This window comes from Anarhichas minor, unplaced genomic scaffold (assembly GCF_050575085.1).
Source record: "Anarhichas minor isolate MPS153535 unplaced genomic scaffold, ASM5057508v1 ptg000057l, whole genome shotgun sequence".
Taxonomy (NCBI): Eukaryota; Metazoa; Chordata; class Actinopteri; order Perciformes; family Anarhichadidae; genus Anarhichas; species Anarhichas minor.
Window position 1 is genome coordinate 25,001 of NW_027466503.1, and position 105,000 is coordinate 130,000.

A 105,000-nucleotide genomic window follows, 5' to 3' on the forward strand; every position below is an offset into this window, starting at 1 on the left:
CAAAATTTATCCCAGAAGAGCCAGGCTCCAGGACCTCTAAGGCCCCCAGCCCAAAGCAATGGGAGTCTATGACAGCTATACTAAAGGAACAAGCTAGAGCCACACAAACTTGACACACACGTGCTCTGGCTTAATACCAACACACACAGCAAGTTTCAGGAGGCTAGCACCAAGTAGCCAAGAGCTATATACGATCATCACCAAAATAATCCAATGGGGCTCTATGGCAGCCATACCAAAGGAGGCAGCTACAGATGCCACACTTAATACAAAGGTGCTCTGGTGTGCTAGGAATGCACACGCCACGTTTCAGGAGGCTAGCACCAAGTAGCCAACAGCTATATACGATCATCACGCCAAAAGTCTGGTATCCTTGCTATTACCTAACCCTAACCCTAACCCTAACCCTAACCCTAACCCCTAACCCCTAACCCTAACCCTAACCCTAACCCTAACCCCTAAACCCTAACCCTAACCCTAACCCTAACCCTAACCCTAACCCTAACCATACCAAAGGAGGCAGCTACAGATGCCACACTTAATACAAAGGTGCTCTGGTGTGCTAGGAATGCACACGCCACGTTTCAGGAGGCTAGCACCAAGTAGCCAACAGCTATATACGATCATCACGCCAAAAGTCTGGTATCCTTGCTATTACCTAGTCCTAACCTCGAACCGAACATGACCTAATCCTAACCTCAACCACTCCCAACCCATCAAGACAGTGCCAGACACTAAAGCCAAGCCCAAACACAGCTCTATCCTAACCTCAACCACTTCCACCAACCAAACACACCCACAAACAGCTCACCACATACACACACATGGAAAACATGGATCAGGCCGCGCATTCACACTTCCCAAGGGCCTACCAGCACCAAACTGCTTTCTACCCAACCGCAATCAATCACTTAGTGGGGGTAGAGCCCACTTGCAAGGCTCTAGGACCTACCCAAGTAGGTTTAACTAACCACAACCAGTCATACATGTGTCGTAAAGCTCAGGCTGTGTGAATAGCTTAGGGTTAGGTCCTAGGAAGCAGCTAGAGACGCCAAACTTACTACAAAGGTGCTAGGGCATGCTAGCAATACACACACCAAGTTTCAGGAGGCTAGCACCAAGCAGCCAAGAGCTGTACACCATCTAAGCCTCTTCACCATATATGGTGAAGGGGATGTATTACCCCTTCCCAAGGTCCTAGAACCTCAAACTTGGTACCCATCGAACCGCAATCAACCACTTAGTGGGGGTAGAGCCCACTTACAAGGCTCTAGGACCTTCCTATCAAAATTTATCCCAGAAGAGCCAGGCTCCAGGACCTCTAAGGCCCCCAGCCCAAAGCAATGGGAGTCTATGACAGCTATACTAAAGGAACAAGCTAGAGCCACACAAACTTGACACACACGTGCTCTGGCTTAATACCAACACACACAGCAAGTTTCAGGAGGCTAGCACCAAGTAGCCAAGAGCTATATACGATCATCACCAAAATAATCCAATGGGGCTCTATGGCAGCCATACCAAAGGAGGCAGCTACAGATGCCACACTTAATACAAAGGTGCTCTGGTGTGCTAGGAATGCACACGCCACGTTTCAGGAGGCTAGCACCAAGTAGCCAACAGCTATATACGATCATCACGCCAAAAGTCTGGTATCCTTGCTATTACCTAACCCTAACCCTAACCCTAACCCTAACCCTAACCCCCTAACCCTAACCCTAACCCTAACCCTAACCCCTAACCCTAACCCTAACCCTAACCCTAACCCTAACCCTAAACCCTAACCCTAACCCTAACCCTAACCCTAACCATACCAAAGGAGGCAGCTACAGATGCCACACTTAATACAAAGGTGCTCTGGTGTGCTAGGAATGCACACGCCACGTTTCAGGAGGCTAGCACCAAGTAGCCAACAGCTATATACGATCATCACGCCAAAAGTCTGGTATCCTTGCTATTACCTAGTCCTAACCTCGAACCGAACATGACCTAATCCTAACCTCAACCACTCCCAACCCATCAAGACAGTGCCAGACACTAAAGCCAAGCCCAAACACAGCTCTATCCTAACCTCAACCACTTCCACCAACCAAACACACCCACAAACAGCTCACCACATACACACACATGGAAAACATGGATCAGGCCGCGCATTCACACTTCCCAAGGGCCTACCAGCACCAAACTGCTTTCTACCCAACCGCAATCAATCACTTAGTGGGGGTAGAGCCCACTTGCAAGGCTCTAGGACCTACCCAAGTAGGTTTAACTAACCACAACCAGTCATACATGTGTCGTAAAGCTCAGGCTGTGTGAATAGCTTAGGGTTAGGTCCTAGGAAGCAGCTAGAGACGCCAAACTTACTACAAAGGTGCTAGGGCATGCTAGCAATACACACACCAAGTTTCAGGAGGCTAGCACCAAGCAGCCAAGAGCTGTACACCATCTAAGCCTCTTCACCATATATGGTGAAGGGGATGTATTACCCCTTCCCAAGGTCCTAGAACCTCAAACTTGGTACCCATCGAACCGCAATCAACCACTTAGTGGGGGTAGAGCCCACTTACAAGGCTCTAGGACCTTCCTATCAAAATTTATCCCAGAAGAGCCAGGCTCCAGGACCTCTAAGGCCCCCAGCCCAAAGCAATGGGAGTCTATGACAGCTATACTAAAGGAACAAGCTAGAGCCACACAAACTTGACACACACGTGCTCTGGCTTAATACCAACACACACAGCAAGTTTCAGGAGGCTAGCACCAAGTAGCCAAGAGCTATATACGATCATCACCAAAATAATCCAATGGGGCTCTATGGCAGCCATACCAAAGGAGGCAGCTACAGATGCCACACTTAATACAAAGGTGCTCTGGTGTGCTAGGAATGCACACGCCACGTTTCAGGAGGCTAGCACCAAGTAGCCAACAGCTATATACGATCATCACGCCAAAAGTCTGGTATCCTTGCTATTACCTAACCCTAACCCTAACCCTAACCCTAACCCCTAACCCCTAACCCTAACCCTAACCCTAACCCTAACCCCTAAACCCTAACCCTAACCCTAACCCTAACCCTAACCCTAACCATACCAAAGGAGGCAGCTACAGATGCCACACTTAATACAAAGGTGCTCTGGTGTGCTAGGAATGCACACGCCACGTTTCAGGAGGCTAGCACCAAGTAGCCAACAGCTATATACGATCATCACGCCAAAAGTCTGGTATCCTTGCTATTACCTAGTCCTAACCTCGAACCGAACATGACCTAATCCTAACCTCAACCACTCCCAACCCATCAAGACAGTGCCAGACACTAAAGCCAAGCCCAAACACAGCTCTATCCTAACCTCAACCACTTCCACCAACCAAACACACCCACAAACAGCTCACCACATACACACACATGGAAAACATGGATCAGGCCGCGCATTCACACTTCCCAAGGGCCTACCAGCACCAAACTGCTTTCTACCCAACCGCAATCAATCACTTAGTGGGGGTAGAGCCCACTTGCAAGGCTCTAGGACCTACCCAAGTAGGTTTAACTAACCACAACCAGTCATACATGTGTCGTAAAGCTCAGGCTGTGTGAATAGCTTAGGGTTAGGTCCTAGGAAGCAGCTAGAGACGCCAAACTTACTACAAAGGTGCTAGGGCATGCTAGCAATACACACACCAAGTTTCAGGAGGCTAGCACCAAGCAGCCAAGAGCTGTACACCATCTAAGCCTCTTCACCATATATGGTGAAGGGGATGTATTACCCCTTCCCAAGGTCCTAGAACCTCAAACTTGGTACCCATCGAACCGCAATCAACCACTTAGTGGGGGTAGAGCCCACTTACAAGGCTCTAGGACCTTCCTATCAAAATTTATCCCAGAAGAGCCAGGCTCCAGGACCTCTAAGGCCCCCAGCCCAAAGCAATGGGAGTCTATGACAGCTATACTAAAGGAACAAGCTAGAGCCACACAAACTTGACACACACGTGCTCTGGCTTAATACCAACACACACAGCAAGTTTCAGGAGGCTAGCACCAAGTAGCCAAGAGCTATATACGATCATCACCAAAATAATCCAATGGGGCTCTATGGCAGCCATACCAAAGGAGGCAGCTACAGATGCCACACTTAATACAAAGGTGCTCTGGTGTGCTAGGAATGCACACGCCACGTTTCAGGAGGCTAGCACCAAGTAGCCAACAGCTATATACGATCATCACGCCAAAAGTCTGGTATCCTTGCTATTACCTAACCCTAACCCTAACCCTAACCCTAACCCCTAACCCCTAACCCTAACCCTAACCCTAACCCTAACCCCTAAACCCTAACCCTAACCCTAACCCTAACCCTAACCCTAACCATACCAAAGGAGGCAGCTACAGATGCCACACTTAATACAAAGGTGCTCTGGTGTGCTAGGAATGCACACGCCACGTTTCAGGAGGCTAGCACCAAGTAGCCAACAGCTATATACGATCATCACGCCAAAAGTCTGGTATCCTTGCTATTACCTAGTCCTAACCTCGAACCGAACATGACCTAATCCTAACCTCAACCACTCCCAACCCATCAAGACAGTGCCAGACACTAAAGCCAAGCCCAAACACAGCTCTATCCTAACCTCAACCACTTCCACCAACCAAACACACCCACAAACAGCTCACCACATACACACACATGGAAAACATGGATCAGGCCGCGCATTCACACTTCCCAAGGGCCTACCAGCACCAAACTGCTTTCTACCCAACCGCAATCAATCACTTAGTGGGGGTAGAGCCCACTTGCAAGGCTCTAGGACCTACCCAAGTAGGTTTAACTAACCACAACCAGTCATACATGTGTCGTAAAGCTCAGGCTGTGTGAATAGCTTAGGGTTAGGTCCTAGGAAGCAGCTAGAGACGCCAAACTTACTACAAAGGTGCTAGGGCATGCTAGCAATACACACACCAAGTTTCAGGAGGCTAGCACCAAGCAGCCAAGAGCTGTACACCATCTAAGCCTCTTCACCATATATGGTGAAGGGGATGTATTACCCCTTCCCAAGGTCCTAGAACCTCAAACTTGGTACCCATCGAACCGCAATCAACCACTTAGTGGGGGTAGAGCCCACTTACAAGGCTCTAGGACCTTCCTATCAAAATTTATCCCAGAAGAGCCAGGCTCCAGGACCTCTAAGGCCCCCAGCCCAAAGCAATGGGAGTCTATGACAGCTATACTAAAGGAACAAGCTAGAGCCACACAAACTTGACACACACGTGCTCTGGCTTAATACCAACACACACAGCAAGTTTCAGGAGGCTAGCACTAAGTAGCCAAGAGCTATATACGATCATCACCAAAATAATCCAATGGGGCTCTATGGCAGCCATACCAAAGGAGGCAGCTACAGATGCCACACTTAATACAAAGGTGCTCTGGTGTGCTAGGAATGCACACGCCACGTTTCAGGAGGCTAGCACCAAGTAGCCAACAGCTATATACGATCATCACGCCAAAAGTCTGGTATCCTTGCTATTACCTAACCCTAACCCTAACCCTAACCCTAACCCCTAACCCTAACCCCTAACCCCTAACCCCTAACCCTAACCCTAACCCTAACCCTAACCCTAACCCCTAAACCCTAACCCTAACCCTAACCCTAACCCCTAACCCTAACCCTAACCCTAACCCTAACCCCTAACCCTAACCCTAACCCTAACCCTAACCCTAACCCTACCAAAGGAGGCAGCTACAGATGCCACACTTAATACAAAGGTGCTCTGGTGTGCTAGGAATGCACACGCCACGTTTCAGGAGGCTAGCACCAAGTAGCCAACAGCTATATACGATCATCACGCCAAAAGTCTGGTATCCTTGCTAACCCTAACCCTAACCCTAACCCTAACCCTAACCCTAACCCTAACCATACCAAAGGAGGCAGCTACAGATGCCACACTTAATACAAAGGTGCTCTGGTGTGCTAGGAATGCACACGCCACGTTTCAGGAGGCTAGCACCAAGTAGCCAACAGCTATATACGATCATCACGCCAAAAGTCTGGTATCCTTGCTATTACCTAGTCCTAACCTCGAACCGAACATGACCTAATCCTAACCTCAACCACTCCCAACCCATCAAGACAGTGCCAGACACTAAAGCCAAGCCCAAACACAGCTCTATCCTAACCTCAACCACTTCCACCAACCAAACACACCCACAAACAGCTCACCACATACACACACATGGAAAACATGGATCAGGCCGCGCATTCACACTTCCCAAGGGCCTACCAGCACCAAACTGCTTTCTACCCAACCGCAATCAATCACTTAGTGGGGGTAGAGCCCACTTGCAAGGCTCTAGGACCTACCCAAGTAGGTTTAACTAACCACAACCAGTCATACATGTGTCGTAAAGCTCAGGCTGTGTGAATAGCTTAGGGTTAGGTCCTAGGAAGCAGCTAGAGACGCCAAACTTACTACAAAGGTGCTAGGGCATGCTAGCAATACACACACCAAGTTTCAGGAGGCTAGCACCAAGCAGCCAAGAGCTGTACACCATCTAAGCCTCTTCACCATATATGGTGAAGGGGATGTATTACCCCTTCCCAAGGTCCTAGAACCTCAAACTTGGTACCCATCGAACCGCAATCAACCACTTAGTGGGGGTAGAGCCCACTTACAAGGCTCTAGGACCTTCCTATCAAAATTTATCCCAGAAGAGCCAGGCTCCAGGACCTCTAAGGCCCCCAGCCCAAAGCAATGGGAGTCTATGACAGCTATACTAAAGGAACAAGCTAGAGCCACACAAACTTGACACACACGTGCTCTGGCTTAATACCAACACACACAGCAAGTTTCAGGAGGCTAGCACCAAGTAGCCAAGAGCTATATACGATCATCACCAAAATAATCCAATGGGGCTCTATGGCAGCCATACCAAAGGAGGCAGCTACAGATGCCACACTTAATACAAAGGTGCTCTGGTGTGCTAGGAATGCACACGCCACGTTTCAGGAGGCTAGCACCAAGTAGCCAACAGCTATATACGATCATCACGCCAAAAGTCTGGTATCCTTGCTATTACCTAACCCTAACCCTAACCCTAACCCTAACCCTAACCCTAACCCTCTTAGGAGGGCCACGCTCCTTACCTAACCTAACCCTAACCCTAACCCTAAACCCTAACCCTAACCCTAACCCTAACCCTAACCCTAACCCTTGTGCCAGTGCCCCTCGTGGCCCTCTTAGGAGGGCCACGCTCCTTACCTAACCTAACCCTGCCCGTGCCTAGGGGGCTTCAGTGTTATTTTATACATTTTTAGGTGTTTTATTAAAGCCTTTTTAAAGGACAGCCCCCTTGTGCCAGTGCCCCTCGTGGCCCTCTTAGGAGGGCCACGCTCCTTACCTAACCTAACCCTGCCCGTGCCTAGGGGGCTTCAGTGTTATTTTATACATTTTTAGGTGTTTTATTAAAGCCTTTTTAAAGGACAGCCCCCTTGTGCCAGTGCCCCTCGTGGCCCTCTTAGGAGGGCCACGCTCCTTACCTAACCTAACCCTGCCCGTGCCTAGGGGGCTTCAGTGTTATTTTATACATTTTTAGGTGTTTTATTAAAGCCTTTTTAAAGGACAGCCCCCTTGTGCCAGTGCCCCTCGTGGCCCTCTTAGGAGGGCCACGCTCCTTACCTAACCTAACCCTAACCCTAACCCTAACCCTAACCCCCTAACCCTAACCCCCTAACCCTAACCCTAACCCCCTAACCCTAACCCTAACCCCCCTATTATATCTCCACCATGGGATTTCCTTATATACGTGTGTGTGTATTTATTTATTTATTTATTAATATATTTATATTTATCTCACGTGTGGTTTTAATATATTATGCATGGTTTTATTCACCCTTTTAAACTTTTTTAAATTGTATATTATTGTTAAATTATTTATTTATCTGTTTATTTATCTTATCTTTTAATTTATTTATCTATTTTAACTTTCCCCTGGTGGAGACACACCCTTTGTCCTCCCCTCTCCCCACAGGCAGACGAGGCCCACTCTTTTATCCAACGGCGGACGTGGGATGGGGGTATTAGGCATAATTGTACACATTATCTCACTTTTATGCACTTTTTAAGCACTTATGTATTTATTTATGTTTTTATAGTTTTAGAGGTGTGTGTGTGTGTGTGTGTGTGTGTATATACATTTATTATATGTTAATTTATCCTTTTTCTTTTTTTAAAAAGCACTTATTTATCTATTTATCCTTTTAAAGTTTTAGAGGTGGTGTTTGTGTATATACACTTTATATGTTAATTTATCTTTTTATATAAAATTAATTAATTTACACATTTTATTTATATATTCACTGGGGATTTGTTGTGTATGATTGTGGTTTTTATTCCTTTGTCCCCATGTTTGCCCGTTTTTTAATTCCCCTTCCCCTTTTAACATTTCCTCTCTGCCGGTTCCGCTGTTGGTTGCTCTACTGCCGGGCTGTTTTTAATAAAATTGTCTTGATTGTTTTTTATTTTTTAGGTGTTTTATTAAAGCCTTTTTAAAGGACAGCCCCCTTGTGCCAGTGCCCCTCGTGGCCCTCTTAGGAGGGCCACGCTCCTTACCTAACCTAACCTAACCCTAACCCTAACCCTAACCCTGATGCACTGGTGCAGGTGGACAGTTTCCCTGGGGCCCAAATACACCATATGAAGGGAATTCTTGATAAATTGGACCCTTGCCCCACTGTCCGGATGGTTTTGCTCTCGATTGGCTTGAACAACTGCCTGAGAGGGAATTTGTTTAAAACTATTAAAAAACAATTCCACCAATTGATGGCAGTGGCGGGCAGGGCTTTTCCCCAGGCGAAAATCTGTGTACCACTGATCCAGTTCTCATCACAGCTCCCGCCACAGGCAAAACACCTAATAGCGCAAACAAACATCTTCTTGGAAGAATCTTTTAGCGTGTTGGAGGGTGTGGAGGAACAATTCTTTAGGGTACGGTCGGATCACCCAGAGTACTGGACAAAGAGGACGGCCCTAGAGATTTTAGACTGTTGGATGGGACAAACAGAACACTTTTTCACATAAAAAAATAAATGTACTTACCTGCAAAATATATAAAAAAATACTCACCTTCGGGGAAACATAAAACAAACCTGATCTCAGGACCGGAGTTTGGGGTGGGGTGATCCACAGATAGACGCTGGAATTTAAAATTAAAATACTGTCCAGCGTTCTAAAAACAAAGTGGAACACACAAAAAAACAAGGGAGTCACCGATTGGGAGTTAGTAGAGGAAACAGGACAAACCTTGTGTGCCCGTGCTCTCTGCCTGCCTTCTTGGTAGGCAGAAACCTATTTTCCCTTTTACCTAACCCTAACCCTAAACCCTAACCCTAACCCTAACCCTAACCCTTTTAGATGTGGGGTGTGTGTGTGTGTATATTTATACTATATGTTTATTTATCCTTTTTTATATTTGTTATATATTCTAGTTATTTATATCTTTTTTATGCTTATTTACATATTTATTAAGGAAACACTGTGTGCGGCTTTGCTTTTATACCTTTATCCCCTTGTTTGGCCGTTTTATGAATTTTATAGGAACCCACACCGGGGGACGGACCTTGGAGACCCTGGAGTTTCTTTTAATGGTCGACTCCCATTGCCTGCCTTGCCTCTGCTCTGATGTCTTTTTAATCCTTTTACACATTTTTAACTGATTCTTTTAGAAGGTTGTTTGCTATGGGGGATTTTTAAGCATATTTATGCTGTTTTAAAAGAACACCTGACATCTTTTTAGATAAATATTCCCCTTGTGCCCGTGCCCCCCGTGACCTCCATCAGGTGGTCACGTTTTTACCTAAACCTAACCCTAACCCTAGTAGTTAAAAGAGATCTAATGTTAACGTTACTCACTTAAATGAATCTTTGCCGATATCCAACCAGCTCTGTCATCACAGTGTGTGCAGACGTTCGCTCTGTACCGCAGCGCCCGGAGCTCCCCCCCCCCCCAATCAGCCGGTGTTACGTTCCTGCAGCTGGACTGCACACACTACGTTACACACACTTCCATTAAAATATTGAGCCACTGTTTTTGTAATATAATCAACGCCAACAACTCACCGGTAGTGTTGGAATGTCCTCCTCTGAGACATCCATCTTCTTCTGCAGCCAGCAGCGAAAAGGGCAGTTTGACGGTTGCAACTTGAAACATTTGAAATAGCTCAACCGTGATTGGTCAACGCAGTCCACTGTACCCGCTTTACCGGGTCTCAGGACTATACACAATTTATATTTATGTTTATTTGGAAAGCAATAATTTGATTTCAAGTCCATTTTCAGATGACTTATTAATACATTAAATATTTGTCTCATAATTACAGTTAGCTAACATTAGTCTGATTGTAATTATAGTTAGCTAATGTAAATCTGATTGTGATTGTAGTTAGCTTACGTTAGTTTGAGTATGATCAGTCAAGTTTATGTCAACCAGCTCTTTATCTGAACCTCACTTCCTGTGAAGACTGAAATTTATTTTGAAAAAACAGCATGATGTCATGAGTGGAGACGTCCCTGACTCGTCCCATGCCAGAGGAAAACCTCTCAGTGTGAAGTGAAGGGCCGCTGAGACTTCAGGTCTGAACCTGAACCTGGACCCCGTTACAGAGCCCCGTGTGGACTGTTTTCAGTCTTCAAAAAGACACAGCAGAGTAGAGATTCATCATCAGGTTTTATCTTCAGCTACTTTCTGAAAACACAAGTGTACATTTAACTTGTACACTAACATGAAAAAGTACACAGAGGACTTCAATACTACAACATACAAAACATATTAAAGACAAAGTACACAACATCAGTTCAGTTCAACTCACTGCCATTGAAATAGGGTCACGACTCTTCCTTTGACTCCAGAGAGCAGCCGATAGTTCCACACTTGAACCAGTTGACGTACTCGTGTCCTCGTTAACTGATCTCTCTCACAGTTTAGTTGATGTTTATCGTAAGATAGTAGCTAACGTTAGTTTGAGTATGATTGTAGTTTGCTAACGTTAGTTTGAGTATGATTGCAGTTAGTTAACGTTAGTTTGATGTAGTTTGCTAACGTTAGTTTGAAATCTTGTATTATTATAAACGTTATTACATCAGTTATTACATCAGTTATTACACATTAAATAAGTATTAATGACACGTGATGAGATCTGTCCCTCCTGAACCATGTGACTGTCTCAATGACACATCTTCTACCTTCATCAATGAAGAGTCAAAGTCATCATCAGTTCAAAGTGAAGCTGGAACCAGAGTGTTTTCACAAAGTAAATGATTGACTGACTTATTGATCGACTGATCTGATGGTTTCAGGTTTTGTTTGTCTTTAGTTTTTTGGGACCATTTTATATCTAAACGTACTAAATTATAAACTTTAATTGATTCATGGAGCTCAATGGATTTTCTACAGTAACACTTTAATCATCAGTCTTTTGTCCTTTACAGGCTTCCGTCTCACTCCGGATCTCAGTACATGAGGTCGGCCGCCCCCCCGCTCAGGTCCGGGTCTTTGTTCTCCTGGAAGGGGAACTGGATTCCAGCAAGTCGGATCAGCAAGAAGTTAAGTCCGTGGAGGAGGAAGACGAGGAAGAAGAGCCAGAAGGACCGGTCGTAGCGTTCAGTGTATGTGTGGAAAACGAAGTTCTCCTCGTTGAAGTTGGAGATCCGATTGGACAGATGATGAAGTTTCACCTCCGACGCAAAAAGAATCATCACCAGACAGCTGCACAGCCCTGCAGCACAAACAGGAAGTAATTTAATTAAAGCTTCTTTATTGGATCGTACCGAATAATATAGGAGTATGAATGTTATTATTGTACTAGAATAAATGTCATTATTGTAGTAGAATAAATGTCATTGTACTAGAATAAATGTTATTATTGTACTAGAATAAATGTTATTATTGCAGTAGAATAGATGTCATTATTGTACTAGAATACATGTTATTATTGTAGTAGAATAGATGTCATTATTGTACTAGAATACATTTTATTATTGTACTAGAATAAATGTTATTGCGATTATGGATCATATTTGTGCTCTAAATTTCCTGCTCACTTCTGTCTGATTCGAGTCTAACATTGCTCACAGAGTCGTCATTGTAATGCTGTGTTCACACCAAACGCGGCGCGAATTATTCGCGCGAGTAGATTACATACAAAGTCTATGCACAGACGCGATGAGACTGGCGTGGCGCGAATTTGCGATTCGCGTCCATCGCCAAATCGCCCCAAATGCGTGAGTTGAAATTTTTCAACTTCGCCGAAATATTCGCGTTACGCCCCGGCGCGATAGCCTATCAGCGTTGAGTTGCTCCCCCTGTCATCACTGACTTCCTGCCGTTGTTGAATCAGGAAATAAATACTGTAGCCGTCTGTGTTCACCCAGAGCGCTACAATACCTCATATCAATAGAGACCGGACCAAACTATGTGTATAAATGTGTGTGTGTAAATCATATGGTACAAACAATGAATAGGCGCTGCCGTATTTACGTCTACATGACGTTAGTCTGAGTGTTGGTGGAGCTGCTACAATGTTAGCTTAGCCTAGCACCGATCCATCCGCTCCATTGAGAAGACAAGTAGCCTACAAATCGGCATCATTACGTAGTTATTTCGGAGTCCCTTTTTGTCGGTTTATTGCCGTTAAATCACAGCCAAATCAGTTTATTTTGTGTTCATACAGCTGTAGTAAACAGCAACCTGTGGCTTGCTAGACACAGTGAATACAGCTCGATAAAATCCACGAAGCTCCTCTGAACAATATTATGAACCCAGACATGACGGCGTTTAGTTTCCCGGGATATCTGTGACTTCCACAACAAGTACTAAGCAGAAATAGAGGTTATTTTTTCCATGGTTAATGGCGGACAGTTGAACGGCTTTCAGGGCGATTGTGTACATTTGCGCGAATGTACACAAATGGTCCCCGGCGAGACCTGCGGCGAGATTGACGCGAATATGCGGCGCGATGAATTCGCGGCATAAGAGAGTTCAAACTGCAAATGAAGGAAAAGAGATATCAAGGTCTAAAATCGAGACGATTGTCCACTCATTAGAGGAGGTCTTGAGGAGATATGTTGAAAGGTTCCTTATTCAGAGGATATTAGAGAGGTTTAAACATTAGTAAGTGAGGCTCAGGTTGTTCCTCAGATAAAATAATGGCTGTAAATATAGATGGGGGGGCCGCTGATTCAGATCTCTTGCCTCGGACCCTGTTTCTCTAATCGCAGCTCGTATCAGACAGCTCACACTGTCTTCTAATAGAACGTGATTTAAATCACTTCCTGAACCTCCCAGCACTGCGTCATAGCCTCCTACACCAGAGACGTTCCACCAGTTTAGTTTTTACTCATTGTTTGATGTGTACTTCTGTGTACATCAGGTCGTAAACTAAAGTACTGGACACATGAACACGAGTCTGTTGTTGAGGGCGACGGTAGCTAAGTGGAGAACAGGGCCGTCTTTCAATCAGAGGATCGGCAGTTCGATCCCCGGCTCTAGCTCCACTAGTCGCATGTTGATGTGTCCTTGAGCAAGACACTTAACCCCAAAAATTGCTCCCGTAGCTGTGCCTACAGTGTGATAGAATCTGAATTGTAAGTCGCTTTGGATAAAAGCATCTGCTAAATGACTGTAATGTAATGTAGTTGTAGTATTACTATCAGTGACCGATGATATGATGATGATGATGTTTCTCACAGCTGATGAAGGTCCACAGGTAAAGTCCCATGGGGCCTTGCAGCGTCTCGTACGGACGGCCGAAGGCGTTGAAGAAGAAGAAGCCAGTGACCATGGAGGAGAAGAGGATGACGACACCACAGAAGAAGATGACGGACACGTGGAGGACTACTGGGATGACGCTCAGCAGGTCTGGGAAGACTGGGAGAGAAAAACAGCTGATTGATATGAATCTCTGAATAAATAATGTGGACTTTTCTTCTTCTGCTGCTTTATTAACGTAGAAAGACATGCTGCCGTCTCTCTGCCCAGGTGCATGCTGGTCCTCCACCTGCTAACAGTGTAAAAGCCTGAGGGGTCTGTAGGGCTGGCCAGGAATATACCTGTATATATATACATACATATATGTATACAATATATATATATACATATCATATCTAAACTGAGTGTGCACGAATATAATATATCAATGTGTTGCAGCAATGTGTGCAATGTGTTCAATGTGTTTATTTATATTTACTACTTCTACTGCATTACATCACAGAGGGAAATATGGTCCATTTTCTGCACTACATTTACCCTCCCACACACACACACTGTCATGGTCTTGTGGTTTTGTTTAGTTGGTTTCCTGTCTCATCACCTGTGTATTTAAACCCATTATTAATTCCCCGTCAGACATCCTTCTGCACCCGTGTCTCTCTGTTTGGGTTCATCCCATCACTAGTTCTGATGCATCATGTGTTCATACAACAAGAACAGAGCAGCATTGTTTGTCAGTTCGGATCCAGTCAGGCAGAAACCTGGTTAGTGAAGGCTGGCTGCTCTCATTAACTGGGACCATTAAACACTCTGGGCTCTGCTCTGTGGTCTCTGATCTGTGCTCTGTGGTTTGTAGTCTCTGGTCTGTAGTCTGTGGTTTGTAGTTTGTAGTCTATGGTGTCTGATCTCTGGTCCAGAGCCCCGGCGTCGGCCATCAGACCTCTAGAGCTTGTCCAGAAAGCTGCAGCTCATCTGGTGTTCAATCGCCCCAAGTTCTCCCACACAACTTCCCTTCTCCATTCTCTACACTGGCTACCTGTAAGAGCTCGCATCCAGTTTAAGACTCTGGTGCTAGCCTACAGGGCAGTGAAAGGAACAGCTCCTTCCTATCTCCAGGCCATGGTCAAGCCCTACACCCCCGCCCGACCACTTCGCTCTGCTGCCTCGGGTGATTGGTTGCCCCGTCGCTCAGAGGTCCCTACGGCCGATCAACCTGTCCTGTCCTGACGTCAGGACAGCAGAGTCGCTGCCCATCTTTCGCTGCAGGCTGAAAACTCACCTCTTCAAGAAGTACTACCCTGAGCCTTCCACTCAGCACTTATTGTATTAGTTTGTGGCACTTATTGCATTTGTTTGTTTCTGTACTGTTCTTTGGCTGTGGTTTATGCTCTTAGATGCTTGTTTAAAAGGAGATGCACTTATGACTTCTGGTGACTAGCAGTTCTCTTGAATACCTATGTTGAATACACTTATTGTAAATCGCTTTGGATAAAAGCGTCTACTAAATGACTGTAATGTAATGTAATGTAGTCTGTAATCTGTAGTTTGTGGTCTGTGGTCTGTAGTATGTGGTTTGTATGTGCTCTCTGTAGTCTGTGGTTTGTGGTCTGTAGTTTGTAGTCTGTAGTCTGTGCTCTGCGGTCTCAGAAAACTGGTCCAGAGAAGCAAAACAGGAAGTATAAAGTCATAGAAAAGTACCTCAAACTCTGAATAATTCAGAGTAAACGTGTGAATTATTAATGAGCAGCAGAGATCAGCTGTTGATCATTTACAACCACTGACTCTATCTTGTGATGTCATCGATGACCTCGTGTTCATGATGTCAGAGCAAGTCGGACACAAATCTACCCAGCATGCATTGTGATCGCCAGTGATCGATTCTGCGCAGGACTAGCTCATCTCAAACGTGCATATTGTCCCTTGGTCCCTTGGTATATATATGTGTATATATTAATATACTCACAGGAGAAGCGGGACGTCCTCCCTCCTAACCCGCACTGCTTCACCCTCTCTCCGGTGAACAGACCGTAGTTCAGCTCTCCTAAGAACTTGTCCAGTTCGGGTCCCGTAGCGTTCACCAGCTCGGCCCCAGTCCGGCACAGCACGGCCCCGGTGATCCACAGAGGGAGCCCGGTGGCCACCGCGGCCGTGAGGATGCACGAAAAACCGAGGACACCGGAGACCGAGAACACGAGCTGCTTCTGTCGGCTCGGCATGACGGGGGGAGGAGTCGGGGGGGAGGAGTCGAGGAGGAGGTGATGAGGAGGAGGAGGAAGAGGAGGAGGAGGAAGAGGAAGCGGAGGAGGAGGAAGTAGAGGAGAGCCATCATAACAACATTCAGTCTGAACTACAGACTCCAAGAGCTCAGTGTTCAGGTGTGAGGAATTTAAGTTTTAAAGCGCTCCTAATTATGGATATTATGTGATACAGTATATTTACTTGTAGGAGTCTGGTCATTTCATGCATTAAGTGTCTGTGAGGGGGGGGTTGAGGAATGTGTTGGAAGCGGGGGGTTGGAAAGTGGCTGGGTGAGGTGTGAAGTTTAGGACAATGGGTCAAGGGCCAAGGAGGGGCTTGTTGGACTTCAGCCAATCAATGAGCTGATCGATGAGCTGAGAAATGTAACTTTGGAGGGACAAAGGGTCTTCGAATTGCAGGAGAGATTCAGACCTCCTCCGCAGCATGGGGGAGACTCAACTGTCTGTCGTGTGGCCCGGACGGGACCTCACTTTCATTTTATATATCAGTTTGTTTTGTTATTAATAGTGTGATTCGGTTTGTAACTGTTTGTATCTGTTTTATGCTTCTTGGATAATAAATCCATTTGATTTTGACTTAAACCTGCTGTTGTGTTTTGAAGGCGATTGAGAGCACGTGGCTGCAGGAGGGGGGGGGGGGGGGGGGGGGGGGGGGGTGATTTCTCTGTGTCCAAAAGATGTGGACCTAACAAAGGTCACCATGGCAACCAGTAGCAGATGGATTTCACAGAGGGGGGGGATGTGTGTGTGAGTGTGAGTGAGTGAGTGTGTGTGAGGGTGTGTGTGTGGGACGTGTATGTGTGTATTTGTGTGGGATGTTTGTGAGTGTATGTGTGTGTGTATGTGTGTATGTGTGTGGGATGTTTGTGTGTGTGCGTGTATGTGTGTGTGTAATACACTGACCTGGTTACACAGATTTCCGGTGACAGCTCTTTCAAAATAAAACGTTGGGATTCAACAGAACTTTATTGTTTTGTTATTTCTGACACTGAGTGCAAACTTTACTTCAAGTATTTTTACTACTAAGTACTACTAAGTACTACTCCACTGCCGCCCCTCCCCCTCGTAGACCAGACATGATGACGTAAGGCTCCTCTGACACGTCACACGTAGGAGTGGAGTGAGCGAGGCTCCGTGTGTCCAGACCAGAAGAGTCCAGACCAGTTCAGACAGAGACAGGAGAGTCCAGAAGAGTCCAGACCAGAAGAGTCCAGACCAGTTCAGACAGAGACACAAGAGTCCAGCTGAAGCATGAGGTCAGTCTATTGATTTATTACTAATCAGTCCACCAATATCAGATCTATAATGTGTTTCTATCATTCAGGTTTAGTTGAGCTGTTTCTCTGTACATTAAAGTTAATATAACGTATCATAACTCATTATAACTAATTATAATGTATTATAACGTATTGTACCGTATTATAACTCATAACGTATTATAAGTCATTATAACTAATAACTCATTATAATGTATTGTAACTCATTATAATTCATTATAATGTATTATAACGTATTATAACTCATTATAACTAATAACTCATTAGAATGTATTGTAACTCATTATAATTCATTATAACGTATTATAACGTATTATAACTCATAACTCATTATAACGTATTATAACTAGTGCTGGGCAACGATTAAAATATTTAATCGCGATTAATCGCATTGTTATGGCAAAGTTCAATAATGAATTCAAAAGTAGTGTATTGCGCACTTTTATTTTAAAAGTACTGCTATATGAACAAAAGGGCAATGACATTTGGTTCACGAGATGCAGGTAGCATGTTTTATACTTAATGTGAATATAATTCATACTTTGTTGGCATCTTATTCTGAAAACCGGATATTCGTCTGAAGAAACCGGATGTTGTCTCACGTTAATCTTTCCGCTAACTTTCAAAGTCCTTCTCTCGCTCCCGGTCTGTGCCGTTTAAATGCGTTTACCGTGAATTTCAGCATATAAGTGCACTAACATGTAAGTGTCTGCTGAGTGGACCACAGAGATCTGAGTGTCTGCTGACTTTACCGCAGCGATGTCCAGTAGTCTCCAGGGAGAGCAACAGCTGGTGCAGCTTCTCTCTTTATTTCTGCACCCCCCCTCGACCAGAAGCGGAAGTCGCCTTTTCTCTACGGCAACCCTGAAGGGACATCATATCTACAATACAAAACGATAAACATGAGACAGTCTGTTACAATAATAATAAATAAAAAATACTTACCTGTTTTTTTTTGTTGTTTTTTAATTATTATTATTATTATTATTCTTTTTCCCATCTCAAAAGGCTCAAGGACATACACACACACGTTCACACACACACACACACACACACACACACACACACACACACACACACACACACACACACATACATACACAACTGACTATAGGACGTTTGCTGGCTTTTATCCCACTGTTATTGTCATCCTCTTGTTATGTATATGTATTGTCTGTTGTCTTTCAATAAAAAAAAAAAAATTTTTTTTAATAAATTATAATAAATTTTAAAAATGCGTTAACGCGCGATAAAATAATTGTCAGCGTTAATTAATGAATGCGTTAACGCGAAATTAACGCGTTAACTTGCCCAGCACTAATTATAACGTATTATAACGTATTATAACTCATAACGTATTGTACCGTATTATAACTAATAACATATTGTAACTCATTATAATTCATTATAACGTATTATAAGTCATAACGTATTATAAGTCATTATAACGTATTATAAGTCATTATAACTCATAACTTATAACTCATTATTATTATTATTATTAATATTAATAATAATAATTATTATTATTATTATTATGAATAATAATAATTTTTATTTTTATTATAACTATTATTGTTAATAATAATACTTATTAATAATAATCATAATACAAATAATTAATAATAATTACAATTAATAATATTAATAATAGCTTATTGATCAGGGTGTTGGTGGTGCTCCTCCTCCCTCTGGTCCTCGATGCTCAGATGTTCGGTTCCCTGAAGTCTCCTCACTTCCCTGACTCGTACCCCAGAGAGACGGTTCTCCGGTGGAACCTCAGCGTTCCTGGCGGGTTCCAGATCAAACTGTCCTTCAGCCACTTTGACCTGGAGCCGTCCTACCTGTGTGAGTACGACTACATCAAGGTGAGACCGCACGGCATCATGGGTAGGATCTATACTGCACTCCTTCAATACACAAACCAAATGAGTGTGAGAATATATAACACTATAATACTATATATATCATATAATACATAATACTCTATATCATATATTAGATAATACTCTGTATCATATATTAGATAATACTCTGTATCATATATTAGATAATACTCTATATCATATATTAGATAATACTCTATATCATATATTAGATAATACTCTGTATCATATAATACTCTCTATCATATATTACAGAATACTCTGTATCATATATTATAGAATACTCTGTATCATATATTATAGAATACTCTGTATCATATATTATAGAACACTCTGTATCATATATTATAGAACACTCTGTATCATATATTATAGAATACTCTATATCATACAAACATGTGCTGCCACCTACAAACACACACACACACACACACACACATCTACACAAACACAAACACACACACACATTTTCATATTCACATGATGTCACTCTGCACCATGGCAACTTTTTCCTCGACAACAAGCAGCTGCAACACACAGAGAGCAGCCTTCCCACGATGCACTGCTGTGTGTGTTTGACCTGCTGTTCATTGACTTTCAATGTAAACATCAAATAAACATGTGAACCTCTTCAGTTACTGATGATCATAAGTTATCAATAATTATAACAATAATATTATTTGTATTGTTATTGGTAGTATTGTAAATTGGGATGATAATTATTATAAAGAATTCGTTTTTTAAAGATAATTAGAGGTGAAGTCTCTCCAGCAATGAATATCAGAAGAGACGTTTCTCCCAGAGAGACATTTCAATAAATTATTATATATAATCCACAAATGATTTTAACAAGAAAGTCTCAGTTTGTTGTAGTTTCATATATGTTACCTCTGTGGGTGGAGCAGACCTCTGTTAGCTAACCTAGCGCTGTTAGCTAACCCAGCTCTGCTAGCTAACCTAGCTCTGTTAGCTAACCCAGCTCTTCTAGCTAACCTAGCTCTGCTCCACATCTCACCTGATGCGTTTCAACTGTTGTGTCCAGGTGGAGGCGGAGGGGGAGGAGCTTGCGTTGTTCTGTGGGCGGGAGCAGACGGACACGGAGGCGGTTCCGGCTCAGCGGATCATCACTTCCCCCAGAAACTCCCTGAGCCTCCTCTTCTCCTCCGACTTCTCCAACGAGGAGCGCTACTCCGGCTTTGTGGCTCACTACAGCGCTGTGGGTGAGCAGCATAGAACCGGGGTTACAACGGAGTGTGAGCAGCATAGAACCGGGGTTACAAAGGAGTCTGAGCAGCATAGAACCGGGGTTACAACGGAGTGTGAGCAGCATAGAACAGGGATTACAGCGGAGTGTGAGCAGCATAGAACAGGGGTTACAACGGAGTGTGAGCAGCATAGAACCGGGGTTACAAAGGAGACTGAGCAGCATAGAACCGGGGTTACAACGGAGTGTGAGCAGCATAGAACCGGGGTTACAAAGGAGTGTGAGCAGCATAGAACCGGGGTTACAACGGAGTGTGAGCAGCATAGAACCGGGGTTACAAAGGAGACTGAGCAGCATAGAACCGGGGTTACAACGGAGTGTGAGCAGCATAGAACCGGGGTTACAAAGGAGTGTGAGCAGCATAGAACAGGGGTTACAGCGGAGTGTGAGCAGCATAGAACAGGGGTTACAACGGAGTGTGCGCAGCATAGAACCGGGGTTACAAAGGAGACTGAGCAGCATAGAACCGGGGTTACAATGGAGTGTGAGCAGCATAGAATCGGGGTTACAACGGAGTGTGAGCAGCATAGAACCGGGGTTACAACGGAGAGTGAGCAGCTGAGTCTCGTCTCTGGTCCCACAGTGTTTATGACTCACATTATCTACAGATAAGATGAGCCAATGAGACGAGACGTCAACATTAAACATGTCTTTTTGTCTCCGTCTCCTCAGATGTGGACGAGTGCAGCGAGCGGACTGACGAAGTCCTCCTCTGTGATCACCTCTGTCACAACTACATCGGGGGGTACTACTGCTCCTGTCGACACGGTTACCTGCTGCACTCTGACAACCGCACCTGTAGAGGTGAGGCTGCAGGTGATGAGGAGACAGAAGTCTGTCCTCGTCCCTCCAGGTCTCTGAACCATTCACTTCTTACCTGGTAGATTACAATTCCTAACTGATGCTGAACAGAGGTAAAGCTCCGCCTGCTGACCAATCAGAGCTCGGCTCACGGATCGTTAGATAACAATATATAAATATAAAGATTTAAAGTCATAATCCAGATTAATAGAAACGGGCAGCTTTTCAGACATAAAGAGCTTGAGGTGAATTCCAGCAGCTGAACCAGATCACTGAGCCTCTTTGTGAACTCTGGGGTTTATTCAGGTTCATTCAGGTTCAGGTCTGGAGAAATACCTTTCAATTAGAACTGATGTTCAACTATTCAAACTAAACATTTACCTGAAAAATACATTTATTTCCTGAATGTAATGATATAATGCTCATTGACCTTAATAAATAGTTTTTATTCCTTTAACTTGAACATAAAAAAGTAATATGATACTTTTCTAATTATACAACGGTATTATAACATTTACAAAGTAGACATGTGAACGGACTAAAAGTAAAAAGTCTTGTGTGTGTATGTGTGTGTGTGTGTGTGTGTGTGTGTAACTCTGACCTCTGTCTGACTGATAGCAGCTGCTGATTGGTGCTAAATATTTACATGTTTCTGTGTGGAGGAGTCTCTCTCTCTCTCACAACCCCAATTAACTGGTGAGAACTGTGTCCCTGAAGGAAGCCAGAGTCAGGAACACACTCACACACACACACACATACACACAAACACTCCCATTATCAATTTTCAATTCAGTTAATTGTATTTGTATACCCCAATATGATAAATCACACATATTCCTCAGACAGCTTTAAATCTGAATATGAGACTTGCTCAGTTCTTAGATCCTCACATCAGAAAATAGAGAGCAAATCAGATCAATAGATGTGAACAGCATTACAACATAGTAAATAATATGATATGAATGAGATATAATGAGACATATGAAATATATAATGACAGTAGTAACAGCAGTGGTAGCACTAATAATAACATAATAATAACAAAATAATTATGACTAATAATAATAACAGCACCAGTGGATATAATAGAATAATAATGATAATAAAGGCGTTAACAGGAACAGAAATGAGAATAATGATAACAATAATATTTACAATTATAATGTATCAAAGGGTTTGAGGTAAAACTACAATCCATGGAAACCTGTGAGGAGAGAAAACACAAAGACTCTTTAAAGAGCATTAATGAGACATGAATTCATAGAGAAGGAGAGAGAGAAGAGGAGAGAGGAGCTCAGTGGATCCTAGGAAGTCCTCTGTTCTATAAACCTGAGCCAGCCCTAACTATAAACCTGAACCAGCCCTAACTATAAACCTGAACCAGTCCTAACTATAAACCTGAACCAGCCCTAACTATAGACCTGAGCCAGCCCTAACTATAGACCTGAGCCAGCCCTAACTATAAATCTGAGCCAGCCCTAACTATAAACCTGAACCAGCCCTAACTATAAACCTGAGTCAGCCCTAACTATAAACCTGAGTCAGCCCTAACTATAAACCTGAGCCAGCCCTAACTATAAATCTACTTTCACATAACTTATGAAGCTGGTTGAAAACTCAAAGAGAAACTCTTGGTATCGGCACTGGAGAAGATTAAACAGGCTGCAATCTGCAACCTCACCACTAGATGACGCCAAATCCTACACACTGAAGCTTTAACTACTCTGTGTGTGTGTGTGTGTGTGTGTGTGTGTGTCAGTGGAGTGCAGTGACGGTGTATTCAGGGAACGCTCCGGTGTTCTGAGCAGCGTAGATTTCCCGTCTCCGTACCCAAAGAGCTCAGAGTGTTCGTACCGGATCGAAGTGGAGCCGGGCTTCAGGCTCCGCCTCCAGTTCGACCCCCGCTTCGACGTAGAAGACCACCCTGATGTCAGCTGCCCCTACGACCACGTCAAGGTGAGGACAGCACATACACTCCTGTACACACACACACATACCTGGTCTGTCAGCTGATCATCTGTCTCTCTGTGTGTCAGATCACAGCAGGAGGCAGTGACTTTGGTCCGTTCTGTGGAGGTCGACCTCCAGGTGAGATTCAGACTGACAGCAATGTCGTCACCGTCTTCTTCCACAGCGACAACTCAGGAGAGAACCTTGGCTGGAGGATCACATACACATCTACAGGTAGGTACACACTGTACACTACACACTATACACACCTACAGGTAGATACACACTGTACACTACACACACCTACACGTAGGTACACACTGTACACTACACACTATACACACCTACAGGTAGATATACACTGTACACTACACACTATACACACCTACAGGTAGATACACACTGTACACTACACACTATACACACCTACAGGTAGATACACACTGTACACTACACACTATACATACCTACAGGTAGATACACACTGTACACTACACACTATACACACCTACAGGTAGATACACAGTGTACACTACACACTATACACATCTACAGGTAGATACACACTATACATTAATACACACAGCAGTGAGTAGACGCTTAAAGTTCCTCAAAGGCTTTTATTTTGTCATGACAGGAAGTAAGTGTCGAGCACCTGAAACCCCGCCCAATGCCCTGCTGACTCCCGTCCAATCAGAATACTCCTTCAAAGACCACATCCTGATCACCTGTTCACCTGGATTCACACTGCTGAAGGTAGAACACACCTGCACTTATTGTGAAACACCACCAGGGTTATAATTATTGAATATATCTTTTTAATCTGCCGTTTTAGTTTTGAAGTCTATGTGAAAGTTACTACAAAAACTGATTTACTGTAAAAACTAAAGTACTGCTACTGTTACAGGCCAGTGGTGGATAATAAATAAGTACATTTACTCCAGTACTCTACTTTGGTTCAATCCAATTCATTTTATTCGCACAGCCTAAAATCACATGATAAACCTGAGCCAGCCCTAACGACAAACCTGAGCCAGCCCTAACGACAAACCTGAGCCAGCCCTAATTACAAACCTGAGCCAGCCCTAACTATAAACCTGAGCCAGCCCTAACTACAAACCTGAGCCAGCCCTAACTACAGTTGTGTGAAAAAGTATTTGCCCCCTTCCTGATTTCTTTGCATGTTTGTCACACTTAAATGTTTCAGATCATCAAACAAATTTAAATATTAGACAAAATGCAGTTTTTAAATGAAGGTTTTTATTATTAAGGGGGGGAAAAAATCCAAACCTACATGGCCCTGTGTGAAAAAGTGATTGCCCCCTAAACCTAATAACTGGTTGGGCCACCCTTAGCAGCAACAACTGCAATCAAGCGTTTGCGATAACTGGCAATGAGTCTTTTACAGCGCTGTAGAGGAATTTTGGCCCACTCATCTTTGCAGAATTGTTGTAATTCAGCCACATTGGAGGGTTTTCGAGCATGAACCGCCTTTTTAAGGTCATGCCACAGCATCTCCGTCGGATTCAGGTCGGGACTTTGACTAGGCCACTCCAAAGTCTTCATTTTGTTTTTCTTAAGCCATTCAGGCCAGCTCTAACTATAAACCTGAGCCAGCCCGAACCATAAACCTGAGCGAGCCCTGACTATAAACCTGAGCCAGCCCTAAATATAAACCTGAGCTAGCCCTACTTGACTAACTTGGGTGTTTGTGGAAGATTCATAGTTTACATACACAAACTGGGACTGATCTGATAAACAGGACTTAAACCAGTACATTGTTGTGTTGGTTCTGGGTACTTCTTCGACTACTACTGCTGCTGGCTTGTCCTGTTAACAGGAAGATGTTTCTTATCTTGTCCTGTGTCTTTGTCTCTTTGTGTCTCTGTGGTTCAGGATGGAGAGAATCTGGATCACTATCAGATGGACTGTCAGTCTGATGGATCGTGGAGTAGCAGTCCTCACTGTCAGAGTAAGAAATCATTCTGCAACATGTTAAACTTTAAGGGAAACATCTGTGTGATCAGATTCATTATTAAATCATTACTAACACTGACATGTTCTTTCACTCAGTGCTGAAGTCCTCTGACTTCTTTTATTTTAACAAGCTAAATTCTCTTTTTCCAACAACAAGAAGGCAGCATTAACACATATTCTATCACCGATACATTTCCTATATATTAGATCACCTATATGTGGATATCAGCTTCACACATGTAGCTGGATTCTGCACTCAATGTGATCAACTAACTAAAGCATCAGTAGTTATCAATGAAATATAGTGGTGGATCCCAAAGAGCTGACACGAGTCAACCAGTAACCAGTGACTGTACATGGTAACTGTACATGGTAACTGTACATGGTAACTGTATAAAGTTATTGGATATATAGTAACTGTATATATATAGTAACTGTACAGAGTACCTGTATAGTTATTATATACAGTGGGTACGGAAAGTATTCAGACCCCTTTAAATTTTTCACTCTTTGTTTCATTGCAGCCATTTGCTAAAATCAAAAAAGTTCATTTTATTTCTCATTAATGTACACTCAGCACCCCATCTTGACATTAAAAAACAGAAATGTAGAAATTTTTGCAAATTTATTAAAAAAGAAAAACTGAAATATCACATGGTCGTAAGTATTCAGACCCTTTGCTGTGACACTCATATTTAACTCACATGCTGTCCATTTCTTCTGATCCTCCTTGAGATGGTTCTACTCCTTCATTGGAGTCCAGCTGTGTTTAATTAAACTGATTGGACTTGATTAGGAAAGGCACACACCTGTCTATATAAGACCTTACAGCTCACAGTGCATGTCAGAGCAAATGAGAATCATGAGGTCGAAGGAACTGCCCAAGGAGCTCAGAGACAGAATTGTGGCAAGGCACAGATCTGGCCAAGGTTACAAAAGAATTTCTGCAGCACTCAAGGTTCCTAAGAGCACAGTGGCCTCCATAATCCTTAAATGGAAGAAGTTTGGGACGACCAGAACTCTTCCTAGACCTGGCCGTCCAGCCAAACTGAGCAATCGTGGAAGAAGAGCCTTGGTGAGAGAGGTAAAGAAGAACCCAAAGATCATTGTGGCTGAGCTCCTGAGATGCAGTAGGGAGATGGGAGAAAGTTCCACAAAGTCAACTATCACTGCAGCCCTCCACCAGTCGGGGCTTTATGGCAGAGTGGCCCGACGGAAGCCTCTCCTCAGTGCAAGACATATGAAAGCCCGCATAGAGTTTGCCAAAAAACACATGAAGGACTCCCAGACTATGAGAAATAAGATTCTCTGGTCTGATGAGACCAAGATTGAACTTTTTGGCGTTAATTCTAAGCGGTATGTGTGGAGAAAACCAGGCACTGCTCATCACCTGCCCAATACAATCCCAACAGTGAAACATGGTGGTGGCAGCATCATGCTATGGGGGTGTTTTTCAGCTGCAGGGACAGGACGACTGGTAGCAATTGAAGGAAAGATGAATGCGGCCAAGTACAGAGATATCCTGGAAGAAAACCTCTTCCAGAGTGCTCTGGACCTCAGACTGGGCCGAAGGTTCACCTTCCAACAAGACAATGACCCTAAGCACACAGCTAAAATAACAAAGGAGTGGCTTCGGAACAACTCTGTGACCATTCTTGACTGGCCCAGCCAGAGCCCTGACCTAAACCCAATTGAGCATCTCTGGAGAGACCTGAAAATGGCTGTCCACCAACGTTCACCATCCAACCTGACGGAACTGGAGAGGATCTGCAAGGAAGAATGGCAGAGGATCCCCAAATCCAGGTGTGAAAAACTTGTTGCATCATTCCCAAGAAGACTCATGGCTGTACTAGCTCAAAAGGGTGCTTCTACTCAATACTGAGCAAAGGGTCTGAATACTTATGACCATGTGATATTTCAGTTTTTCTTTTTTAATAAATTTGCAAAAATTTCTACATTTCTGTTTTTTAATGTCAAGATGGGGTGCTGAGTGTACATTAATGAGAAATAAAATGAACTTTTTTGATTTTAGCAAATGGCTGCAATGAAACAAAGAGTGAAAAATTTAAAGGGGTCTGAATACTTTCCGTACCCACTGTATATAGTAACTGTAGCACCAGACCTCAGATTAGGTTGAACTCAATGGTTTCCGTCTCTTTCTCTCTAGAAACACACTCTAGGAGGAGGTCTTTGTCCATCATCTTAACCAATCACAGTCGAGATTAGTCAGAGAGTGATTCTTATTGGCTGATAGCAAAACTGTAGGAACAGTTTATATGTTTGTCAGTAGTTTTAGATTATTTTCTAATAAAACAAATTAAAAAAAAGAATCTCCAGTCGTGTGTTTTTGTCAAACAATCTGTCGATCATAATAAAAATAATGATCATAATAATGATAACAATAATCAGATTTTAATACTGCCATGTTATCAGTGACATCACAGCAACACTCAGTCTTCTGATGATAAACTCTCAAGTTTGGATCAATGACATTTAGAGTTTGTGTTTCTACTTCTGTATGAATTCTGACAGGAAGTAGTCGTACCAGCAGAGCAGCTTTAAAACAGATCAACACGAAAGAGTCCTGTGATTTTAATATTATAGTTCATATCACATTAGAAATCATCTGCATAATGTATTAACATATGTAATGCTAAAATGAAAAATACTGTAAAAAAGGAGCAGAAAGGACTTCTAAAATATATAAATGTGAGATTCATATTGAAAAGAACTGTCTGAATTTGGATACATTATATTCAAAATATAGATATCATGTACATATAATATATGTGTCACCATGTTTCAGTTATTAAGGACAATAGTTCCATCAAGTCTGCTCATTCTACCATCTAAGAGCTGCTGGGTCTTGTTCATTTAGTATTCATCACGGTTCCTCTCTTTCACAGCGGTGGATTGTGGGAGTCCGAAGTTGGTCGCGATGGCCAACTTGGTGTTTGGAAGTAAAGACAACAGCACACAGTTTGGATCGAGTGTTCAGTACGTCTGCAGGGAGGACAGCTTCCAGCTCAACAACAGCAACAGTAAGACTATTATGACTGTATTACTCAAAGTACTGAGTATAACATAGAAATGTCATATAGTATGTCATAAAAAGTAATATTATAGTATGTCACAAAAAGTCATAGTACAATATGTCATAAAAAGTCATAGTGTTGTATGTCCAAACACGATATCTGTGTGTGTGCGGTAGGTCTCTACATCTGTGGGCCGAGTGGAGAATGGGTCAACTCGGAATCAGGAACAAGACTGCCGAGCTGTTTACCAGGTAACCTTCAATCTACCACATGACGTCATCTTCCTCATTGAAAGAGTGAATCCATTAGTTCATGATCGCTACTGAATATACATAGATATATAATATAAACATCGAACAGAAAGTTCGGAAATTAGTGTTTGGTAGATTATTTCTCTGTTGTAACAATGCTTCTTGGCAATAATTGTTATACCGTTGGAAAGCCTGTTTAGTTAGCTTTCAAACGGTGCCCCATTTGTAAGGAACATGCATTTGTGGGATGAGCAACAGAGCTGAGTATGTGGGTTGCGCCCATGAAAAATTTGCCAAATCTTCTCTGCCAAATAATCTACCAAACACTAATTTCCGAACTTTTGTCATGAGAAGTTTCTAGGGCAAGGTACTTAACAAAAACAGGCAAAAATCAAAGGTTCCCAGAAAAAGGTCACATTTTATTCTTCCATTTCTGGCAACTCAGGTAATTCTCGTTATCAAACTCAAGTCCAAAACAAACAAAAAGCGTCCAAGAGGAGGTAATGGTTCGTTCAACTGAACAGTATTAAAAAAAACTCAACTTAGTGTGTCCTCGGTTTCACCGGCCACCAGGTCATCTTCCTTTCAATCCTCCTCAGTCTGGCTCGGTACTTTTCTTTACGCCGTTCTCCAGTCCAGGTTAGTTCTTGGCTCTCCTTCCAGCCATGTGCTCTCCCTCCTCCTCTCCTCCTGCAGCTCTTAAGTCCTGCCTCAATCAGGTGGCTTCAACACTGTGGGTGACTGTGGCTAAGTGGATAGCAGGGCCGTCTTTCAATCAGAGTGGTAGGTTTGGCAGGGTGGTTCAATCCCAGGCTCCGGCTCTGCTAGTCGCATGTCGATGTGTCCTTGAGCAAGACACTTAACCCCAAAAATTGCTCCCGGTGTATAATGTGATAGACTCTGAATTGTAAGTCGCTTTAGATAAAAGCGTCTGCTAAATGACTGTAATGTAATGTAACACCCACACCTTGGTGAGGCCTTGGTGAGGCCTTCTGGGAGCTGTAGTTTGTGCTTGGGCAGCCATTTTGTGATGTGGCTGTTGATCATTAAAGGGAATGTAGCACCTGGCCCCTTCCCTTGTGATGCCACAATATATACATCTACTGAATACAGCTGACTGTTATTTTGATCCGTACTCACACTCTCACCTCATTACTCACGGCTGCTGCTAGATTTAGTCTTGACTCGCTCATAGTGTCACACTAACTGCAGCAACATCTGCAGATATTATTCCAAGTAAGTCCAAAACTACCTGTTTAGGTTTACGAGGTCCAAAACTACCTGTTTCGGTTTACCAAGTCCAAAACTACCTGTTTAGGTTTACCAGGTCCAAAACTACCTGTTTAGGTTTACCAGGTCCAAAACTACCTGTTTAGGTTTACTTGGTCCAAAACTACCTGTTTAGGTTCAGAAAAACATCATTGGTTGGGTTCAAAGAAGAATGTTAATCCTGGAAGTTATCTCAGGGGTTATAAAGCAGTTTGTGTCTGTCCAGCAGTATATTAAACAGTACATTAAACTACATTAAACAGTACACTAAACAGTACATTAAACTACATTAAACAGTACACTAAACAGTACATTAAACAGTACATTAAACTACATTAAACAGTACACTAAACAGTACATTAAACAGTACATTAATCTACACTAAACAGTACACTAAACAGTACATTAAACAGTCTGTGTCTCCGTGTGTCTTCCAGCCTGCGGCCAGCCATCCCGGTCCTTCCCCCCTCAGGTGAAGCGGATCGTGGGAGGTCTCCGGTCCGAGCCCGGCCTGTTCCCGTGGCAGGTTATGCTTAGTGTGGAGGATCTGTCCCGTGTCCCTGAGGACCGCTGGTTCGGTTCTGGGGCCCTGCTGTCCCAGTCCTGGGTCCTTACAGCGGCCCACGTCCTGAGGTCTCAGAGGAGGGACACCAGCGTCGTCCCTGTGGCCCCGGAACACGTCAAGGTCTTAACTTCTATATTTTAATTTAATATTAATTTTACATTTCCACTAATATTTTGATTACTTTTAATATTATTTAATATTGGAGGTTGAGATATTTACAACAACCTGGTCATTAAAGTTTGATATGATGTGTAAACATAAATATTAATGCTTCTTTCCAATTGGCTGGCTTTCCTACATAAGCCCGCCTTCTGTGACCATCTGACCAATCTGTATGCTGATTACATTATGTGGTCATGTGACCCAGTTTAACTATTGTAACCAGTTTAAATAGTAAAACCAGTATAACCAGTCCATGTGATTCAGGTGTTTCTGGGTCTCCATGACGCTGCAGACAAACGTCTGGCCACCAACCGTTCGGTGGAAAGAATCTTCCTCCACCCGAACTTCCAACCGGACAACTACAACAACGACATCGCTCTGCTGAGGCTGGAGGAGCAGGTGGAGTTCACCGAGTTCATCCGGCCTGTGTGTCTGCCTCCACCTAGAAACCAGGTACAAGTACTACTAGTACTACTACTACTGTATGATACCACGTCTGTGTGCCTCCACCTAGAAACCAGGTACAACTACTACTAGTACTACTAGTACTACTAGGGTAAGACTCTCCCCCTTCACCTCTCCCTCTCTCTCTGTTTCAGGACGACCCCCCCTCACCTCTCCCTAACTCTTTGGGTGTAGTTGCTGGGTGGGGGATCTCCAATCTCAACACCTCCTCCTCCAGTGACCCTGAGATGACGTCTGACCTCTTGCAGTACGTAAAGCTGCCGGTGGTCTCTCAGGACGAGTGTGAGGGGAGCTACGCCTCACGCTCCGTCAGCTACAACATCACCCACAACATGTTCTGCGCCGGTTTCTTGGAGGGCGGGAGAGACACCTGTCTGGGGGACAGCGGGGGGGCGTTTGTGATGGAGGACGGGGTCAGCAGGAGGTGGGTGGTGTTTGGGTTGGTGTCCTGGGGGGGGCCGGAGGACTGTGGGAGTCAGAGGGTCTACGGAGTCTACACCAGAGTGGCTAATTATGTGGAGTGGATCCAGAAGCACCTTCAGACTGCCCCTTGGTGGTGAGACGGGTGGAGAGACGAGTGGAGAGACAGGTGGTAAGACGGGTGGAGAGACGGGTAGAAAGACGGGTGGAGAGACGAGTGGTGAGACGGCTGGTGAAACGGGTGGAGACGGGTGGTAACTAACGTTAGTTTGTTACTGGTTTGTTATGGTTAGTTACTGGTTTATTATTGTTAGTTACTGGTTTATTATTGGTTAGTTACTGTTAGTTACTGGTTTGTTATTGTTAGTTACTGCTTAGCCACTGGTTTGTTATTAGTTTCATATTGTTTGTTATTAGTTTGTTTCTGGTTTGTTATTAGTTTGTTTCTGGTTTGTTATTGTTTGTTATTAGTTTGTTATTGGTTTGGTTTGTTATTGCTTGTTACTGGTTATATACTGGTTTGTTTGTTTTTACTAAAACATTATTATTTCTTTATTGTACGTTGCTCATACATTGTACTTCCTCACTCCTGTGTTGTATATTTGTACACTCTTTTGTATGAATCATATTAAAGCTGCACCATATTGGAAAAAACTGACTGCAATATTTTCTTTTCAGCTATTTGAAAAATACAGTGAGTCACTTTTGTGCTCTAATAAACATTTTAATCATAAAGGTAGTGTTTGTATTGATATGAATGAATGTATTGATATGAATGAATGTATTGATATGAATGCTCACTCACAGAGTATTAATAATAAACTCTTATAAACACAGTTTTCTTTTGCAAAGAACATCTCCGAGTTGTTTCGTCACAAGTTTGTGTATTTGACATCATTTTACAGAAGATATTCAGAAAATAGAAAACAAACAAGTAATTATCATTTTAATATACTTTGACTTGGTTCTGCTATTATGTGTTAAATATCAAACAAGGATAAAACATAAACAAACGTTTATGCTCAAATGAAAAAGAACCAATGAGAAGCAGAGAGGAACCAGCTGATGGATGTAGAACCTGATGTTTCATGTTCAACTATTAAAGTCTTCGTTTGGCTCCCTTTGCTTTCAATTTGAAAAATGAAAAAGAAAAAAGATAATTTCAGTCTGTTTGTCTCAACTCTCGGTACCGTTCAGGTCCAGTCTCTCCATGGTGTCTCTGATCCAGTTCAGGAAGTTCCCCAGTCGGGTATAAACTCCGTACTTCCCCTTTGCAGCACATTTCTCTCCCCAGCTCACCACTCCGGTCAGAAACCAGGTCCCTCTGTAGTTCACCACGAACGGTCCTCCACTGTCTCCGCTGCAGGCGTCCATCCCGACATCATGGTAACCGGCACAGAACATGTTGTCTGTGACAACCTGGGGGACGGACGGAGACAGTGACATCATCTACACACATGACATCATCATCTACATACATGACATCATTAAAGGCTTCACAAAATATTTATTTAGTACTACAGTGTGTACCGTGTTTACAGTACAGGGTAAAGTGTGTACAGTGTGTACAGTACAGGGTAAAGTGTGTACCCTCTGATCACCTGTTCAGTGGAGGCGGTACAGTCTCTGTAGCTGACCACTGGGAGCGTGACCTTCCTGAGGAAGCGGGAGGAGGACCTTCCCCGGTAGTGAGTGAGTCCCCAGCCTGTCACCACGCCCCGGTTCTCCTCCTAAACACACAAACACAGACTGTCCATCTCCATGCAGACTGGAAACCATCAGTGTTTTAAATAGAGTTACCTGCAGCAGGTATCTGGACAGGTGGGGGTCGGGGAGGCAGGCGGGGATGGCGGTGGGGCTCCTGACGACGGGCTTGTCGAGGTACAGCAGAGCGATGTCGCTGTCGAAGGTGAAGGAGTGGAAGTGAGGATGGACGAAGACCTTCTGAACCTTGATCACCTGCTCCCCTGGATCAGGACGTCGTTTATCATAATCACCTGAACACAAAGACGTTATTCATCGTTCAGAGGAAGTCGCACAAACCAGGAACACTAACGCACATGTGGTCACCTATGGTAACGTGGTCCGCAGTCTCCTCCAGGCAGTGAGCAGCAGAGACCACCCAACGGTCAGAGACCAGAGTCCCTCCACAGAAACCATACCCATCAGACCTGCAGACCAGAACCTAACCACACACAAACACACACACACACACAGTACACTATGTTAAGTAAACATTAAAGCTGATTTAAATATGTGTAAAATGAATGAATGTTGATCCAGAATGTCTGATCACCTGCCAGGGACTCCCTCCTGGTCTCTCCAGGACTCCACCCACGATACGACCAGTGACCTCCTCTCCTCCTCCCTCCTCCCCCTTCAGCTGGGTCTCATTGCCCCCCCTTTGTCCAGACGTTGAGTTCACCATCACCAGCTCCTCCTCCGTCTCAGTAACATTCAGTTCAACCAGCCAGCTGTCGGTGACGTTGTCGTTCATCATTGTGACATTGAGCAGAGAACGACTTCGGTACGAAGAAGACCAGACTCTGTGCTGACCACAAGGAAACGACACTGGACCAGAAACAAACCGTGATGTTACTACACACCCGTGAGGTTACTACACACAGTGAGGTACGCTACACACCGTGAGGTACACTAAACACCGTGAGGTATACTAAACACCGTGAGGTACACTAAACACCGTGAGGTACACTAAACACCGTGAGGTACACTAAACACCGTGAGGTTACTACACACCGTGAGGTACACTAAACACCGTGAGGTATACTAAACACCGTGAGGTACACTAAACACCGTGAGGTACACTAAACACCGTGAGGTTACTACACACAGTGAGGTACGCTACACACCGTGAGGTTGCTACACACCGTGAGGTATACTAAACACCATGAGGTTACTACACACCGTGAGGTACACTAAACACCGTGAGGTTACTACACACCGTGAGGTACACTAAACACCGTGAGGTACACTAAACACCGTGAGGTTGCTACACACCGAGAGGTATACTAAACACCGTGAGGTACACTAAACACCGTGAGGTTGCTACACACCGTGAGGTATACTAAACACCGTGAGGTTACTACACACAGTGAGGTACACTACACACCGTGAGGTACGCTAAACACCGTGAGGTACGCTACACACAGTGAGGTAAGCTACACACAGTGAGGTACGCTACACACCGTGAGGTACACTAAACACCATGAGGTAAACGAAACACCGTGAGGTACACTAAACACCGTGAGGTACTGTTGAGAAAAACGTATACAAATTGTAAACACATTATCATATTGTGCTCGCTTGCAAATATACATGCATTAATACTTAGCACACACACACAGATCAGAGACATAAAGACTGAACTAGGACAAAATGTATGCTGCTGGCTGCTTCCCGTTAGCATAAACAAAAAAGACCTTAGAAGGGCATAACGTACACACAGGGCCTCTTCCTGAAATCAGAAATAGAACGTCCCAACGACTGTCACAACCTAACTGTCATATCATGTGGGAGGGAGAATAGAACCCATAAATACTGAAGACTCTGGTCTCACTCTGATGCTTCTTCTCCGCTCTTTAACAGGGACACTTAACACTCAGTTTGCGCTCTCACAGAGACAACCCGGAGGAAACTTGTTTTTTCTCTCTTCTCAGAGAAAACTCAGTTTTCGCTCTTCAGAAGAGAACACTCAGTCTTCGCTCACTAGCAGCACACAGCCGGCGCTGTCTCACAGAGACAACTCAGCTGGCGCTCTTTTACAAGGGACCCCTATACAGGTCAACACTTAGATTTACGCTCCTCCAAACACCGCGAGGTACAGTAAACACCGCGAGGTACAGTAAACACCCCGAGGTACAGTAAACACCGCGAGGTACACTAAACACCGCGAGGTACAGTAAACACCGCGAGGTACACTAAACACCGCGAAGTACACTAAACACAGTGAGGTACAGTAAACACCGCAAGGTACAGTAAACACCACGAGGTACAGTAAACACAGCGAGGTACACTAAACACCGCGAGGTACAGTAAACACCGTGAGGTACAGTAAACACAGTGAGGTACAGTAAACACAGTGAGGTACACTAAACACCACGAGGTACAGTAAACACCGCGAGGTACACTAAACACCGCGAGGTACAGTAAAGTATACTAAACACAGTGAGGTATACTAAACACAGCGAGGTACACTAAACACCGCGAGGTACACTAAACACAGTGAGGTATACTAAACACCGTGGGGTATACTAAACACCGTGAGGTATACTAAACACCGTGAGGTATAGTAAACACCGTGGGGTATAGTAAACACCGTGGGGTATACTAAACACCGTGAGGTACAGTAAACACCGTGAGGTACAGTAAACATCGTGAGGTATAGTAAACACCTTGAGGTATACTAAACACTGTGAGGTACACTACACCCTGTGAGGCAGTAACTGTTATAACCTGGGTTCTATGAGTGTTACCTGTCTTGGAGCAGCTTTGTCCGTCCTCCTCCAGTCTGAATCCATCAGCGCAGCCACACTGGACTCCAGCGCCCCCCCGCTGATCTATGCAGTACTGCATGCAGCCGCCGTTTCTATAGCGACACTCCACCACCGCTACAGACAAGATCCCTTTGTTCACACTTTGTTGCCATAGTAACCACAGAAAACTCTGTTGTTTCTGTTGTTGATGTTGACTCCTTCCGTATATATATATATATATATATATATATATATATATATAGAATGCAGCTCTACTGTTCATCAACATAATGCTGTAACCCAGCGATGTCCAGTAGTCTCCAGTGAGAGCAACAGCTGCTGCACGTTGTAACGCCGTCGCTTTAGTCGTCCTCTCCTTTAATACAACTTGTGTGTTCTTCTGGTGACGGTGCGTCTTGAGGCTCATACGTGACATCATTCGTTGGGATCCTAAAGGTGCTTTCACACCAAACGCGACGTGAACGCACCTTGAGAACGTTCCTCAGACCGACATCTTCCACAACACTAACCTGCAGTTTGTCTCCACTTCTCTGTAGCATCTGTTAGCTTGTGTTGCTTTTGTTTATCTCTACTTCTCCCACACGCTGCATCAACGTAGTCTGAAGACTTCCGCCACTGTTTGTTTGGGTGATTTGCTGCATTAACGGTGTGTATTGCATTTAAGTGATATTTCAGACTCGAAGTACTCCGGTGATAAGAAAATTCGCCTTTGCAGTGGATACAAATAGCTTTGGTTCTATCAACCGTCTGGAAGAGATTTTAATGAAAATGTCCATGTAAGAGTTCCCGGTTCATGTGAGCGCTGCAGCAGTCTTAGGGCCGCCCCAAATGCTCTCATTGGTTGAGACGCGTGATGACGCCCATCCCAAGCCAATACTGACCAACATCCCGCCCCTCCTGTGACCCATGGTCTGTCTGTGTGTGTATTCAGAGCCAGTGAGCAACGGACTTTCAAAATAATAATAATAATAAAAAAACTGCGTTAACGCACGATAAAATAATTGTCGTCGTTAATTAATTAATGCGTTAACGCGATAATAACACGTTAACTTGCCCAGCACTAATATATAGATATATGTATATATATACATCATATATATATATGTATATAACCATGGTTACCTGAGTCGCACGTCTTTCCGTGGAACTGAGGAGGACAAAGACACAAGAAGTCTCCTTCGTCCAGAGAGCACAATCCTCCATTCAGACAGGGGCTGGTCCTACAAGGGTTCAGATCTACGACACAGAGCAGAGACACTCGAACACACCACGAATCAGATCTACAACACAGAGCAGAGACACTCGAACGCACCATGACTACCTGGTTCAGATCTACGACACAGAGCAGAGACACTCGAACGCACCATGACTACCTCTGAGCAGATTGAAGATCATGTGGAGTGATTGAAAGCTCCTGAACAGCTGCTAACAGCTACTGGACCCTGTGGTGAGACCGTTCTGTCAAATATTGTAAAAGTACCTTAAGATCAGATCAGGTTTAAATAAAGGATCAGCAGGACCACATGAATCCAGATCGGCAAGGTCACATGAGGATCTGGATCAGTTCAGTGAAGACCGATCCTCAGTCTGAATATTAGGAGCATTTTTTTACATCATTTTGATGATGAATATACTCACTTGTGTATTTGTACCAGAACTCCAGCTGTGGAACCAGAAACTCAGAGTTAGTACAGTACTGGGAGTACTTCTGTGTACAGTGTGTTGACCTCTGATGTTGTTTAGAACACAAACTGTCCTCCAGAAGTCATATCAACATGTAGTCTGTGTTTTCAGTGGCCCCTGTGGGGTCTCGGGCCTCAGATTGGACCACAGCGGTCCTCCTTACCGTCTTCTCTCTGGTCTGGAAGATCTCGGCGGCCTCCTCCTGAGAGCAGACCTCCTCCTGACACTCCCTCTCCAAGTCTCCAGGTAACACCTCCTCCAGGAAAGAGTTGGCTCGTCTCCTCCTGGAGGACGAGAACAGGACCTGAACCGCCGAGGACCGGTCCAGGATCACTGAGGGGGGGGGGACCGAAGTCCTGGTGAGTACTGATCAAACAATACTCTGTACTGTACTGCAGTACTAATACATCAGTCCGTCTCACCTGTACATTGGATCAGTTCAGAGCAGGTGAGCAGAGTGAGAGTCCAGACCAGCAGCATGTCTGTCTATCTGTCTCTTGTTGTCTCTAACGGTCTCTTGTGAGGACAGACGGTTGGTGTCAGAGGTAAAATGGACTCCAGCTGATCGTTGACCACAGTTCAAATATTGACAGACGTCACAGCAGCTCAAAGACCACAAGAGACCAGTTCAGCATGAAGAGGTCAAAGGTGATCCTGCTGGACAAACTAAAATAGGATAAAAACATAACCTGATTTTATTCATAATAATAACTTTAGATTTATATTTTAAAAATAATTCCCAACAAAAAGCATTTTAAATGATTTTCCCTTTTAAAATATAAAAACACACAGTACACTTGTAGTATAATATAGGTAGTGAACAGAGTACCTGAGCAGGTAGAGAACAGAGTACCTGAACAGGTAGTGTACAGAGTCTACCTGAACAGTTAGTACCTGAGTACACCTTCACTAATATCAATAACAGAGGTGGACCACCTCCATCACAAAGACCACCTATTAGATTATTAATGGGTTATTTGATTATTAGATTGATTTGGTCCATCAAATGTTAAAAAACAAAAACCACCAAGATCCCAAAATGGCGTCTTGAAACTGAAGACTCTAGATTCACGATGAAATGAAACAGACGCAGTACAAATGTGAGAATGAGTTTTATTTGATAAAAGTTGTGAGTTAAGGCTTCAGAGTGAACTCGTCTCATCTGATATTTAATACATTTTATATAAACATGTTAGAGACTTTGAATTACTTTGTTACCAAAACCACATCGATGTCTTCACTGTGTTTGGTCCCTAAAGACGATAGTCTACTGGTTTAAAGTAAACTGGTTTTTTCTTGACATGAACTCAAACTTGCAGACAGACAGATAGCGGGACAGACAGATAAAGGGACAGATAGGGAGACAGACAACACAGCTTGTCTTCATCGACTGATACATTTGTCGCAGCAGAGTCTTCGTCAGACCGACCGCCTGATTGGTTCAGGACGTCTGCTCGTCAGAATTGATCACTTCCTGTTTTTAAATCAAACATCAACTACAGTTTATAGAAAAAATAAATATGTTTAAGTACAAAAGTCTCCCAGAAGAAACTCAAAGTGTCCACAGTGTTCCTGTTTGGCAAATTGAAGGTTTAAAGGGTTCTGCTTCATCCTGGTCCAACATGTCCACGACAGACCGGAGGTTCTGATTGGCCGGCTGCTCAGGTGAGCTGGACTGACTGGTGGTCTACATCGGGCACGCATGGTTTCAGGGGTCATAATGGATTTGAGTCTTGACCCAGGTCTGGTATCAGGGAGTCTCTGGGTCACTGCCGTCATGAGTCTGGACCAACTTTCAACTCTTCTGTCCTTTGACTGAGTAAAGTCTGGATCTTGTATGTAGGAGAACCGTGGAGAACCCAGCCCTGCAGCTTGGTGTTCAGTCCACAGATGATGTTCAGTGACATCATTGTGGTTCATCTCTTTAAAAACAATCACTTTAAATGATAATAACGAGCTCAGTCAAAGTGATTGATAACGTGGATTCACTGTAATAAAATGTTGAAGGTAAAAGCTTCACAACGTTCATGTTGTCTCCATCGTCTCAGTTATCACATGCCCTGCCCCCTCTGCCTCCTGGATCCTGATTGGTTGGTGGGTAAGATGACAAGGCACTACTGGATGATCTGATTGGTTCTGTGTGTCAAAGAGCTGACCGCTGGTCTAATCACAGTGAGCTCAAGATGTGATGTCATAGACAATGGTTGTGTTCAGACCTGCTGGTCAGAGGTCAAGTGAGGTCGGGTGGTTGAAGTGGACGAAGGAGGAGCGGAGACAGCTGACTCTATGACAACAAGAAACAGACCGATTAAAGATCAGTTATCGTTTAAATAAGAGACTCACATGTTGATTCATCATGAAGCATAATTAATATATATGTATAATAATAATAAAAACATCAGTGGGAGTTTACTGGGATGGGGTTCAACTCCCTGCAGTGTCCTGCTGATTGTATTTGGACTTACATGAAAGTTAACACATTTGCTGTTACTTGAACACTTTAATTTAACACTGTTTTCATTTTAAGTTCTTCTGTAACTTTAGATTGTCGTGTGAAGCATTCATTATAACGTTTAACCTGATTGTCATGAAGAAGCTCTGGACAGATCATTTATACTAATGCCCACTGACATGGTTTGAAAATCCACTGTTATCTAACTTTTGCTCTCCAAGCATCTTATGCCCTGTCCACACTACTCCGTTTCTCCTTGGATGCAGATTTGTCAAATAGAAACGATCTCCGTCCACACGGGAGTTTCAGCATCATTCTCGAGTTGATCTGCGTCCACACGGCAGCCGTCGAAGGCGGACAGCACGTGACCATTAACTACACTGGGCATGCGCGTGACGGTGTAAACAGGAAGTGAATTGCTTGCTTAGTTAAAAAAAATAAAAAATACTCGCTCTGTCTCTCTCTCTCCAAATTTACTTTAACATCAACACTTACACATAAACGTTTACTAGATTATGGGTCCATCAATGTGGTCTCTCACTCGTTTCCTCCGTGTTGTTGATGTCTGTTCTCACTAGTAGCTCTGAACGTCATGTCCGCCTAGCTAGCTTCTAAGCTAATTTTAACATTACCGCCAATGGAGAAATGCTAACCGCGATTAGCATTACAGCGGTGCGGGTCTATCTCTCTCACATCAAATTTACTTTAAAATCAACACTTACACGTAAACGTTTACTAGAATATGGGTCCATACATGTGGTCAACACACGTCTCTCACTCTATTCTGCTCTTCCTTCGTGCAGGAAAGCTTAGCAGATCGCTAACAGTAGATCCGTGAAATAAAGACCATGGAATCCATAGAAGAGTTTCAAGACTTCAGTGTGAATCTTTATTTGTAAAACTGTGGAAGCACAATATGAAATATGGCTTTACGAACTGTCCCTATACACATTACACGAATACAAAACAACAATCCATGATATAGCCAGCATGTAACATGTCCGCCTAGCTAGCTTCTAAGCTAATTTTAACATTAACGCCAATGGAGAAATGCTAACCGCGATTAGCATTTAATACAACACAAATGTTATACTAAACACGCGAATAGAATATATCTACGTACATATTTTCATGCTCCATAAATACATACTTACAGACTAAGGTCTCTCAAGGCTACCAAACGGAAGAAGTAAAACGTTAGAGCAGCATGTCTTCTCATTAGAATCTAAAAACAACCAGCTGCTCCATAGGGCTGATGCCGGTCACGCCGCTCGCTAATCACTCCAATAACAGCTGCTTCCTCCACAGAAATGCAGACTTTTACTGCATAGCTGCTGCTAGCTGTTGTGCTAGCAGCAACGCTTGCAATTAGTTATCCATGTTGAAATGAATCGCTGGTAGCCCAGTTTGTTTTCTTCCGGGTACGGGTCATGTGATAGTGAGTGTGACGAATCAGGGACGGAGACGTCATGGTTGCCAAGAACCAATCCAGTAGCGAACACGGGTGTGGGCGTAATTTTTTCTAAGCACATCCGTATCCGACCGTCCACACGCAAACGCAACCCCGGAGTTCTCAAACACCTCCAACCTCGCAGGAATTTTCAGATCCCTCCGTTTAGGGTGCTCCAAAACTCCGGCGTAGTGTGGCTGCTCAGTGTAAACGTAGCAAATACGGAGTAAAAACGGAGTAGTGTGGACATGGCCTTAGTTTGCACATATTTAGATCAGAGAAGTCTTTTTCTCATGGTGTGCCCACAAACCCTTTCAATAAGTTCAGTGTTTGGGCCGCTGTAATTATAGAATCCTGCTTACGTCCGTGCTTATCAGTAGGTGGCGCTATGACTATGAGTTAATATTGCCATGCAGAAGTCCTAAAGCCATGACAGTCAACAAGAATGTCAAGTTTGTGACAGTTTTGACAAAGTACAGTTGAGTTACAACAGCTTGATGGATGATGGCGAACCATGTAAAATGGCCGCCACACCACGTCCATGTTGTTCAATGAAACCTAAAGCTTTTAGTAACTTTTAATCACTACGGTCTTTAGATTGTTCTGACCAAATTCTAAGCTGATCTGATTAATTCCCTAGGAGGAGTTCGTTAAAGTCGAGCACCTGGAAATGGGAAAAAAAACACGAGAAATTCATACAAAATTAAAAATGGCTGACTTCTGGTTGGGTTTAGAGCATGGTCCCATACTTTTTTTAAGTTTAGATGTGATACACCTGCTTACCAAATGTTAAACATCTAGGTGAAACGTACTGCGAGGGCTGCATCGTCGAAATATTGTAGGGGGCGCTATCGAGCCGACTTGCCACTCTGAAGCATTAAAATCACATTAGATAACTACATTCAGGATTTTAAATGTGTGACAAGTTTGCTTATGTTTTGAGCATTTGTAGCCTCTCAAAAGCACCTTCGTTTTTCACGACGAAGACTGCGTCGCAACGGCGTTCCACGAAACATCAAAAGCTTCATGAACTGGCATTATGAACTTCTTATATTTGTGTGGAACTAATTTGATGTTGATCTGATTTACCTACTAAGAGAAACAAGCCAAAGTATAAAGACTTTAACTTCCTGTTACCAGTAGGCGGCGCTATGACTATGATTCAAAGTTGGCCTGCAGATGTCTTCAGGACTGGAGTCTAATCAAACATGTGAAATCTGGTAAAGATCTGATGATGTGGAGTCGAGTTACATCAGTTTATTTCTTCATGGCGAAGGATTGAAATTCGCTGAGCCGCCACGTCGCCGCCCTTCAACAACTTCTTACAATCTTCACAATGAAGCATTATCAAGGTCTTAAGGCTTTTCTGACAACATTTGAGAGGGATCTGATTAATCTGTGAGGAGCAGGATGTCAAAGTACACAACCTATAACTTCCTGTCGCCACTAGGTGGCGCTATTACGATGATTCTAAATTGTCTTATAGATGTGTTCCGGGTCAGGATGTTATGACATATGAGAGATTTGGAGTAGATTAGATTCCACTCCACGACCCATGAACATTCCCGTCAGAATCACACTCGCGCTCACGCCCTAGTTATGGTCGGGTTCGAGGTGTTGCACGAGTGATCCGTTCTATTCCACATACCCCCAAAGCTTCCTGTGCTGATGACGACACAGTATCTTCCCCCATTAAAATGTGTCTGATTAATGCACGCTCTGTAGCGAACAAGGCTCACATTTTAAATGACTTGTTCACAAGTCATAATTTGGCTTTTTTATTTCTGACTGAGACCTGGCAACGGAATATGGAATGTGGACTGTTCTTATGTTGGGACACCGCGTTTGACAGGCCGCGGTGGAGGTCTCGCCGTGGTCTGGAAGAATCTGTTTTCCTACCAATTGGGGACCACAGAATCTTATACTACTTTTGAACGACAGCTGACTAAAGTGGGTCGGCTAAAGCCATTTTACTGTGTTTTAATTTATCGACCTCCAGGTCCTGCAGGTCAGTTCTTATCAGAGTTCACAGACTTTCTGACCTCTATTATCAAGCTAGACAAAATGCTTCTGGTTGGTGATTTTAATCTGCATATCAGTGATGCCACAGATTGTACAGCCACTGAGTTTCTTAATACTACTGAATCTTTTAATTTCACGCAACATGTCTCTGGCACCACTCACAGGGGTGGTCACACCTTGGACCTTGTGTTCTCCCTGGGTCTTGATATTGATCATACACGTTGTGAGGACCTACTGATCAGTGACTGTAAATGTATTTTCTTTGATCTTGCTGTAAATGCTGACCCCTTTGCGTCTGAAACGAACATTCCACTCCCGCATTATTACTCAGAGTACAGCTGATCAGTTCTCAATGCACTTCTGCTGTGATATTAACACAAATCACAATGATGTTGAACTCTTAATACAGTCTTTTAATGAACATTGCACCACTTTGCTGGATAAAGTGGCACCTCTAAAGGAAAGGACCAAGGCTGCCTACAACACTTCTCCGTGGATGACAGACGCTGTCTGCAGCCTGAGACGGAAGTGTTGCAGGACAGAGCGGCTATGGAAAGCCACTGGGCTAGAAGTGCATCGCTCATATCTCAAAGACCTCAGAGTTTCTTTTAATGCTGGAGTAAAGGAAGCTAGAACTGCTTATTTTGCCAACTTAATCTCTTCCTCAAAGAGAAATCCCAAGATTTTGTTTGACACAATTAATAGAATTGTTTCACCGTCTGTCTTTACATTACCATGCTGTTTTGTTGATTGTAACAAGTTCCTTACCTATTTTATTGATAAGGTACTAGCTATTAGGTCTGGTATTCAGCCTGGGATCTGTTCATCTACATGTAGCTCCTCGCAATCTCCTGCTGTTCTGGACTCTTTCCAGCCTATCAGCCTTCAACACCTGATGGACTTAATTAACAAAACAAAGCCATCATCTTGCCCTCTGGATGTTATACCATCCTCTCTATTTAAGAAAGTTCTGCTAATTATTGTTCCCTGCAGTAACATCTATTGTTAATTCCTCATTGTCTACAGGAATTGTCCCGTCCTATTTTAAACATGCCACTATTCAGCCTATATTAAAGAAACCCAACTTAGATCCGGCATTGCCTATGAACTACAGGCACAAATCAAAACTGCCTTTCCTGTCCAAAATCTTAGAGAAAGTGGTGGCCAACCAACTTACTGCTGCACTGGAGAGGCACAACATTTACGACAAGTTCCAGTCTGGGTTTCGCAGACAACACTCTACTGAAACCGCTCTCCTGAGGGTTTCAAATGACATTCTCATGTGTTCTGATGCAGGTGACTGCTCTGTGTTAGTACTTCTGGACCTCAGTTCTGCATTCGACACTGTAGCCCATAACATCCTGATTAAGAGGCTACGTGATTGGTTTGGCATATCTGGTATAGTGTTAGACTGGTTTACATCTTACTTCACTGACAGAACTTTTAATGTCTCTGTGGGTGATTTTGTGTCTGTTACCTCTCCACTGTCTTGTGGCGTACCGCAGGGCTCGGTTCTGGGGCCTCTGTTATTTTCCCTTTACTTGTTACCTTTGGGACCGATTATAAAAAGTTACAATGTTGCCTATCATTTATATGCAGATGATATCCAACTCCATCTGTCATTCAAACCCAGCGAGGCCTTCACATTAACTAGGCTCCTGGACTGTGTCAATGCCATCAGAGACTGGACGGCAGAAAACTGCTCACAACTTAACGACACTAAGACAGAGGTTCTAGTTATTGCACCGGATGAGTTTGTCCCTATGATCAAGCAGAGTATTGGTCCACTCTCCTCTGCTGCCCATTGCAACCTGCGCAATCTAGGGATTTTATTTGATTGATCCATGTCGTTTGACCCCCATGTTAAGCAGCTGTCCAGATCATGTTTCTTCCACCTAAGAAATATCAGTAAATTGAGATCTGTAGTATCAACACCTGAACTAGAGATGATCATACACGTCTTTATCTCTTCACGCATTGACTACTGTAACACACTTTTCTCATCACTCAGTGTATCTGCTCCTAACCATTTGCAGGTAATCCAAAACGCTGCTGCCAGATTACTCACCAGGACAAAACGACGGTCTCACATCACCCCCGTACTCAGATCTCTCCACTGGCTCCCTGTAGCATTTAGGATACACTTTAAAAATCTCACTCTCATTTAGTCGGGTTGTCACGATACCAAAATTATGACTTCGATACGATACCTGCCATAAGTATCACGATACCCGATACTTACGATACGATACCAGAATTCGATACAATACCACAAATACGATACGATACTGGTATATCTATCTATAATAGTAATAAATAAAATATCTGTACGGTTCCCTTTCTTACCAGCTTGTTCCTGCCCAGCTTTTTGAACACTTAACAAATGGCATTAATATTAATGTTTAACCTCTTCGCATCTTTTGAGCCTCTCTCATATTTCCGCTGGCTTTCAAACACAGCTGAAGGGAACTCTGTCTCTGTGTTGCTGCTGACTCTGCTGGCATCTGTCTGACTGTCTGTGGGAGTGGGTGGATAAACAATGCTTCATTTACTTGCATAATGAGTTTGATATTTTCACTTCATATTTTATCTTAATTCATGGAATAATTATTTTTCCTTAACTAAAAATAAAAATAATTAGCTCAAGATCCACCCTCAGGCTCCACCAGCATGTCGCCATTTTGCATCAATTGTGTTTCATTTAGTACACTTTTGTGTGCATTGTGAGTTTGTGACCTCATGATCATATAGGCTTGTCGTCAAACTAGGCTAAGGCTACTCCTGTTAGGCTGTATATGGGAGATTCGGGGTGTTCATGTTTATAATCACATTTGCTTACCTGTCGTTCTTTGAACTCTTTGAAAAGTTCGGGGTGTCTGTCTGAAAGGTGCTTTGCCATGTTAGACGTATTGCCTCCCTTTGTCTGTGTGGCTTTGAAACACTTTTTGCAAACGGGTCTTTGTAGGTTGCTGTGTGAGCGCTGGGCAGCCCCGCCCCCTTGCAGTCAATGCCTGCAGGCAGCATGACAGGGAGCGGAACAGCGAGTGCGCTCTGATCGCGCGCTATTTTAATAAAGTATCGATACTAAAAATATGCAAAATCGTATCGTTTTTAACGTACAGGTACCGCGGTACCTTTTAAGTATCTATACACCGTGCAACCCTATTACAGAGCACTACACGGTCAGGCTCCTACATATGTAGCTGATCTACTTCACCCCTATTCACCCGCCCGCGCTCTCAGGTCAAACGTTTTAGGTCTTCTGTCTGTCCCACGCACTCCCCTTAAGACACGTGGTGACCGAACTTTTGAGGCAGTAGCACCAAGGCTGTGGAATGCTCTAACTGCACCTCTACGCTTTGCAGATTCTGTGAACTCATTCAGAAATCAGCTCAAAACTCACCTCTTTAGACTGGCGTTTGGGTAAAACCTGTGTCCTAGACCTGCTTTTAAACCATGTTTTCATTTTGTATTTTCTGTGTGTATGTAAATTATTGGCCCTATGGTCACATTGTGTTTTTTATGTTTCTAATTCTGCTCTGTTAAGCACTTTGTGACTTATGTCTGTAAAAAGCACTTTATAAATACATTTTACTTACTTACTTACAATGTACGGCTGAGTTAAAACAACTTCCTGTTTCGTGGCGAATGGTGTTTCTTTGACGCCACGGATACATTGTACGATAACTTTTTGATCTGAAGTCCATCGGGTCAAATCTCTAGGAGGAGTTCGTTAAAGTACGGCGCCTTGAAATGGTCAAAAAACGTCATCAAATTCAAAATGGCCGACTTCCTGTTTGGTTTAGTGAATAACTCCTAGAGGATTTTTTGTACGTCCCATCACATTACACATACGTACCAAATTTCATACAGCTAGGTGAAACCCAATGTTGGGGCTACTCAATAGGGGGCGCTATCGTGCCAATATTTCACACCACAGCTGGACACCCCAATCAGACTGCAATTTTCGCAAAAAAATAATTTAAAAAAATTTCCAGTATCGCAAGCACCTCCTTTTTGCAACGAAACACGCGGAATAATAATAAACTAGAAGAGCAATAGGTCCTCCGCTCCGACTACGTCGGTGCTCGGGCCCTAATAATAAAAACATCAGTGGGGTTTGAACCTAATAATAAAAACATCAGTGGAGTTTGAACCCTAATAATAAAAACATCAGTGGGGTTTGAACCTAATAATAAAAACATCAGTGGAGTTTGAACCCTAATAATAAAATCATCAGTGGGGTTTGAACCCTAATAATAAAAACATCAGTGGGGTTTGAACCCTAATAATAAAATCATCAGTGGGGTTTGAACCCTAATAATAAAAACTACAGTGGGGATTGAACCTAATAAAATCATCAGTGGGGTTTGAACCCTAATAATAAAAACATCAGTGGGGTTTGAACCCTAATAATAAAATCATCAGTGGGGTTTGAACCCTAATAATAAAAACTACAGTGGGGATTGAACCTAATAAAATCATCAGTGGGGTTTGAACCCTAATAATAAAAACATCAGTGGGGTTTGAACCCTAATAATAAAATCATCAGTGGGGTTTGAACCCTAATAATAAAAACTACAGTGGGGATTGAACCTAATAATATAACATCTGTGGGGCTTGAACCCTAATAATAAAAACTACAGTGGGGATTGAACCTAATAAAATCATCAGTGGGGTTTGAACCCTAATAATAAAATCATCAGTGGGGTTTGAACCCTAATAATAAAATCATCAGTGGGGTTTGAACCCTAATAATAAAAACTACAGTGGGGATTGAACCTAATAATATAACATCAGTGGGGTTTGAACCCTAATAATAAAAACTACAGTGGGGATTGAACCTAATAAAATCATCAGTGGGGTTTGAACCCTAATAATAAAAACATCAGTGGGGTTTGAATCCTAATAATAAAATCATCAGTGGGGTTTGAACCCTAATAATAAAAACATCAGTGGGGATTGAACCTAATAATAAAAACATCAGTGGGGTTTGAAACCTAATAATATAACATCAGTGGGGTTTGAAACCTAATAATAAAAACATCAGTGGGGATTGAACCTAATAATATAACATCAGTGGGGTTTGAACCCTAATAATAAAAACTACAGTGGGGATTGAACCTAATAAAATCATCAGTGGGGTTTGAACCCTAATAATAAAAACATCAGTGGGGTTTGAATCCTAATAATAAAATCATCAGTGGGGTTTGAACCCTAATAATAAAAACATCAGTGGGGATTGAACCTAATAATAAAAACATCAGTGGGGTTTGAAACCTAATAATATAACATCAGTGGGGTTTGAAACCTAATAATAAAAACATCAGTGGGGATTGAACCTAACAATAAAAATATCAGTGGGGTTTGAACCCAAATAATAAAAACATCAGTGGAGTTTGAATCTAATAATAAAAAAAACATCAGTGGGGTTTGAACCCTAATAATAAAAACATCATTGGGATTTGTACCCCAATAATAATAATAAAGACATCATTGGGATTTGAACCCTTACCCACCTGGCAGTACTCAGGCCTCGCTGGCGCTGCTGTTCCTATTGAGCTCTCGGATTCCCTGAAGGATTCTCTTCATGTGACCCACCTTCGTCACCCCGAGGTCCTGAACACAGACACACCTGAATCAGTCTTACTCGTCAGGTTGGTTTTGCTCTTATTGTAAATACACAGAAATAGAAATACAGCTAAAAAGGACGGAGATAAACATTTATCTATCAGATAAAGTCTTCTGTAAATGAACTAATGTAACATGTTGCTTTACACACAGCGTTTATACAGCAGCTTAGATCAATAACGACATGAACATGTTAAACAATAAATATCATAAATAGTTTAACAACAGAAGGTAACAACACAGAAGACAATGTCCGTCCTCCATGACTCAGCACAGTTAGCGGTTAGCGGCTAGCAGCAGTACCTTCAGGTCCCTCCTCTCCAGGTGGATGAGTTCGGCCCCGCGGACGTCGTGTCCCATGAAGATGTCCTGATACTCAGTGAGACACAGAAAGTCCAGCCACGCCCCCACCTCCTCCGTCCCCCACTGGTGAACTGAGACACAGACAGGAAGTGGTTCAACCAGACAGGAAGTGGTTCACACAGACAGGAAGTGGTTCACACAGAGATGAAGTGGTTCACGCAGACAGGAAGTGGTTCACACAGACAGGAAGTGGTTCACACAGACAGGAAGTGGTTCACGGAGACAGGAAGTGGTTCACGGAGAGAGGAAGTGGTTCAGGCAGACAGGAAGTGGTTCACACAAACAGGAAACAACCCAAGAACAACCCAAGAAGTGTCAGAGAATAGCAAACCTGATTTCACTAGAATACAGATGTGTACCATCTAAAACCAACAGTCAGAGACAAAGACAGGTAGGGAGAGAGAGACAGGTAGAGAGAGCTTACCTGGTAGAGACAGAGGACTGCAGGTCTCCTTGTTCTTGTTGTTTTTGTCTTTTTTTAACTTGGGGACGAGACGAAACTTTGCACTCCGGCTGCGTTTGGAGAAATCTGTCAGAGGATCCTGAAGACACACAGACAGGTTTGTAGAAGCAGACAGACAGACAGACAGACAGACAGACCAGGACCAGGATAACCATCATGCAGGTCTAGTTGTGGTGGTTTACCTCGTGGTCTGACGGGTCGATCACCGGACTCAACCAGGAAACATCAGCCAGCCGACGGAGCTGCTGAGCCACCGAGCTCAGAGCTGCATTCAACTGGTCCTGCTGAGGAGGATCCAGCTGCTGCATACAAACAACAACCATGAGGACCAGGACAGACATGTCTTCAACATCTCAAAAGGTTTATCAGAGGGACACAGTTACCATGGACATGTTTCCAGCCAGCAGCAGTTCAGTCTCACTGAGTAAAGCTTTGACGTTAATGACCATCTGAAGGACCACGCTGCAGCACAGAGCCTGGAGACAGACAAGAGAGACAGACAGGTAAGAGAGAGACAGGTGAGAGAGAGACAGACAGGAAAGGACAGAAGAGACCACTAGTCCTGCTCAGTACCCCAGAGTTGTTGGAGTTGGCGTAGACCACGTCCATGGCCTTTGAGCTGGCGTTGACAGCGTGAGCAAGTTCCTGTTCCAGACTGTGGTGAGACTGAGCAACTTCACGAATACTGAAACACAAAATGATAGAATACTATAATAATAATAAACTAGAAAATTCCTAAAGAAGTTTTGACAGTGTGGCTTCTACTGCCCGAAGAAATCGCAATATATACACACGCCAATGTTACCGGTAGTTTCATTCAGGTTCAATTGAGATAGCGCTACTCTCTTTTCTGCATTTTAGATTCATACTCTTGGATTGAATCTAGTATTTGTGGGGCTTTTATTTTGAAAGAGTGGGACTGGGTGGGTGAGAGAGGGGGAGAGGAGACAGAATCATAATGTTTGACACTAAAATGAGAGGCTTCATCACAAGCATTCCAGTTAGAATTCATTCTGTGGGGCTTTTAATTAGAAATGGGGGGGTTGGGGGGGTGAGAGGGGAAAAGTCCTCTAAAAATATCTAAGACCTGAATGACTGTATGATAGAGAGAGACACAGAGAGGGAGAGAGAGACAGACAGAAAGATAGACAGAGAGGAGAGAGAGACAGAGTGAGTGAGTGAAACAGGCAGACAGGAGGTCTAATGATCTTTCCTTGAATATCATGTGTGTATGTGTGTAGAGAGATAGAGACAGACAGACAGACAGGAGGTCTAACAATGCCTTTGACTGAATATCTCCATGTCATGTGTGTGTGTAGAGACAGAGAGAGAGAGAGAGCCTGTGTGCGTGTGTGTAACTGGTTGCCATGGTGAGGACGCACCTGGTGTTAGAGGCAGACTGATTAAGAAACGTTACAGTAAACAGTGATTTTGAACAAAACCCCTAACTCCTTTTAACAAATTAGCAGGAGTCTGAGTGCCAAAATATGGATACCGTGAGAAAGATAAGACTCTGTCAAACGCGGTAATGTGGTTTTTATGTTTGTGGTGTTAAAAATGTGAGCTCCAGAGCAATAGACAAAACTGGTACCGTCTGCGTTCTTTGAGAAATGAGTGGTGAGATTTAACATGGAGTCTAATGGAGCAGTTGGTTGGAGTTCATGTCGCTCTGCGGCTCTTTGAGCCAAATGTGTAAGTCTGTTGGATTCCATAGGCACTTTACTGCGACCAGCACAACATTTCCAAGCTTTTGGGCCATAAATGGTGTATAAAGAGTAAAAATTGTGGGAGCTGGAGCAATTTGTTTGGAAAAATCACAGAATATTTTCCTGCTCCGCTCCACTCTGACAGTTATGCTCTCACTCTAGCTCTTAACGAGCCGTGCAATACACACCCATTATAAAATCTGAAACAGACCCAAAATGTTCCTGAAACTTAATTTGTGACTTCATGAAAACTGTGCTAGCTATCAAAATGTCCATTTGGCTCAATAAAGTGCAGCGTTTTGTCTACGTTTTAAACTTCGAATCATGTTTCTACGTTAAAGTATGGCCAGTCAATATGGGCCCAAAGTTAAGTGTTTTTTAGCTCTCTTCACGCCGAAACCCCATTCAAGTGAATGGAGAAATTTGGCTCTGTTTTTTGGGATTTTCGGGAAAACCGCTGGGCGAATCTCTCCGAAAAATAGATAGCACACTATTCCCGATCAGGCCACACGTTTTGATGTATTTGTCACGCCGCTGTTGGCAACGCTGTGTGAGGAGTAGCGCGCCAAACTTTTGGATAAAGATTATTATTATTATTAAGCCCGCAGGATTACAATCAGTGTGCTTTGGCAGAGGCAGTTTTACTGCCTTTGTGCCACAAAGCCACACTGAATAATATATTATATGGGTGATTAAAATATGAGCCTGTTGTTTCATTAACAACATGAATGATTAGTAACACAGATATAAAACAAGGTGATGAGAGAAACTGTGTCTAGAACCAAAAACAAGAGTCTACTAGAGTTCAGATTATTACAGCTCAATCATCAACATCATCTCATAACTGTGCATTTATATTATATTAAAGTGGCCTAAATTTATTATGTAAAAACAGTATTATGAATGTCTAATATACTTCTTTATTCAATATCTTTGATGTAGAATTCAGAAATAGATTCAGTACTATAGTCTCTGCTCACCTACTGTAATATTAATTCTCTGGTCTCCCTGGTCTCTTTAATCTATCTGGTCTCTCTAAACCAGAGGTAGCCAACACGGTGCCCGCGGGCACCTGGTCGCCCGCAGGGACCACGTGAGTCGCCCGCAAGGCATGTTCTAAAAATAGTATTTGTCACCATGGAGCTCTGTCTAAAAACCGCACCAGGTTTTCAGGTTCCGAATGGCGGGCGCTTCCCGTTGGCACCGGATGCGCGCCGCAAGCGCACCACGTCCGTCAGTCCTCGGAACAGTCCGCGGGGCAACAACTCTTGGGTGGCGGGGGTAAAGGCGAGGCAACGCAATCCGACCGAAAAGGCCCAGACTAGTGGTTTGAACGCGGGCGCCCGAAGATACTCGCGCGCCTGGGAGTGTTGGATCCCCCCCCTCGGCTATAGACGAGACTGTTTACTAGTTTCTCCGTGGAGAAAAAGGTACCATTAGAAATGGTGTCGGTGACAACAAACGGGGCTCCCGCCATGACGGGCCGGCATGCAGGCTTCATTGCGCAATGTAAAGGTGACCCAGACTTCCCAAAATGTCTACATTACCACTGCATCATTCACCAGCAGGCGCCATGTGCAAAAGTAACCGGCTTTGATCATGTGATGACTCCTGTCGTGAAGATCATAAATGGCATCCGCTCCAAAGCCAAACAACACAGGATATTCATAACTGATGATTTGTATAAACATGGGACAGAGTTGATTTGTTGATCATGATTTGTTCAAAAATGTTACAAAAGTGGTGGTTAGTACAAATTAGACATGATGTGAAGATATGACAGTAAATGATTTCATAAAAAATGTTAGAAGTGATCATTTTTACAAAAATATAACGGGTGTGGTTTTGAACCAAATGCTACAAATGTGACAATACAAATATTCATACAAAACTGTCAAGAAAGATATTTACTAAAATATCAGAGATGTGATACCTATGACTTTCAAATGTTGAAACAGAATAACAGAAATAAATGTTTAAATATATCTGTGTTTCCTACCATCATTGTTGTGGAAATCATTGTTAATAATTATTGTGAGGAATAATTAACATTGTCATGTGATCAGACAGTCTCTTCACTCATTATTATTAAAAGGTGATCTGTGCAACTTTGTTATTCAGGAAGTTTGTATCAAACAAGTAGCCCTTCGTACTACTCGGTACCCTTGAAGTAGCTCTCAGTTTCAAAAAGGTTGGTGACCCCTGCTCTAATCTCCCTGGTCTCTCTGATCTCTCTAATCTCTCTGGTCTCCCTGATCTCTATAATCTCTCTGGTCTCCGTGGTCTCCCTGGTCGCTCTAATCTCTCTGGTCTCTCTGATCTCTCTAATCTCTCTGGTCCCCTTGGTCTCTATAATCTCCCTGGTCTCTCCAATCGCTCTGGTCTCCGTGGTCTCTTTAATCTCTCTGTCTCTCTAAACTCTCTTTTCTCTCTGGTCTCCCTGGTCTCTCTGAGGTCTCTGGTCTCTCTGATCTCTCTAATCTCTCTGGTCTCCCTAGTATTTCTAATCTATCTAGTCTCTTTGGTCTCTCTGGTTTCTCTAATCTCTCTGGTCTCTCTAATCTCTCTGGTCTCCCTGGTCCTGTTGGTTAATCCACCAGCTGCTGCCCATGAGAGGCGATTGTAAACATGACCAGGTAAAATGATGTAATGAGTAAAACCCTCACCTGTGTATCAGAGCTCCTGCTGCCTGACCGAACTCACTGATGAGCGACGCCTCATCTTCAGAGACAATTTCTGGCTGGGAGGAGAGGGGGGGCTGAGGGTGCTGAGGAGGGGGGGTCCGGAGAAACTCACACTTCTGTTTGTCCTCCCAGGACTTAAGGGTGCTCTCAAACGCCTGAAACACACACACACACACTAATGGTGAGGGTCTGAGCTAGTGCCCTGTCTCTGGTGAGGGTCTGGGGTAGTGCCCTGTCTCTGGTGAGGGTCTGGGGTAGTGCCCTTTCTCTGGTGAGGGTCTGGGGTAGTGTCCTGTCTCTGGTGATGGTCTGGGGTAGTACCCTGTCTCTGGTGAGGGTCTGGGGTAGTACCCTGTTTCTGAGGGTCTGGGGTAGTGCCCTGTCTCTGGTGAGGGTCTGGGGTAGTACCCTGTCTCTGGTGAGGGTCTGGGGTAGTACCCTGTTTCTGAGGGTCTGGGGTAGTGCCCTGTCTCTGGTGAGGGTCTGGGGTATTACTCTGTCTCTGGTGAGGGTCTGGGGTAGTACTGTCTCTGGTATTGTTCTGGTCTAGTATTCACCCTGTCTCTGGCAAGGGTCTGATCTAGTACTCACCCTGTCTCTGGTGAGGATCTGGTCTAGTACTCACCCTGTCTCTGGTATTGTTCTGGTCTAGTACTCACCCTGTCTCTGGTATTGTTCTGGTCTAGTATTCACCCTGTCTCTGGCAAGGGTCTAGTCTAGTACTCTCCCTGTCTCTGGTGAGGGTCTGGTCTAGTACTCACCCTGTCTCTGGTGAGGGTCTGGTCTAGTACTCACCCTGCCTCTGGTATTGTTCTGGTCTAGTACTCACCCTGTCTCTGGTATTGTTCTGGTCTAGTACTTACCTTGTCTCTGGTGAGGGTCTGGTCTAGTACTCACCCTGTCTCTGGTGAGGGTCTGGTCTAGTACCCTCCCTGTCTCTGGTGAGGGTCTGGTCTAGTACTCACCCTGTCTCTGGTATTGTTCTGGTCTAGTACTCACCCTGTCTCTGGTATTGTTCTGGTCTAGTACTCACCCTGTCTCTGGTGAGGGTCTGGGTTCGGTTCTTGTGGATGATCTTGATGTACCCTGGAGGCTGAACCCAGGCCTCCCCGTCCACCTGCACCGGGACGCCTTCATCACCGAGGATCGTGATCTTCACCGTACGACACTGAGAGAGAGAGACAGACGGGGTCAGAGAGACAGACGGACAGACAGATGAACAGATAGATGAACAGACAGACAGACAGACAGACAGGTGTACCTGTGCGATGCGGTGATGTTGCAGGTTGATGACTCGAGACACGGCCATCTGCATGCTGCCGAACACGGCCACCACCTCCAGGATCTTATCATCAAAGGAGGGAGCTGTGAACGTCTGAGAGACAGACAGGTGACACGATCAATAAACAGACAGACGGATAAACAGTGGAAGACATCAGATGACAGAGAGACAGACAGGTTCAGGTCTCACATCGTCCTCTTTGGTTCCTCCCCAGAAGTTGGTTCCCCCTGCGTAACTGGGGATGTTCAACACAGCGATGCCTTGAAGACTGGGGAGAGGGATCGGACGCCCATCACACTGTCCACACAAACACACACGTTAGACCTGTGATGATGAGGATGATGAGGATGATGATGATGATGATGATGATGATGATGTTTGGAGCAGCACCGGTTGGTTGTGGGTCTCACCTCCAATAGAACCTTCTGCTCCAGGTTCTTGTAGGTTCTGTGCAGCAGCTCTTTAGTTCCAAGAACTCCGTACCACATCATGTTCTTAGTCCGGCTCCTGAACACAAACCTCACTCGTAAAAACTACAAACCTCACTCGTAAAAACTACAAATCTCACTCATACAAACGACAAACCTCACTCATACAAACGACAAACTTTACTCATACAAACTACAAACCTCACTCATAAGAACTTCACTCATAAAAACGACAAACCTCACTCATAAAAACGACAAACCTCACTCATACAAACCTCACTCATAAAAACTTCACTCATAAAAACGACAAACCTCACTCATAAAAACGACAAACTTTACTCACACAAACTACAAACCTCACTCATACAAACCTCACTCATACAAACTACAAACCTCACTCATAAAAACTACAAAGCTCACTCATAAAAACTACAAACTTTACTCATACAAACTACAAACCTCACTCATGAAAACTACAAACTGCACTCACACAAACTACAAACTTCACTCACACAAACTACAAACCTCACTCATAAACTACAAACCTCACTCATACAAACCTCACGCATACAAACTACAAACCCCACTCATAAAAACTACAAACCTCACTCATAAAAACTACAAACTTCACTCATACAAACTACAAACCTCACTCAGAAAAACTACAAACTTCACTCATAAAAACTACAAACCTCACTCATAAAAACGACATAATTAATAATAATTAAATAATGTGAAGGTGGACCTGCACTTCTCTGGATGTTCGTCTCTCTTGTTGTTGAAGTCCAGAGAGATTTTAGCGTCCAGTCCGATTCCAAAGTAGTTATTCATGACACACTTCTCAGTGTAGCAGTCCCTGTACACACAGACAGGCAATCAGATAGAGACAAAGAGAGACAGACAGGCTGTCAGAGAGAGAAACAGACAAAGAGAGAGAGAGAGACAGACAGAGAGAGAGACAGACAGATAGAAAGAGAGTCTCACATGTTGTCGGGGTCACAGCTGAACGGGTCGGCATTGACCAAAAGTCGACTGATCACAGAACTGCTGGAGAGAGAAGCTGAGATTCCTCTAAGACCTGCACACACACACACACAAACACATCAGACTGATGACATCATGATAACATTCAGGACTTCCTGGCGGACCTCAGAGTACCTGGATAGAGGATCTTTGTGTTGAGTGTGGGCGTGGTCTCCCTACTTCCTGTCTGGACAGGAAGTGATGCAGAGCTGCCCAGTGACTGGCTGCCTTTACTGATCAGCTTCTCACAGGGCGTCTTACTGACTGAGGAGACAGACAGGCAGAGAGAGAGACAGGTCAATAAGCTCAATGGTGACAGCATGTACTTCCTGTCCTCTGCCTACAGACCCAAGTGGACCAGATCCTCATGGTTCTGGATATTTGAAGGACCAGTTCATGTCGTCTTCAAGGTCTGTTGTTTGTTTACTCACCATATTTATGTATGCCTCCTGATAAATATAGAATATACAGTGGGTACGGAAAGTATTCAGACCCCTTTAAATTTTTCACTCTTTGTTTCATTGCAGCCATTTGCTAAAATCAAAAAAGTTCATTTTATTTCTCATTAATGTACACTCAGCACCCCATCTTGACAGAAAAAAACAGAAATGTAGAAATTTTTGCAAATTTATTAAAAAAGAAAAACTGAAATATCACATGGTCATAAGTATTCAGACCCTTTGCTGTGACACTCATATTTAACTCACATGCTGTCCATTTCTTCTGATCCTCCTTGAGATGGTTCTACTCCTTCATTGGAGTCCAGCTGTGTTTAATTAAACTGATTGGACTTGATTTGGAAAGGCACACACCTGTCTATATAAGACCTTACAGCTCACAGTGCATGTCAGAGCAAATGAGAATCATGAGGTCGAAGGAACTGCCCAAGGAGCTCAGAGACAGAATTGTGGCAAGGCACAGATCTGGCCAAGGTTACAAAAGAATTTCTGCAGCACTCAAGGTTCCTAAGAGCACAGTGGCCTCCATAATCCTTAAATGGAAGAAGTTTGGGACGACCAGAACTCTTACTAGACCTGGCCGTCCAGCCAAACTGAGCAATCGTGGAAGAAGAGCCTTGGTGAGAGAGGTAAAGAAGAACCCAAAGATCACTGTGGCTGAGCTCCAGAGATGCAGTAGGGAGATGGGAGAAAGTTCCACAAAGTCAACTATCACTGCAGCCCTCCACCAGTCGGGGCTTTATGGCAGAGTGGCCCGACGGAAGCCTCTCCTCAGTGCAAGACATATGAAAGCCCGCTTAGAGTTTGCCAAAAAACACATGAAAGACTCCCAGACTATGATAAATAAGATTCTCTGGTCTGATGAGACCAAGATTGAACTTTTTGGCGTTAATTCTAAGCGGTATGTGTGGAGAAAACCAGGCACTGCTCATCACCTGCCCAATACAATCCCAGTACAAACAGTGAAACATGGTGGTGGCAGCATCATGCTATGGGGGTGTTTTTCAGCTGCAGGGACAGGACGACTGGTTGCAATTGAAGGAAAGATGAATGCGGCCAAGTACAGAGATATCCTGGAAGAAAACCTCTTCCAGAGTGCTCTGGACCTCAGACTGGGCCGAAGGTTCACCTTCCAATAAGACAATGACCCTAAGCACACAGCTAAAATAACAAAGGAGTGGCTTCGGAACAACTCTGTGACCATTCTTGACTGGCCCAGCCAGAGCCCTGACCTAAACCCAATTGAGCATCTCTGGAGAGACCTGAAAATGGCTGTCCACCAACGTTCACCACCCAACCTGACGGAACTGGAGAGGATCTGCAAGGAAGAATGGCAGAGGATCCCCAAATCCAGGTGTGAAAAACTTGTTGCATCATTCCCAAGAAGACTCATGGCTGTACTAGCTCAAAAGGGTGCTTCTACTCAATACTGAGCAAAGGGTCTGAATACTTATGACCATGTGATATTTCAGTTTTTCTTTTTTAATAAATTTGCAAAAATTTCTACATTTCTGTTTTTTTCTGTCAAGATGGGGTGCTGAGTGTACATTAATGAGAAATAAAATGAACTTTTTTGATTTTAGCAAATGGCTGCAATGAAACAAAGAGTGAAAAATTTAAAGGGGTCTGAATACTTTCCGTACCCACTGTATATACATATATATTAGGGCTGGGCAAGTTAACGCGTTATTATCGCGTTAACGCACTAATTAATTAACGCCGACAATTATTTTATCGCGCGTTAACGCACATTTCACACAGGGCCATGTAGGTTTGGATTTTTTTTCCCCCTTAATAATAAAAACCTTCATTTAAAAACTGCATTTTGTGTTTACTTGTGTTATCTTTGTCTAATATTTAAATTTGTTTGATGATCTGAAACATTTAAGTGTGACAAACATGCAAAAAAATAAGAAATCAGGAAGGGGGCAAACACTTTTTCACACAACTGTATCTATATCTATATCTATATAGATATAGATATATATAGATCTATATCTATATAGATATAGATATATATAGATATATATCTATATCTATATAGATATATATCTATATCTATATAGATATAGATATATATATAAGAGTCTTATTTGTCATTTCCTCGATTCCGGTTGAACCGGTTTCAACTGGAAGCGATCCTCGCTTGAACCGGAAGTTGGAAATGACAAATAAGACCCGTTTGAGAGGAGAACTTTGAGGAGAGCCTTCAGGCCAAAGAGCTGATATCAGATCAGCCTGACCTCACAATCAGACAGCAGACTAGCAGGAAAGAGAAGCAGTACATGCTCCGAGAATTTTATTTTAAATATGAGCTTTAAAATGTAGCATTCTGGAGTACTCTGAGAAGAAAATTAAGTGATAAGACATTTACTTTAAGCAAAATACAAATGTATTATTCAGTTATTAATCAGTATTTCAGCTCTATTATTAATATTAACCTTTATTTAGACAAAATCCATTGAGACCGAGGTCTCATTTTCAAAAGTTTTGGTCAACTAAAAACAAAGATAGCAAGAGTAGCGAGAACCATCGCCTGTACAAAGCAAGTGATTCGTTTTCATTGAACCCTGTTACTGTATGGCTTCATATTAACTTCCACTGTTACTGTACATTTGTTAGAATTGTGGCCTATCTTCTATTTGCAATTAATATGCATTCAATCCAGTTCAATTATTTAAATGAAAATGATAATCTACTCTGGCTAAAGTAGCTTAACAAGAGTAAAATAATAGCTGTGATCTATACACACCTCTGCATTAGCAACCTGCTGAAATGAAGGTACAGGCTCCTTAAGCCTCTCATTACTTCAGGGTTATTGGGAGCAACTGCACGTGGGACTGTTGGTACACTGGCTGTGGTCATCACAGTGAACAGTGTGATGAGAGGACATGTGAGCCCTTGTTGCTGTAGTTCATCTCCTTGGAGCAGAGGCTGCATTTAGCATAGCCTGCCTTATCAATGTATTTAAAATACTGTGACAGCAGGAAGCTGTACTCACGTCTGTTTAGACCTCCACCTTTATCCAGGCCCACCTCCACCTTTATCCAGGCCCAGCTCCACCTTTATCCAGGCCCAGCTCCACCTTTATCCAGGCCCAGCTCCACTCACATCTCAGCCCTGCTTCAAGCTGCGCTACAGTCAGCCTCCTCTTCCTGAAGCTCTTTGACCTCATCATCTCATCAGTATCTGGGCCTCATGTTTCGTGGTCATGAAAGTTATTCTGACCACGAAATCATCCTCATTCTACTTTGAGTTAAAACAAACAACCTGCAACCAGATGCGCCGGTTGACCCCCCCCCCCCCCCCGACGAAAAAAAACTCTACGGATCTACACGATTCACGTGGATGATATATTTTTGATTCAAAACGGTGAATTTCACCGAAAAGTGAAAAGTTTGCAGGTATGATTATATGATATATATATTATTATATTATAATGAGACTAAAATAAGATGTCCTGACGTGTTTATCAAAGTGTTATTTTCTGCTTTTTTTCATGTTGGAATAAATGTTAAATATTTAACTGTAAAGTATTAATACGTGTTTGATACCTTAATGTTTTTGCATTAAATCATTCTGGGATGTTTGCTGACATTGATTCGATGTGGCACAGCCCTACCTAGAACATGTTCCACCAGCTCCACTGTGCGCAATACACTACTTTTGAATTCATTATTGAATTTTGCGCATTACAATGCGATTAATCGCAAAAAAATGATGCGATCAATCGCAATTCAAAATTGTAATCGTTGCCCAGCACATAATATATATATATATCTCAAATAGACATCTCAGAATAACATGACTCAAAATCATATTTTAAATAAAAGGTGATTAAGGTGGGTACTCTCCCTCTATAAGGTGGGTACTCTCCCTCTGTAAGGTGGGTACTCTCCCTCTGTAAGGTGGGTACTCTCCCTCTATAAGGTGGGTACTCTCACTCTGTAAGGTGGGTACTCTCCCTCTATAAGGTGGGTACTCTCCCTCTGTAAGGTGGGTACTCTCCCTCTATAAGGTGTACTCTCCCTCTATAAGGTGGGTACTCTCACTCTGTAAGGTGGGTACTCTCACTCTGTAAGGTGGGTACTCTCCCTCTATAAGGTGGGTACTAATATAAATTACAAGTAAAAGCCATGACCTAAAAAGTAACTTGCATTTAGTGGGAACGGGTGTTGTTGGTCACCCTTTTTAACCAGTGCGTCAGCGTTTGGTGTCAGTTTGGTTGTGGCAATTCTCAGAACGGATCTGAGGTGTTCATCAGTTAGCTGGGATCTTACACGGTATTTTTTGATCGCATTAATGCATATTTTATCGTGCACTTAATTATTAAGCAGTCATTTTTGACATAGTGTTTTCAGTATAAAAGTTAATAACTGTGTTCTTTTTATCAGTTTGATTCTTTGACCGGATCATACAAATATTTGACTGTCACATTTAACATTATCAGAGTTCTGCTCTGTCATGTCTTTCCTTGTCTCTCCCCCCTGTGTCACGGTGTGGGTACATCTCACTGGCGTCAGGAAACGTATCAGAATACCCTTATTTTATTGGCTAAACTGCATCACGTGACGTGATTTACAACGCATTGGTCGGTATTTTTCCTGCACCGCTAAACAAGTGCCGTACATGCTGGAAAGGAGCGCGAATAACTCCGCTGCATAAAGCAAAGGCCCCACTGAAAACGGGTCTGCGATGAACCACCAGTTGAGAATCACTGGTCTGCAGGATCGCGACGAGCAGTGAACAGCTGTTTGTGTGGCGAGTCTTCCGTCTCTTCCTGTTTCCTTCACTTACATTCCCCTGGGTCCTAAGCCCCTCCAAGTACAGCTTCTTATCACCCTCTTTGCACCAATGTACATTTATAACAAATACCACACATATTACACGGTAATCAGCGTTGCATATGTGTCAAACTCTATCGGTGCATCTCCGGTCTGTCTTTGTTCATCCTGCATCGCTCTGTTCTGTTCTTTAATGTAACGTAACTGGAGCGACGGAGCCTCTCCCAGCTGTTAGCAGACTGTTGTGCTAGCAGGCTCGCTCGCGAGCTGTACCCAGCATGCAGTTCGGCGGTGAAATTTTATAAATGTACAATTATTAGTGTTACAAATTGTTTATGTGTCACAGACTGTTGTGTGCTGTTGTGTTTTTCTCTGTTAAAGAGCGTTAGTTGTGGGTTGTTAATTGTTGTGTTATAAAGTTATGACCATGACTAGGGTTCCCTCTCAATACATATAAGACAACTAGCGCTGACCGCTGTACAATAGCAGTAAAGAATACATTTAGCTGCCTGTTGAAAGCAGACAGCAGTTGTATGCACCGGTATAATGGTGTGTGAAGAATTCATATCATACGGGAAATTGAAACCGGTATACTGCCCAGCCCTAGTCTTTATTATAGTTTGGACAATTGTGGACCAATATTTGACGGGCCGGGTTAAAAAGCCCAACGGGCCGTATCCGGCCTGCAGGCCGTAGTTTGCCCATGCCTGCTCTACAGGGTGGGTAGATATTATGAGTGATCCAGTCAGTAGTGTTTTTTCTATTGAAATAAACTGGCACCAGTAGCACCAGTAGTACCAGAAGCAGCAGCACCACTGACCTCTGCGTGTGTTGCGGTGCTTGGTGCTGTAGGACGACTGCAGAGACAACTTGTCCTCTTCTTCTTCCTCCTCTTCCAACCCCTCGTCTTCCCCAGGTGGACTGAGAGAGTTCTGCTCTTCCACCGCTGAAAGACACGAGAGAGAAGAGTAAGACTACAAACATGCAGAGAGAAAGTTAAAGACTACAAACATGTCCGATGGTGTTCTTAAACTAGCGTGTGATGATTCCGACCTTTCTCCGTGTGCTCGATGATCTGTCTGATGGCTTTCTTCAGACTGTTGGCTCTCAGCATCAGCTGCTCTCGAGGTTTAAATATGGCCGCCGCTGAAGAGGAAGCAATAATCCATGGGGAGAGGGGCGGGGCATGAGGAGGATGATGATTGTGACGCTGATGATGAAGAGAAGGAGGCAGCACAACTCCTTCAGCATCCTCCTGCTCCTCAGCGATGGTGGGGGGAGGGGACGGGGGGGGCACGGTGGAGGCCTGAGACTCTTCATTCAGAGTCTTTAGGAGGGAGTCCAGCTTCTCCTTTAACACACCACACTACACACAGACATGACTCAGCATATTACAGACACGACTCGGCAAATTACAGACACGACTCGGCATATTACAGACAGACACGACTCGGCACATTACAGACAGACACGACTCGGCACATTACAGACAGACACGACTCGGCACATTACAGACAGACACGACTCGGCACATTACAGACAGACACGACTCGGCACATTACAGACACGACTCGGCACATTACAGACAGACACGACTCGGCACACTACAGACAGACACGACTCGGCACACTACAGACAGACATGACTCGGCACACTACAGACAGACATGACTCAGCACACTACAGACATGACTCAGCACATTACAGACATGACTCAGCACATTACAGACAGACACGACTCGGCACATTACAGACATGACTCAGCACATTACAGACAGACACGACTCAGCACATTACAGACATGACTCAGCACACTACAGACATGACTCAGCACATTACAGACATGACTCAGCACATTACAGACATGACTCGGCACATTACAGACAGACACGACTCAGCACATTACAGACAGACACGACTCGGCACATTACAGACATGCCTCAGCACATTACAGACAGACACGACTCGGCACATTACAGACATGCCTCAGCACATTACAGACAGACACGACTCGGCACATTACAGACATGGCGCAGCACAATGCTACGATAATTCAAACACTTTTAATACTAATATCAAGATCACAAGTTAATTATTTTGTTATCAACAGAAAAAAGGTTGTTTCCTCTTATTACTGAAAATATTTGGGTCAAATCACCTTATTTTGAAAATGTCGTCACATGTGACCTCCTGCAAACTTCACCAGGTTCATCTCTGTCAGCTCACCTGGTCGTTTCCATATATTTACCATCACACGATTTGACCGAAACATTTAAGTAAGAAGAGGAAACAACCTTTTTTATCTCGAGATACTGATATTAAAGTTTGAATAGTGTCCTTTAAAGGCTTCCATACAATAGAAACACAATGTCAACAGTTTCTTATACATATATATATATGTACATATATATATGTATATATATGTACATATATATATGTATTTATAAATAAAACAGTATAAACACACCTTCTTGGCCATGACATCTGACTCCTCTGAACTCTCGGTGTTCTTCTCATACGCTTTTCCAACACGAGCCACAAAGTCCTTTACCGTCTCACACAGAACCCTGAAAGTACATACAGAGAGACATACAGTCAGAGAGAGAGAGAGACAGAGAGACAGACAGACAGAGAGAAAGACAGGCAGACAGACAGTCCGAGAGACAGACAGAGAGACAGACAGTCAGAGAGACAGACAGACAGAGAGAAAGACAGGCAGACAGACAGACAGAGAGAGACAGACAGTCAGACAGACAGACAGTCAGAGATAGAGATAGACAGAGAGAGAGACAGTCAGAGAGACAGACAGAGAGAGAGACAGACAGTCAGAGAGACAGGCGGTCGTACTTCGCGGAGGAGATGACGACAGAGTGCTGGTCTGAGGTGAGGATCTTGGACAGGTGAGCAGCCACTGAGTCCTCATAGGTCAGAATCTGCTGAACCTGGATCAGACGACAAACACTGAGTCAGTACAGGTGAGCAGGTGTTTACTACGTTATTATTTCATTATGAGAAGGAATGTCTGATTCAAATCAACTTTATCGATATTATTAATGAAGCTAAAATACATATTATTTAATAATTACATGAAGAAAACTGAATGTGATAACAACAGCAGGAAGTGATGTAATTTCCTGTTACCTCAGAGTCGTCGCTACAGCATTCAGTGACGGTGGAGGCAGAATTTTGCCGTGGAAACTTAGTCTCATAGACCATAATACTCCACCTACAACAGGAGAGACGGTTACTTGTCTGACAGCCGTTACCTGTCTCACACCAGTTACCTGTCTCACAGCCGTTACCTGTCTCACACCAGTTACCTGTCTCACATCAGTTACCTGTCTGACACCAGTTACCTGTCTCACAGCCGTTACCCGTCTGACACCAGTTACCCGTCTCACAGCCGTTACCCGTCTCACACCAGTTACCCGTCTCACACCAGTTACCTGTCTCACAGCCGTTACCTGTCTCACACCAGTTACCTGTCTCACAGCCGTTACCTGTCTCACAGCTGTTACCTGTCTCACAGCCGTTACCTGTCTCACACCAGTTACCTGTCTCACATCAGTTACCTGTCTCACATCAGTTACCTGTCTCACACCAGTTACGTCTCACAGCCGTTACCTGTCTCACAGCCGTTACCTGTCTCACAGCCGTTACCTGTCTCACAGCCGTTACCTGTCTGACACCAGTTACCTGTCTCACAGCCGTTACCTGTCTCACAGCCGTTACCTGTCTCACAGCCGTTACCTGTCTCACAGCCGTTACCTGTCTCACACCAGTTACCTGTCTCACACCAGTTACCTGTCTCACATCAGCTAACTGTCTCACAGCCGTTACCTGTCTCACACCAGTTACCTGTCTCACATCAGCTAACTGTCTCACAGCCGTTACCTGTCTCACACCAGTTACCTGTCTCACACCAGTTACCTGTCTAACATCTTGGTGCTGGCTCTCTCCAGTTTCTCCAGTATCTGAGGTAGCTGTGTGTCGTCGTCACAGGCTGAACCCCACCCCAGAACCCGGGCCAGATCATTCCCAGTCCCCAGAGGAAGAACTCCCAGCTGACACTGGAAACAACAACACAATGAACAACATGTTGATAGATAACATAGACACTCAGATCTATTATTAATAATAATAATAATAATACATTTTATTTATAAAGCGCTTTTCATAATACTCAAAGACACTTTACATTAAAATCATCATATATATAAAAGCAATACACTAAAAACATAAAATACACAATAATGGTCACACATTAAAAGCAGTTTTGAACAGGTGGGTTTTGATTTGTGATTTGAATATGGAAATGTCAGTGCAGTCTCGGATGTGTTTATGGGAGACAGTTCCAGAGGGAGGGGGCAGATATGGAGAAGGCTCTGTCACCCCATGTCCGGTGCTTGGTCCTGAGTGGAAGGGACAGGAGGTTGGCATCAGAGGAGCGGAGCCGACGGGATGGAGTGTGGTGGTGAAGCAGGTCGGTGAGGTAGGAGGGGGCCTGATTGTGGAGGGCTTTATGAGTGAGGAGAAGGATTTTGTATTGGATCCGTTGTGGGACGGGGAGCCAGTGGAGGTTCTGGAGAACAGGGGTGATGTGGTCACGGGAGCGGGTGTGGGTGAGCAGGCGAGCAGCAGAGTTTTGGATGTACTGGAGTTTATTTAGGATTTTGGATGATGTGCCGTGAAGAATGCTGTTGCAGTAGTCAATTCTTGAGGTGATGAAGGCGTGGATCAGAGTTTCAGCAGCAGATAAGGAGAGTGATGGGCGGAGACGGGCTGTTTTTTAAGTGGAAAAAGGCAGTTCTGGTGATTTGTTTGACGTGGTGTTCAAAGGAGAGGTTGCTGTCGAACATGACTCCAAGGTTGCGGATGTGTGGGGAGGGAGACAGAGTGGAGTTGTCGATGGTGAGGCAGAAGTTGTGACCGGTTTTAGTGAGGGATGTGGGACCGATGATGATCATGTTGATTTATCACAGTTCAGTTTTAGGAAGTTGGTTTGCATCCATGATTTAATGTCAGTGAGGCAGTTGGTGAGAGTGGAGTGAGTAGCAGTGGTAATGGCCTTTGTGGAGATGTAGAGCTGGACATCATCGGCGTAGCAGTGAAAGTGAAGACCATGTTGACGGATGATGTTACCAAGAGGGAGCAAGTAGAGGATGAACAGAAGAGGACCAAGCACCGAACCCTGGGGGACGCCTTGAGACAGAGGAGCAGTGGAGGAGGTGCAGTTGTTGATGCTGATGAACTGTTGTCTGTTTGTGAGATATGATTTAATCCAGGAGAGAGCAGTTCCGGTGATGTTGAGGGAGGATTTCGAGGCGGGAGAGAAGGATGTTGTGGTTGATGGTGTCAAAAGCTGCAGTGAGGTCGAGGAGGATGAGAATGTTGAGGTGACCAGCGTCTGAGGAGAGGAGGAGGTCGTTGGTGACTTTGAGGAGGGCTGTTTTAGTGCTGTGCTGTGAGCGGAAACCGGATTGAAATGGCTCGAACAGATCGTTGGAGATGAGGTGGGCTTTGAGTTGTGTGGCGACAATGCGTTCCAGTATTTTTGACAGAAAGGGAAGATTGGAAATGGGACGGAAATTGCTCCTGGTGTCAGGGTCAAGTCCAGGTTTTTTGAGGATGGGGGTGACAGCAGCCAGTTTAAGTGTGTCGGGGACTGATCCGGAGCTGAGGGAGGAGTTAATGATTACTGTGATGAGTGGTGAGATGGCTGGGAGACAGTCCTTGACCAGATTAGATGGGATCAATAACTAAAACACACCTGTTTGTGCAGCGTGAGAGCATCGATCTCAGACAGAACCCAGCCGACGCTGCCGTCTCCTCCACACACCAGGATCCTGAACGTATCAAACTTCTGGAACAAACGCAGACTGACAGACAGACAGAACGTTTTCACACCGACCTCTTAAGATAAAACACATCTTTCATGTAACACAGGTGTCTGTCTCTCCGTCTGTCTCACCCCAGGTGAGGTCCCCCATTCATCAGGTCAAACACCTGTGCTGGGTTCAGCAGCTGTTTGAAGCGTCTCAGGAACTTGATGCCCTGGTTGTCTCCACTCTTAGAGTTGACAAACACCAGCAGAGGACTGGTGCAGGACGGAGGACACGAGGCCTTCCAGAAACCTGAACACACAGACCAACATTCAGTGTGTTTGTTAACGCTGTCTGATGGTCGATCAGATGTATTGATTAGGCTCACCGTCAGAGTCGATGCTGTTGAGTGCAGTTGGGGGGATAACTGACACTTTACATTGACCCAGAGGACACTTAGAGGACAGCTGCTCCTTACAGCCTGAGTGCACCTGGAGGACAGAAGGAAACACCTCAACATGTCTTTCCTTAGTATGTCACTTTAGAGTTACACAGCAATTATGTACACCTGATCTAAACCTGAACTATCACATGATCTACACCTGAACTATCATCTGATCTATCACCTGAACTATCACCTAAACTATCCCCTGAACTATCACCTGAACTATCACCTGAACAATCACCTGAAATATCACCTGAATTATCACCTGAACAATCACCTGAACTATCACCTGAATTATCACCTGAACTATCACCTGAAAATGAAAGCCTATTCTATGAATAGGACTGCAGACTGCGTTCTTTGGACTCTGGAGGACTCCGTCTCATTCATTCATAGAACCAGTGCTTCCAGTCTCACCATAGCTTTACACCAGAGACACCTCCAGTCCTGCAGACGGAGGACGCTCCCACAGGTTTTATCACAGACGTTACATTTAGCTGAGACCGGCAGGTTTCCCTCCAACCACTGATGAGGCATCGACACCTAAGGACAGAGGTCAGAGGTCAGCTGGAGACGAGGCGTTCGCTGACACCGTTACAAGTCTGTGAATATGAGCGTCTCACCCCGTCCTCGTCCTCGATGATGTCTTTCCCAATAGAAGCCAAAGTCGTCCATTTACAGTTGTTGGTGGCTCTGACTGCACATCTCTTATGAGCCTTAAACTTACACACTGACATGCAGGCAGGCAGGCAGGCGCACACACACACACACACACACACACACACAATTAAACTGTGTGTATTAAGTTGTACTATGCGTGTACTGTGTGTACTGCGTGTGTACTACGTGTGTAATAAGCGTGTACTGTGTGTACTACACGTGTACTATGTGTGTACTACGTGTGTACTGCGTGTGTACTGCGTGTGTACTATGTGTGTACTGCGTGTGTACTGCGTGTGTACTATGTGTGTGTACTATGCATGTACTACGTGTGTACTATGCGTGTACTATGTGTACTGTATGTGTACTGTGTGTGTGTACTATGTGTACTGTGTGTACTATGTGTGTGTGCTATGTGTGTGTACTATGCGTGTACTATGTGTGTGTACTATGCATGTACTATGTGTGTACTATGCATGTACTGTGTGTACTATGTGTGTGTACTATGTGTGTGTACAATATGTACTATGTGTGTACTGTGTGTACTATGTATACTATGTGTCAGTGGTGGGCCGTCAGGGCCTGCAAGGCCTTCTCTGCTGGCCTAAACAGAATCACAAAGTTATATCTATTTTATAATTTAATAATTGTTCTTAAATACACTACATGTATTATAATTTATATAATTATTGTCCCCATTATCTTATTTTCTCATTGCACAGCTACTGTCTTCCTCAGTTGCTCTGCTTCCAGTGCAGCTTGTTTTAAGTAGAGCTTTTATCCAATCAGATCTCACCTCTGTGTCTCTAGGTAAGAACAGAGGCAGAGGCCTGCAGACTCACAAGTGCATCCATGTGCAGTTTAAGTGAATGGGGACGATATTGTTGATTGTCATATTCTTCAACCAATCAGATCTTTAGTTTGACATGTTGGGCGTATTCTTTGACGTGCCAGAGCCTGCTAGCTGGCTTAGCCATACGTGATTGGTCAGTGGGCTAGCGTGACATGTTGGGCGGTGACAATCCCAATATCTGCTGCCTCTGTCGAGCGGACATTTTCAGCCTCAAACGCATTAAAACCTATTCAAGAAATACAACTGGGGAGGCTCGACTGTCTTCACTGGCGTCCATGAATCGAGGACTTCTTACTGGAACTAAAACGCACGGATGTACTGAACAACCGTGAGATTAAACTCTTTGTTAACAAAGAAAGGAGGAAGAACAGCTAAATAGTGAACAGCAGCTCTGGTAAGTGAACTGCAGTAGCTTTAACTGCCATAAATATGATCTATGTCATCATTTAATGTGCTTGTTTATATTATATATTATTATTTATACAACTTATATGGATTTTTGTTTGGTTTTATATGGTGATAGGAACTATTGTTAAGTCCTATGTTGCGCGGGGGACACATTTATAGTCAGTGCACATCAACAAGACGACGCGCGAAGCGGCAGCGGTCTATATACTCCGTGCAAAGTGTTGAAGTTTAAGTGTTAAAGTTAAGTTTAAGTTTTTAAGTGATCTACTTTGAAGAGTCATGCGTTTTCAAGTGGACTCATTTTCCCTCTCGGTGTTGACAGACGAATAAATCCGTCAGTAACAAGAACTATGGAGCCGTGTATTTCCTGGAGGGAGTGATAGGAGAGTTACTACTCTGTTAATTTGTCTATCGTGTCGTTTTCATGATATGGGTAATATTGTTCCCTCTGATATGAATAATATTTGAATGGCCCGTGCTCTTGAATGTGTGGCGGAATGCACGTTTTAGCTGAATTGATTTTGACTCATTGTTGGTTAATGCCGCCGCATCCCGTCATGCGGGTATTCATGTATCTGCACTCGTAGTGCATTTGTAGGTGGTGGGCTTCATTTTCACGAGTGCAGGCCCAGGTATAAAATGCACGGCCCGCCACTGCTATGTGTGTGTACTATGTGTTTGTACCATGCATGTACTATGTGTGTACTATGCGTGTACCTTCACAGGACAGCCCGTGGGACGTCACCCCTGATAACGCCTCTCTGCACACGTTGCAGTACGTCGGTCTGGCGTGAGAACAGGCGTACCAGTTGTGCATCCCGCTGAAGTGGTCCATGCTGTACTGGGTGGACTGGGAGAGAGGGACACACGGTCAGCAGCTGGTACTGGTACCACCTGCTGGTCTAACTGGTAACAACACAGAGACAGACCTCGTAGTTCTGTCTGTTCTGGACGCTGCGCAGAGCTGCCATCCACTCCTCCATCTCCTTCCTGTTGTCTGCACACAGGATGAGACGTCTGCAGGGGGTGATGACCTAAACACACACATATACAGAGACACACACACACACACATATATAGAGAGATACAGACACAGACACAGACACACACAGACACAGGTTAGCCCTCAGTATTTACTGGTTGTATTGTTGTTGATGCAGCTGGATCAGCAACAGTGTGTGTGTGTGTAATTTCCAGAGAAACAAACGTTGACTTCCACTTCCTGTTCAGCTGCTCCACAATAAAGCGCCCGTTCCCACAGTGACAGAAATAGACACACACACACACACACACACACCGGTATGTGTGACCCAACATGGTTCTGCTTTTGTTCTTGGGTTCTCCGCCCCTTTTGGGTTCTGCTCTGATACTAAATCTGAGTCCAGGTTCTCTCAGTGCTGCTAATGGTGATTGGTCGACCAGATGACAGACAAACCAGAGAGCCAATTAGAGCAGAGCGGTTCCAGGTCTCCTCGTCTTCATCACATGACCAGCTGGTGGACAGTGAGACGCTGTTCTCTGTTGGTCACATGACCTCATGGACCAACAGACGGAGCTACGTTTCTTCATCACATTTGAGAAACACATATATTTATTATCATGACTGTGTTTCCCAGTGCATTATGGGACGCTGCTAGGAAGTTGAACCTGGTTCCCTTTGAGGGTCTGGATCTCTGAAGGACTCAAAGACCCTCTAAAGCAGGGGTCTTCAACGTTTTTCAGGCCAAGGACCCCAAAACTGATAGAGATGGAGCAGGGACCCCCGACTATATATATTGTATAACATTGTGTTTTATATTAAATGGGCCTAGTGCCATGTATAAACATACCTCTTTATTGTGCATTCAATACTAAGCTATTCTAATAATACACAGGTTCATATATTCATGTTTTTATTTTAAACATGTGCAAGGTACAGTGAGTAGGGGGGCCGTGCCACTGCCATTTATAAACACACCTTGTCAGCTGATACCAATGCCAATATCAACATTGTCTGTTAATTGCATGATAATCATCATACAAGCTATTCACACTGATGTTTTCATTTTAAACATAAATGTGGAAATGAAATGAGTGATGGCCTATTAGTGCCACTGCCATGCATAAAGATACCTGTTATCTTTCATACAATACTGAACTATTAACATAATCGACAGATTCATGTGTAGAGAAAAGAAAATATTACTTTAAATTGTCTAATCAACCAAAGATTTCGCAGACCCCCTGCAGTACCTCCGCGGACCCCCTAGGGGCCACGGACCCCCTGTTGAAGACCTCTGCTCTAAAGACCAAACCCTGGAGGGGACTTGTAGCATAATTAGGACTTGTAGTATAATCAGTACTTGTAGTATAATCAGTACTTGTAGTATAATTACATGGTTGTAATAATTATAATTTATTCATAATAGAAGTCAGTCAGTAAAACACGACCTTTGACCTCCTGACTGTCAGCTGACCTATGACATCACAGTCTGACTGGTGACTTCATCAGCTTCTTACCGTTTCTTCTTCTGCTGTTCAACCGCCACAACTTATTATTATAGAAGGGTTAAATCATAGTCCTGAGTCCAGCAGGGTCCAGTTCAGAGTCCTGATCCAGGAGGGTCCTGTTCAGAGTCCTGAGTCCAGGAGGGTCCAGTTCAGAGTCCTGATCCAGGAGGGTCCAGTTCAGAGTCCTGACCCAGGAGGGTTCTGTTTTCACAATGTGTGAATGTTACTGTCACTCTGCACTAGCCCCTCCCACTTCCTCTCGTCCGACTCAAATCCACTTCCTGTCTGTTGTCACGCCGACCCCCCCCCAACGCACACACTCGCACACACACACATACATACATACACACACACACACACACACACAGTGTGTGGCTCATTGTGTCGGGGACTACTTTCAGGGGCGGATGAATCCACTATGGTGCTCTAGTGAGTCAGAATGACTAGAATGTGATGATGAAGATGATGATAATGATGATGATGATGGTGATGATGAAGATGATGTAACAGGCTCATTGAGACAAAAAGACACAGTGATGAGGATGAAGAGGATGAAGCGGATGAAGACTCACAGTGAAGCTGTTGTTGACGTTCTTGGTGCTGGACTCGGCCACGCTGGCGTCTGTCAGGTCCACCTCATCAAAGATGATCGACTGGAGACACAAACACAGAACGTGGAACAGGTCTATATGTAGGACAGAGTCCAGACCACCTTCTACCATACAGGTCTATATGTAGAACAAAGTCCAGTCCTCTACCTTCTACCATACAGGTCTATATGTGGGACAGAGTCCAGACCACCTTCTACCATACAGGTCTATATGTGGGACAGAGTCCAGACCACCTTCTACTATACAGGTCTATATGTAGAACAAAGTCTGGTCCTCCACCTTCTACCATACAGGTCTATATGTGGGACAGAGTCCAGACCACCTTCTACCATACAGGTCTATATGTGGGACAGAGTCCAGACCACCTTCTACCATACAGGTCTATATGTAGGACAGAGTCCAGACTACCTTCTACCATACAGGTCTATATGTGGGACAGAGTCCAGACCACCTTCTACCATACAGGTCTATATGTAGAACAAAGTCTAGTCCTCCACCTTCTACCATACAGGTCTATATGTGGGACAGAGTCCAGACCACCTTCTACCATACAGGTCTATATGTAGGACAGAGTCCAGACCACCTTCTACCATACAGGTCTATATGTAGAACAAAGTCTAGTCCTCCACCTTCTACCATACAGGTCTATATGTAGGACAGAGTCTAGTCCTCCACCTTCTACCATACAGGTCTATATGTAGGACAGAGTCTAGTCCTCCAACTTCTACCATACAGGTCTGAATGTAGGACAGAGTCCAGTCCTCCACCTGAGCGTAGTAGACCGGCTCACCTTAGAGGTCTGAGCGTAGTAGACCGGCTCACCTTAGAGGTCTGAGCGTAGTACAGCGTCCTCCCTCTCAGTTTGAAGTATCTTCTCTTCCAGCGCTGGAACGAGTTGGTCTGCTTCATCAGATTTCCTTCCTTCAGCACTGTCTGAAACACATTCATCACAGTTATTGGACAAATGGATCTGTGTAATATTTAATATCTACACTATACTTCATAGATGTTCATACGTATTTCATCCTCATTGTGTATATTTTCTAGTATATATTGTAGCGGCGTTCCGGCTGTGTTGTTCATTATTAAGCCGCAAATGAGCTGCAGACACAGTGACTTCATTTTCTTACGCGAATGACGGGAGATCTTTCAACTCTTTTCCTTTTATCTTTATTTTACGCAGCAGAGCGTTAAATAAATACACAAATAATATACTCTGTCACACGGTAGAAAAACTATATGCTCTCATGCCTAATGCAGCTCTTCGGTTTTGCACCGGCTGCCGTCATGACAGCTATTATTCTCTATTGTGTTTTATGTAAAGTACTGGTGGTGCACGATGTCGAGATATGTTCAGTTTGTGACAAATAAAACTTCAGGTGTCATTACAGAAGTCACACAGTGTTTATAGACGTCATCTCTAAGTATAGTAAACAGGAAACAAATGGTAAACAAACAGTACACAGTAAACAAACAGTAAACAGTAAACTTCTCTGTCACTGTTTATTTTCATCTCATCACCAAGCAAAACCACTTTAAGTGAGTCGCAGGTATTTCCGAGCTTTTGACGTGCACCTGAAGGCAGCATTCAATCCGGTGAAGTTTAAGAAGAAAAATAAACCCGATAAACATGTCGTAAATAAACACGTCATATATAACTAAATAAACCGTTGTCTTTCCCATGAATCTGCTCTCTAACCACCGACATCCGTGCTTCAGTTACTGTATAAATGACCGTTATTATCCGACATAAGGAGGACCGTTATGTCTCTCAACACTAACACACAGAATCAACCGACTATTAAAAGCTTTTTTTAGCGGTTTCCCCCGTCTGTAGTCTACCGTCACCCCGGGGCATCCTACCTCTCAAGAACCTCAAGACCCGCAGGAAACATCGGGGCTATCCACCGGGCCTATCCGGAGTTAGCCTCGTTAGCTCTGCCTTCAACTAACTAACCGGTGTATGTCCGTTAACCGGTGAACATAGACACGTTCCCCGGACAGTGTGTTGTGTTTAAATGCATTAACTATATCCGGATATATTTAGCCCCGGGGCAAAGGTCTGACTCAGGTTTGATACTCTCGAGTCTTTATCGAGAAACCGTTAGCTCGGAGCTACACATCACGGCTAAAGAAATGCTCATTAAAACGTTAAAAGAGGCCCATTCTTTGTGTTTTAACCAGAACTACTAAAACCCGTTGTTTGTTCATCATACCCGTTGTTTGTTCATCATAACTCACGTCGTGTTATTTAGTTTCAGTGTTTGTAGCCCTTTATGTTTTAATCTAACGTTTACTGAAACCAAACTACACTTAAAATCCGTCAGATTCTAAAGTGACAAAGCTCATTAGAACATAAGTGATGAGATAACAAACTCGGATCAAACTGTTTCAGGTTCAGTCACATCCGGTCTTTAAATCGGCATCATTTAAATCCGTGAAGCAGCACCGGGTTGAATGACATGTCCGTTTATTTAAATGATTCACCGCTGAACACGCTGTGTAGTGGAGGAAGGAGGTGGAGGGGAAAGTGTCAAACTGGGAATAAAAGACAAACTATTGTAAATATAAGTGATGCCGAATTACATATCGACCTCTGTGCATTCGGGAAAAAGTCTTAACTGATCTCACACTTTGTATGTAACTCGTCCCCTGAGGCTGTGAATGTTAAACCGGTACATTTTGTTATGGAGTTCGGTGTGTGGTCCTCTGCAGGAGGAGAACCATGCACCCTGAACATGTATTATGTAATGAACACGGACACAACGGAGATGAGTCCTGTGCTTTAGCCCCTCTGTACCTTGCTGCGGATCTGGCCGGACGTGGACACTTTTCGGATGAGTTTCTGGGGGGTTCCGGGCTCCTGCTCCGGCTCGCTGTCCGACGACTCGTCCGGTGCCCCTACCTCCGCCATGCTGCCATCAGACCCCCGAGGAGGACCGGGAGAGACAGCGCCACCTAGCGGCGGAGACCGGGAACATACAAGAGGACATGAGGGGGCGCTTTGTGACCTCTCGTGGTCAAACTAAGAAAACTCATTATATATTACCACTTTTTACATTGTGGTGTTTTTTACACAACACTGTAACCCCACTATTACACTATAGCCCCACTATAACACTGTAGTACCACTATAACACTGTAACCCCACTATTACACTGTAGCCCCACTATTACACTATAGCCCCACTATAACACTGTAGTACCACTATAACACTGTAACCCCACTATTACACTGTAGCCCCACTATTACACTATAGCGCCACTATAACACTGTAGCCCCACTATAACACTGTAACCCCACTATAACACTGTAGCCCCACTATTACACTGTAGCCCCACTATTACACTGTAACCCCACTATTACACTATAGCCCCACTATTACACTATAGCCCCACTATAACACTATAGCCCCACTATAACACTGTAACCCCACTATTACACTATAGCCCCACTATAACACTGTAACCCCACTATAACACTATAACCCCACTATTACACTGTAACCCCACTATAACACTGTAACCCCACTATTACACTGTAACCCCACTATAACACTATAGCCCCACTATAACACTATAGCCCCACTATTACACTATAGCCCCACTATAACACTATAGCCCCACTATTACACTATAGCCCCACTATAACACTGTAGCCCCACTATTACACTGTAACCCCACTATAACACTGTAGCCCCACTATTACACTGTAGCCCCACTATTACACTGTAACCCCATTATTACACTATAGCCCCACTAACCCCACTATAACACTGTAACCCCACTATTACACTGTAGCCCCACTATTACACTGTAACCCCACTATTACACTATAGCCCCACTATAACACTATAGCCCCACTATTACACTGTAACCCCACTATAACACTATAACCCCACTATTACACTATAGCCCCACTATAACACTATAGTCCCACTATAACACTGTAACCCCACTATAACAATGTAACCCCACTATTACACCGTAGCCCCACTATTACACCGTAACCCCACTATTACACTGTAACACCACTATTACACTGTAGCCCCACTATTACACTATAGCCCCACTATAACACTATAGCCCCACTATAACACTATAGCCCCACTATTACACTATAGACCCACTATTACACTGTAACCCCACTATAACACTATAGCCCCACTATTACACTAGCCCCACTATAACACTATAGCCCCACTATTACACTATAGCCCCACTATAATTCCACAGCTCCACAATATGTTTCTTATATTTTTGACATGTGAAATAATATAAAGAACTACATTTGTTTTATCACAACATTTCTTATGAGATCTAAATCAGATTTCATATTTATCATATTCCACATATTAACATATGAATTTCACATGTATCCAGTTCGTGGTGAACAGATGAAAAATGAGCAGGAAGGAAGTTTCCAGGATATGGGGAACTGTTTGTGTGTGTAACTAAAGCAGTGAGTCTCTGGAGTACCAGCATGGCTCAGACGCCCTACATGACCTGAGCTGTGAACTAACAGAAAGTTTCTCTGTAAAGGATCCGATGACGGCCTTCAATCAGCCCAGCTGGGTGGTGTTTACAGAGCAGGATTACAGTTACACCTCTGCATTATCAGCTCAGCCTCTGAAGCCCTAATCAGGTCACCTTAACGTAAAAGAGAGGCTCTGCAGTGGGAACTAAACCCAGATGAACTCGTTTACTGTCACGTGAAGAATATTCAACAGCTTCATGGTTTGTGGTAAAGCTCTTTATTATTGAATATTAACTCATCTGTTACGTCTCCATCAGACAAACACTGTTGCTACTAAGAAATAAAGCTTTCATACAACTAATAATGAGTTAATAAAGAAATATATAGAGATATCTATATATTTATACATATATATAGATATCTATATATATGTATATAGATACATACACATATAGATGGAATGTTGATGATGATTGGTGTGTGCGTGTGTGTAACCTTTGTTAACATTTCTGATTAGAAAACACACAATTCATAAAACAGGATACATGAAACGTGTGTGTGTGTGTGTACATTGTGATGTGACACCTGAGTATTATTGTAATGAGGTCATAATATGCGTTACAGAGAAAACACAGACCTACTTTACTGAACAAAGACTCTCTGAAGCAGACAGACACACACACACACACACACACCTGTGTCCAGCAGTGAGTGGGCAGGGGCAGCAGGAATCCAGGTGTTTTATTAGCAGCTGCGAGGTGAGATCATCTACAGGGAGCTCGGAGACCTCAGACGGTTCAGACGGTTCGGTGAGTGACATTTATGAGATTATGTTTATGTTTTATTTACATCCATACTTCATGACCATCAGAACCATCAGAACTATTTTCATGTGTTTCTTTTTCTGATTAAAATGCTGAAAGAAAAAGTTTTCCTCCCTTATATTGGTAAAGTTTGAAATAGTTGTACTAACCTTTAGAAAGGGAACACTGCTCCTTTAAAAACAGCTCCAGATGCAGTCAAACTAAATATATATATTTATATATCTATATAGATATATAAATATAATAACGTCTCTCTGCAGAACATGCCAACTCTTCACTTCCTGTTGCTGGCGGTTTCCCTCCCCATCGTCACTGCGATGCCGGAGCCCGTCTCCCCGACCAGCCTGGTGCCCCCCCTCCCCCTCCCCAGGACGGACCCGGACGTTTCTTTGTCTTAGACAACATGACACGGTCCGGGGCCTTGGAGTCCTTCTGCCGGATGCTGCTGGAGGCCCCCGTCCCCATCCCCCCAGACCACATCCCCTGGTTCTGTGTCTGCACTCACTGCCCGAGCACCCGGGGGCCCAAAGGGGACCAAGGAGACTGGGGACTGCCAGGTAAACCAGGACACTAAGGCTTGAACGACACATCAATCACATCAGAAAAACCGCCTTCTTCCATCTCAAAAACATCGCCCGTCTCCGCCCCTCCCTCTCCTCCGCAGCCGCTGAAACACTCATCCACGCCTTCATCACCTCTCAACTGGATTACTGCAACAGCATCCTGTACGGCTCACCCACCAAAATCATCAATAAACTACAATACATCCAGAACTCAGCTGCCCGTCTGCTCTCCCACTTCCGCACCAGAGACCACATCACCCCAGTCCTTCAAAACCTCCACTGGCTCCCCATACAGCAAAGAATCCAGTTCAAGATTCTCCTCATCACCTACAAAGCCCTCCACAACCTCGCCCCTTCATACCTTTCAGACCTCCTGCACCGTCACACTCCCAACCGCAACCTCAGATCCGCCGACGCCAACCTCCTTACCCCCCCTACTCTGTCCAAGCATCGGACCTGGGGGGACCGGGCCTTCTCCGTTGCTGCCCCCTCCCTCTGGAACTCCCTGCCCCAACACCTCAGACATTCTCCGTCACTCGCCACTTTCAAAACTGCACTTAAAACTCACCTATTCAAATCTGCTTTTAACCTCTAAAGTCAGTCATGTATGTTTTCTTTCTTACTGTTATGTCGTAGATTTTGTTTTTATTATAAATGCTTTTATTGTTTCTGTTTTTACCATGTAAAGTGTCTTTGAGTGCCTTTTAAAGCGCTATATAAATAAAATGTATTATTATTATTATTATTATTATTATGTATTGATAATCAATAATAATCATAAGATTATGTTATAAACAGATCACTAATGTCAATATTCACAGGAAGTCCACAATATTCCAGAACAGATTGATAAACTATAAATGTGCTGTTTTCTAAAATATATAATAATAATAATACTATTATTTATAACCTGACCCAAATACAGCTGAATACATTTCAGTAATATTAGACCTAGGAGGTGGTTTGGATCCAGGACTGTGAAATCCAGTCCGAAGGTCCAGGATCAGTATTTAATTGATCTTATCTAAATTATTATTATTATTATTATTATTATCAATATATTATATTATCATTAATTATTATTGTTATTATCAACATTATTAGCATTATTATCATTCATTATTATTATCAATACATTATACTATCAGTAATTATTATTGTTATTATTATTATTGTTGTAATAAGAAATGAATCTTGTGAACTTACATAAAGGTCGTTCAGGCCGTCCTGGAAGAAGAGGGACGACGGGGTTCAGAGGTCGTCCAGGTTTTGTGGGCCGACCAGGGGTCAAAGGTAAACCGCTTCCCATCATGCATTGCTCCTCATTATCTGTACTGATGATACTGACGCTGTATTTGACCCTCAGGACAGAAAGGGGACGACGGGGACAAGGGAGACCGAGGACTTCCAGGTCTAGCGAGACCTAAAGGAGACCAAGGCTTCAAAGGTGATTCACATAGAAACAGGTTTACTTTCAGGTTTCAGTTCCAGCTTCTGACCCGGTTTTTGTTGTCCAAAAGGAGAAAAAGGTGAGCGAGGTTTCGAGGGCCGCTTGGGGGATCAGGGCCCTAAAGGAGACGATGGAGTCTGTCCAGACGTCTGTGAGTCCATCCAGGGCCTCCCAGGACCACCTGGTCTACCTGGCCCTGCAGGGCCCAGATGTCTGACTGGTACCCAAGGACCCATGGGTCACAGTGGCCTTAAGGGGGACATGGGTGGTATGGGTCTCCCTGGTGCTCCTGGATCTGTGGGCGGGAAAGGAGAACCAGGACCCCAGGGGGACTGTGACTGTACAGATGGAGTAAATGGGAGTCCAGGGCAGAAGGGGGACCAGGGGGACAACGGGGACCAGGGCCAGATGGGGCTTGTGGGGCCGATAGGGCCACAGGGTGATAAAGGAGACATGGGGTACATGGGAATGATGGGTCCTCCTGGTCCCTGCATGCCCAGCATCCAGTCGGTCTTCTCTGCAGGCCTGACATCCAGTTACCCCCCCCCCCCCCAACGCCCCCGTGGTCTTCTCACAGGTCCTCTACAACCAGGGGGGCTATGACCCGGACTCCGGTCTGTACACGGCCCCCGTCCACGGCACCTACGTCTTCAGCTTCGACCTCTCCGTCCACGATCGGGTCCTCAAAGTCGGCCTCTTTCACAACTTCTCTCCGGTCGTCATAAACACAGCTGTCAAAGTCTTAGGGACCACCTCGCACACCGTAGTCCTGAACCTGGCCCGCGGAGACTGGGTCTGGATTCAGGTGAAGGATCAGATCACTAACGGCATGTTTGCCAGGCAGGAGTCCAGCAGCACCTTCTCTGGGTTCCTGCTCCACCCGGACACCTGTCAGGTGGCATCTCTCAGATCCCCCGTGGCCACGATGACACCACAGGAGGGCGAGTACACCTGGGGGACCCCCCAACCCCCCACCGGAGGATCCAGTTCATCGTAATGATAAACACTTTGCTTCTCTTCATCTGTAGAAGGTTTCAGCACCAAATGATTTTAGTTCTTAGAATCCTGAATCAGATCCTGAGGATTTACTTTAACTCACAGGATCTTTGACACAAACCAGAACCAGAACCTTTTTCACCAAGAACATAAAATGAAGAAGCCAGGTTTACTAATATTAGAAATGTTATTCTATCACTAGATTCATGTTTTACAACAAGGTGTAAAGTTCATCTGTAGATTAGTTTCAGTATTGATTCATATTTACAGTAATAATCTGTAATCTGTGATGTCATCTCTTTGTGTCCACTGACGTAAACGATAGAGCGTCTCTTGTCTCCTCATTGTCTCCGCATTGTAATTAAGTAAGTAAGTAAAATGTATTTATAAAGAGCTTGTCACAGACATTAGTCACAAAGTGCAAAACATGAGCAGAATTCCAAACATAATTAAAGCTGCAAGCAGCATTGTACGGGCCCTTGCACCTTCCCGCGTCTCGGGGGTACTGGCGGGACGCTGGCAGAGGCGGCCATAAATATCTGCGACCATCAGACAGCGCGCCCACAAGTAAGACAAATTTTTAATGCTTGGACTGTGTGATGCTGGAAATTATGTGGTGCAAATATTCCACCAGTTCCTGTATCCACTATGTGGCGCTAGAGAACACGTGCAAACATGCATTATGTTGCTCTACATCAAGTATAGACCACATCATGTAAATATCATGTAAATCGGATTCAGTTTGTCACATAACGCTGTCTTCCTGTTGCCAGTAGGTGGCGCTATGACTTTGAGTGAAAATTGGCTTGTAGACATCCTCAGGCCATGACTGTTATCAAGTATGGCAAGTTTGGGACAGATTTGACCAAGTTCAGTAGAGTTACATCAGCTTGTTGTTTAATGGTGAATCACCTACAATGGCCGCCACGTCACGGCTACACCATTCCATCAAACGTAAAGCTTTGAGTAACTTTTAATTGCAGCAGGTCTTCAGATTGTACTGACCAAATTTGAAGTGGATCTGACAAAGTCCCTAGGAGGAGTTCGTTAAAGTATAGCGACTAGAAATCAAGGGGAAATGCACACAAATATCTAAATGGCCAACTTCCGGTTGGTTTTAGAGCATGGACCCAAGAGACTTTTTTTTAAGACTCCATGTGATACATGTGCCTACCAAATATCATACATGTAGGTCAAACGTAGCGCTGGGGCTGCATTTTTGAATATTTGTAGGGGGCGCTATCGAGGCAATTTTCAACGGTCAAGCCAAAATGCAATGGCACGGCAATGGGCGCCACATAAAATGAAGGACGTTCAATTTCAGGAGACCATTTTAGTAACTTTTCATCATTAATGTCTTTAGATCATCCTGACCAAATTTGAAGTCGATCGCATGAATTCTGTGGGAGGAGTTTGTTAAAGTACAACGTCTGAAAACGAAAATTGACAAAAAAAGCCCAAAATGGCTTAACTACTGTATCGCTCCCTACTGGTTGAATGGAATGAAAATTGTAGGGTACGTAACAATATACGATGTACACATATGAGACAAATGTCGCGATTATAGGTTAAAAGGTTTTGAAGTTATAAGTATTGAAAAACTAAGCCACACCTTATGAAGTTCATTGGTCCATATCTTCTAAACGTAATGAGATATCAAACATATTTTGATAACGTTTTATTATATAGATCCAATACTGATCCACAGCCAATTTAGTAGCAATCGGACTCAGCGTGTAGGAGGAGGTTGCAAAAATGGGTTTTTCACAAAATTCAAAATGGCGTTAAGTTTTGGTAGGCGGAGCTTAGGGGTCCATTTGGTTGCATGCCTGTGTAAAATTTCAAGTTAATTGGACATACGGGATGAGGGGGCTAAATTCTAGGGGGCGCTAGCGAGCAATTTTTTCATGTTCGAGCGTGGGACCCATAAAATATAAAATTTATCAGCAGTCCTGATATGCATGCCGACTTTGGTGAGTTTTCGGATATGATAAAGCCCCAAAAAAGGCGATTCATTCGAGAGAATATTAATAATAATTCCTACAGTTTCAATAGGGACCTCGCGGCCTGACGTTGTCGGTGCTCGGGCCCTAATAATAATAAAAATAAACATTAGAATAACAATAGGTCCTCCACTCCGACTACGTCGGTGCTCGGGCCCTAATAATAATAATAATTCCTACAGTTTCAATAGGGACCTCGCGGCCCGACGTCGGTGCTCGGGCCCTAATAATAATAATTCCTACAGTTTCAATAGGGACCTCGCGGCCCGACGCTGTCGGTGCTCGGGCCCTAATTAGAGCTGCGAGCAGCATTGATCGGGCCCTCGCATTTTCACGCATGTAGCCATTCAGTTCTGTGACCATCAGACACTGCATGCACGAGTTAGACAGTATTTCCTGTGGTAGCAGCAGCATAGCCAGTTCATTTTGCCAGGTCTTAAGACTCGATTGTTTTGAGTGTATCTCCGAATATAATCATAAATGCAAGCCTGTAAAGTTTGACAAAAAGACGATTGTTTGTGAATGCGCTTTAGTGTAACATAACAGACTGTCAAAGTAAATGCAGGTCTCAAAAACAACCGTTTGTTTGTGCAGGTAGCTCTGTCAATCATTGCTGAGGGACTCAAAGCGGGAACAGTCAAGGAGAAATGGCACAACATTCTAGAAACATCTCACTTTGCACATATTTAGATCAGAAAAGTCTTATTTTCTGGTGGTGTGCCCACAAATCTTTAATAAGTTCAGTGTTTGGACCGCTGTAATTATAGCATCCTGCTTACTGTCATGGTTGCTAGTAGGTGGTGCTGTGAGCTAATATTGGCATGCAGAAGTTCTAAAGCCATGACAGTCATCAACCATGTCAAGTTTGGAACAGTTCTGAAAAAGTTACAACAGCTTGATGTAAAATGGTCGCCACACCACGTCCGTGTCGTTCGATGAAACCTCAAGCTTTTCGTAACTTTTAATCACTAAGGTCTTAAGATTGTTCTGACCAAATTCTAAATTGATAGGATTAATTCCCTAGGAGGAGTTTGTTAAAGTAGAGCACCTGGAAATTGCAAAAAAAACACGAGAAATTCATACCAAATTCAAAATGTCTGACTTCCGGTTGAGTTTAGAACCCTTAGACTTTTTTTAAGTTTAGATGTGATACACCTGCTTACCAAATTTGATACATCAAGGTGAAACGTACTGCGAGGGCTGCATCGTCGAAATATTGTAGGGGGCGCTATCGAGCCGACTTGCCACTCTGAAGCATTAAAATCACATCAGATAACTACATTCAGGATTTTAAATGTGTATGACAAGTTTGATTATGTTTTGAGCATTTTTAGCTCCTCAAAAACACCTTCGTTTTTCATGGTGAACAAAGCGTCGCCACGGCAACAGCTTTTCACGAAACAAGCCTTGAGTAACTTTTAATCACCAAGGTCTTTAGATTGTTCTGACCAAATTTGAAGTCAATTCGATTCATTTCCTAGGAGTTCGTTAAAGTACAGCGCCTGGAAATCATAAAAACGACACTAGAAATTCATAAAAAATTCAAAATGGCTGACTTTCGGCTGGTTTTAGAGCATGGTCCCAAGAGACTTTATTTTAAGTCCAAATGTGATAAATGAGCCTACCAAATTTTGCAAATCTATGTGAAATCTGCGAGGGGTGCTTCGTGGAAATATTGTAGGGGGCGCTATTGAGCCGATTTGCCACTCTGAACGAATAAAATCATATTATATAACTACATTTTGGGCTTGTAATCTGTGTGCCAAGTTTGCTTATGTTTCGAGCATTTGTAGCCTCTCAAAAGCACCTTCGTTTTTCACGGCGAAGACTGCATCGCCACGGCAACGGCGTTCGACAAAACATCAAAAGCTTCATGAACTGGCATTATGAACTTCTTATATTTGTGTGGAACTAATTTGATGTTGATCTGATTTACCTACTAAGAGAAACAAGCCAAAGTATAAAGACTTTAACTTCCTGTTACCAGTAGGTGGCACTATGACTATGATTCAAAGTTGGCCTGCAGATGTCTTCAGGGCTGGAGTCTAATCAAACATGTGAAATCTGGTAAAGATCTGATGATGTGGAGTCGAGTTACATCATGAGTTACATCATGAGTTGTTCATGGCGAAGGATTGAAATTCGCCGAGCCGCCACGTCGCCGCCCTTCAACAACTTCTTAGAATCTTCACAATGAAGCATTATCAAGGTCTTAAGGCTTTTCTGACAAAACTTTAGAGGGATCTGATTAATCTGTGAGGGGCAGGATGTCAAAGTACACAATTTACAACTTCCTGTTGCCACTAGGTGGCGCTATTACTATGATTCTAAATTGTCTTATAGATGTGTTCTGGGTCAGGATGTTATGACATATGAGAGATTTGGAGCAGATTAGACAATGTACGGCCGAGTTACAACTTCCTGTTTCGTGGCGAATGGTGTTTTTTTTGCCGCCACGCCACGGATACATAGTTCGATAAGTTTTTGATCTTTTAGTAAATTTTTACTGCCAAGGTCTCAAGAGCATACTGACCAAATCTGAAGTCCATCGGTATAAATCTCTAGGAGTACGACGTTAAAATATGATGCCTTGAAACGGTCAAAAAACGTCATCAAATTCAAAATGGCCGACTTCCTGTTTGGTTTAGTGAAAAATTCCAAGAGTATTTTTGTACGTCCCATCACGATCCACATACCTACCAAATTTCATACAGCTAGGTGAAACCCGATGTTGGGGCTACTCAATAGGGGGCGCTATCGAGCCAATATTTCATACACCTGGACACCCCAATCAGACTGCAATTTTCGCAAATTCTGGCTTGCGTGCTGTGACAAAGTGGGTGAGAACACACCATTTGTCCCCATATTACATTCATCTATAAGTCTGACCATGCTTTTCAATTGTTTGTTTCCCATACCCACCATGTGTTCCAGAGGTTAAAGGGGGAGGCACCCAACCATTTCCTCTATTTACATCAAATTAGGATGATGTCATCAGTGATGTCATTGGGTCAAACCAAGTATGGGGGAGAGTATGTACAGGTAGATTTGTAGTTTAGTTATGATCTGTTTTACATTGTTGTGAGTGTATAGCAAATTGTAAACCATATAAAATTGTTGGTTACCTAAAGGGGTGCTGTAAGGTATAGGTCGTGTCTGTTAACTAGTGAGTCAGTAATTGGTGTCACCTGCACTCATGGTAGGAACTGAATCCTGCTGATAGGAGGCTCTATATAAAGGTGATGACTGACTGAACAGAAAAGAAAGGAAGATCAGTGTGTAGCTGTGTGCATGTGATTATGTTACTTTAAGATGAGTTGAGTCTTATTCAGTTAAGCTAAGTCAAACGTTTGTTTTGATAGTATATATTACACGTTACACGTGTAGCAGGGCACTTTTATAAATAAAACACCTTTTGATATTGTAACAAAGTCTCTCGTGTCTGCCTCCTACCACTTCAGAAGCCACTCAGGTCAGGCTTCACCACACGTGCAAAATTTCAAAAGTTTTCCAGTATCCCAAGCACCTCCTTTTTGCGACGAAACACGTACGATAATAATAAACAATAGGTCATTCGCTCAGACTACATCGGTGCTCGGGCCCTAAATATGATCTTATATCAATAAACCTTTGAAAGTCACAACCTCTCTATGATTGAGGGGTTAGGGTTAGGGTCAACATGGCGACGGCTGAGCCGGCAGCTAGAAGCTAAGGTGTTTACCTAAAGGGGACCATGAGGGGGATGGGCTACGTTTACATGACGACGCTGTCTGTCTGTACGGCAGAGCGGTGAGCTCACCAGTGGGGCACGCTCCCATGAATGATCACATGCACGCTCCCATGCATTAACATGCACGCTCCCATGCATTAACATGCACGCTCCCATGCATTAACATGCACTCACATGTACGCTCACATGCACTAAAAGACACGCGGCTGACCGGCTCAGTGAACAAAGAGAAGCTCTGATAAAAACAGAGACTTAACTCCTCTATATCTTTATATAGATGATAGTTATTGATCAGATATTAATGATCTGGATGTTTAATAGAATTCAAAGACACCTACAGTCACAATATTATTGTTATTTTCATTACCATTATAATAATTATATCAAATTCAGTATATCAGATTAACAAGCATTATTCACAATAAAATAATTATAAAGTCACATTTTTAAACAAATCTACATTGATGTTTTCGTCCTGCTGAGACGGACGGACAGATGGACAGTCTTTCTGTCCGTCTCTCATCATTCAGTCTTCAGGTCCTCGGCGGACATCTTTGTAGTTCAGGCCTCAGTGGGAGACTCGTCGTCGTCTCCGTAGACGACGCCCTTCAGGTAGACTCGTTTGAACTCCTCAAACACCATGTCCTCTGGTTCACTGCAGAGACACACAGGGGAGGACAAAGACATCATCAACATCAACAATTATTATTGATGATCAATGATCATCAACAATTATTATTGATGATCAATGATCATCATCAACGAGCTCACCTCTCTTTGGCTGAAGTCACAAGGTTCAGACCGGACAAAAAAGAAAAGAGAAAAGTGTTTATATGTAAAAACATAATCAAACATATTTAGAGAGAAATACAAGTTTGAAGACATTTAGAGGAAGAAATTAAACTACAAACGCGTTTCGGTCTTTATTTAAAGAAGCTGATTCATAAGAGCTGATGAGCAGCAAACCGGAAATGAATCTTCATCAGCTGCTGATGTCAGCGATACACAACAAGCTGCTTAACGCACGCAGGCAGGCAGGGAGCAGTTTCTTTTCTTCTTTTTTTTAAAAGGGCTCAAACCCGCACTGGGCTAGCTCCCACCTCAAACCGTCTGGGGGCGACCCAAAGCTGGACCGATAAGTCTTTAAAAAAAATTATAAAAAATAACTAAATACATTAAATATTTAAATATTATTTAACCTGGTTGACTGATCCTACTGTCCTGTTCTGGAGCTCCTGGTTGTGGTTTGCTGCCAGTGGACGGGGCGATACTGCCCCTGACTTTGTTTACGTTAAAAGCATTTTCTCGGACGTTATTATTTTGTAATTTATGTAATTTTCCCTCATTAACACACAAATGCTTCTTCTTTAAAAAAATCCTCCAACAGGAAATATTAAAGCGTTTTATAGAGTTATAAACATAAAGTCAAACAACAGGAAGGAGGAGGAGTTTACCTGGTTCAGGTTTAGGATTCATCAATCTGAATGGGAGCTCCAGAGACACCTCACTTTGAAACACACACATTGGTCAGAGAGACACAGACAGAGAGAGAGAGACAGACAGACAGAGACAGACAGACAGAGAGACAGACAGAGAGAGAGACAGACAGAGAGACAGGCAGAGAGAGAGAGAGACAGACAGAGAGAGAGACAGAAAGACAGAGAGACAGGCAGAGAGAGAGACAGGCAGAGAGAGAGACAGACAGGTAGTTCTCACCTAGATCCAACCGTCCTATGAACAGAAGCAGAGAGAACGGTGTGAGATGATGCGTTCAGGAGCAATAGTTTATATTTCAGACTTCTGTGAGGTCACTGGTTCTGGTTAGCTGGTTCTGGTTCAGGTTCACTGGTTCTGGTTCAGGTTCACTGTCTCCTCTCTGATCTCTTCACTGGTTCTGGTTCACTGGTTCTGGTTCAGGTTTACTGTCTCCTCTCTGATCTCTTCACTGGTTCTGGTTCACTGTCTCCTCTCTGATCTCTTCACTGGTTCTGGTTTACTGGTTCTGGTTCACTGTCTCCTCACAGATCTCTTCACTGGTTCTGGTTTACTGGTTCTGGTTCACTGGTTCTGGTTCACTGTCTCCTCTCTGATCTCTTCACTGGTTCTGGTTCACTAGTTCTGGTTCACTGTCTCCTCTCTGATCTCTTCACTGGTTCTGGTTTACTGGTTCTGGTTCACAGATCTCTTCACTGGTTCTGGTTTACTGGTTCTGGTTCACTGATATCTTCACTGGTTCTGGTTCACTGTCTCCTCACTGATCTCTTCACTGGTTCTGGTTCACCATCTCCTCTCTGATCTCTTCACTGGTTCTGGTTCACTGTCTCCTCACTGGTTCTGGTTTACTGGTTCTGGTTCACTGATCTCTTCACTGGTTCTGGTTCACTGGTTATCTGTCTCCTCACAGATCTCTTCACTGGTTCACCGTCTCCTCTCTGATCTCTTCACTGGTTCTGGTTTACTGGTTCACTGTCTCCTCTCTGATCTCTTCACTGGTTCTGGTTTACTGGTTCACTGTCTCCTCTCTGATCTCTTCACTGGTTCTGGTTCACTGTCTCCTTACTGATCTCTTCACTGGGTTACTGTCTCCTCTCTGATCTCTTCACTGGTTCTGGTTCATGTTCAGGTTCACTGTCTCCTCACTGATCTCTTCACTGGTTCTGGTTCACTGGTTCTGGTTCACTGTCTCCTTTCTGATCTCTTCACTGGTTCTGGTTTAGTGGTTCTGGTTCACTGTCTCCTCTCTGATCTCTTCACTGGTTCTGGTTCACTGTCTCCTCACTGATCTCTTCACTGGTTCTGGTTCACTGTCTCCTCTCTGATCTCTTCACTGGTTCTGGTTTACTGGTTCTGGTTCACTGTCTCCTCACAGATCTCTTCACTGGTTCTGGTTCACTGGTTCTGGTTCACTGTCTCCTCTCTGATCTCTTCACTGGTTCTGGTTCACTATTTCTGGTTCACTGTCTCCTCTCTGATCTCTTCACTGGTTCTGGTTTACTGGTTCTGGTTCACTGATATCTTCACTGGTTCTGGTTCACTGTCTCCTCACTGATCTCTTCACTGGTTCTGGTTCACCGTCTCCTCTCTGATCTCTTCACTGGTTCTGGTTTACTGGTTCTGGTTCACTGTCTCCTCACTGGTTCTGGTTTACTGGTTCTGGTTCACTGTCTCCTCACTGATCTCTTCACTGGTTCTGGTTCACCGTCTCCTCTCTGATCTCTTCACTGGTTCTGGTTTACTGGTTCTGGTTCATTGTCTCCTCACTGGTTCTGGTTTACTGGTTCTGGTTCACTGATATCTTCACTGGTTCTGGTTTACTGGTTCTGGTTCACTGATCTCTTCACTGGTACTGGTTTACTGGTTCTGGTTCACTGATCTCTTCACTGGTACTGGTTCTGGTTCACCGTCTCCTCTCTGATCTCTTCACTGGTTCTGGTTCTGGTTCACTGGTTATCTGTCTCCTCACTGATCTCTTCACTGGTTCTGGTTCACTGTCTCCTCACAGATGTCTTCACTGGTTCTGGTTCACTGTCTCCTCACTGATCTCTTCACTGGTTCAGGTTTACTGGTTCTGGTTCACTGTCTCCTCACAGATCTCTTCACTGGTTCTGGTTCACTCTCTCCTCACTGATCTCTTCACTGGTTCTGGTTCACTGTCTCCTGACTGATCTCTTCACTGGTTCTGGTTTACTGGTTCTGGTTCACTGTCGCCTCACAGAGTGGTAATCGGTCAGTAACAAAGGATCTTCAACATCAGTCTATCAGCTGACCTCCCAGCATGCTGAGCGGTTCAGACTCACCCAGAAGCAATCATCCTCACCACGACCTTATAGAAGACCAGCATCCCCTGAACCTCCTTCAGCACCTCCTGCTTCACTCTGAGACAAAGGGACAAAGAGACAAAGAGTTAGAGAGACAAAGCGACAGAGAAAAAAGAGACAGAGACAAAGAGTCAGATAGACAAAAATACACAAAGATAGAGACAACAAGACAGAGAGACAAAGATAGAGAGACAGAGAGTCAGAGATACAAAGATAGAGGGACAGAGAGTCACAGATACAAAGATAGAGAGACAGGGACAGAGAGTCAGAGAGACAAAGAGACAAATACAGAGACAAAGATAGAGAGACAGAGAGACTGAGATGGATTGCTTTGTAACTTTATAAGACCTGCTAACATCCAGTTAGTTTTGAAAACGGTTGTCATCAACCCACCCCTAAAATTTTATAGTTGTGGAAAAATATATGCAAACAATGCCGATCTGTCAAGCCAACTGTCAAATCAAGACATGGTGAAATTTGGATATGGGAAACGCAATGAAAAGGAAAAGAAATGCACGAAACCAGCGGCTCTGCTTCAGCTAAGCCACACTCCGATTATCACAATTTTCCTGCTGTTATCTGGAGATATTCATCCGTGCCCCGGCCCGCTGCACACTACACCAGGGAAGGAAGCCAACTCCAAAGCGGTTGATCCATGGATTACACCTGAAGCTGTTTGGAGAGCGCTGCCTTCTCGGAATGGAGGGGCTGGTGCAGCGGCCGATGGGCCATTGCTAGTTTTCCAGACAGGATTCTACCGATGCCCGCAGGCCGGTCAGCAGCATGCCTTGGGGGGACTACCGGCGCTGGAGCCGAGCCTGGAAGCTAACGTGATGGCCGGCAGCACCGCGGGTTTGTCGGAGGCTCCGTGCGGTTCGACATCATCGAGAAATGAGGCGGACACTGCACTGACTGAGTCACAGAGTGTTCTGACCATTGATGCATCTGTTCAGGTAGTCCACGTGTAATTGGAAAGATTACCCAAAATGTAAACAAGAAACTGCTAAATCCCGCGATCTCAAAGAACAGGAAGTGGGCCGTATTCCGGACTGTCAATCATTCAAGAACAGTGTGGGATCCTAAAGTTATGCCAAAAGGTCTCTTAGGTGGGCATCTGAACATAAGAAGTATTAAATCTAAAAGTGATCAAGTCCATCATCTCTTGCTTGATTCCAATTTAGACTTTCTTTGTTTATCTGAGACCTGGCTCCACAAAAATTCTAAAAATAGATTTAATATTTAGTAATAGGCCTGAGAGAGTTCTAAAATCTCTCAATATGGTAACTGGTCTCTCCAACCACAATCTGACTCTGGTAGCCAGGAAACTAACCAGCAAGCGTTTTAGGCCTTCCGTCAGGGATGATGAATCTTTTAGAATCCCCAAAAACAATCAAGAAAACTTTAAAAACACTGTTCAACTAATTGACTGGGATGAACTACTGTTGGGAATAGACATTGAGGAAGACAGTCAAAAATTCTCAAAACAATTAGAGAACACCATCAAGGATTTTAATCGCAAATTTAGGCACAAAAATATCAAACGCACTGTTCCTTGGATAAATGATGATATCTTAAAATGAATGAAAGAACGGGATTGTGTCTTAAAAACTGCAATTAAAAATAAATCGAGCCATGACAGACAACATTTTGCTATGCTGATCCCATCAGCAAAATCATCAACCTCTCAAAGCATGTTTCCCAGTGTTTGGAAATCGGCTGCTGTTGTGCCAGTATTCAAAGATGGAGATCCCCTTTCTACCTGTAACTACAGACCCATCAGTATCCTGCCAACAATATCAAAAGTTGCAGAGAAGTTGGTAGCTGAGCAAATGATCTGCCATTTGAATACCAGTTATTTTTCCCTTCACCCAATGCAATTCGGCTTCAGAGCAAATTACTCTACTGAGACAGCACCTGTTTCTTCACAGAAAAAAATCAAATTTCTATTGGACAAAGGGGGAGTTGTTGGAGTTGTGTTTCTTGATCTCAAGAAGGCATTTGACACTGTTAACCATAGCATTATTTTGTCTAAATTGCACGGCTATAATTTATCCTCAGGTACACTTAGATGGATTGAATCGTATTGGCTAAATAGATCACAGTATGTCCAAATACAGAACTATCAATCTACCGCCCTCCACTTGTCCACAGGCGTCCCACAAGGATCTGTCCTGGGCCCACTGCTGTTCTCTTTATATATCAATGATCTGCCATCAGCATGCCCTGACACCAACATCTAAATGTATGCAGATGACACTGTGATTTACTTGCATGGTAGCAAAATGGGACAAGTGGCAAATGAACTCACTAACTCCATGGTTCATGTAACTGCATGGTTAAAGCAATGCTGTTTACAACTAAACGTATCCAAAACAGTATGTATGTTTTTTACCAAAACAAACTGGTAGTGTAGAGCCGGATGTTTTTGTATCTGGGGAGAGGCTACGGGTTGTACCTGACTACAAGTATCTCCGAGTACTTTTTGATTCCAAATTGTCATTCAAATCTCAGGTGAAAAAGGTCTGTAACTGGGTCAAATTTAATCTATCAAATTTCAGGTTCACACGAAACTACAAGTCAACAGAGGCAGCTAAGACATACATGCTTTCTATGGTCGTTTCCCATATCACTTACTGTTTCACAACCTGGTCACAGGCTAGCACCACTACTCTGAAACCACTACAGTCATTGTATAAACGTACACTCAAAATCCTTGATAAAAAATCTGTTCGTTCTCATCATTGCCCTATACTAACAAAATATAACTTGTTTAGTTGGGAGAACATGATTAAATATGTGAATGTCTGTCTCATGTACAAGATTATACATGGCTTGACCTCTCCTCCGCTTAAACAATTTGTTATCCCAAGAACAACTGGTTATCGGCTCACAAGAGGAGCAGCAAGAGGGGATTGCATTATCCCACTCAGGAAAAGTGCTTTCAGTCAGTCTGCATTTTCAGTACAAGCTGCACTACAATGGAACTCCATCCCAGTGACCATTAGAGAACTACACACATACAGGTCATTTAAAGCTCACTTACAGAAATGGTTAGTTAGTACCCAGCTCTGTCAGCACTAGATTGTAACTGTTTCTCTGTCTGTGTTGAACTTCCCTCGATCTGTCTGTTGTCACCTGTCTGTCTTTCTTTAAATTGCCGGTCAACCGTCAACTACCTGCATGCTTGTCTTTTATTGTTGTTTAGCTGGGTCTGAGTGATTTATGTATTTCACATACTCCGTATGCTTTTATATTTTGTGCCTCTGACGTGGATGTTTTTTAGTGTCTAAACAACTACAGCATAATACTGTTTTTAGTCCATGTTTCTATTTTAACATAGTCATCCTTTTTATTTGCTTTGTGTGTGTTGACTTTGAGAGCCTCTGTGTTGCATGTCTTGTCTGTACTTGACAATGTATAACAGTTTTATTCTCACTTTTTTCATTGTTTGTGCACGCATTGTTAAGTGTCAATATTGTATAACCTTTTAACTTTAATCTTACATTCTGTTTTTAGGTTTATTTTGTAAACATCTGCCTTTGGGACTACAGATGAAAAATAGCCTTTTGGCTTTAACTCTGGCGCATTTGCAGAAATGTTTTTATTAATGTGCACTGTCCCGTTCAAATAAACCAATAAATACAAAATAGACAAAGAGACAAAGACAGAGAGACAGAGAGTCAAAGATAGAGAGACAGAGGGACAGAGAGTCAGAGAGACAAAGAGACAGAGAGACAAAGACAGAGCTTCAGAGAGACAAAGACAAAGAGACATAGACCAACCATAAACCATCTCCTGAAGCCACAACCATCCTCTTCAACTGAGGCTACAGAGGAGCAATGCAACTTTTTCAGATCCAAAGTCAACAACATTCGCTCTCTGATGTCCAGCTCTCCATCTATGCTTCCCTCTGACACCAACACCTTATCTGCAAGTGTGCTGTCTCCTCTACATCTTGCTGAGGTTCGGGAGAGCCATGTTGAGGAAATCCTCAGAAAAATGAAACCCTGTACCTGTACCCTGGACCCCATTCCTACTGCTCTGCTCAAATCACATATCCCCACTCTCAGTCCTTTCATCACCAAAGTTGTTAACCTTTCCCTTCAGTCTGGCTGTGTCCCACCTGCACTCAAGGTTGCTGTCATCCGTCCCCTTCTCAAGAAGCCCACCCTGGACCCGGAGGTTCTAGCCAACTACAGGCCTATCTTCAACCTCGCCTTCCTGTCCAAAGTGTTAGAGAAGGTAGTTGCTTCTCAACTTCAGGACCACCTCAAACACAAACAACTTGTTTGAAACATTTCAGTCAGGATTTCGTTCAGCCCACAGCACTGAAACAGCTTTGCTCAGGGTGACGAATGACCTGCTGATGACAGCCGATGCAGGATCACCCTCACTCCTCATCCTCCTGGACCTGACTGCTGCATTTGACAGTGCTACCTTTAGGGTTAGGGTTAGGGCTTTCAGGCAGAACTGAATATGTCTCACTGGGAAGATGCAAGTCCAGACTGCTCCCCGTCTCCTGTGGTGTTCCGCAAGGGTCGGTCCTCGGCCCCATCCTCTTCATTATTTACATGCTCCCCCTCGGTCGTGTCATCAGCAGACATAGGATGTCTTTCCACTGTTATGCCGACGATACACAGCTCTACATCAAAGCTGCCCCAAGCCCCTCTGCAGCCATGTCATGTCTCACCGCCTGTCTTGGAGAGATAAAGGCGTGGATGAGCAACAACTTTCTCCAGTTAAACAGTAGCAAAACAGAAGCCCTCCTTGTTGGCACTCCACACCAGGTTCAGTCATCCTCCATAACTCATCTCACCTTCGACGGTCAGGTCATCCCCCCTCTCCTCCACAGTCACTAATCTGGGAGTTAGGTTTGACCCACACCTGACCTTTAATGACCATATAAAACACCTTTGCAAAACCTCATTTTATCATCTCAAAAATATCTCCAAACTCCGCCCCACTTTAACCCTGTCAGATGCAGAGAAGCTCGTCCACGCCTTTATCTCCTCAAGACTGGACTACTGTAACTCACTATTCACTGGGATCACTGCCAAGAGCATCCAGAAGCTGCAATACATTCAAAACAGCGCTGCCAGGATCCTGATGAGTCCGGAAGTATGAGCACATAACACCCATTCTGCACTCACTACACTGGCTCCCTGTCTCATTCCGGATTGACTACAAAGTCCTACTACTCACACATAAATGCATAAATGGACACGCACCTCCCTACCTCCAAGAACTCATCACTCCCCAAATCTCCACCCGCACCCTCAGATCTTCAAACAGCTCGCTCCTCCGGGTCCCCAACACCAAGCTCCGCACCATGGGCGACCGGGCCTTTGGCTCGGCAGCTCCACGCCTGTGGAACAGTCTCCCTGACCACCTAAGGGCAACACAGACACTGGTCTCTTTAAGACTGGCCTAAAAACCTTTCTATTCAGGAAGGCGTTTCTGACCTAAATCACTGTCAGTTATTTCTTTTGTGTTTGTTTATTCACTGTTTTTGTATTATGTTTACTAGTTCTTTTATTATAGTTTGTTTTAACTATGTTTTAACTATGTTTTAACTATGTTTTAACTATGTTTTAACTATGTTTTTACTGTTTTTACTATGTAGGGTTAGGGTTAGGGTTGAGATGTTTTGAATGAAAAGTGCGTTACAAATAAAATGCATTATTATTATTATTATTAAAGAGACAGAGACAAAAAGACAAAAACAGAGAGACAAAGAGACAAAAAGACAGAGGGACAGATAGTCACAAAGACAGAGTCAGAGAGACAAATAGACAGGACAACAAGACAAAGATAGAGAGACAACAAGACAAAGACAGAGAGTCAGAGAGACAAAGAGACAGAGAGAGACAAAGACAAAAAAAAAGAGAGACACAGGGACAAAGAGACAGAGACAGATCAAACAACCTATCTTTAGTTTTTGTCAGATACACATGTTATCATGTCACCGTCTCTCACTATCTCTCAGAATGTCTTTCAATGTCTCTCAGTGTCTCTCAATGTCTCTCAGTGTCCTACATGCTGGATGAAGCCAGGTTGGTGTCTTCATGTTTGGGTCGTCCGTCCAGAGCGAGTCCTCTGCAGTTCTTGTTGTGAGCCAGCAGAGGATAGAGAGTGTAGTCTTTCTTCAGACTGGTTCCAGAGGGGACCGAGTCTCTGTAACACACAACACACAGTAACACACACACACAACCCTAACCCTTCAAAATAAAATTCCCTCAGATAAAAGGACCCGGACTCACTTGGTCTCTTCTTTGGCGACTGACTTGACGTATTTGTCATTGGAGTAGAGAACGATGTTGGTCACTTGTTCCACTAAACACATCAAATGTTTGAATCAGAGGTTAAGAACAGAAGAATAAAGGTGTTTGTTCATGAAATGTAAAGACATTAATGTGGAGTTCACACCAAACACTAGACCGACGTTTCACATACAAAGTCAACGCAAAGAAGACAATTGACCCAAATTTGCACCCGAAGGTGATTGAAATACTAATTATTTCAATTTATTAACTTGATATATAATATCGTTAAAGCCGGTCAGCTCAAGTCTGATCAATCAGAACTCAGCGTTGAGATTCTGCTGATCGTTGGTGTTTATATCAGACTGATCTTCATCCTCGTCTTCTTCTGGTTTGGTGAAAACAACACCAGAGTTCAGTCACCTGACACACTGATGTCTTTGATGTTCCTGCTGGACGAGTTGGTGATTTCTACATTTACTCTGACAGGCTCACCATGGTAGAAAGTCTGCAGACAGAGAGAGAGACAGACAGGTCAGAGAGAGAGACAGACAGGTCAGAGAGACAGACAGAGAGAGACAGGACAGACAGAGAGAGACAGACAAACAGGTCAGAGAGAGAGAGAGACAGACAGACAGGTCAGAGAGAGAGAGAGACAGACAGACAGGTACAGACAGACAGACCTCTTTGCTCATGCTCAGTCTGACGTGTAGCGGTTTCTCAGACATCAGGAACTCAAAGGTGGTTTCAGTCTCTGGGACCAGTTCACCGAGTTCTGGACTGAACTGGATCTTACGGATGCTGAGGTGGACTGAATTCCTTCAGAAACAATAATAATAATGATAATAATAACAATAATAATAATGATGATAATAATAATAATAATAATAATAATAATAATAAAACGAATGACTCGCTGTTTGTTCTTGTCGTCCTGGTTTTCTCCACAGAAAGCTTTCACTTCAAACTCCACCGCACATTTCTGTCACATAGACAACTTTTTATAATTAAAGTTAGTATTATCAATATGAAGTACTGAAGTACTGGTTGTATTTAAATGTACTGGTGGTATTTATTTAAATGTACTGGTGGAGTTACCTTCCCCACATCAGACGGTCCCGGCTGCAGAGCAACAGAACACGGCAGGTTGTCTGGAAACTGAAACAAACACCGATTATTTATTACATCATCATTTATGGTTGAAGGGTCTGTTACAGGTGTCTGTGACATCACTGTTCTTGGGTCTGCTCAGGGTTCTGTTAAAGGGTCTATTCAGGGTTCTGTTCAGAGATCCGTTTAGGGTTCTGTTCAGACTTCTGTTTAGGGTTCTGTTCAGACTTCTGTTTAGGGTTCTGTTCGGGGTTAGAAACTGCATGCCGTTTGCCCTCCTTCCCACAGGAGGCACCAAGTGGTGATTCACTACACCACTGATGGATCTCCCACATTAGAAATGGAGGCCTAGCTGACGCCTTCTTCCTTTGTCCTGGAATGAGTGTTTGTTCCGTTTCCATGAATCTTTTGGACTGCTTTCAATGAAAGTACTTTATTTCTATGATCCATATTATGATGTAGTTTAGATGATTAGTGGATTATATATGAATTAATTTGTTTGTTATGATTTAAAGACCGACTATTATTAAAACATTCTAAATGTTGTAATCTCTTTTCTTTCTTTTATGTAGAACCGTGGGAATCAGATACAATCACCTCACAATAATGTCCTGGCAAAATAAGTGATTGAAACCTGGTGGTTTGTGCTCCAGTTTCAACGTTAAATCCATAACAGGTATATTCAGGGTTCTGTTCAGGAGATCTGTTCAGGGTTCTGTTAAAGGGTCTGTTTCAGGTTCTGTTCATAAGTCTGTTGAGGAATCGGTTTAGGTGTCTGTTTCTGGTCAAAAGTCTGTTTCTGGTTCTGTTCATGGGTCTGTTAAGGGGTCTGTTCAGAGTTCTGATCAGGGTTCCGCTCAGATGCTGCTGGTTTTTATGTCCGAGTGTTTGAGACTAATTCAAATTGTCCAGTCATAGTTCATGGTACACTGTGTTGAAGTTTTTGTTATCGTTGACTTACTAATATATATATTCATGTATGCGTGTTGGGTCCAGCACAACCTTTGGTGCTGCTCAGATTGTTTTAGAACCAAATCTAACTGGAAAGCATTTGATACAAACTCTGACTGAACACAGAAGTGCAAACATATGTCATGGGGTTGTTTGAATATAAGGGGATTCTTCAGGACTGGTCGATGGGTGGACTGGTAGGCGGGTGGATAGGGGGACTGGTGTACTGGGGGATAGGGGGACTGGTGTATAGGTGATCAGGATCCTCTTCACACACAGAACCACCTGTGTGTGAAGAGCTGTATCTGAGGTGATGTCTGAGCTGGAGGACGTGGGATGCTACATGTCTCAGTGTCTCACCTCAAAGAAGAAGGGAAAGGCGTTGTCTCCCAGCTTCAGGAGCAGCTTCTGCTGCATCTTGTTGTGAGTGAGCTTCTCTTTGTCCTGCAGCTCGGGGTAAACCTGCCGGGTCACCAGGAACAGGTCTCTCCTGAAGGCCACGCCCATCACATCCACGTCCTGGTGGCCGTACCGGAACGTACACGACAGCATCACGTAGACTAGAAACACATCATCACGTCACATTAACAGTCCACAGACCGGCAAAATCAGTTTCTGAATACTTTCAGATTAATGTTTATTCTATACAGTGAAAAAACAAGTTATGTTCAAGTAGCCACACCACAACGTAAAAATACTCACACAAACACAAAAAACAGGAATAAGCAGTACCACTAATGACCACTAGATGCTGAATCCACGAAAGTTCAGACTCTTCTTAGTCTTTTTCCCCAACAACCAATCAAAAGAGTTACTCAATAAAAGTTCCTCTTCAGGATCTTTTTGTCTTTAAGAAACAGTTAAAGGGTAAAAAATACACGACGGCAGCACAGTAACAGTCTGGACAATCTGACCCGTTATTCAGACACAAATGCTTTTACCTCTAAAAACTCCACCATAAACCAGCAGACTGTATGAGACCAGGATCCGGCTGACACTAAACTTTTTGTGACTTAAAAAAATAATAGAGAGAGGAACTGAGGAACAATACGATCTGTGAAAAGCTGCTGACGAGTCGGACTCAAACCTACGAGTCTCCCTTTACACAGTTTACCTTTACTTGTTTTGCTGTATAAATGTGTTAGTTTGCCTGTTTACGAGGGTGTTGTACACTTTCCCAGAACAGAAATTGAAACGTCTGCCGACTTCCTGTTGAGGCACATATTTTATGAATTGCTCCCGTTGCCCTTCCATGAGCTCTACTTCCTCTTTTCCTTCTGGACTTCTCTCTGGATAGGTTATGTGGACGAGAGTCTCTGGAAGTGTAGAACTTGGAGTTTGACCATAGACTGTATTCAAAGTGGATGAGTCACCATGACGTGTCCCTTTGGTTTATGGACTACCGTTCTGAAGCCTCAAGTTCAGCTTTTTGGTCGTTGCCATCTTGTTTTTTGGAACAAGAAGTGTCACTAGAGGGCGGAGTTAAGTACAACCGAAAACCAAATACATTTTTAAGACCAAAATGTTATATTTAACATTGATTAAGCGAAAACACGCTGTGAAAGGGTTACATTTGTAAGAGGAAAAGCAACCAGACCTGTCAATCACAGTGTAGCCCTGCCCTAAAGCATCCCCTGCTTTATGGTCTGTTTGACTCTAAATGGACCATAATGTACTAAATGAACATCATGCTGTATTGAAGAAGACTTGAAACTAGAGATTGAGACCATAAACTCATGTTTACAATGTTTACTGAGGTAATAAATCAAGAGAGAAGTAGAGTCATTTTCTCATAGACTTCTATACAACCAGAGGAGTCGCCCCCTGGTGGACACTAGAGAGAATGCAGCTTTAACACATGAAGAACCGGAGGTTGTCTCCTGGGTTAGACCCACTATAGTTACAGTAAACTTCGTCAATAGTCTGCAAGTCCATGTTGTGTTTTCAGCGAACTGTTTTAAGAATTGGAGATAGTTTTTCATGAATGAACAAAGTAATAAAATGTTGCGTACAAGATCTCAGCATGTCTACACATTGACTCATTAAGATTCTGTGTTACTGAGCAGGTTTATCATGGACCACGGATTAGACTTTTAGACATTTTGGACCATTTAATGTTCGAGTATTAACTTGAATGAGTGGACATAAAAATGAAAAAAAAAATTCAAAGAATGAGTCGCATGTTCTTTAGTGAACAAATGGATTAAAGGGTCACTTACTAAAACAATCATCTAAATGTATAATAAATATATAAGTCCTTTATGTTGTTTTCCACTCATAACATATTGTTGTTTGAGTTCATCACATTACATATCAAAGATTATAATACTTTTATCTATTGATGTGAAATCATTCTGATTATGTCACAACAGTAAAACATACCTTTCTTTCCTTTAAGCTGCAGCGGGTCGATCACAATAACTCCGTCTCAATGAGACAGAAAGAAACAGCGACTGTTAACTGGAGAGAAGTTTCTGTCTGCAGAAGAAGAACTGATCCAACGTTTAACATTTGATCTGTTTTAGTTTCTGAACATGAAGGTAAGATAGAGATCAGTGCTATCTTTGCGTAAATAATTTAAATCTGCTGCAGGACTCACTGCTCGCCAACACATTTTAAATAAAGTTAATCAAATGATCAGAAACAAGAGGTCTTTAAGACCCTGGTCCACCATGTATTTAGCCTAGCTTAGCACAAAGACTGGAAGCAGAGGCAAACTGTTAGCCTAGTTACATCACAACAGTTAAAACAAGTGTGACCGACATGTTGTAAGTTGTTCGCTCCGTCAGACATAAACCTGATGGGACAACAGATGTGAATTAGCTGGAAGCTAACTCTGGTGTCTATAGTTCACTTTGAACTCACCGACAGGATCCACGAAGTCACAGTGATCCACAAAGTCTCTCTTGGTCATGTAGACCGCCACCTGGAGCACACAGGAGGTTCAGAGGTGATGCCAGTTTAGTTTTATTGGACCTTTGAACCCTCGAGTCACTCAATCTTCCTAAAGACTCCCCAACATTGAGGACTCTGGTTCTTCTACTTTTACTCGACGAGGATTTCTGCACAACTTACCGACTTGTCGCGGGACGCTTTCTTAAAGACGACATGTTTGGGACTCATGTTGTCACGACCTGCAGTACGGAGAAACCCTACATGACGACTCATCAGTTAACATTCTAACTAACAGACACTGTTGCCCTAGCCCTACTGTTGCACGTTAAAACAATAGAACACCTCAGGCTCTAATTACTTTAACGGTTCTGTATTAAAGTCTATTCTAATTCAAATCAAACTGATTTCTTTCACCAACTGGATAATCAAACAAAAAGCCAGATTCATAAGTTCACATGTTCAACCCTCACAGATTGGAGTTCACTATGAACCTTGTGAGTTCTTTAATGTCTCAAACTCAGACTCCAGAGTAGCTCTGATCTTATCTTCAGCTAAACTTCTGAATAGATGTTTGTGTCGTTCACATTAAATTAAATGAACTCTGTCTGTGGTCAGTATGAATAATAAGACGCTCAGTAAACACTTAAAGAATCAAGGAGTCCTATCATCTTAACTTGCGACACAGAAACAGAAGAGACACTGACCTGAGAGCAGCAATGTGTGTTGAGCAGCAGCAGATTTCTAACAAGTGATCCGACCGATCAGAGCCGCATTTATAATGACCGCTCACATATCCACCTGGTCAGCATGCTGCTCATTACCCACTGAACGCACACTCAGCTAATCCTGCACCAACAAACGGGGAGATCTGCAGGTACAGGAGGCGTTCGCTGTCAACAGGAAATCACAGCACTTCTCTGAAAAAACACCGACAAAGATGGTTATTCTGACAAGACCAACAATTACCGTTTGTGGCTTTAAACTCCTCACGTTTAAACCCACGTACCTGCACGTCTCCTCACGTTTAAACCTACGTACCTTCACATCTCCTCACGTTTAACCCACGTACCTGCACGTCTCCTCACGTTTAAACCCACGTACCTGCACGTCTCCTCACATTTAAACCCACGTACCTGCACGTCTCCTCACGTTTAACCCCACGTACCTGCACGTCTCATCACATTAGGCTCGTTCGACTTAAGCCAGGCGTGCGCAGAATCGATCACCGGCGATCGGCGCAAAATGCATGCTGGGTAGATTTGCGTCCGACTTGCTCTGACGTCATGAAAACGTGCGTAACGATGATCTCACGTGAGCGAGGCGGCCGCAGATTTTAGAGCCAGGCTATGCAGAATTGCTCTCCACCGACTGCATGACCCCAGGGCATGATGGGAAACTTCTTGCTGTCTTCGGATCAAAGAACTGATTGGCTCTTAGATTTTCTTTAGTGGAAAAGGTGGGCGATCGTGGCTCACTGGGTTAAGAGGGTTGTCTGGTGACCACAAGGTTGTTAGTTCGAACCATGGCCTTTGATGTGTCGCATGTCAAAGACACCCCACTGCTCCCCATATATAGGGATGGGTCAAATGCAGAGACAAATTTATCCTTAATTAACAGGATAAATATAGTATAAAAAAATTTAAATCCAAATTTTCTGTCTAATTGTAATACTTAACGCTAGATTGTTGGCTATAAGTCTCATTTTGTGCAATAACAATAATAATATATAAGGTTATTTTTTTAGCATCTGTGAATAAAGATATTTATTGAGAAAGCCTACATCCTACTTGACGTCAACATTTTTTCAGTCAGAGCACTGGATGTGTCCATCGATTAATGATTGTGAAGCATCACAAAACGTATTAAAAGAAAAGCACAATTGTCACTGATGGAAACTTGCAGTGTTGCTTTTCGTGTGTAGCCTGTTTATGTAGCTGTGATGTTTGGACAGTGGTTCAGTTTTTAAATTTCTTAAATTTACGGTTGTATGATTTAGACATGACGCTATCTTTACATATATTTATTTATATAAATGTTTAAATAAATATGACATCCAAGAACTAAAATATGCCCAATCTTATATCCTCAATTCTAATAATAACATAGTTAAATATATAAAAAGACATCCAAACTTAAAGACCAGCAAATTTGGGGTTAAGTGTCTTGCTCAAGGACACATCGACATGCTCCTAGCGGAGCCGGGGATCGAACCGTCGCTCCTCTGATTGAAGGACGGCCCTGCACTCCACTTAGCCACAGTCGCCCAAGATCAGTTCTAGACTATGGCTGTGTGGCATATAGGTCGGCGTCTAAAACCTTGTTGGGAAAACTGGATGTAATACAAGTGTCAAGAATATGTAGTGGG

At 43.5% G+C, this 105,000-nt stretch overlaps 6 protein-coding genes across 11 annotated transcripts; 2 read left to right on the plus strand and 4 right to left on the minus strand.

The window, feature by feature from the left end:
* Window positions 1-11,491: 11,491 nt before the first annotated feature.
* On the minus strand, window positions 11,492-15,979 carry clrn1 (clarin 1). The gene is made up of 3 exons (XM_076076405.1): window positions 15,712-15,979; window positions 13,728-13,907; window positions 11,492-11,757 (listed from the first exon to the last, which is right to left on the minus strand). Exons 1-3 carry the CDS (start codon window positions 15,962-15,964, stop codon window positions 11,492-11,494), a joined length of 699 nt encoding a protein of 232 aa, XP_075932520.1. The 5' UTR covers window positions 15,965-15,979.
* A 3,013-nt stretch (window positions 15,980-18,992) lies between these two features.
* On the plus strand, window positions 18,993-31,468 carry masp1 (MBL associated serine protease 1). Its single transcript, XM_076076428.1, has 12 exons — window positions 18,993-19,151; window positions 20,212-20,389; window positions 21,106-21,237; window positions 22,994-23,190; window positions 23,271-23,418; window positions 23,822-23,940; window positions 25,081-25,156; window positions 28,068-28,202; window positions 28,373-28,447; window positions 30,154-30,401; window positions 30,708-30,896; window positions 31,043-31,468. Exons 1-12 carry the CDS (start codon window positions 18,993-18,995, stop codon window positions 31,466-31,468), a joined length of 2,082 nt encoding a protein of 693 aa, XP_075932543.1.
* A 724-nt stretch (window positions 31,469-32,192) lies between these two features.
* Window positions 32,193-45,547, minus strand: LOC142932572 (coagulation factor X). 3 transcript variants are annotated; one of them, XM_076076486.1, is made up of 11 exons: window positions 45,518-45,547; window positions 37,948-38,191; window positions 37,689-37,858; window positions 37,481-37,505; window positions 36,965-37,078; window positions 35,822-35,956; window positions 33,625-33,899; window positions 33,399-33,513; window positions 33,129-33,325; window positions 32,930-33,058; window positions 32,193-32,747 (listed from the first exon to the last, which is right to left on the minus strand). In XM_076076486.1, exons 2-11 carry the CDS (start codon window positions 38,003-38,005, stop codon window positions 32,505-32,507), a joined length of 1,461 nt encoding a protein of 486 aa, XP_075932601.1. In that variant the 5' UTR covers window positions 38,006-38,191; window positions 45,518-45,547; the 3' UTR covers window positions 32,193-32,504. The 3 variants fall into 3 exon arrangements, with proteins under 3 accessions (XP_075932601.1, XP_075932603.1, XP_075932602.1); XM_076076488.1 differs by lacking the exons at window positions 37,948-38,191; window positions 45,518-45,547 and adding an exon at window positions 37,207-37,300 and having other exon boundaries at window positions 37,689-37,793; XM_076076487.1 differs by lacking the exons at window positions 37,948-38,191; window positions 45,518-45,547 and having other exon boundaries at window positions 37,207-37,505; window positions 37,689-37,812.
* On the minus strand, window positions 38,622-74,507 carry dgkd (diacylglycerol kinase delta). The gene is given in 32 exon segments (XM_076076489.1): window positions 38,622-39,809; window positions 48,969-49,068; window positions 49,384-49,514; window positions 49,868-49,985; window positions 50,089-50,208; window positions 50,290-50,382; window positions 50,480-50,591; window positions 54,279-54,451; window positions 55,330-55,464; window positions 55,558-55,671; window positions 55,768-55,875; window positions 55,989-56,085; window positions 56,752-56,862; window positions 56,991-57,084; window positions 57,165-57,293; window positions 63,092-63,217; window positions 63,325-63,414; window positions 63,446-63,506; window positions 63,509-63,637; window positions 64,738-64,837; window positions 65,118-65,212; window positions 65,412-65,496; window positions 66,201-66,340; window positions 68,041-68,149; window positions 68,242-68,404; window positions 68,481-68,583; window positions 68,955-69,080; window positions 69,161-69,267; window positions 71,176-71,308; window positions 71,388-71,492; window positions 73,521-73,601; window positions 74,382-74,507. Coding segments are annotated over 31 exon segments (3,504 nt in total). The 3' UTR covers window positions 38,622-39,809; window positions 48,969-48,978.
* A 4,755-nt stretch (window positions 74,508-79,262) lies between these two features.
* On the plus strand, window positions 79,263-82,165 carry LOC142932530 (uncharacterized). The gene is given in 5 exon segments (XM_076076429.1): window positions 79,263-79,416; window positions 80,635-80,715; window positions 80,789-80,869; window positions 80,943-81,412; window positions 81,414-82,165. Coding segments are annotated over 5 exon segments (1,242 nt in total). The 3' UTR covers window positions 81,870-82,165.
* A 5,749-nt stretch (window positions 82,166-87,914) lies between these two features.
* Window positions 87,915-102,881, minus strand: LOC142932557 (S-arrestin-like). Of its 4 annotated transcripts, none has more exons than XM_076076467.1 (15): window positions 102,816-102,881; window positions 102,606-102,666; window positions 102,123-102,167; window positions 100,101-100,300; window positions 98,778-98,837; window positions 98,586-98,661; window positions 98,363-98,490; window positions 98,103-98,187; window positions 97,680-97,752; window positions 97,456-97,593; window positions 91,399-91,476; window positions 89,318-89,332; window positions 89,036-89,108; window positions 88,515-88,522; window positions 87,915-88,256 (listed from the first exon to the last, which is right to left on the minus strand). In XM_076076467.1, the coding sequence occupies exons 1-15, from the start codon at window positions 102,861-102,863 to the stop codon at window positions 88,163-88,165; spliced, it is 1,182 nt and encodes a 393-aa protein (XP_075932582.1). In that variant the 5' UTR covers window positions 102,864-102,881; the 3' UTR covers window positions 87,915-88,162. The 4 variants fall into 4 exon arrangements, 3 of the variants coding, with proteins under 3 accessions (XP_075932582.1, XP_075932581.1, XP_075932580.1); XM_076076466.1 differs by lacking the exon at window positions 88,515-88,522 and adding an exon at window positions 88,373-88,382 and having other exon boundaries at window positions 89,056-89,108; window positions 102,816-102,863; XM_076076465.1 differs by lacking the exon at window positions 88,515-88,522 and having other exon boundaries at window positions 87,915-88,248; window positions 89,056-89,108; window positions 102,816-102,863.
* Between the last annotated feature and the right edge of the window lie 2,119 nt (window positions 102,882-105,000).

What these genes read in the sequence shown, in the direction of transcription:
- clrn1 (XM_076076405.1), bottom strand. Translation starts at nt 15,964, where the DNA reads ATGCCGAGCCGACAGAAGCAGCTCGTGTTCTCGGTCTCCGGTGTCCTC. An exon ending in GAGGACGTCCCGCTTCTCCT is followed by an intron (nt 13,908 to 15,711) that starts GTGAGTATATTA and finishes TTTCTCTCCCAG; the next exon opens with TCTTCCCAGACCTGCTGAGC. An exon ending in CCTGTGGACCTTCATCAGCT is followed by an intron (nt 11,758 to 13,727) that starts GTGAGAAACATC and finishes TTTGTGCTGCAG; the next exon opens with GGCTGTGCAGCTGTCTGGTG.
- masp1 (XM_076076428.1), top strand. Translation starts at nt 18,993, where the DNA reads ATGTTCGGTTCCCTGAAGTCTCCTCACTTCCCTGACTCGTACCCCAGA. An exon ending in GATCACATACACATCTACAG is followed by an intron (nt 23,419 to 23,821) that starts GTAGGTACACAC and finishes TTGTCATGACAG; the next exon opens with GAAGTAAGTGTCGAGCACCT. An exon ending in TAGCAGTCCTCACTGTCAGA is followed by an intron (nt 25,157 to 28,067) that starts GTAAGAAATCAT and finishes TCTCTTTCACAG; the next exon opens with CGGTGGATTGTGGGAGTCCG.
- LOC142932572 (XM_076076486.1), bottom strand. Translation starts at nt 38,005, where the DNA reads ATGCTGCTGGTCTGGACTCTCACTCTGCTCACCTGCTCTGAACTGATC. An exon ending in CGGAAAGACGTGCGACTCAG is followed by an intron (nt 35,957 to 36,964) that starts GTAACCATGGTT and finishes TCTTGTCTGTAG; the next exon opens with CGGTGGTGGAGTGTCGCTAT. An exon ending in CAGGAGGGAGTCCCTGGCAG is followed by an intron (nt 33,514 to 33,624) that starts GTGATCAGACAT and finishes GTGTGTGGTTAG; the next exon opens with GTTCTGGTCTGCAGGTCTGA.
- LOC142932557 (XM_076076467.1), bottom strand. Translation starts at nt 102,863, where the DNA reads ATGAGTCCCAAACATGTCGTCTTTAAGAAAGCGTCCCGCGACAAGTCG. An exon ending in CAAAGACATCAGTGTGTCAG is followed by an intron (nt 97,753 to 98,102) that starts GTGACTGAACTC and finishes TGATGTGTTTAG; the next exon opens with TGGAACAAGTGACCAACATC. An exon ending in AACCTGGCTTCATCCAGCAT is followed by an intron (nt 91,477 to 97,455) that starts GTAGGACACTGA and finishes CCTTTGTCTCAG; the next exon opens with AGTGAAGCAGGAGGTGCTGA.